The 144,179-nt window shown below is 41.5% G+C and overlaps 5 protein-coding genes across 5 annotated transcripts; 2 read left to right on the forward strand and 3 right to left on the reverse strand.

The window, feature by feature from the left end:
* Window positions 1–1,039: 1,039 nt before the first annotated feature.
* LOC309827281 (transmembrane protein C1orf162) lies at window positions 1,040–3,180 on the reverse strand (the record flags this gene model as incomplete). Its single annotated transcript, XM_082661858.1, is given in 6 exon segments — window positions 1,040–1,098; window positions 1,101–1,142; window positions 1,174–1,200; window positions 1,741–1,835; window positions 2,303–2,372; window positions 3,144–3,180. Coding segments are annotated over 6 exon segments (330 nt in total).
* An 8,437-nt stretch (window positions 3,181–11,617) lies between these two features.
* ATP5PB (ATP synthase peripheral stalk-membrane subunit b) lies at window positions 11,618–28,772 on the reverse strand. Its single transcript, XM_082650138.1, has 7 exons — window positions 28,627–28,772; window positions 28,314–28,350; window positions 24,514–24,659; window positions 21,617–21,780; window positions 21,103–21,228; window positions 16,128–16,307; window positions 11,618–15,064 (listed from the first exon to the last, which is right to left on the reverse strand). Exons 1-7 carry the CDS (start codon window positions 28,664–28,666, stop codon window positions 14,987–14,989), a joined length of 771 nt encoding a protein of 256 aa, XP_082506264.1. The 5' UTR covers window positions 28,667–28,772; the 3' UTR covers window positions 11,618–14,986.
* A 70-nt stretch (window positions 28,773–28,842) lies between these two features.
* On the forward strand, window positions 28,843–37,051 carry WDR77 (WD repeat domain 77). The gene is made up of 10 exons (XM_082650127.1): window positions 28,843–29,148; window positions 29,410–29,595; window positions 30,381–30,522; window positions 30,801–30,850; window positions 33,241–33,311; window positions 33,448–33,502; window positions 33,966–34,037; window positions 34,639–34,747; window positions 35,296–35,364; window positions 35,950–37,051. The coding sequence occupies exons 1-10, from the start codon at window positions 29,034–29,036 to the stop codon at window positions 36,107–36,109; spliced, it is 1,029 nt and encodes a 342-aa protein (XP_082506253.1). The 5' UTR covers window positions 28,843–29,033; the 3' UTR covers window positions 36,110–37,051.
* A 12,927-nt stretch (window positions 37,052–49,978) lies between these two features.
* On the forward strand, window positions 49,979–60,994 carry OVGP1 (oviductal glycoprotein 1; the record flags this gene model as incomplete). Its single annotated transcript, XM_082647766.1, has 11 exons — window positions 49,979–50,003; window positions 50,583–50,612; window positions 51,022–51,226; window positions 52,206–52,262; window positions 53,933–54,098; window positions 54,583–54,707; window positions 55,995–56,103; window positions 56,204–56,389; window positions 57,964–58,080; window positions 59,283–59,418; window positions 60,404–60,994. 11 exons carry the CDS (start codon window positions 49,979–49,981, stop codon window positions 60,868–60,870), a joined length of 1,623 nt encoding a protein of 540 aa, XP_082503892.1. The 3' UTR covers window positions 60,871–60,994.
* Window positions 60,995–121,657: 60,663 nt separating this feature from the next.
* LOC309837403 (ciliary microtubule-associated protein 3-like) lies at window positions 121,658–126,219 on the reverse strand (the record flags this gene model as incomplete). Its single annotated transcript, XM_082677874.1, has 6 exons — window positions 121,658–121,726; window positions 122,727–122,844; window positions 124,240–124,370; window positions 125,105–125,203; window positions 125,825–125,967; window positions 126,201–126,219. 6 exons carry the CDS (start codon window positions 126,217–126,219, stop codon window positions 121,658–121,660), a joined length of 579 nt encoding a protein of 192 aa, XP_082534000.1.
* Between the last annotated feature and the right edge of the window lie 17,960 nt (window positions 126,220–144,179).

The following is a 144,179-nucleotide window of genomic DNA, read 5'->3' on the forward strand; positions in this document are numbered from 1 at the left end:
ATTTATTTATTCATGAACCATTAACATGTTTTAATTAGACATTCTTAAGAAAACAGTACTTTTAGTTAGCTGTTAAGGCCAGCCTTCCCATATTTTATTTGCTTATTTTTATGAATTTTCCTGGATTTGCTTTCTTTTTTATTGTTCACATAGGAGAGTTAGAATAATCTTACCTAGTAAAAAATAATCTTATTCATATTTTTACTAGGATCGTCTATGGGGTTATTCATTGGGATTTGGCAGAGGTGGTTAACATTTAGATTAATCTTTAGTTCCCGTAGAGTGTTAGGCATATATCATATGCTATAGAAAGGAGATGGATATCCACATTTGAATAGTGCTTTAGCCAATAGGGACCTTGTATTTGCGTAGAGCTCTGGGATGTACAGAGTACTTACATATATGATATCTCATTTATTCTTACATTAAGAGATAAGTGTTATTAGTTCTGTTTTCAAGATGAGGAAATAGAAGCTTCAAAAGTTTAACATACTTGCCACAATGAATGAAGGCAGCTAGTTAGTGATAGAGTTTGAGACCTGTGTCCCAATCGATCCTGAGTTAGTTCCAGAGTACCATCACCTCCTTAGGCTTTTCTGGCTGTGGATGAGCTCTGCACCTCTGGAGGTGATGGGGAAAGACACACCAATGATGGAGAAGGAGCCAGCATTGCAGAGAGTTTGCTTTTATTTGTAATCCTCTCTAGATTGTTCATTTGGTTGACTTGTCCCAAGTTGATCAATGATGCTGAGGGAATACTCTTTGTGCCCTGAGCTCTGTACCACACACTTGGAAGGGGACAAGGAAGGCCGTCTCAGCCCTCAAGGGGCTAACTCGCTGTCCATCCAAGTGGGAGGGCCAGCAATCTTTTCTCAGGCCAGGAAAAAGACTGACCCTTGGTCTTCAAAACTGTTGGCCAGCATTGCCTAATCACACCCAGACAATTCCGACTGTGGTTTCACCCAGGTCGTAGTCCAAAATTTGTTAAAAGGGAAAGTGATGTATGAAGACAATGGAGCTGAGATGAGAGGAATGGGACTCACGCCTCACTGGAAAGGCAAGGTGAGTTTGTCACTTTAATTTGAGCGTAGACAACGAGTCCGAGTCTGCAGAATGGTTCACGGTCAGGTGATTGCTCTTTTCTTTCGAGATTTTGAAAGTCATGTTGGCATAGGTAAGTGCTTCCTCTGGGGGTGAAAACTACACAGGAAGAAGGAGGAGGAATGAGTGAGTTCAATTTGGAGGAAGGTGTCTCTTAGAAGCAAGTGACATTTAGAAACAACTTAAAGAGATCAGAAGAGCCTTTCAAAGAATCACTTGCCCAGTGTCCAGAGAAATAACACTACTCTAGTCGATAGAAGGAAATTCCCCTGGCAGCAGGCCTCCATATCCAGGAAACAGCGTGGTCGTCTTACCTCGGCTGGAGGAACTGAGAGGGGATCCAGGGGCCGGGGACTGGAGTGACCTGCCACAAGTGCCAGGAAGAAGAGGGACAAGTCTCACCAATGGGGCCTGGAGGAATTGGAAGCTGCTTTCTTCAATCTTGGGTGAAGGGATGGGGTGGTGGGGAGGTGTTGGAGGTGGGCGGGGTGGAGGGTTGGAGTGGCCAGGAGAGAAGTAAAGGGATTTGAGTCCTCGGTCTGTAGAGAGGGTGGGCTATGCAAATTTTACTCCCCCTTAAAGCTAACTCTATTCTCGGAGACAGAAAAAGAAGGGCTGTCGCAGCTCTTGGAGACTTACATTTTCTGTAGCTCTTTATGATGAGGAAGACAAGGGCCATCAGCAGCAGTGTCAGTAGAACCCCGCCAAGAAAGGTTAAGACCAAATATTCTTTGCTGTTGTGGCAAAGAAAATGAGCAGATGACCCGCTGGGCTTTTTGAAGTCCTTTCCTAAAGACCAGAGGGTAACCTTTCCCACCTATGGGTAAATCCCTGAAATAGCTTTCACAGTGGTTAATTAACTTTCAATCTCACCCCCGGGTTTTCAACTTTTGGCTTTGGGGTTCCAGATCCATTTGAGGGCTCAATAAAAGCTGTGGCTCTCTTCCCCCTTAAAAATGTTCACAGGACTGCACAGAGCAAATTTTATCTATAAGTTTAGGGAATTCATGAGTCTCTCGAGGCTTGGGGGACCCCAGGTTAAGAAACACACTCTGAAGGTAAAAAAACTGATTTAGTTCCTCCTCTGTTTCTGGTCCCTTCTCCTCAGACCTCCCTCCCCAAGTCCATAAGGCAAAGCATTCAACGCAAAGTCAAATATCATGCGGTATGAGAGGAAACGGGTGGGAGGATGCTTGCTTACTCGGGGTGGCCAGAGAAGCAGGGTGCAGAGGTCACTGCCGGGGCTGCCGTGGAGTGGGTGCTTTGTCTGTCTTTGAGAGAACACGAAGGGCATTAGTGCATCTGCCACGTCTCTCTCCAGCTTTAGGGCACCCACATATCCCACCTTATCCAAGCAACCAGTGGAGACTAACGACAGGGCTACAGCTCCTCAAAAGGAGAGAACATTGTGTACTTTAACGTGAAAACTAGATCAGGAATTTAAACAAAAATCAGCTACACAAATGAAAGAAGAGCCTAGTATTTCTGCAGCCCCATATGTCCCTTTGATAAAGACATTGCAGGGTGCTCCCTTAAAGATTTTAATAAGACCCTAGGGACAAATGCTTCCTGGGACTTAAGCAGAGAATTTCAAGGCCAGGGGGTAAAGAACCAAAAGTGAAACCCAGCACTAGCATTTGCCAAAGTCCTGGGGAATCTGACCTTGGGAATAGCTGCCTTTTTTTGTTCATTTGTTTTTCAGGAAAGCTATTAACAGTGGCTAGCCAAAGGCAGCCTTAGTGAGCTTTTCTAATACTTATGCCACAAGTAGAATAGCAGTTAAGGAAGGGAGCCAGAGTCTCGTAAACTACCCAGATGGTCTAATATTGAGCACAGAGATACCCTTTCCTCAAATTTGGAGGATCAGATAATTCTTCCTTGCTCCCCTTTTCACTCTTCTTGGCATTAGACCCTGCATCATGGTAAAATCTGATTTTTCCAACTTCGGAAATGTCTCATTACAGCCCTTCAGCAGTTTCTAGTGATTCCTGTCCCTTTTAACTCAGCAGTGAGGCAGGTAATGGGTTCTGTCCTGGACTTACTATTGTTTGGTTCAAGTTTGGAAATATTACTTCCCATGTTGCTTTCTCCTGAGAATTAAAAAAGGTGCCTCTTAGAAAGCTTGGAAAGGAGACGCAGCAGAGTGGCCAATTCTGAGACTGTGATCTTAAAATTAGAGCCGTAATGTGGGAGAGAGGCAAGTGGTGGGTGGGTGTTCTAGTGAGATCAGTGGTCACATACTTTACAGTGTGAGTACTGTAGCTCAGCAGGCAGTCCTCAGCTTTGCAGGTTCATAAATTTGATCATATCAGGGCACCAAGAATTGACTGATTGCTCCAGAACTGACTCACACCAACCAACTCACAGGAGACTGCTGTGTGAACTAGAATAACATAAGAAACAAGTTGGTATAACCAGTGCATTCTATCAAAATGTATGAGAAAGCCAATTAAAACCATAATTTTGCTTGATGAACATCGAACTGAAGTATGATAGAAGCAGAATGGCTGATTTTAACACTGAGTGCCATCTAGGTCTGATGCATTTGCTTCACTCTTCCCTGGCAGCGCTGGATAAACCGACTAACTTGTGCTTGAAGGTCCTTCCTCTAGGCTGCATCAGACACTTCTATTTTGTTCACACATTATATTTTCGAGTGTGAAAATGCCCTTATCTAAGCTATAGTTCTATTATGTTCAGCTTTCTGTATTTCCCTCATTTATTTATACTAAAAAGTATTAAGTACCTAAAAGCAGAAAAGTAAAATCACTCAAACTTCCACTACCTATCGTTAATATTTTAGTGTATTTCCTTTGTGTTGTACTTCATGCATTTTTAAAAAGCTAGTTGAGATACTTTTTCATATCTCCTTGTTTTGTTTTGTTTTTTTTACTATGATTTTTACCATAAACATTTTCCTATCTTACTGAAAATTTCTTTAAGCCTTTTAGTGGTGATAGGTCTTTCTGTTATAGCTATGTACTATAGCTTGCGTTTACAGTTTCCTGTTTGTTGATAAAAATTATTCCCACTTTTATTTAAACAAAATCAAATAACAAAAAATTTTAGGAGCCCACAATTTTACTTTATACTTAGGCAAACCCATGATAAGACTTTTTGGCTCTGCTATATCTACCGTATTTTAAGGTAATTTAGTTAGACAATAAATGCCATTGATCATTTGTGTTTAATTGCTCAGCTCTCCAAAGTGAATCAGTTTCTAAGTCCTTGGACATAGAGAGGATTGGGAGGAGGACACCTCATTGCCATGTACCAGTTAGAACAGCAACAGCAACATTATCAAGTGCCTTACAATCAAACAAACTTTTTAAGAGCATGTAATCTAAGATAACAAGAAAGGTGCCAACAGGGAAATTTGACGAGAATTCTGAGCCATGAGAATAGAAAGTCCGTCATCCATGGCAGAATCAACAGTGGCGACAATTTTTCCAGCACTTTTTGCTCCTTTTCTAATATAAAAGTCAACGGTGTTCTTTGTAGAGCACTGTAAAATATTTATATAGTATTTTTAAAATATTGAAATACACGTTTTACACTAAACATAGTATAAACATATCCTATGAACTTTTACTAGACTATATCACTGGGGAGGTGGAAGAGGGGAGGATCATAGGTTTCCATAAAATCTTAACCTTCCCATGAGTGGCTCTGAATTTACAACCATCCCAAAGAAATGTTAGCACAGCCATCTGAAACAAAAGCTCGGTCCCCCACCCTGAAAGACAAAACCATCACATGATGCCACAGGGAAATAGTTACTTACAGATCCAGGCCAAAAAAAGCAGGAAACACATTCCCTTTGAAAACGACACTCCAAACATTTGATAGAAGTATAAATTAAAATAGAAACAGTGCTATATATGTATACTTTTTCATATTTTGTCCAGCATTGGTGAACCTTACTGACTGTCATAAAATCTGCCAACTAAATTCAGTCATTCAAATGCAACCCTTCCTCCATCAAATACAGTTAAAAAGAAAAAAGTTACAGAAACCACTATAAATTAGGTAGCATTTTCTTTTGGTGATTATTTCGTCTAGATTAAAAGCATGGAGTAAACACGTTTACCTTTTAAGAAAAAGTCTGGTCCTAAGATGTCATTGTCTAAGACTGAACTTTTCACCTGCTGCTTCTGTTACCACCCCTAGTTTTCAGAATGATGCAATAGTGATTACTGCCACTGCCACTGCCACTGGCACTGCTACACCAAGCTGTGTGTCACAAAGATCTTGTCTAAACTCCAGGGCAGACATCCTCTTTGTGGCCAACACTGTATTTTTTTAATTCCATAAGCAGAGAGCTGCTTTTGTATCTTTTGACACATGAATGCCAGAACACAGGGAGATAAGTTTATTTCTAATTAAGTATTTATTGAATATGTGACCACCATGCCAGATACAGTAGGGGTCACAGTGGTGTGACATTATCATTGTCATCAAGCATGTCATAGTCCCACTCATTCTAGCCAGGGAAATGCTCTTGATAAAGAAAAACAAAGAGCAAATGGTGTTAAGAGTTTAGTGAGGGCTGGACAGACTTTTAAGTGTTTTAAGATCATGGAGATCTCTTCAAAGGGAAGGTGAATCATTTACCTTGTAAACATTTATCGATAAAATAATATTAATAAATATGCTTATTAAATAAACACAGTGGGCCATGCAGTGGGCTAAGTGCTGTGGGTATTTCAGAGCGAAGGCAGAAAAGCTCCTCATGGGGCCTACCGCCTAATTGAGAAGAGCAACGACAAACAAGAAAACAACAGATTAATCACGGATGTGTTACGGGCCATGAAGGAAAGAAGCAAAGGGCCATGCCGGAGAGTAAATGATGGGAGAACATCTTTAGATAAAATGGATGACCAGGGAAGGCCTGTCCAAGGAGTGATATTTACCCTGAGAACCAGAGGATGAGAACGAGCTGGCCGGGCAAAGAACCTCCTGGGGAAGACAGTTTCAGGCTGAGGGCAGAGCAACTCGCAGGCCTGGAAGAAGGGAAGGGCTGGCAGAGCTGGCAGAATCAGGCAGGACTGTGTGCAGGGAGACCTGGAGGGTGGATGGGGGAGAAGAAAGGGACTGCGTGAGGAAATGCCCAAGCCCAGGATTGGTTGCTGGGCGTTGAGTGATGGATTTCTGGGATATCAGCATGGTTCAAGAGTGGGGCCTTGGTAAAGGGTGAGACATGGAAAATAGTTGCATAGATAGATTTGAGACATATTGTGGAGGTCTTTAAATCCAAACAAAAAATATATTTTAAGCATTAATGACAAACAACTAAAGGTTTTTGAACTGGGGTATAATATGATAAACATGGCCTTTAAGGAAGATTATATCACATCAAATAAGATAAATTGTGGGTAAAGAAAGAGACAAGGAAATAAGCTGGAGGAGTATGGCAATATCTCAGGTATTTAATAAGGGCGGGAGCATCAGGAATGGGGAGGCATCCACAGGTATAATAAGATTGGAAGTTCTAAGACTTGGGACCTGGATACAGGGAATGAAATAGCAGAATGAGTCCATGATTACTCCAAGTGTTTGAATCTCAGTGGCCAAGAGAATTCATTTGTTCATTCACTCCAAAATTGCTTACTGAACGTTTACTATGTGCCATGTACTGAGTTCTAAGTTCTGAGGACATAATGGTGGGCAAAAAAACAGCCTTTTGTGCAGGATCCCTGGCTGTATATGCCTATGATACAGGGAACGAGGGACAGCTTCCTGGAAGAGAATAAGCCAAAATCTTTTGTGAGCTGGAGTTCCACTAGGCCAAGATGGGGGTGGGTGGTGCTGGTGGTGGTAGTAACGATCAAAGGGAAGAGAACATTGAAATTCAAAAGCTCTGTGCAAGAAAGGAGGGCAGGAAGTGTCCCCCCATGCCCCCTGAAAAAAAGGCTGGCGTGAAAGAGCAAGGAAGTGTGTGAGGTGATGCTGGGGTGCTGGGGTGGGTATGGAGTATGATGGGGATTCAGTTTAAGAACCAGGTGGGGGCCCGTTCCCTGAGAGCTTTTGTCTTTATGACAAGAGAGGTGGGCTTATCTGCACTGAAGGTATTTAAACAAGGGTGATGTGATCAGACTTGCTTTCTAAACAATCACGAAAACTGGGGGTGTGGGGGGGTGAGAATAAATTGGAAGGGAGCCAGAATAGATATGACAAGACTGGTTAAGAGATTATTACAGCGATCCAGTTGAGGGATAATAGTAACTTGGACTAGGGTGGTAGGTAGCAGTGGAGAGACAAAGAAATGTAAATGAACTTGAGAGATGTTTAGGAGCGTGGTAGAAAAAACAAGGGAGGATAAAAAGTCGAAGACTATGATCAGAGATATCTCCAAAGGGCAGAAGGAGGAAGAGCAGCCAGAGAAGGAAACAGCGTAGTTCCAGACCTAGAGTGAGGATTAATTAATCAGACATTTACTGAGCACCTACTATGACCCAAACATACTGTTAAGTTCGGGAGTAAGTGTAATGAAATGTTGTAGATGCTGTGTCAGACACACAGGATGGAGTGGGACTCAAAGAGAAAGGGCTCAGGTTGCACAATAAGGAGGGAGAGTGGGGCTTCCCTGGTGGCGCAGTGGTTGAGAATCTGCCTGCTAATGCAGGGGACACGGGTTCGAGCCCTGGTCTGGGAGGATCTCACAGGCCGCGGAGCAACTAGGCCCATGAGCCACAACTACTGAGCCTGCGTGTCTGGAGCTTATGCTCCGCAGCAAGAGAGGCCGCGACAGTGAGAGGCCCGCGCACCGCGATGAAGAGTGGCCCCCGCTTGCCACAACTGGAGAAAGCCCTCGCACAGAAACGAAGATCCAACACAGCAAAAATAAATTAATTAATTAATAAACTCGTACCCCCAATATCTTCTTTAAAAAAAAAAAAATTCAAGCCTTCTCTCTTAAAAAAAAAAAAAAAAGGAGAGAGGGTGGGTGTCAAGAAAATCATCATAGAAAAAATGATGTTTGAGTTGCATCTTGAAAGATGAATCACATTTTGTAGGCAGACAGAGGAAGGAAGCATATTCCAGGCAGAGGAACAGCCTGAGCAAACACATGCTTTGTCATGTTTGTGATGTTCAGGGAAATGCAAGTATTTCACCGTCACTGGTGCTACAGGGAATGAGGGTGGGTGGGGATGGGGAATGGAAAGAGAAAGCCTGTAGAGGAAGGACAAGCTCACATGCTGGAGGACCCTAAACAAACCTCACCTTAGAGGCAATGGAGACAGTGCTGAAGGATGTAACATGATTACATTTGGGTTTGGGCAACAGAGTGTAGGAGGGACTGGTGAGGGGCAGTGGGACAGAGAGTGGGCAGGGAGTCCTTTAGTATGGCAGAGTTCTAGGTGAGAAACAGGGATGATCTGATTAGAGGCACAGGCTGTGGGGAAGAGGAGGTAGGGCAAAAAGATGATGAATCTAGTCTTTTTTCAGTTGTGAGAGGAAGGTAAGGGGGAGAGAGGAGCTCAAGATAACTCCCAGGTTTCTGCCTTGGATCACCAGCTGATGGTGAGAATACAGAAGGGGGGTGTAGGATTGGGCATATATAATGAGTTTACTTTTGGACACATTGAGTCTAGGGTGCCTACGGAGCATTCAGGTAGAGATGTCGAGAGGGATGTTGGTTGCACAGGTTGGGGGCTCACGAAAGAGATCTAGATTTGTGTGGTAGGGAGTACTAGTTCTCAACCCTAACCAGAGCTCCTCTCCTCCTGGCCTCCGAGCCTCATTTGTGGTTTAGTAGTGCCATGTGATAAGCTCTGGCTAATGGTCTATGAATGAAAGTGATGTATTTCCCTTTTAGTTGAAGCATTTAATTGCTTAAGGAAGACCTCCTCTGACCCCTTCCCCTTCAGGGTGATTATGGAGATTTTGTGATGAGAAGGTGAGGTTGCAAGCTCTAAAGCTGAATCACTGAGTCACCGTATGGAGGATAGTTTCTCTGGAGGGTCACCTGGACCTGCAGTGGATTCTGTGTGAGCAAGAAATAAACTTTTTCATGTTACACTACTGAGATTTTGGGATAGATTCTTACCTCACTTAACCTAACCTACCCTGCCTAATAGATGTGAGGTATAGATTAGGAAGCCGTCAGCATACACGTGATAGTATCAATAGAAGCCATGGGGATGGATAAGATCATCCAGGTACAGTTTGTGGAATGAGAATAAAACATTCTTAGAACTCTGAGGAATACCACTATTTAACAGGAAGGCAGAAAAAGTGGAGTCAGCTAAGGAAATTGCAAGGAAACAGTGACAGCAGTAATAGCACACATATGCTACTAGAAGCCAGGGAGGAAAAGAAGGAAGGAATAGCTGTGGCCAACAGTGCCAGGTGCTGCTGAGAGAGAGGCTGAGTAAGATGAGGACTGGAAAGAGTTGATTGAATTTGGAAATGAAGAGATCCTGATCTCTTTTGCTAAAGCAGCTTGGGGTGTAGTAGTGGTGGGGAGTCAGACTTCAGTGGGTTAAAGAGTGAATGGAAATCCCTAGACCTACAGCAGATTAGATCTTTTAAAGAGATCCTCTCGTTAAAGAACACCAGCAAATCCTGGATAAAACATTTGAAACACCATAATTTAAAAATGCATGGCTGGGGACTTCCCTGGTGGCGCAGTGGTTAAGAATCTGCCTGCCAATGCAAGGGACATGGGTTCGATCCCTGGTCCAGGAAGATCCCACATGCTGTGGAGCAACTAAGCCTGTGTGCCACAACTACTGAGCCTGAGCACCACAACTACTGAAGCCCATGCGCCTAGAGCCTGTGGTCCACAACAAGAGAAGCCACCACAATGAAAAGACCGTGCACTGCAACGAAGAGTATCCCCCGCTCACTGCAACTATAGAAAGCCCGTGTACAGCAACGAAGACCCAACATAGCTAAAAATAAAAATGAATAAAATAAAATAAATTGATAAAAAAAAATGCATGGCTGAACTAGATGTTGGAAATCCTCAAAGATCAGAAAGAGAGAGTTGAGTGAGACCTGAAGCTAAGGTTTGCTCTGGGAATAGCCACCAATTTTTTGTGACCTGAAGATTGGGTCTGAAGGCCTTGTATGAGGTCAGGAAACCAAGTCTAAAGCCTGCACCAAAGTGGGAAATTGGATTGGACCCCCTGAAAGGGAACCCACAGTGGGTGAATCAGGAAAAATCATGCTGCATGGAAATGGTAGGGATCCTTGCTGTATCAGTTTTCTATCACAGTATAACAAATTATCACAAGTATAAATGGTTAAAACAGTACACGTTTCTTTTCTCACAGTTTCTGTGGGTTAGAGGCTGGGACACAGCTTAATAGGGTTTTCTGTTTCAGGGTCTCACCGGGCTACAGTTCAGGTATTAGCTGGGGCCTTGGTTTCATCAGAGGCTTGACTGGGGAAAATCCACTTCCCCTATTTGCTGGACAAATAAATTTTCTTTCAGCTGTATAACTGAGGGCCCTGGTTGTCAGCTAGAGTCTGTCTTCAGGTCCTAGAAGCTGCCTGCAGTTCCCTGCCATGTGGTCCTGTCCACAGGCAGTTCACAACCTGGCAGTTTGATTCTTCAAGGCCAGCAGGAGAGTCTCTCTCCAGCCTGCTAAGATGGAGTCTTAACACAACGTAATGTAGTGATTGGAGTGCAAGTCTAGAATCATGTTATCTTCCTCCAAACAAGGTTTCTTTTATTGCTTTTGCCAGCCACCTGGGGGCACCAGCAATCTGTGATCACCTTAATCCAAGTTCGGGGCTTGAGTTTTTACTGGGTCATCTGTTCACAGCAGGACACTGTTCATTAAGGACTGGTTATTTATTTATTTATTTATTTTTGGCCACGCCTCACAGCTTGCAGGATCTCAGTTCCCCAACCAGGGGTTGAACCCACGCCACAGCAGTGAAAGCCCGGAATCCTAACCTCTAGGCCACCAGGGAACTCCCAAGGGCTGGTTATTTGTCTTCATCTTTATTCCTAGAGTGCAGCTGACTGTGCGAATGGTAGTGGTGGTGGTAGGCAGTGGTGGTTTACTAGGGTCTCTGTTCTTGATGGGTCCTGAACTCCATCTTTTGTTCCTCTAGCCCTGTGAAGCGACCAAAAACATGACTAAGTGTCTTAGCCATATCTTTCAGATGGGCAAATGCTCCCAGGACAAAAATGGTCCTGAGGGCTAACCTCACCTCTCTGAATTTCCACTCTCTCTCAGTTCTTGATCTGATGATTTCTCATGATCTCTTGGTGCTTTAACATTTTTTAATTTTTATTGGAGTATAGATGATTCCCAATGTTGTTAGTTTCTGCTGTACAGCAAAGTGAATCAGTTATACATATACATATGTCTCCTCTTTTTTAGATTCTATTCCCATATAGGTCATTATGGAGAAGTGAGTAGAGTTCCCTGTGCCATACAGTATGTTCTTATTATCTATTTTATTTTATTCTATTTTTTTTGGGGGGGGGAAGATAATCTTTTTAGTAGACTGTGCTGAAACAATTGGGAATTCATATGAAAAACAAAAAAAGTCTTAAACTCTTTATTTCACACCATCTACAAATTATGTAACATATCCTTACCTGTGGGAGCTAAAATTACAAAACTTCTAGGTTAGGCAGAGATTTTTAAATTTTTAATGGAGTATAGTTGATTTACAGTGTTTTTAGCTTCAAGTGTACAGCAGTGAATCAGTTATACATATACATATAGCCACTCGTTTTAGGTTCTTTTCTCATATAGGCCATTACAAAGTATTGAGTAGAGTTCCCCATGCTACATAGTAGGTTCTTATTAGTTATCTATTTTATATATAGTAGTGTGTGTATGTCAATCCCAACCTCCCAATTTATCCCCCCCTCTCCCCCACACTTTCCCCCTGGGTAACCATAAGTTTGTTTTCTGCATCTGTGACTCTATTTCTGTTTTGTAAATAGGTTCATTTGTACCATTTTTTTAGATTCCACATATAAGCGATATCATATGATATTTGTCTTTGTCTGACTTATTTCACTCAGTATGACAATCTCTAGGGCCATCCGGTGCTTTAATATTTTTAAGATAGGTTTTATATTTCACCAGATGCGAAAAATTTCTTCAGTAGGAGAGTTGGTCTGAATTACCTAGTCTACCATTACTGGAAGCAAATGTTACAGCATTTTGCATCTTAATTGCATTTAACCTCAGCAACAAAGTTGCAGGAATCTGAATCTTAATTTTCTTACTCCAACAAACAGAACATTTACTTTTAAGCCAGGTACGTTTTATAATCTTAATAAAGAATAGAAAGTCTTTAGAATAAATCTTACAAAAAAAGGTACAGGACCTTAACAGAGAACATTAAAAATTTTAATGAAAAACACTATGACCCAATAAATGGAAGCATAATCCCTAATTTAATTACTTCCCCTGGTGTCATTTATAATGTCCCTCTATCTCCTGCATTTCCTGGAAACTGGAATTTACATCTTAAGTCCTGAGAGATTCAGGTTAAATACGTCTGGCTAGATTACATCACAGGTGATACTGTCTACTTCGTATTTCAGCAGATCAGGAAAGATATCTGGTTATTCCACCATGAATGATGCTAAGAATAGCCAGTGAATTAGTTAACTGACCACTTGATGGAATGATCTTCAGATTCTTATTAGTTATCATGGATTAGAAATTATTTTTACGGTCATTACAAAATTTATGACAAAAGAACCCAACATTTCCCTTTTATCATTGACAAATGTAATCCATTTCTTTTGCTAATACGAAAATACTTCAAATCAATTGAACTTTTTCATACCATACATTTAAAATATAACTGTGATACTCTTGAGACTGCACAACCAATTACCATGCAGCCAATTTGTACATACCAAACCACATCCACCACATAGAAATGAATTTCTGGTATTCTGAAGGTAAAGATTTGGGGCTGTAGTCTGGCGTTTCCCCTCTAGGAAACCTGCTCAGCTTATTACCTCCTTTTCATTCCTGACTGGCTTCACTTTGGGTTGTGATACCATGCTCCTTGGGCACAGGTAAGCAAACTCCTCCAGCACATCCTTGTCCAAAAGGAGCAGCATATGCTCTACAGCTGGCTGCAACAGTAAAGTCCAGGTGTCAGAGCATCGTGTTGGCTATCCATACAAACATGTTGTAATTGTTGCTGTGAGTACAGGATGTCATTCATCTGGCTCCCTGGTTCTGGGGACTATGGGGCACACTGTCAGTCTCTGCTTGGATCTGACAGCCTTATGAGGAGACCCAGATGAAACTGTTCTCATTATGAAGTGACTGGCCAGAGGACTTTGACAGCCTCATGCCTAGCCTAGCTGCCTTTGCGAATGCAAAGAAGCAACTTTGTGGCTTATACATACTGGTGCTAATCTGTTAACTCACCAATTGTAGCTGGGCCTATAACTTCCCAACCCTTCTCTGGGTCATCCTTCAGCTTCTCTAACCTTTGGACCAGGTGTGTGAGGAAAGGCTTGGGGTTTTGCAGGACAATCATACCATGAAGATCTGAGGTAATAAAAACTGACAAGGGTTTCAGTCCGTGCTTGTTATTTCCACTTGTTCCTACCCGCTCCCATCTCACATCCACCTTCCCTTCTTAAATGCCTGCTCCATGCACGTCAAGCTCCTTCATCAGAAACAAAGATTAAGAGCTTACAGAGATGGCTTAACCAGCTCCCGTGACAGCATAAAGTCAAATCCCTTACCTATAAACATATATCCTAGTAGCTCTGCTTCTCTGACTGAATGCTGACTGATACAGCTATGTACAAGGAAACTGCTGAGGTTATTGAGACTACCTAAAATGGTGCTTGTCATTACACTCTCAAAACACCTAAAATCTGTACTGTATCACATATTCTTACTGCCTTTCCAGTAGATATTTAACTCCCTGAGGTAGGAACTTTTTATCTGTATGACCAGTGCAGGATTGTGCTTAGCACGGCAATTCTTTGTTTAATGAATAATTTGGAACACCTCTGCTGACCGTATCAAAATCTCCTTTAAGTAACATCTTAATAATGATTATCAGTCTCATTTCTATATAAGATGAATACATTAGCCATCAATAAACAAATAAATACTGACTTAAATGATTGTTATATAATTAAAACCTTAGGAAGTCAATGAATATGGCAATTATCCATATGGTACGTATTTTCAAATATTTCCTATTATGTAAGTTATCCATCTGTTTACAAGTAAATCCTTATACAAGTATGGGAGAATTAAATATAGACAAACCAATGGAAGGGCAGAATCTTCTAACTATCTGCTGGATTCTTCAGAGTGATTTTATGACACATTGAGTCCATAATATTTTCTGTTGACATACTACTAAAATGAAAATAAAGTCAATGATATAATTTGATATACAAGATTTCCTTTAGTTATTTTAAGAATACTGAAGTTTTAAATTCTCCATAACCTGTCAGCAAGAAATAGCTTACCACTAAGTCTTATAAACAATATTATCAGCTCAATGACATCTTTAATTTTACCCGTATAATAAATGTTGAAATAACATTTCAGAAAATTATGCATCTTGAAAAACTTTGTTTCAACCGTCACTTTATTGTAAGATGGCTGAATTAATTCAAATTTAAACTCTAACTTGACAATTTTTAGTCAGGTACCAAACTTTATTCAAAGCAAACTGCTTATTCAAAAGTGATCATGGAACAACTCAAAATGCAGAGCAAGAAGGATGAGAGAAACATCCTCCTGGCCAATAGATTGTTTTAATTCTCTCATTACATGAAACTCAAACTTTTCATTTTTAGGAAAGGGAAACTAACTTCAGTATAGAGCAATACAGAAAGATTTTGTCACATAGACTAGTTTCCATTTAGTCAGTCAACTGTTTCTAGCTGTCTCAATTGGGACAGATGCATTTACAGAACTGGCTGTGCTTGAGCCTTCTTTGCAAGCAGCTTTAGATCTGCAATGCACTTGGCAATTGTCTCCTTCTCCTGTGATAAGGAAAGAGAAAGCTGGTTAGAACCTTTCAAATCATGGAAGGGTATAAACACTGTAATTCTAAAGGATACCTCCTATAAGAGGTTCCTCGGAATCTCAAGATGGATTACTGGCTTAATATGATAGACTAAAAAAATTATTTAATTATTTAACATGGGGGAGATGCAAAATTTATTTTAAGCAAATGGAGGGAATTTAAAGTCCCCTGGCTCATAGCTTTCATCAGTGAAACCTGTTTAGAGGTTGAAGCTAGATACTCCTGTAACCATGTGCCACTGATGTTAGGTTTTACAGCTAACAGCTGCTTAAAAAAGACCAACCTAACAAACATTAGTAATAGAGAAATGTTAAGAAAGAATAAAAATAACTTTTAGTCTCTTTTGTATACTTTTGTCTTTTCAAGTTTCTTAAATAAGTATATAACTTTTATGTAAAAGACAGTTTATTTTAAAAAACCCAAGGCATTAAATGTTGACAGACCCTGTTTTTCTAGTCCTGCATGGTTATGCAGAAAATGATCAGAAATGCCTAAGTATACTATAAATCTAGGAAAGAAGAAATAAAGTCAAAAGTAAATAAAGAACATAAAATTTAAAAAGGAAATCACATTTAGGTAAAAAATAGAAAACATTTCTGTTCAAGACCAATGAATTAAGTGGCTGGGAAGAGGAAATGGCATGGAATGGAAATCATGGAATTATTCAGAAAATGGAAGAGGCTCAGAAGAAGACTTGTCCAGCCTCTGTTTTACAGAGAAATGAAATATGTTGCTTAATATTTCCCAAATGTTGGAACTTGAACATACGTCTGTTCAACGAGTGTTCTCAACCATCTTTCCACTCCTCTTGATCCATGAGGTGAGAGACTCTTTGGAAGCCAAACTTTGAGGAGGGAGGCAACCTACCAAGGCAGTTGTACAGCATCTTCTAGGTTACCACTAACCAGAAAAGTGAACCAGGACCACCCCAATGTCTCTAGGCTAAAGACTCCTTACCAGCTATTTTTATCCTGTCAGAGATATCAATACAACTCCAGAAGCTTCAAAACATCATGTACCTGCTGCGCAGAGATGCTCTGTACCACGTTCTTCTCCACCCAGTTTATCATGTGCTCTTGTTCCTTCTGACGTGTCATATTCTGCACAGAGATGTGATAGTCCAGGCGATTCTTTACCTCCTTGTATACTCTATGCAGTCGTTCCCGGTAAGCAACTTCCAAAGCCATGGCAATGTTATTCTGAAGAAAATTAAGAAGTGATGAAAACTGTTTGCACAGTTAAAGGATCACTTCCATTCTGAGGATTCTGCCCATTAGAATACCCATCATTACCTGTATTTTATGCAAAATTCATTTGTTTAATGTGAATAGGTAACACATGCATGTGGTAGAAAAATTCTAACAGCATATAGTAAAAATATATTTAAAAGTATATGCAGTAAAAAATAAGTCTCCTCCAGCCCCTCCATAGGCTACCTACCATCTTCCTCTATTTCTTGTATTCTCTCCCAGAAATATTTAATAAACAAAACATAGGTATATGTACACACACAAACATCACTTTTACTGATTATGACACAAAGACCCACCTTAATTTTAAAAGTTACATTGGATTCTACTATTTTGGTGTCTCATAATCCATAATTTATTTAAGCTCTATTAATAGATTAGGTTGCTTCTAATTCTTTAACAAATAATGCTGCTGCGTATATTGTATGTGTCTTTGCACTTATGTGTGAATACTTGCTGGGTCAAATAATAGCTAATAACTGTTGAGTACCTACTATGTTCTAAACACTGTGTGTCAATTCAATTAAATCTTAAAATCACACCATGGGATAGTTACTATTATTATACTCATTTTACAGTGAGGAAGAAACAGAGGCAGATGCTAAGGAATTTGTCCAAGGTTATAAAGCAAATGAACTGTGAAGCCAAGACCTGACTACAAGGAGTCAGGCTACAAAGCCCAGGCTCTTAAAGATCCATTGTAACTTATGATTAACACTGTCCAATTCCACAGAAAAGTTGTACTGCTTCATACTCTCACCAGCAACACAAATGCTTGTTACTCTAAACCCTGGCCAATGGTGTTTATAAAACGTTTTACTCTCGACTATTCTGATAAGCAGAAAAAATATCAATTTTAATTGTCATTCTCTAAGGAGAAAATTTACATATTTAGAAGCCATTTATATTTACTTACATCTTTATAAATTGTGCATGTCCTACACCTAGTTTTCTACTGGGATGTTGGTCTATCCTAAGGTAACTACCCTTTTGTGTCATATGGAATGCATGTGTTCTTCCTAGTTTGTCTCTTAACTTTGTTTATGGTAACTTCTACATGTAAAACTTAAATTTTTAATGAGATCAACTTAATTTTTTCTCTTATAGTTCCTGGATTTTTAAAAATTGAAGCATAACTGACATACAATATTACATTAATTTCAGGCATACAAACACAATGATTCGGTATTTGTATATATTGTGAAATGATCACCACAATGGGTCTAGTTAACATACGTCACCACACAAGTTTCTGCATTTTGTTGTCTTTATTAGAAAGGCTTTGCCATTCCAAGGGTATTGTATTGTTTTTCATGTTCTCTTTTTCTACTTTTATGGTTTCATTTCTTATCTAAAGATCTTTAATTCATCTTAAATTTGTTTTGGTATAAGGCAAAAAGTAGGAAAACAACTCTGTACCTACAAAGATACCCGTCTGTCTTTCCCCTCTAAGATGAAAATGCCACCGATCTAAACTACCTTATGAGTTTAGGTCTATCTCTAGACCCTCTCTCAAGTGCTGTGCCAATCTGACTTTCTATTCATGTAGTGTGCCAAGCTATTTATTTAAAGTTCCTTTACAATTTTGAGCTTTAATATTTGGTAGGACTGTTCACTACTTCTCTTTTTCAGAATACTCCTGAATATTTTTTTACTTTTTCTAGTAATAATCAATTTGTTCAAGTCCCAACACCCCCTACTCCTAGTCTATTAGTATTTTCTTTCTAGGAATGTGTAAAATTTAGAGATTAAAGTAGGGAGAATTTGATATCCTTATATTATTGAGTCTAGGTTCTCAGAACCTTATACCTCACAAGCATTTCACATTTTTTAAAGTAAAAAGACTCTATTTCTAGTTAAGTTACTCCTAGGTATCTCTTCCTAAATGGTTTACCTTTTTCTCTTATATTTTCTAACTGATATTTATATACAGAAGGCTACTGATTTTGTTTATTAGATATTAATTTTGTACCCAAATACCTTACTGAATTTGCTTATGGTTTTAAGAGTTACGTTGATTCTCTCAGCTTTCTGAGGTATATCATCAGGTAATCTGTACGTAAGGATAACTTTATGTTTTCTAATTTTTATACTTCTTATTTCTTTCTCTTCTCTAGTATCAGCTACTACTGCCAGAATAACATTGAATTAGTAATGGTGACAGGTATATTGTCATCTTCTAGTCTGTAATGAGAATGCTTATAGGTCTGCCTGTTTTATATAAAGGCTTCAGATATTAATCTCAAGTAGACCCTTAATACTTCTAGGTACTTTTTTTTTTTTTTTTAGTCCATTCACTCTCCTGTTCTTCTTTCTCCTGAAATCTCTAGTATATCTCCTTGACTACTTTCCTTTTCAACAAATGACCTACCTTCCTATTTCACTGAGAAAACGGAAACAAAGAACTTCACAAACTTCTACCACCATATAAACCAATCTACCTGGACCCATACTCACATACTTTGCCTTCCTTTAACTATGGCTGAACTGTCTCTGCTCTTGAAGCCAACCCTTCCACCTGTGTATTCTGAACTCTCTGGCCTACTGAAGGACATGGCTCCAGCAAATTCCTCCCTACTCCCACCCCTTTCTTGCATCAATTTTTCTCTCTCTACTAACTTCTATCAGATGCTAACATGTAGTTATACTTTCCATCTTTTAAAAAATCTCTCTTGATTACTACATCCTACCTTCTGAGCTACTGAGTCATTTCTTTGCCCAATACAGTAAAACTCCTTCACAATTTTGACAGTGATCTATACTCAGACTCCAATTTCTTTTCTTCCATTTTTTTTTTCCTTCAACTTACTCAAATAGCCCTTACCAAGGTCACCAACCTCCATGTTGCTAAATCCTATGCCAAATTCTTAGACCCTTACTACTTGACCATAAGTAGGGCAACTACAAATTAAAATAATCCTTGTTTCCTCCAGTTATTTTCCTTCATGTTCCAGTCTTACAGCTGTGCCTCTTGTAAGCTCATGATTCCCTCATCTCCAGTCTGGAATTCTTCCCAGTGACTCCAGACTCATATGTCTAATGGTCTACCTAACAACTCTATTTGGCTAACTCACTGGCATTTCGAACCAATGCATACAAGACTGAAGGCTACTTTCAACAAGGCAATCAGAGTCGCCCTTCAAAACACGAGCAAGATCATATCACTCCTCTGCCTAAAAGATTCAATGACTTTCTCTCTCATTCTGAGTACAAGTCAAAGTTCTCATAGAAGCCTATAAGACTTTACATGACCTAGCCCTTGGCCACTCCCTGCCTTGCTTCCTTTTACCTTCCTCCTCACTCATTCCACTTCAGCTACAGTGGTTTCCTTACTTTTCCTTGTCTATACCAAGCAAGCTTCCAGGATTAGGGCCCTTGCAATTGTTCTTCCCTCTGCCTGGAATACTATTTCCTCAGAAATCCACACAGCCTGAACCATCACTTTGACAGGTCTCTATTCAAATTATCACATTAGAAGCCTTTCTAGCCTGCCCAATAAAAACAGTAACTCCCTCCTTCTAAAATCCCTTTTCCTTTAACATAAGTTCATTATTCTACATGTACTTCATACCAGTTGACATTCACATCTGCTTAATTATTTTTCTCCTGTTCTTCTCTCAACCCCTGGCTAGGAGAGAGACCCCAGGAAGGCAGACTTTGTTTTGCTCTCTGCTGTATTCCCAGCACCTTGCCTTGACCAGTGTTCACATATAAAATATACCTATTAAATATTTCATAAATAAATAAAAATTTTAATGACTATCATTTGAATCTTATAAAAAAGCTACATCTTCAAAAGCCAGATTTTGTTTGTGCATACATAGTTTCTATGAGGCAGGAAGCATTTAGATTGTAACCTAAATCTGCACGGAAAGATATTTTAAAAATTTCCGAGGATTTCAAACATTTATGTGCTTAAGAATCTCTCAGGATCCTATTTAAAAAAAAATACAAACTCTTGGATAGCTCCTAACAGAGGTTCTAATCTCACAGGTCTTGGAATGGGTCCAAAAATTTGCATCAAAGATGACTGGTGCACACGGTACCGAGACTACACTAGGAAATACTGGCCCAAACCCTTAATATTTCAGATACTTATTTTACCTTAGCACCTAATTTTTCATTTCATAGGTGTTTCTATACATAAAATTTCAATATAAGCTCATCTCACTTTAAATATCAGGCATAAAGTACTGGGCTCAAAGTAATTAACAACAAAATGCTTGAACACGTTCCTAAAGTTGTTTTAGAAACTAAATATTTTAGAATCTAATTATGCTTTGATCATAGTAAAAAGCTCTCCGGCCATCTGAATCTGCTTTGTGAATCTGGAATGTAAGGTATCAGATTTTCTTATAGCAAGTATGTTAAGTAAGACTTTCTTATAGTGAGCATGTATGAAATGCACAGCATGTATTTCACCTACTGTATTTTACAGTGAATGCCATTTTTTAATCTGCTATAACTTAATGAATTATTTTCCCTCTGTGTGGACTCAAAATGTGTCCTTTTATACTTTTTACTCTTTCTAGTTTTAGAGTAATAATTCTAGTTATTTTTCTACTGGATAGGTCCACTGTATAGTTAATAGCTGTAACTGCTATTTAGACCCCCACCCAAATATTCTCTTTTCTAAACAAAATATGCTCAACTTATCCAACTATTCCTCATAAGATTCTAATTTTTTGTGTTAAATGCACACAAATGAGTAACTTCACTTGCCTTAGAAAGTTCTGAAACCTACCCTCTGGACATCAAAAAGGTAATGGCGCTTTTGAACCAGTGCCTGATGTGACTTCTCCAGATCAATTGCATCTTGGATTTGTCTGATGGAAGCCTGTTTCACTTCTTCCAGTTCGGCAATTTTTTGCTGCAATTATGATATTGACAACAAAGATCAGTGAAAGTACCAAGGGTAATAAAAAAGTTTCATTTTATGCTTCCTCAAAGTCATACCCCTCATTTGTGAAAACACCCACACATAGGGAGAACTATACAAATCCTTGAAAAGAGTTGCCAAAAATAGCTATGCAGTATCTTGTTGAATGAACAAAACTATGGAAAAGCTGGAGAAAGTTTGGTAGATTTTTAAAACTTGATCTCAAGTTAGTAATAACATTAACACTTATAACCGAAATCATTATAATTAGATTCATTTCTATATGCTCTGCCCCTATCATTCGTACCAAAAACATCACTTGATGGCTTTGACACGACTACTACGGTCTAAAATGGGAAATAAGGTTTATGGTTCTTACCTCATTGAGTTTATCAGCAAATTCACCAATAGAGGCACCATATTTTTTAATTACATAGATAAGCACCCCTATTGCTGAAATGGCAGAGAAGGTCTCTGCAGTTATCACATATATTTCTTTGGAGAGTAAATATAAGATAAGCCCAGTTCCAAGCACGTAGGGTCCTAAAAGAAGAAAAAGTTATTTTATGATGGATATGCTATGTCTAAAGGGGGAAGACAGAGATACTTCCGTACTTAATTAGTTGAAGGCAAAGTTAATAATGATTTTAAATAATCAGATTCAAAGATGGAACACTAGATGAGAACCAATATGGTAGGGTTGCAAGAACAAGGATCTGGACCCATGGAAATCTGACTCTGCAACTTATAAAACACTGAGCAATATAGATGATCTCTGAGCTTAGTTTCCTTAACTGTAATATGGGAATAGTACCTTCCTCATAGGGTTGATGAAATTGAGAAATAATGTATATTAAGTATCTGGTACAATTGCTCAACAAACAGGAAGTATTTTATAAAGATGTCAGGTTACTTCCAGAAGTAATTTGTGCAGCAAAATATACTATTTATTGAGTGGGGACATTGGTCAGAATAAAATTTATCCACTCTTGCCTATTTACTGAATAGGAACCTGACACTGGAAATAAGCAAACAAAACAGATACAACTATGAAGCATGTATGTAAAAGAACTAAATAACAGGATTCTCAACTCCTGTAGTGTCTTATTATAATGCTTCAAATATAGCCATCTTTTTCTTTAACCAGGCCATGAATTCTGAAAGGACACAAACCATAAGGTACATTTCTTTAGGATTTTCCTCTATGCCTCATTAGATGCTAGGTAAGGTCAAAGCAGGTCTTTGGGGAAGCAGTTTACAATGTTTTTGAGCAATACAGGTACCAAAGGATGTTAGGATGTACTATGAGAATAAAAGGGTTACATTCTCAAATATATTTTACCCAGTTTCCCATACAAAGTTTCAACAGTTTTTTTTTAAAAAATTTGCCTTCAATGTATAAATTTTAAATGTGAATTGATAAGAAAGGCCTATCATATGTAGCATTTTTATCAGCTATGGAGGTCTGAGGAAATTAATGTTTCCTGCAATTTTAGTTACAGAAATGCTACCTTAGGCCACTCCCTGGAGAGATTAAAAAAAAAAAAAACTTTGGTTTTCAATGTTTCATGGTCATAGCAATATTTGGGAACAGCAAGAGAGGCAGTGCATGTAGTAGAAAGAACACTAAACTTAACTGTAGAACCTGTGTTTAAGTCCAACTCAGTCACTAAAGAGAGAATAAATCTCAGCAAATTCTTTGTTTTCTAGTTCTGAGTAATAAAAATGTCTTCATAGGGCTTCCTGGTGGCACAGTGGTTGAGAATCCACCTGCCAACGCAGGGGACACTGGTTCGAGCCCTGGTCCGGGAAGATCCCACATGCCGTGGAACAACTAAGCCCGTGCGCCACAACTACTGAGCCTGTGTGCCTCGAGCCCATGCTCTGCCAGCAAGAGAAGCCACCACAGTGAGAAGCCGGCGCACCGCAACAAGGAGTAGCCCCCACTCACCACAACTAGAGAAAGCCTGCAAGCAGTAATGAAGACCCAACGCAGCCAAAAATAAATAAATAAATTTATTAAAAAAAAGAAAGTCTCAGGCTTCCCTGGTGGCGCAGTGGTTGAGAGTCCGCCTGCCGATGCAGGGAACATGGGTTCGTGCCCTGGTCTGGGAAGATCCCACATGCCGTGGAGCGGCTGGGCCCGTGAGCCATGGCCGCTAAGCCTGCGTGTCCGTAGCCTGTGCTCCGCAACGGGAGAGGCCACAACAGTGAGAGGCCCGCGTACAGTAAAAAAAAAAAAAAAAAAGGAAAGTCTTCATAGAACTGTTGTATGGATTAAATAAAGTGAAAGCATATAGTATTATAAAAATGTAAGGTTTCAGTACAGTTTATGCCTTTTTATTTATTTATTTTAAATAAAATTATTTATTTATTTATTTGGCTGCGTTGGGTCTTCGTTGCTATGTGCGGGCTTTCTCTAGTTGCGGCACGCAGGCTTCTCACTGCGGTGGCTTCTGTTGTTGTGGAGCAGGGCTCTAGGTGTGCAGGCTTCAGAGCACAGGCTCAGTAGTTGTGGCACACGGGTTTAGTTGCTCTGTGGCATGTGGGATCTTCCCGGACTAGGGCTTGAACCTGTGTCCCCTGCATTGGCAGGCGGATTCTTAACGACTGCGGCACCAGGGAAGTCCCTATGCCTTTTTAAAAGGAAAAAAAAAACCCTGATTAATATGGCCCAGCTCCTTTTCCGTAATTATACATACAACACAGAGTCTCTATTGCCTTACCTGGCTTTATTTTAATCCACAGCTCTTTCTATCATTACCTGAAAATGTATTATACAGTTACTCAATTTTGGTTTTTTTGGCCGCTCTGTGCGGCTTGCAGGATCTTAGTTCCTTGACCAGGGGTGGAAGCCAGGCCCCTGCAGTGAAAGCACCGAGTCCTAACCACTGGACCGCCAGGGAATTCCCAGTTACTCATTTCCTTATTGTCTATCCTACAAAAGAATGTATGTTTCATGATGGCAGGCACTTTAGTTCACCACTGTATGCTGAGAACAGTGCCTAGCATACAGCAGGCAGTCAATAAATTTGGTGTAACAAGAAATGGAGACAATGTTATAAAATCAAGTTAAAATCCCAAACAAATTTATTCCAAAGACAAGTTAAAGCAACCATATCAATTCTTACATTGAATCACTTCCACACTTTACTTTAAAAACAACTGACTTGATTTTTCTGGTACACGTGGAAGAGGTTAAGAGACCACTAAAACGCTAGATTAACATAAACCATACCATCTAAACATACTATCAAACATTGGGCAAATGCTCACCTGTTACACCAGTTTTAGGATAAAGGAACTGGAAAAATTCCTCAGGGATCAGCCCAAAACGAACTTTTCCTCCATATTCAGGAAGAGGTGGTACAGGGGCAAGACTTGGCTGCCCTTTGTGAAAGATCCTTGTTGCCTGCAATACCCTACAGGTAGGAATTACACAAATTTAAAGCCTATTCTTTAAAGAGAACACAATGTATGAACAACTGTAGAAAAGAACAAATAGGGATGAGGATTGAGGCTGTTTCCCACTGTCTTAATGGGAACAGAACAGACCAAGAACAGGAAGGTTAGGGTCCCATAATTAGCTGTGTGATAAGGGGAAACAACTTACTTAAAGCTGTATGTAACCTTCTACCCAATACTAGAATCCCTTCTGTTAAGTCTCACGGGTCATCTGTCTAGCACTTTATATGTCTATTACTAGCAATGAATTACGTAAGAACATAGACTCTGCAGCGAGACTATCTGGGTTCAAATTTTAATTTATGCTTTTGTAGTCTCTGATTTCTCTAAAGTAAAGTAGGAACAAAGAATATGACCTTAGAGGGTTGCTGTGAGGATTAACTGAGTTAATAAATGTAAAGTATATAGAATAGTGCTTGGCATATGGTAAAGTTTTATGTAAGCGGTTAGCTATTACATGTCCACTGTGCTGTGAGCTCCCTGATGGCAAGAACTTTGACCTTTCTGAATATTCTCTGTATTGGGGTGCTAAATAACCACTAAGTGAAACATGCTTTTTCAGTGTTGGATAGCTCTAACTATGATCATCCTTTGAATTGAACTGCTACATACATCCTTGAAACCTCTATCCATTGGTTCTAATATTATTCTTCTATGTAAGTTAACACTCATGTATCTGGGTTAAACATCTCAGTTCCTTCACTGACTGTCCACAAGCAGCAAACTGGTTTTGTTTACAAAAATGAAGTATACAGAACTGAACATAATACTGAACTGAAATACAGCTTGACTAATTCATTCATCCTACAAATATCAATACATATTGAGAACTTGCTATTGCCATCACTGGGCTTGAACCACTGTACTATTATCATGGATCTGCGAACTATTTTTATCTTTAAAGTAGCCTAAGATTGTATCTGTAGCAGTTACAGCATACTGGTACATAGGATTCTGATGAAATAAAATCCTCTAGCCTTTTCATATCTGCTGTCGAGCTAAATCCCCTTCAAATTCTAAGTATGTTTTTGTCCCTCACCTCCCCCCTCTCTTATCTCCTTGCAATGTAAGAGTTTACATTATTTCATTGATTATTGTTCACTGCCTGTCTTTTGAATATTATTTCTGCTTCCCAATGTACTGAGTTGCCTCACCAACTTTTGAAATCTGAGAATCATGCTCAAGATTCTTTCATTTTAATCAGGGTTTCTAAACCTCAGCACTATTGACATTTTGAACTACTGACAACTCTTTGTTGTGGAAGGCGGTTCTGTGCACTTAGAGTAATTAGGAGGATCCCTGTGGCCTTTGTACACCAGATGCCAGTAGCATCCCCCCTCCTACCCAGTGGTGACAACCAAAAATGTCTCCAGACATTGCCAAAAGTCCCTTGGAGGGCAAAACTGCCCCAGGTTGAGAACCACTGACTTAAATCATAGCACTAAAGAACTTGCTTTAGGGGAACACAAATCCTCTCCCTATCTGGCTGTCTCACTTCAAGCCCTCATCTACTCCTGCCTGAACAAGTAAGTAACCCAAAATCTGTTCTCTTGGCTCTTCCTCAAATACCCCTTGAACCTAGCCCCCTCCCTCCTGCTTTGAAAGTTTTTAAAATGCAAATTTGACTTTAAAACTCTTCAACAGGCTCTCTTCTGCCCACAGAAAAGAAACTACTTAATACAGCATACGTGATTCAGCACCTGTCAAATTTTATATCCTCATCTTCCTTCATTCTCCTACTCTCCAGCCATATGGAACTTACAGCTTTCAAAAACCAAAAAAAAAAACAAAAAAAAAAAAACCCTCATGCTGCTCCTTCTGCCTGGTATACCTTTCACTTAATGACTGCCAAGACCAACCAGCCTTCAGAACATCTTGAGTATATCCTTTATAAAGGCCTTCCAATCTTGGGTTGACAATTACTCACTCAACAAAACATTTACTGACTTTCTGCTTATATTAGGCACCGGGAGTATAACTAAGCAGACAAAGTCCCAGCCTCTGACATTCTAGTGGGGGTTTGGGAAGTGTGAGTGTATAGGTCCATACACAATTTCAGACAGTTGTAAGTGCCATGAAGAAAAACAGGTGAAGGAAGGGGCTAAGGAGCAATGGAGTGAGGGAAAGGCTTTTTTGGTAGATCAGATGACATTTGAGCCAATGACCTGGGGAAAAGAGAGAAGAGCAAGTACAAAGATCCTGAGGCAACAATAAGCTTGGCAGTTTTCAGAGGAATAGGAAGAAGGCCAGTAAGGCTAGAGAATGAGCTTAAAAGAGAATGTAAGAAGGTAAATCAAGAGGTAGGATGGGGTCAACTCATGTTGAACTTTCTGTGTTAAGGTAAGTTTGGATTTGATTTCAAGTGGGATGGGCAGCTCTAGAGGGTTCTGCAGGGGAAGGGTGGGGGGACTGACAGAATCTCTGTGGCTATTGTGAGGATGGCCTGTAATGGGACAAGAATATAGATTCAAGGAGACGAGTTAGGAGACAACTGAAATAGCCTAGGTGAAACGTGATGGTGGTTCACACTCCAGTAGCAGTAGTAGTGGAAGAAGTGGTCAGAGTCTGGATATCATCTGGAGAAAGAGCCTTACTAATGCATTAGACACGAAATGTGAAAGAGAAATCAAGGATGTTCCTTGCATTTTGTATATGTATTTATTATCTATATTACAATTATTTACTTGTCTATATGGAATCTTTCTTCTCCGAGAAGTTGGAAGCAGCCAATTATAGCCTCACTTTATTGCTTATACAAAAATTACAGATAAACCAAAGCCACTTTTTCAAGCTACAGGATTGTTATCAAATTTTTCAAGATTTAGGACTAAATCTGGAAGTAAAAAGAGAAATCCCAAAGAAAACTGACGTTTTATGAAATATCAGTAACACCTTCTAATATTTACTAAGCACATACTATGTACCAAGCACTGTTTTTAGGGTTCCCAGGAATTAATTCCCTTAATTTTCACAATCCATAATGTACTATTCTATTTTGCAGAAGGGGAAATTAAGGTCCCACAGTAAGGTCCCACTTGTAAGTGGAGGAGCCCGGTGTACCCTCTTTCAGCTGTGGAATCCTCACTGTAAACTACCACTTTATAGCTGCCTCCTCTGGTAGACTGTGCCTGAGGTCCACGAAGGCAGGTACTTAACCTTACTCATTTTTTTATGTTCGGTTACGTGCGTGGCAAGATAAATATCTACTGAAACGACGAATAATTTCTCTGACCTGACAGTAAAAGTTGGAATCTGGGAGGCAGATTAAAAGCAATATGCTTCACTGTTTTAGTTAACAAAACTTGTCCTAGGGTATGCAATCTAGTAACCCCGACTAGAGATGCCGCAGCTGTGCCTAGCTGAAGGTCACAAGAGAGAGGGGCGGGGCTTAGGGGACACCAAAACCAGTTTCTAGTTTAGTTAGAACACATTAAGTGACACAACGGTGCTCCAGGCAGTAACAGGAGCACACATGTTTGAATGAGACTTGAAGCGTTTCAAAATAACCTAAAGAAAGGTAATTACCGGCCCAAAGCTAAGAACAGATTACCCAGAAGTGAAATAGGTGATAAAACACGGACAAAAGGGAGTATTACACCCCTTACACTTACCCTGGACCGAGGAGGGCTGCGTTCTTCAGAGAGGGAGCTAGAAATACACAAGGCACAGGTTAGCAACGTCACCGTGAAATCTGGTTTGCCCCTTCCTCGGTCCCCGCGGAGCCCAATCACTAAGGCCATGCGTCCCCCATTCCTATCCCCCGAGACCCCACACTCTCCTTCTGAGCGGCACTAATCAACTCTCCACGCAGGCCCAAATCCCGCCGCGCCTTTCATCCCCTTTCCTCCCACCCGCTCCAAGTAACCCTAGACGCGCTGGTTTGCAATCACTCTGCTAGCCTGGACTAGGGTCTGTACCTCTCACCTGCTGCGGTGGCGGCAGAAAGTACCACCCGGGACAACATTGTCAGATAGCGTCCACACAACAGTCTTTGCGCCCCAGTGACCGCTACAGGAGACTCTGTCAGGGGCAGAAACAAGATGGTCGCTCACAAGTCTCGCGAGAAGAGAACATCGTGCCCTTTTCATCAACTTCCGGTCTTTTTTTTTTTTTTTTTTTGGAATAAGAAGCACAGGGCACTGAGAGCTCGCGGCAAGAGGTTGCTCGCTGGAAACGGGAATGGAATCGTAGAAGCAATTCTCGCGAGATGTAGCGAGGCTGTAGCCTGGCCAGAGGGGCGGAGGCCTATATCGGGGCCACGTGGTGGCTCGCGGAGCTGAGTCTCCGACGGGCGTCCAGTTTGGGTCTAGGTTGGAGTTGGAATCGTGGAGATGCGGAAGGAAACCCCGCCCCCGCTAGTGCCCCCGGAGGCCCGGGAGTGGAACCTTCCCCCTAATGCACCAGCCTGTATGGAGCGGCAATTGGAGGCTGCGCGGTACCGGTCGGGTGAGCCTAGGTCCTGGGTCTGGGAGTTCCCTCACCCCACCCCGAATGCCCTTTCCCGGGACTAAACCTTCCAGCCTTCCCCCAGCCCCCCGCTTACCCCGCATGCCATCCTCACCCCTGCCTCGCGTCGCTGAGCTCAGTCCCCAGCCGTGCTCGGCGTTCCTGGGCTCCGATCCAGACCCGGCCAGCTGGCTGCTGGGCGGTCACCAGGGAGATTAGCCCTTCCACTCCTCACGCGCTGACAACTTGTATCTCCCTTAGATGGGGCGCTTCTGCTCGGGGCTTCTAGCCTGAGTGGCCGCTGCTGGGCTGGCTCCCTCTGGCTTTTCAAGGACCCTTGTGCCGCCCCCAACGAAGGTTTCTGCTCCGCTGGAGTCCAGACGGAGGCCGGAGTGGCTGACCTCACTTGGGTAGGGGACAGAGGTATCCTAGTGGCTTCCGATTCAGGTGAGTCACTTTCTCCTCAACCTTACAGGTGGGATGGAGGCCATGGGTATAGGTCGGGCTGTGCTCAATTTTTAAAATCCCATACTCAGTGCTTGGGGGAGCTTGAGGGTGTTGGTCCCGAAGGAGAGTAACTGTGTAGGTAGGAAATACCTTCCCCAAGATTCTAAATTGTTTGGTGGAAATTCCTAGTATAATCCATAACAAAATTAAGAAATTAATTGGAACTATTTTTCTTCTCTGTATCCACCCAACCCCAAACCAAGGATAATCTTGATCTTAAAGATGATGCCGAGGCCAATCTGTGCTCTTTCCATTTCTTCCCATTTTATTCTTAAATGCCTTTATTCTGCTTTCTTTGCCTTGAATGTCAGTCTCAGCAATGGAGGCTTTGACATTAAAAAAAAAAGAAATCAGAATATGGACGTTGGCAGGCATTGCATGGAAGGATAAGTGTGGGACATTAAAGATTGAGCCTCTCTGGCGATTGAGCTTGAACACTCTATATTCAGGGCAGCTGTCTGATGATTTTCTATACTTAGTCACTGTACAACATATTTTTATGTTATTCAACATATTTTTATGACTCTAAGACATTTATTCAAATTGTTCAACAAATACTTTAGTGTCCAAATAACTGGGAATATTTAACCATACGGCCTGTGTGCTACTCAGATCATTGGGGAGATTTCCTCCTTGTCTCCTGAGAGCTTAGAATCCTAGAAGCGAATTTCTGTCTTGGCATAATCCAAGCTTGTTTCCCTCACCCTACTCCCCACCCCCAACAGGTGCTGTTGAATTGTGGGAGCTGGATGAGAATGAGACACTAATTGTCAGCAAGTTCTGCAAGTATGAGCACGATGACATCGTGTCTACAGTCAGTGTCCTAAGCTCTGGCATGCAAGCTGTCAGTGGTAGCAAAGACTTCTGGTGGGTCCCTCCTCTCATCGCTCCTGTTTCTGGGCCTCCTTTGGGTGTCTTTAGCATCATATTAGCCTCATTAAATTATGTTTTGGGCTCATTATAAGAACCCAGTGACTAATTATGACATGCCTATAAGGTTTTCTTAGAGATTTTTGCAATCCATGGTAAAAGTAGGCTGTACCAGAAGTCCAGTAGGCAAAGACATAGGGCGTTCTTATTTGAACACACGTTTTTATGTAGGTAGTGTAGGTCAAATTAAGTCTCTGTTTCCTTTTGCTTCTTAGCATCAAAGTTTGGGACCTTGCTCAGCAGATGATTCTGAACTCATACCGAGGTGAGTGCATGTTCTTTCCTTTTCAGTCCTGGCCTTGGCTGTTTTGTTTTTATTCTCCCCTTTGGGCTCTTTGAACTTTGCTTGCATGTTAGTGATATCAATTCTTTGCTCTCCTGCCTGGTAGTATATTTCTTCCAAAACTACGGTCAGGCTTCAATGTCGATTCTAGCCCTTTTCATAATTTCCCTATATATTTTTTTTTATTGACAGCCTCACCACCTTCTTGGTCACCTGAGGCTGAAAATCCCAGTCCTCTTCCACTCCTCCTGTTTCCCACTATCAGTTGGTCCCCAAGTTCTTTGGAGTCTTTTTCCATTTCGTCAGTGACCTTCCATTCCATTTCTTATGCTCCCATTTACTTTCAGGCTTTATCTTATTACAGACGGTGGCACTCATCTCATTGTTCTACCTGTAATCTTTAGTCTTTCATTGGTTTCTTGTGGCTTGCAGGTTAAAATCTCATGTTCATGTCCTGGCATTCAAGCCTTTTTCCTGTCACTCCTTCAAGCATACCATGCTATCTAAACCCAATCACAGTAGATCTTTGGCATTCTCCAAGTATAAACCCTGATACTTGTGAATCTTGAACTTTTGAATATTCACCTCTATAAAATCTCATTTTTTTGGTGAGAACCATCACTTTCTATTAATGTTCCTTTTTCTGCTCACTTTCATTAGCAGCACTAGCAGTTGACTTTATTTTGGGAGCCATTCCTCATGAAGATACCAAATCTTAATGAAGATAATGTATAGAGCGTTAATGTGTGTGTGGCTAAGAGATGTAGATATGGGTGATCACTGGTTCCCCCAGTGACTAAGTGCCTTTCTCTGCCAGTTCTAACTTCAAAGTGCGTGATTCAGATATGAGCGAAGCAAAATCATAAACTCATATATCTCCTGGAGCTTCATGGTCACTTGCAGATAGTTAGACAATAATGTTAAAATGTCAGTGCTCAAAGTCTACTGTACTTGCCTTTTGTTTCCTAGACTTACGATGTGTTTTTCTGGTCAATGCTAAATAACTATTTTTCAGCACTTGTTCCTTTCAGCCTTTTTAATTAGTTCTTTGTGTTTATTCTTATTCCCCCCACTGATTCCAAATTCCTTGAGGGCAGAGGAACCACATATTTTTTTTTCATCTTTTGTACTCCCCCATGGTGTTTGTCCCAAAGCTTTGCTTTTCTCAAGTGAGCAATACGTTCCTTTTCCTCGTGTTGGCTTTCCATGGATTCTATGGAAGGTAGTTTGAGCCCACACTTCTGTCTCAGGGCAGAGCCACATTCAGACTATCTCAGAAAGTCTGGTTAAATCACTTTGGAGAAGGTGGTTTCCACAGCCTGTAATTAACATTTAGCGGAGACCTTTAACATTTTTAGCATGTAGCCCTAAAAGAATTTTGAAAAAGTGTACCCTCTCACACATTTTAAAATTAGTATCTAATTTAAATTTAACTAGTTGCAAAGAAAGTTATATCTGGCCATGTCATTTATTGTACACTTTTATAATATATGTTTGTCAAAATTTTGGATTTGCAGATTAAGCTCATTTAATTTATGTAAAACATCTACCAAATAACCTAACTGCCAAAAACCATATGCACTGTTAAGCCAGTTGGCCAAGTGGGACTTAACTTTCAGTCAGAAAAAGTCTGACTTCATTTTTAAATTCAGATAAGCTATGTACGTCCTTATGACAACCACCTGTCATATGTTTCAAAATTCTCATTATTAAAGAGAAGAGATCAGTCACAGAACCACACTTGTGTTTGTGGTGTGGCTGAGAAAGGCCAGCCTCCTTCACAGAATTTTACACAAGTGCTCTTTCTTTGTCTCAGGAAAAGCCCCTTTTGTTTTATGCCTTAGGTTTTTATACTCCTGAGCATCATGGTAAGGTTTGGGGTGGGTGAGAGGTGTGTATTTCTTCTACACATGGGAGAAGGGTGACTGTGAGAGTAGAGGTCAGCACTGCTGGCAGGTTATAGGCAGCTTCTCAGTTCAATATGGAAGAAGAACATTAGAGAAATTCCCTTAAAACTCGCAGTGTCCAGAACTCCCTCAGAAGTCTTTGTATGCTACCTGGAGGCAAGTGTGCTACTGCTATTCTAGGATGTCTTTACTGTAAATTCCTCTCCTGTTCTTATTCAGCATTTAATTTATCTTTCATGTCTTTCATGATTCATTTTTCTCCAGGCCTTTTGAGTTTTTATAATGATATCAACATTTCCTCTTAGGTTTCATCTAATCCAAAAATCTCACAGAATTTGTTAATTTGCATCATGAGACTAGGCCTATTTCTCACACCCTCCCTCCTACCCCTTCATAGTGTCTGGGCTGCTTGATAGTAATGCCTGCATCTTCTCTGTCTTATTTCTTGTTCTGTCTCCTTTACAGCTCACTCTGGGCAGGTCACCTGTGTTGCTGCCTCTCCCCACAAGGATTCTGTGTTTCTTTCATGTGGTGAGGTGAGATATAATCTCTTTTTCCCTTCCCACATCCTAACCGCACTCAGACCCTTTAGACCTAAGTCTAGCGTGGAGGGCTTCTGGCCAGCAGCTGCTTCTTTGGATTGTGAAGCCCTTTTTCTGTTCCTTCTTTTAGGACAGTAGGATTTTACTGTGGGATACCCGCTGTCCCAAGCCAGCATCACAGATGGGTGAGTGTGAGATCCAGTGGTGGGAGAGTGATACTAGGAACCCACCTGGAAGAGGCTTTCCTTGGCCAGAGTCAGAGGCAAAGCTGCCAGATGCCCAGTCACTGACACAAATGACACAATTGCTTTCTTTCCCACTGAGGCACATTGTGTGCAGTGGGTCCCAAGAGGAAGGGCTAGTTACTGGGTGGGTCACTTACATTTCCTGGATGGGCGAACAAAGGGGTCAGAGCTGTTATCTTCACGCTTTGTTTTGAAACTTGCCCGTGACTCACGTCTGGAAAGGGCAGGAGGCTGATGGGTAGATGTAGGTTGTGAGGGTCAAGGATGAGGACAGGACTGCCTTAGCAGGGCTTGGGACACTGAATAAAGGTGCTCCTGGGATTTCGAGTGACTTCACCTGGGAAGCTTTGGCTCAGAGCTGGGCTCGGAGTCTCGTTCCAGACCCCTCTTCCTCCCTTTGCAGGCTGCAGTGCCTCTGGCTACCTTCCCGCCTCCCTGGCTTGGCATCCTCAGCAGAGTGAAGTCTTTGTCTTTGGTAAGGCAGCATGTCGAACTGTGTGTTGACTCTGGGGAGGGGAGTTTGAGTGAGAGAGCTGACCCCATAACTCGAGACTCTGGCTGCTCAGTCTCATCAGCACACCTGGGCGCAAGGTGAATTATATTAATGGGGGTGTAGGGAGGTGGGATGATCCAAAAGTGGTTTTAGTTTAGCTTTGGAGAACATGGTGATTTTTGCCCTCGTAGATTTGATTCCTGACTCTTTGCTGTGGCTCTTGTATTCATGGCTAGAAGTCAGTGGACCGCAAAGCAAGTGGATTGCTACATGGGGAATATGGTTGTATAGTACGGACAGTTGCATTAACACGGTGATATGGCTGTGTGTGTGGTGACATAGTTTATGATAACAATTATGTCATCCATTAATTTAATTTCCAGAACCCCCAAATGACTAGTTATTCCTACTTTACCAAAGAGGAAGCTGATGCTCAGTTTCTCCCCTTGCTCTGTAATGTTTCTCTGTAATGCTTAGGGTGGTTAACTTGTTCAGGATGGAGGACCTAGCATTCAAATCCAGATCTGGCTGAGTCCACAGCCCATGCTCGTAACCTCTGTGAGGTACTCCCTCTTTCCTTCAGGTGATGAGAATGGGACTGTCTCCCTTGTGGACACCAAGAGTGGAAGCTGTGCCCTCAGCTCAGCTGTGCACTCCCAGTGTGTCACTGGGCTGGTGTTCTCCCCGCACAGGTACTGTTCTTTGTCATCAAGGGCCTGGTGGGTATGAATAGGAAGAATGAGGGGGGATGCTTGTGTTGACGTAGCATTAGCTGATTGGTAGCTCCTTAAAGCAGGCACTGTTGTAGCTGAGGTTTTGGAATGTGAAAGATCTCTTTAAGACTGTAGTCCATTTTGGGGGTTGTATGGTCTCTGACTGCAAATGGCTAAAATATGGTCTTGTTCCTGCTCGACACCCAAAATGATTAATACTGTGGGCTTGTAGGGCTGTGTGGTTGGAAAACCTGTGTTTCTGAATCATCACTGAAGCTACAGGGAGGGACTAGATGGGATGGTTAGTTGCCAGGATGGCTGTCAACCCTGACTTTGCTCCATTTTCCTCATCTTTCCTTGGAACTTGGAACTTGTACCTAGACTTGAGTGGTAGCCAGGCCTTAACCCAAAGTGGGGATCAAGCCACCTTCTCTGATCATTTTAGGTGGGCTTTGGGGACTGCCCAGTCAGGTTTTGTCTTGAGAACCATGGGCTTTATGTTTCCCAACCTCCTCCTTGTCTCCTAGTGCTCCCTTCCTGGCCTCTGTCAGTGAAGACTGCTCCTTTGCTGTGCTGGACTCAGGCCTTTCTGAGGTGTAAGTGTGCCGTGGAGCCCTGTGATCAGGAATCAGGGAGGGGAGCAACACGTGGCTGGGTCCTTTTTCTCTTTGGAAAACTGGGTTGCCTCTTTCAAGGAGACTTGGTGATGGAAGCAGGCCGACTGCTGACTGTCTCCCTGTTCTGGGGGCTGACTCACAACCAGCTCTGTCCCTGGTAGAGGAGGAATGTGGTGGTGGGTGTGATTTCTGAGCCTGGCATTCCGACTGACTCCCAGAAAGAGACGGTCTACCCTTTTCACACAAAGAACCTCATGTAGGAAATGCAACCTGCTATAGGGTGAAAGGCACCAGACAGAAGATCTGATTGTACTTCCTTCTTTGCCATGAGATGCTGTCTGATACTGGCTCAGATCACCACCCTTGGTCTAGCTATCATTTCTTCTATGAATATAGGGTCCTAGACTGGATGATGAAGTCTTCTGTGGGTAGCTACACCACTATGCTGGTGACTAGGCCATATATATGGCGAGGTGTGCCCTGGGTGTGTTGGGTCTCTTCTTTCCATTTCTGCTTTTTCCTCTGTCTCTTACTATGCCCACACTTTTCTTTGTTCTCTTGTAGGTTTAGAAGCCGAGCCCACAGAGACTTTGTGAGAGATGCTACTTGGTCCCCGCTCAATCACTCCCTTCTTACCACGGTGGGCTGGGACCATCAGGTCATCCACCATATCGTGCCCACAGAACCTCTCCCAGAGCCTGGACCTAAGAGTGTTGCTGAGTAGATTGGATTTCAGACAAAAAGCAAATCCCCAATGAGTATCCACTCCCTTTGCCCCTTCCCTCTCAGTTGGTGAGACAACACAGGAGCCTTTTACAGTATGTTGGTACACCAGATCTGTGCAGTTAATAGGCATTGTCTCTCAGCCTGGGGTAGGCTGGATTCTGGGGTCCTGTAGCCAGGGAAGAAAAACTTCCTTGAACATGGATCTGAGTGTGTATGTGGGTAAATAGTTTTTGTTGATGGGAGGAATAAAAAATCCATCCCGCTTCTTTCCCAAGGCCCAATTCCCATTCCCCCCCGCCCCGCACCTGCCCCAAAGTTAACAAAAGATTTTATGCTTCCCACGTAGCTTTGCATGAGGAATTTGGGCCATGTCTGGTTGAGGTATGGGATGTGGGCATCCCTGGATTCTTGGAAGCAGCTCATAGAGATAGGAGCAATTTTATTTTTTTATGGAGCTTAAATTCACCTTTGTCATGGGCAGTGCTTCCATTCACATCCAGCCCAGCTGACCTTGAGGAAGAGCCAGGACACTCACCACAGTTTTGCGCATCCCTTGTTATTAAACTGAGCCAGAAGTCCAATTTCTGGCTTAATAAGAAGTTTGGCTGGTACCTGTGTAATGCCCCCACCCCACCCCCGACCCCCATGGAGTTGTGTATATGAGAGATGAGTGTATTTCTGTCATAGATGCCATAGAAGAGTTTCAGGATGGAGAGCTTAAAGGCATTTCAATTAAAAACTGACACAGACTTGCATAGGAATGTCTGCCACTTTCCCACCTGAAAACAGTCTGGGGCCTGACCTTTTTTGCCTCTGGGCCCCTGTTTCTGGATATAGGAAGCCTAAATGCTATTTTGGGGGACTCTGAAAATTTGGAATTCAGCATCAGAGAAAGAATCGGAAGTACTGGTCAGTGAAATAAAAAGTTGATTCATTGTTGGCTTGTCTTGTGAAGCGTGTATGTCATGTGCCGTTAGACCTGCTACTTATGTGAGTCATCAGGGTATCTCTTATAGCCTGTTACTTTTTTGTGTGCTTCCCCAGCCCCCCAGAGTAGCTAGTTGGAACTTAAGGTAAATATTTGGTTACTTGGTTGGTGGCTACTGCCACTTAGAAGTTATGGATCAATTACTGATTGTATTGAAACTAAATTAAATCAATTATGTCCTTTGTGTTTTGCAAGTTTCGTTTAGCTAAAATATGAAACGGGCAGTTTCATGGGCAAAGTATTTGTAAGTAAAGCTTCTGTGTTTCACCCTTGCTGAGCGTGAGCTCTGTTCTCACAATTACCCTGGAGTAAAAACATGGGAATTTGTTGTCATATGATCTAACTGTCGGGTTTGGGGGGAGATGGAATTGAAGCCCTCACTGTTCATAAGTGTAACTTCTTGGGAGGTAATAGGATGTGTTGGTAGAAACATTTAAGTTCTTCCCAGCGGTAAAAGCTTAAAATTTGTGATCACTTAGAGAAAGTGAGGTAGAGGGTGAGGTGGGTAGGAATTAAATTTTCATGGACATATTCCTCATGGACTGAAGAGTGGTAGAGAGAAAAGTCAGTGAAAGAGGTAAGAGTCCAAGGAAATGAATATAATGTGTGAAGGTGGTTAAAATGACATCAGCGAAGGAAAACCTAGAGTTTGAAGAACTATGTTACTTAATGTAAAAAATATTAGTTTAGATTCAGATAGATCTGTGCTGATGCAAGCAATTCACATCTATTCATGATCATCACCAAGACATTTGCAAATGTAATCGAAATCACAGTAGGAATGACCCTCACAATTGTGATTGAATGTGTCTATAACAGAAAAAAAAAGATGGTTCAGAATAGAAGGTGACCTCAAAATAATCAGAAATGTAGTATCACATGCAGTGCTGTTTACTAGGCCATTGACTTGGGAGTAGTTTCAGTAGAGTGAGCACAGATTTGCTGACCACAGGTGGAAATGGGCTCATTTTGTTTTCTTTGTTTAAAACCATACAAGCGTATATTTTGCATTTAATTTCACTGGTTCAAATATCCAATTGCTGGAGTAAGTCCATTTTCCTATCCTTATTCTTACTGTGAAGTCCACTAACCTGACCGACTATATTCCACCTCTGATTTCTGGTGCTCAGAGCAACAAACACTGAGGTTGGCTCAAGTACTGTTTCAGGTAGCTCCAGACATCAGGCTGGTTCTCCAAGATCTGTCCTGCCCTACAGGACGGTAGGAGGCTGGTCAATTACCAGCTCTATAGGCATTAACTGCTGATCCACAGTCGCATTGAGGCAGCAAAATCACCCAAGCTCTGACTGCTCTGGACTCCCAGCCATGTTTCCTCTGGGCAGCATTATAGAAAGGGCAGGAGATTGGGACGGTGGGTGTGGGAGGGTCCCTGTAGTTTATTTATTTGTTTTTTTTGCGGTACGCGGGCCTCTCACTGTCGTGGCCTCTCCCGTTGCGGAGCACAGGCTCCGGACACGCAGGCTCAGCGGCCATGGCTCACAGGCCTAGTCGCTCCGCAGCATGTGGGATCTTCCCGGACTGGGGCACGAGCCCGTGTCCCCTGCATTGGTAGACGGACTCTCAACCACTGGGCCACCAGGGAAGCCCTCTGTAGTTTATTTTTTAATCACTCAGTTACAGAGGGCTCCAAAACTCTTGCCACATCTAGACCCAAAAGTAAAGGGCTCTGATTTGTAAAATGCAGATTTCTTGTTGCATTTGGACAATATGAGCAATGTGCTTTCATATTCTTTGTATTTCTGTAGTTGTTTGACTTAACTGTATCTACAAACTAAAAGAATAGAAAAAAAAAGTTTGTTCCAAACTATACTTACATAAGCATTTCTTTCAGTAAGACATACATCAAATATTTGTATGCATCCTAGGGAAGTTTTAGGGCACCTAAAGAGAGCCAACATATGTGAAAGAAGCTGAAAGAATTCATATCAAATCACCATTCGTAGCAACTTTCTTACTGCCACTCTCTGGGTCACACTGAAATTTAGAATCACTTGTGCAGGGAACTGATTTTGTTTGGAAAAAGGGGGAGGAGGCTCTAGTCTCTATTTTGATGTAATTAAAATCTCTCAAGAGCATCAGCAGTCTATATAGCTTGATTTTGGAAAAGTAAAGGAAGCAGACCAGTTTTGAGCCCCAAACACATTTTCTTACTGAGTTCTCCATCAAAAACGGGCAGTTGTGGAGTTTTTCATCTTCATTACATGGTCGTAGGACTAGTGCAATCCAGGGAGTGAAGGAGGTGCAAAGATCAGGACAGGAAGTGTTAACTCATTTTAAGTTATAGATACAGTCACTGATCGTAAAATCTTTTATCATCTAGAGTAAGGTTTAATGTAGTCCTCAACGTATTCTGGAAACTCTCCTTGTCTTGTAAATGATGTTCTGCTTCTTCAGTATATAAGAGATCGTCAGAATTCAAAAGGTCAGTAAGTAAAGGGTTTCACCCCCAGACACCATCCTTTCAACTTTCTGGTGGGAAAGCCAGTGCTACTGGGTGCAAGTTCCTTCAGTGAATGTAGACATTTCATTGTCACTGTGATGTTGGTTGTCAGATTCTGGTATATTTCACTTTGGGAGGCACCATGTTATAAGCATTAGGAACTTCAAACTAAAATTTTCCACTCCAATGGTAACCCTTATGTAGGATCTCAGCTGAAAGGAATGAAGCTTGTTTGAATCAGAAAATGTACTTTACATGTTTAAGTATATCACCTTCAAATTCTGCCAGATCTTTAACAAGCAACTTGTCTCTCACAGAAACCCTCTGATTAGGATAGAAACTGGCTCATGTACAGGCCCCTGACCATTATCCAATGTCAATTTGCCTGGCAGAGTTAGCATTAATGCTACCTTTGACCTCGGCACCTGGAGACACAGGCTGGGTGCCCCACACCATTCCTGGGCCCCGTTGCAGTCTGTACTTGGCAGGGCCAACGTGGGCCTTGTTTGTTTTTCTTAAGTTGTGTTTTAAAAAAACATATGGCAAAATATAAAATTTACCATTTTAACCATTTTAAGTGTACAGTTCCCTGGCATTAAGTACATTCACATTGTGCAACCACCATCCATCATCCCAAGTTGAAACTTCGTGCTCACTGAACAATAACTCTCCTCCAAGACCTTGACGACCACCATTCTACTTTCAGGTCTATGAACTTGACTATTCTAGGTACCTCTATGAGTGGAATCATACAGTGTTTGTGCTATGTGTCTGGCTTATCATTTGACTTCATAAGGTGTTGACTTGCTCCTCCAAGTGTGGTCTGTGCACCAGCAGCATTGGCATCACCTAGAACTTGTTAGAAGGGCAGAATGTTCAGACCTCCAAAATCAGAGTATATTTTCACAACTTCCCCAGTGACTCCTGCATGTTAAAGTTTGAGAAGCATTGGCTTTATCTACTGAGAATTCTAGATGGGTCAGGAACCAGGCAGGGAAGTCACCAGCCATTCAAGAGTGAGCAGCTGTGGTGTATCAGAAGCTTTTGGGCATTGTGTGTGGTAGCGAGCAAGACAGACATGGTCAGTCCACACTTCGGCAGCTTAGTCTAGAGAGAGAGACAGGAAGGGAATAATGTTTTAGTGCTAGCCAAAAGAAATAAAGGTTGCTAAACAGAAGGATGATAGCCAGACATGAAGAAGTGGCAAATCTTCCCTGATGAAGTGACATTTGGATTGAGTCCTAAAGGTTGGATGTGAGTTAGCTGATGCTTGGGGCTGGGGAAGAATTCCAGATGGAAGTGGCAGTGTGAGAGTCCTGCTGTGGAAGGAGCTTAGAGCTTTCTAGAGAAGGAGGTCACTGCAGCTAGGGCTAAATATGGAGGTGGGGGTGCAGGATAAAAGGGGATGAGGTTGGTTGTCACCGGATGGTGGGTGCTGTGAGCCATGCTGAAGATCTCAAACAGCAAAGTAACCTGTTGCATGTGCTTTTGAAATGGATTCCACTGATGTGCTTTGGAGGGGAGACTATGGAAGCTTAAAGGGGCCTAGGTTTTGTTTTTTTCTTTGACCTAAGCCACCAGGGTGTAGGCAGCTGAACTAGGCTTGGCCATTTGGCTGCTCCCATGTAGGACTTAAATCTGGAGGCAGTGCAGCAAAGATTCAAAGAATGGGTGTCTGGCAATGACGAGTGGACAGCCCAGTGGCGGCAGCACCAGTTCCACCAGTGGAACTTTCTAACCAGACTTCCCATGGCAGGACCCCGGCAGTCTTTTTTTTTTTTTTTATAAATAGTCTTTCTTGGATCCTGACTGTGTTTTAAGACTGGTTCTTGATACTGAGTTGTATGAGCTGTTTATAAATTTTGGAAATTGGCTCCTTATAGGTCATATCATTTGCAGGTATTTTCTTCCATTCAGTAAGATGTCCTTTCATTTTGTTGATGGTTTCCTTTGCTGTGCAAAAGCTTTTAAGTTTGATTAGGTCCCCTTTGTTTAATTTTGCTTTTAATTATTTTGCCTTAAGAGACAGATCTAAAAATATATTGTTATTTATGTCAAAGCGTGTTCTGCCTGTGTTCTCCTCTAGGAGTTTTATGGTTTCAAGGCTCACATATAGGTCTTTAATCCATTTTGAGTTTATTTTTGTATATGGTGTTAGAGAATGTTGTAATTTCATTCTTTTACATGTAGCTGTCCAGTTTTCCCAGCACCACTTATTGAAGAGACTGTCTTTTCTCCATTGTATATTCTTCCCTCCTTTGTCATAGATTAATTGACAATAAGTGTGTGGGTTTATTTCTGGGGTCTCTATCCTGTTCCATTGATTTATGTGTCTGATTTTTGTGCCAATACCATACTGATTTGATTAACATAGCTTTGTACTCAAGCTTTGTGGTATTATTGTTCTGAACACCTGAATTAAGGAAGTGTGATACCTCCAGCGCAGTTCTTTTTTCTCAAGGTTGCTTTGGCAATTTGGGGTCATTTGTGGTTCCATATAAATTTTAGGATTACTTGTTTTAGTCCTGTGAAAAATGTCATTGGTATTTCGATAGATATTGCATTAAATCTGTAGATTGCTTTGGGTAGTATGGACATTTTAACAATGTTAATTCTTCTAATCCAAGAACATGGGATATCTTTCCATTTCTTTGTATCATTTTCAAATTCCTTCGTCAGTGTTTTATAGCTTTCAGAGTATATGTCTTTCACATACCTGGTTAAGTTTATTCCTAGGTATTTTTTAATTTTTGATGTGATTGTAAATGGGATTGTTTCCTTAATTTCTCTTTCTCATAATTCATTATTACAAACAAAGAACCCAATAAAAAATGGGCAGAAGGCCTGAATAGACATTTTTACAAAGAAGATATATAGATGGCCAACAGACACGTGAAAAACTGCTCAACATCACTAATCATCAGAGAAATGCGAATCAAAACCACAATGAGATACCACCTCACACCTGTTAGAATGGCTATCACCAAAAAGTCTACAAATAACAAATGTTGGTGAGGGTGTGGAGGAAAGGGAACCCTAGTACACTGTCAGTGTGAGATTGTGAATTGACGGAGCCACTATGGAAAACAGCATGCAGGTTTCTCAAAAAAACTAAAAATAGAAGTACCATATGATCCAGCAATTCCACTCCTGGGTATGTATCCGAAGAAAACAAAAACACTAATTTGAGAAGAATCTTGCACCCTAATGATCATAGCAGCATTATTTACAATAGCCAAGGTACGGAAGCAACTTAAGTGTCCATCAACAGATGATGGGTAAAGAAGATGTGATGTACGTACATACAATGGAATATTATTGAGCCATAAAATGAAATTCTGCCATTTACAACAATGTGAATGGACCTAGAGAGTATTATGCTTAGTGAAATAAATCAGACAGATAAAAATAAATATTCTGTGTTATCACTTATATGTGGAATCTAAAAAATAAAACAAATGAATGTATATAACAAAACAGAAACAGACTTGCAGATACAAAGAACAAACTAGTGGTTACCAGTGCAGAGGAGGAAGGGAGGGAGAGGTGAGATAGGGGAAAGGGATTAACAGACAGAAAATACTAAGTATAAAATAAATAATCAACAGGGGTATATTGTACAGCACAGGGACATATAGCCATTCTTTTGTAATAACTTTATATGGAGTTTATAAAAATAATGAATCACTGTGTTGTACACCTGAAACTAATATAATATTATAAATCAACTGTACCTCAATTAAAAACAACAGACTGATTCTACAACATGCCCATTGATTCTACAACATGCCCATTGATTCTAAGTTGCCTTACAGGCTTTCCTTTGAATTCCTGTTTTGATTGATTTAGCCAGAGCTGGTGTCTGTTGTTTGCAGTCTCACCACCCTGACAATTACTGTCTTGGTCCAGTGGGGAAAATGCTACATGTTCTGTGAGGTTGGAAGTGAATAGAAGCTGTTGTCAGAGTTACGGGACTCTTCCAGCAAGGTCATCACTGTCATCAGGAATAACAGCCCCTCTTCGTTGATTTCTATGAAGGGTATTTTCTGTCTTGTTCTGACCCTGCTCTGCTGACTCCACCCCCGCCCCCTTCCCCAAGAGTCTTTCTGGGCCCCATCCACTCTCATGTGCCACCAAAGGTTGGGCAGCTGCTCATTAACATACACTTTAATAACAGTGTAGCAGGCGCAGTTGGCTGTCGAATAACTATTCTCCCTCCTTCCTCCATATTTACCAACAGGACTTTGATTTTGTTCAGATACAGGTGACCATGTCCTTTAGAGAAGAAACACATCAAGAACTTGGGTCCTGGATGATTGTGCTGAACACCTGAATTAAGCAGTGCTGATTAAGCCACCTCTTTTGGATTTCTTTTAATGTGAGTTAATAAGTTTTAATTTTGATTAAATTGCTTCTAGTTGAGTTTTCTGTTGCACCTAACAAATGCAAATAGTTAATAGTGCATTATATTTTTGAGTATTTACCTTTTAAACACTCTATTTAAAGTAATACTTTTAATCATCTGGATACTCTGAAAGGTAATTATTACTACTTTTGTTACGTTGATTCATTTTTTGTTTTTAGATTCCACATGTAAGTGAAAACATACAGTATTAGTCTTTCCTTATCTCACTCCACTAAGCATAATACCCTCCAGGTCCATCCATGTTGTTGCAGATGGCAACATTTCATTTTTTTTGATGGCAGAGTAACATTCCATTGTACATATATACCGCATCTTCTTTATCCATTCATCAGTTGGTGGACACTTAGGTTGCTTCCAAATCATGGCTATTGTAAATAATGCTGCTATGAACATTGGGGTGCATGTATTTTTGTCAAATTAGTGTTTTCATTTTCTTTAGATACATACCCAGGAGTGGAATTGTTGGATCATATGGTAGTTCTATTTTTAATTTTGTGAACAACCTCCATACTGTTTTTCATGGTGGCTGTACTAATTTACATTCCCACCAAAAGTGTACTAGGGTTCCATTTTCTCCATATCCTTGCCAACATTTATTTTATTTTATTTTTATTTATTTTTTTCCAACATTTATTATTGTTGTATTTTTGGTGATAGCCATTCTGACAGGTGTGAGGTGATATCTCACTGTGGTTTTGATTTGCGTTTCCCTGATGATTAGCAATGTTGAGCATCTTTTCACGTGCCTGTTGGCCATCTGTATATCTTCTTTGGAAAAATGTCTATTGAGGTCTTCACCCATTTTTTAAATTGATTTGTTTGTTTTTTGAATTGGCTGAATTTTTTGTGTATTTTTGAATTTACTCCCTGGTCAGACATATCACTTGCAAATCTCTCTCCCATTCAGTAGGTTATCTTTTCTGAAACATAATTATTAATATTTTAATGTTATAGGTGGGAAAACAGGCTCATAAAGATTAAGCAACATGATCCAAGATTACATGGTCTGTCAGTCAGGGTCCTAAGGAAAACAGGTGGTATACTCAAATTAAGATAATGTGAAGAGGGTTTATTTACAAAGAGACTAACTACAGAGTTTTGGGAGTGGTGTAGGGGAATCATAGAGCTAGTATAGGAAGCCAGGGCTAGAAGAGTGGAGCTGTTACAGGGCGAGGTTACCTGAAACTGGAAGAAGAGATAGTCAGGTCGAGCAGTCTTCCTTGAGAGGAGCAGTGAACCTCGAAGGAGGGTTATGGTCATCTTGATGTGACCTCACAGGGAGTGATCCTTAGGGGAATAAACACCCTGACCTCACTCTCCTTCCTCCCTCTACTCTTCTGTTAGGCAGAGCCCACTGAGCTATTGGATGTAGTCCAAACAGACTGACTTGCAGGGGCAGAGAGCAAGGTGGAGAAGGATGGGGAGATAGAGGGACAATTGGAAAATATCTGTTGTGGTCCAGCCTGTTTGCCCCCTACTGTCCTCTCTTGTCCGAAATGCAGGTCAAATGTCGTGACCTCAACACAAGAGATGCCCAAAGTTCCATCAGCTATTTATCATCATGGGATGATGTTCATTTGTTCATACTTTCACATTAAACCTAAACAATTAGCCATCAACAGTGCCCTCATATAAAGTAACAGGAGGGAAATGGGAAGATAAAAACAAGTAATATAAAATATAGCTGTTACAATCCCTGCTTCTATAAGTGGACCCAATGCCAGTTGCCTCTTTCTAAGCCAGAGTGTGCTCCTTGGCTGTGCTTTTTCGTAGCTCATTCATTCCAAAGGCAGACCATTTAATGGCTGGTTCTGGAGCTACAAAGATAAATCAGTCACGTATTCTGACTAAAAGAGCTCACAATAGATGAAATAGTTATTTAATTTTAAATTTAGGGTAATAAGGGGTAAGTAGATACCTGATCTCTGGTTTGTGATGAAATTAAAAGAACAAGAACAACAATGAAAGCAACTCTGCTTTAACTGGGTTTTTTTTCACCCTTGGGATTATTAATTATCAATAATGGATTATTCTTTGCTGTGGGAGGCTGTCTTGTGCTCTGTAGGGTGTTTAGCATCATCCTCAGCTTCTCCCCACTAGGTACTAGTAGCACCCCGCCTCCATCGTGACAACCAAAATGTCTCCAGACTTTGCCAAGTGTCCCATGGGGAGCAAATTATTGCCCAATTGAGAACAACTGTCTTAAAAAGTAAAGAAAGAGGCCACTGCATGGATGTGTAGCAACATATTTATATGTCTCCAAATAATGGCTATTTAGTCAGTTGGGATTTCCCTTTTGTTTTGTTTGTCTTTTGTTGTTACAAGTAAACCTGCAGTGAACATACTTTCTTTGCGTACTTGGGCAGATATGTCTGCATGGCAGATTTCTAAAAGTGAAGTTTCTGGGTTATAGGATTGTGATGTTCTCAAAATGACTTCTAAGGGGATTGAATAAATAGTGTTACCTTTACTGCTTTATTAAAATATTCTTTTTCAAATTGCCTTAAGTTTTACACTTAAATAATATCTAAGAAATAATGGCATTTTTGGATAATTACATTTTATAACACAAATTAAAATAAACACATAGGGGCTTCCCTGGTGGCGCAGTGGTTGAGAGTCCGCCTGCCGATGCAGGGGACACGGGTTTGTGACCCGGTCCGGGAGGATCTCACATGCCGCGGAGCGGCTGGGCCCGTGAGCCATGGCCACTGAGCCTGCGCGTCCGGAGCCTGTGCTCCGCAACGGGAGAGGCCACAGCAGTGAGTGGCCTGTGTACTGCAAAAAAACCCCCAAAAAACCCCAAAAAACCCACATAAATATTAAAAAATCCTAACGCACAACCAAAAATCATCTTTTATATTAAATATTGGGAAACAATGCTCTAGTCTATCTCCTTCATTTTAGAGATGTGGTAAAGCTATTTCAAGTTTACACTGATCTGGAGTCAACGCTCTTTGTGTTCTTGTGTTATTCAACCAGTTGCTTTTGTTTGAGTCATATTTCTCCAGTTCTTCCGCATGAGAATCATGAAAAGTTTGGTCAAATGCTTTGTTAAACCCACAGCCCTTCACGTCTGTGATCTTGCCTTCATCTAGTTGAGTGTGTAGAATGTGGAAGAGGTTGTGCTGCAGTGGGGATTTCTTCAGCAAGCCAACTAAAAGGTATTGTACGTGCCTTTTCTCATTTCGTGAGAACAGGCTGAGCATTGGGAAGGAGTGTTTCCTAAGCATCTGGGTGGGTGTGTGAAAATACAAAGCAACGGTCATACTTTTGACAGCAGGAACCCAAGGAGGAGGATTGGGAGCGAGCAGTGCGACGTGGCACAGTGACTTTCAACCTGACCCTCACTCAGCATTTCACTGTTCATCATCTCCTACACACAGAGGCTTAGTTGCCAATTCTTTGGCACAGTCATCCCTGAATGAAGCAGACGTCACTCCTGGGCATCCATTGTTATATCTTGCCGTTCTTCTCAGCATCATTAGTCACTTTTGAAAGTATGGAAGAGGGAGGTCTGGGATCCAGCCTTGCCCACTGCAGCAGACTAGGAGCCCAGAACACTGAGCCAGGTGCAGGTGAAGGAGGTTCAGTTGGCAGGCAGATCTGGCCCTGTGATGGGTACAGCATGAACAGCTAGTGCCCCTGGCAGGAGTCTGGGTGGAAGGGCACAAACCTCGTGGGAAATCTCAGTGATGTGGTATCTGGGGAGCAGGAGGTGGGATGAAGGGAGGCTTAGAAGCAGAGAGAAACAGGCATTCACATCAGGGTGGTCTTAAAAGACAGGCAATAAGGCCCCAGGAGCCTGGCAAGAATGAGTCAGGACCCAGGCCCTAGGAACCAACTGTGGTGCCTACAGTTATAAACCAGGAAGAGAAATCAAAGCAGAGACCCAGAAACAAGACTTAAGGCACATGGGCTGGGAATTGGGAAACAAGTAAGAGCTTGGTCACTAGAGTTAGAAACCGCACCAGGGGTAATCTACTAATGGTGCGAGATGTTGCCAGATCTAATCCAGCACTGCATTTATGAGGCTTAAGTATCTCCTGATTCTGGTTAATATTAGCTCAAGGTATGGAGGGTGGCATTGAACATGCAGGTGAGACCTAATGGTAGTACAGAGCGGGAACTGGATCTCAAGGTTGTTTGGAAACAAAACTCATGTGCTTTACTCTACACTCATCCGAGAGATACAAGAGAGGGACACACACTGGCTCTGAGGAGTGTGATCCATGTGCTCACTAAACTAGAAGCTTCTTGAGCAGAAACTGTCTTCATCACCACATACCTAGGGTGCCTATCAGGGCCTGGCCTGTGCTGAGTGAATATTCGTTGAATACATAAAGGAAGGCAAAGAGGGCTGAACAAATGGAGATACAGCCTCTGTTGGGTGGGGTATTCTCTGGCTTTCCCAAGTTTCAGTGAAATATCCTTGCCCTAAACATTCTATACCAACTTATTGTTCTTATTCCATGATATCCAAGCAACCTGCTGTTACAAGTTAAACTTTCCTAGTTTCTTCATATTGGAAATGAAGTGAGTTCAACCACTAGTCATTGTTACTCCCAGTGTCATTTATTATATTGACATCTGGTTAGCACCTCAGTGCCATGTGGATTAGGTGAGCTGTGTAAGTCTCCAAGAGGATGAACATCGTGGATACATTGAGAACATCCAGTTTCTGGTTCCCCCTGATTGAGGTTCACACCCTGAAATATGGGACCTACTCATGATCTGAGAGCCTCGATAGCAGAAAAGAAAACTAGTAGATCATGAAAACACTGGAGTATAGATCTATGTTATTTATCCTTCATATTATTGTTATATTTTTAAAAAATTGGCTCCCAGGTGTCCAAAATTGGGTTCATTATATTGCTTAGGTTCATGACACCTCTCATGACAGTGTCACCATTGGCTCATATACTGGCTCAAACATTGCTGACTCAAACAAAAATTCAGATTTCTGTCTTCTCTTGAGAAATTGAAGAATCCTCCAAAAGATTGGTTCTATTTCAATGTAAGGCAGAAATTAGTGGCTACTCGGTGCTGTCCCTGTTCATACCAATCTCTGTTGTCTCCTGATAAGAGAAGTTGAAGTGTATCACTGGACTTGAACCGTTATTCTAATCAAGTGGAAAGTAAACTATTCTCTTGTGTCCACTTCACCGATTTACATTACCTGCCTGTCAGCATTTGAGTTTGAGAACCCTGCTCCGGGAGGAAACTCCTGTGCCATCCCTAATAACTACTACCATTCACTGAGCCCTTACTTATAGGCAAAGCACTGAACTAACAGTTTTTCACACATTATCTCTATTCATATAAAACCCTATGAGGTAAGATCAAGTGTTATCTCCATTTTACAGGTGTGGAAACTGAAGCTCAAAGAGCTAAATAACTGCCCAAGATGATAAAACTTCTAATTTTTGACACTGGAATTCGAACTTTGGCCTGCCTGAGTCCATAGCTGGGCCTTTTTTGTTTGTTTGTTAACATCTTTGTTGGAGTATAATTGCCTTACAATGGTGTGTTAGTTTCTGCTTTATAACAAAGTGAATCAGTTATACATATACATATGTTACTGGGCCTTTTAAACTTTACATTACACAGCTTTTCTAACCACTAATCTTATAACAATAGAATTACTGCTGCCCTTCAGTGTTTCTTCCTCATACTCAGTCCACATGGGGCTGAATTCCAGAAAGAGGGGCTGAGTGCCACCCTGCCCTTGCCAGGGCCCATGGTGGACACCCGCTCTGTGCCAGTGTCAGAGGGAGTTGTTGCTTTGTTGGATCGGAGAGCTATAGCTCTGCTGGACGGGAGGACGGGAGATGCTGGGGTCACTGTGACTCTGGGGCAGCTGCCCATTAATCACTGTTCCTGGTTTTGTGTGTGTTTAGCTGGGCTATCCCAGTGTTGTCCCAGGGTCATACCTGGGGAAGAGCATATAAAGGGGCTCGAGGTCTAGACCTGCAGCTCTCAGACCACGGAGATGGGGAAGCTGTTGCTTTGGGTTGGTGAGTGTGGTGGGTCCCAGCCCCACAATGTCTCTTAGTTCAGGAGGTGCCAGGCTTCATAAGCTCATTGTCTCGCTGGTTCCTGGGAAGCATTCTGCGACTCGGGGCCCTGGATTAGGTAGAGGTAGGACAGGACACAGTGAAGGGCCAGAGGGGCCCAGGGAGGAGAGATCAGAGCAGTGGTGGTACCCTGGCTGCACATTAAACATTTTTATGCTTGGCTTCCACCTCAGACCAGTTCATTCAGTATCTCTGGGGGAGGAGCCAGGATATCACTACTTTTAAATTAGCATCCAGGGTTGAGAACCATTGACCTAGCGCTTTTGCTGGGACTTCTAAATGTCATGGTTGTCCCTGTGCAAAGCATGTGTGTATACGTATGGTGTTTACTGAAGTGGAAAGGAGATCAGATAGATCTGGCTTCACCTGCTCAGTGCAGAGAAGAGGAAAGAGGGAAGGGTGTGTGTGTCTCCATTTGCTTGAGTTGGTGGGTGTACTCAGAACTGGAGGGTGTGCTGGGGTGTGTCACTCCGGGTGTGCCTGTGAATCTGCGTGTGATTCCTCCTTTGTGTCCTGCAGGGCTGGTTCTTGTGCTGAAACACCACAATGGTAAGGACCCTGTGTGGTCCTCTCCAGAGCCAGGGAGAGTGTCCACCTGAGAAGTGCTCCATGTCTAGCGCTCTTGCAGCCCCGCCCTGCCCTGGCTCCGTGTCAGGGATCGCTGACTCAATGCAGTTCAGCAGACGATTTTCAGTCACCTGCTGTTTGGCTCACTCCTTGTGCCAGGATCCAGACTCGAGGATCCATTCTGAACAGGGTTTCACAAGGCATTCTTCCCCCCCGCCCCCGGGGACCCCAGCAGTGGGGGAGGGACCTGCCTTCAGTGTAGCTCTGGGGTGTGAGTGGGGGGGGTGTTACTGTGGCCTTGCCTCTTGAGCTGTGTCCACGCTACTCTGTGGAAGCTGAGCTCCAACCCCACCTTGGTTTCTGCCAACAAATGCCTGCTCTCCCCTGCCAGGTGCTGCCCACAAACTGGTGTGTTATTTCACCAACTGGGCATTTAGTCGGCCCAGCCCTGCTTCGATCCTGCCCCGGGACCTGGACCCCTTTCTCTGCACCCACCTGGTGTTTGCCTTTGCCTCAATGAACAACAATCAGATTGTTCCTAAGGATCCCCAGGATGAGAAAATCCTCTACCCAGAGTTCAACCAGCTCAAGGAGAGGTGTGTTCCCTTTGGATGTGGGGCTGTATTTTACAAATGGAAGAGAGTTAATCCTTTTCTGCTGTGAGTCGTCAACTTTCCTCTGATTCTTGTGTCCTAACCTCCTGTCCAGGGCTCTCCGGAGCTTCCCTGCCTTGGGAGCTCCCCACTGACCAGCACTCTCAGCTCGTCCTTGCCTCCTTGCCTTCGTGGCTGCTGTGGCCCCTGCTTGGAATGCCCTCCTCTCTCTTCTCTGCCTGGCATCCCCCAACTCACCCTTCAAGCCCCATGTTGAGGATTCTATGTGTTAATGCTGTTCAAGCGCTTCAGGGAGGGCTGTGCATCACAAATGCTTCACAAATGCTAGTGTTTCTGTTACCATCTATCACCTGCAAATGAGCCCCCCAAGGGAAGGGCCAGTGTCTGTGATATCTTTGTTCACCAGTGGCTGGGTCAGTGCCCGGCAGAGAGCTGGTGCTCAGTACTCCCTCCCCAGGACTCCTGGGCTCTCCTGTCCAGGGGGTGGTCTGTCACTGCATCCATGGTATAGAAGGGTGGGGAGAATCCATGTCACTAGATTACAAGCTCTGGAGAGGAGAGCAGGGAGCTTATCCTCTGTTCACTGCTGTATCTCAAGCACCTAAAGCAGTCAGTGGCAAATAATAATTGCTCAGTAAACGTTTGTGACTAAGAAAGTGAGTGAAGAGAAATTTTAGGAGGCTTTTTCTTTTCCTTTTTATGGGACTGTCATGGGAGCGGGGAGTTTGGGGGCCTTTGGGCAGCCTTGGCGTTCCTGGGTGTGATGACTTTTGTGTGGGCTGGTTGTTCTCCCTCTTTTCCTTCTTCCCTTCTTGGGTTCTGCTGGGCTCTGCTCTTTTCTTCCTTAGGTTCCCCCACCCGTCTCCCCCGTTCCGTTCCTGTCCTCCCATCCCCCTTACTTGCCACAGTCCCCAAATGAATGAATGAGAACCCAGCTCACAGACTCTGTCCTGCATCACAGGAACAAGGAGCTGAAGACACTGCTGTCCATCGGGGGGTGGAACTTCGGCACATCGAGGTGAGACTGTGCTGTCAGGTCTTCTCTCTGGGGTGGGGGCGGTGTATGGGGGAGAAGCAGGCAGGCCGGAGGTGAGGACAGAGTGGGGAGCCAGCTGGGCTGTGGGGAGACACGCTACTACTCCCCCGAGTCCTGACCTGGCCCTGGAGTCCAGGGTCCCCCGACCTCTCCTCCATGGTGAATGAGGGGAGACCAGGCAGGCTCAGGAGATGGTGAGAAAGGGGCTGGGGGGAAATGACGGGAAAATGGGGTGCTCACAGTTGTCCCCTCAATGCTTCAGAAGAGGCAGGGCTTTTGCCTCAGAGAGGGGAGGAGTCTTGTTTAGGACATGGATAAACCCCAAGCCTCCCAGGGCCTGGGTTTCCTCGCTTTATAAATGGAGCCAGTGGTATCAACCTGAAAGGATGGGAGGAAAGAAAGTGATATAAACCAGATGCTCAGCTGAGCACCTGGGCACATGGTCTGTGTCCAGTGCATGGTGGCTACTCTTCGTTACCCTCCACTAGGCAGTGTGGAGGTGACAAACTGCCTTCATGTTCTCTGAAGAAACTTTCCCCCTATTTCATGGCTGAGGCCAAGGGTAGAGAGTTGCCTCCCTTCCTGCCTTAGAGGAAGGAGCTGTAGGAGAGGGGCACCTGGAAGCCTGAGAGTGGGGGACTGTGAGGAAGCACCTGGCACAGAACCCAGGAGCAATGCAGGGAGGATGCAGGGAGCTGGGTGAGAACTGGCTCTGCCTGACCCCAGGCCTCGCCTCTCCCTGGGCCACGACTTCTTGAACATTCGCTGTGTACAAACGCTGGCCAGAGGCTTTGCATGCATTATCTCGTGGTTACTTGGGAGAGGCTTACAAAGTGGCTGTTTACATTCTAAATTTGCAGAGAAAAGCAGGAATGCGAGCTTAAGAAACTTACCATATTTCACACAGGTGACCATGAGAGATGGCCCAGCTATGGGTGGAAACCAGATAATGGAACTAGGCCTGCCTAAGTCTGAATCTGGTTAATTTTCTAATCATTGTACTCAGGACTAGTCCCAAATTGCTTAACGTTCAACTCCGATAACTTACAAGTTTTCCAATAGTGTCTTCACTGTGAAAGAGAAAGCACTAGAAAAAAAAAAAAGAAAGAAAGAAAGAAAACAATCAAACAGCCAAAGAACAAAAGAGCAAAGAGTACAGAACTCCTAGTCTGAGCATGGCCCTCCTGTGCCACATTAGCTCAGGGGTCTTTCTGGAAATGCTGGCCCTTGGCTCATGTTCCCTCCGCTAAGCTGTTCAGGCAGAGAAAGTCAGTGCCAGGACAGGGTGTCAGGACTGAGCTGTTACCCACGAGGAAACAGCAGAGGGACAGTGCGTGGCTAGGGGCGGACCATGTTTTCAGAGGCCAAGCTGGCCTGAGCCTGCTCTCTCCACCCCAGGCTGTGTGCTTGTTTCCATCTGGCAGGGGAAGTTGTGGTTTGCAAATCCTCCCTGGAGCCTGAAGTTCCCATTCCTGGGTATTGGAGCCCCGTGCTGGGAGGGGCTTTAAGAAGTTCTGAGAGATTCAACGACCTGCCTTCCTTTCCTCAGTCACATCCACTATGCCCTCCATGGGGTGCGAACCAAGGGGTCTTGTAAGGGAAGCTGAGGTTGTGCAGAAAACACTCCTGGCCTCACCTCTGGTCTCCTGCAGGTTCACCACGATGCTGTCCACATTCGCCAACCGGCAGAAGTTTGTCACTTCAGTGATAGCCCTCCTGAGGACACATGGCTTTGATGGTCTGGACCTCTTCTTCTTGTACCCTGGACTCAGAGGCAGCCCCAGGCATGACCGCTGGACCTTTGTCTTCTTACTTGAAGTAAGGCCAGCCTGGCAGCTCCCGAATCCAGAAATGATTCTACTTTGATCATATCTGGGCTCAGGGCACAGGGGAAGCCTAAGGCCGGGCGCAAGGGCAAGACAGCGGTAACAGAAGGTTGTTTACTGCCATCACCTGCAGGTGTTGGACAAAGAGCTGCCTAGCAAGGGCCCTATGGCGGCTCTTTCTCTCTGTCACATCCGGGCCTTGGCCCAGCCCTCCAGCCTGAGTGATGCCTTCTCTGTGCAGGCCCTGGACTCCCTCAGGTGGGCTGTCTGAACTCTGCTCCTGGGCCTGCTGCCAGCCTTCTGTTCAATGACTTACCACATTGGCTCACGTCCGCCTTTCTCACGAGCCGGTGGGCAGGGCCGGTGTCTGACTCTCCTGGCTCAAGGGGCTCCGTAAATAAAGGTTTCTTGGATGAGTCTTGTTTTCCCAGACTCTGCTTTGTCGGGTTCTCGCGTCTGCCTCTCTTTCTTCCCAGGAGCTCCTGCTTGCTTTCAGGAAGGAGGCGCAGCTCACCATGCGTCCAAGGCTGCTGCTCTCTGCTGCTGTCTCTGGGGATCCCCGTGTCATCCAAAAAGCGTATGATGTGCACCTCCTGGGGAGGTGAGTGGGTGCTGCGTTGGTGGGCAGGACATTGGAGGGAAGGAGACATCTCACGCTCAGAACCCCAGAGGTGCCCAAGCACTGTCCTTGAGCTTTTCAAGTTCCTGCCCTGCTGTAAGTGCACCTTTGGGAGGTGGGCTGATCAGGAGCATAGGTGGGGACAAGGGTTATTCCATTATATTCTGGGCTTTCCTTAGGAGATCAGAGGGAGGTGATGTAGTACCAGTCCACACCACAGCATCCTCTTGGGTAGAGATCTGTATCGCCTATCGCTGGGTCTCTAGGAGAAGAATCCAGGAGTCTGGCCTCTGCTGTCCCAGAGTCCCCTTAGACATACACTGTGTGCCAGATGGCTGGTATCATAGAGATGGATTAATTACCAACTACTGCCACTGAAACAAAAATACGAATGCCCAGTCAGGCCCAGTTTTCAGAGCACAGGTCTTCATGCAAAAGTTACAAAATCAGGCAAAGAGAGCTCCTAACTTTCTGGACAGCTCTGGACTAATTTTCTCAAAGCTCAAGAATCGGGTATTCACAGATGTGATAACTGAGGTAGAGGCAGAACACAAGAAATCACACGCAATTTTTGCATGTGATTACACTTAAGGAGAGTGGTTCCATGGTGGCAGGAAAGGTGAGAGACATAGTGGGGCACAATTGGCTAGTGTTGGTCTTACAGCCAGGCAGGGTTGAGTGAGACCACCTTCACCTAGCTGGGTCACCTTAGACAAATTAGATAACGGTCTGAGTTTCAATTTCTTCATTTTAAAATGGAGACAATTGTAGTACTTAGGGCATTGGACAGATTAAAATTAAATTAGATAATCCATGTTAACCTGGACACCTGTGACCTGGTAGGGCTCAATTACACTTTGTCATTTGGAAAGCTTTCTGGAAGAGATAGGTTTCAATGGTTCCTATAATGGTAGAAGGACAGAAGCTTTTTCATGCTGTGGGTCAAAACTGCTTACACATGACGATTTACGCAGACTCTGTTGCACTTGTATCAGCCTGAATGCCTTTGTTTTCTGTTCTGACCCCTGCTCACTCCCTTGGTTACTCTCAGCATGGCATAGGTCCTGATGCACCGCTGTCCCTAACCAGCTGTGTGTTCCAGGGGCAGCCTCTCAAGTGGAGGGCACAGCTTGGGCCATCCCCACAGGCAGAAATGGCAGGGAAGTTGGGTGCCCAATTTACAGCTAGTTAGCTAGTCATCGCTGTGATGATCGGACTTGAAAATCTAGCTAGCACGATCTTCATATCTCCTCTTCCTGCCCCTTACAGACTACTGGATTTCATCAGCGTCTTGTCTTATGACTTACATGGAAGCTGGGAAAAGTTCACAGGACACAATAGCCCGCTGTTCTCTGTGCCCAAGGACCCCAAATCTTCGGTAAGAAAGAGAAAGCTCTCATGTGGCCCAGAAATCTGTCCCTGAGTCAGGCCATTGGCTCCTGGTAAGAAGGAGGGGTTTGTGTTCTTCCTGCCTGCAGGCATATGCCATGAACTACTGGCGAAAGCTTGGGGCAGCACCTGAGAAGCTCCTTATGGGGCTCCCCACCTATGGACGTACTTTTCGCCTCCTCAAAGCCTCTGAGAATGAGTTGTGGGCAGAAGCTGTGGGACCGGCATCTCCAGGGAAGTACACCAAGCAAGCTGGCTTCTTGGCTTACTATGAGGTGACAGGAATGGGGAGCTCTGTCTATTAGTTAGGGCTCTCACACCCCAGCCCAGGGCAAGAGCAAGGACAGGGAGAAAGGCAAGAGTGAGGGCTGGAGACAGGACAAGGAGGTGGTTTCCTGGGGCAAGGGAAACCCACTCTCTGGGATATTCTCTGTTTCTTCTGGGGAAGTTATTTGAGTCCTTTGTTAGGGGTGAGGGACTAGGTGGAGTCTGAATGGAGCGGGACAGATAATTTTACCCCTTAGAAGAATCTTAAAAGATATTTAAGTCAATCCTGACTTAATATATGGCCTAAACGTAATTAATATTTGCTATATATATATATATATATATATATATATATATATATATATGTCCTCTCACTCTCCCTGATTTCCAGATACCCCTCACCCAGCTTCAATCAATAACCACTCATGGCCAATCTTGTTTCTTCCCTGCTCCCTGAATCGCTCCCTCCCACTACTAGATAATTTTGAAGTAATTCAAGGCATCTCCCATCACAGATTCTTTCTCCTCTACCCTAATTCCACTCCCTAATCCCCATCTCAGCAAAGCTTACTGTTGACTGAAGGAAAGAGACATGGACCCAAGGGATGTGAAACAAAAGAGAAGACAGTAAGGGGCACTGAGTGGGTGGCTATATTACCTGGGAATGTCTTATGGCACAGGTGGATTTTGAGCAGATCTTTGAAGCACAGGTAGAGTCCTGATGGGCAGGAATGACAAGATGGGAAGGACCTCCTAGGCAGAGAACAGCAGGCACATAGACACAGGTGTGTAGGGGCGCCAGGGGGTGAGCTGTGTCTTTACCTGAGGTAGTAGTGGAGGTGCTGGTGTCTCTCCAATCTCTATTCTGTGCTGGCTGCCTGGAGATGTTTTCCTGCTAGTCCAGTGAAGCATGGTTATGAGTGATAACATAGTTGAAGGAGTGTTCTTGAAAGACATTATGGGTCAAAGAAATTTTGGTAGACTAAACCTTTAATTAAAAAAACAAAAACAAACCTTACACATTAACTTCTGCAGCCCAACTTGAACACATCTACGTCTTTGCAGTCTATGGTCTCCAGCTCAGGGATGGGTACCCAGTCCACACTCAATGCTTCTTTGATTGTAATAACCTAGTTCTCCCTACCTTCAAGACCTTTATATTTATTATAGATTCGAAAGTTAGTTTGATAACTACCTAGATGGGGTAGTTTATGTTGGTTTTAATGAACAGAGGAGATACTTGTTCATGAAAATTCTTTGTAAAAGATACAGTTTGGTCCAGAGTCAAGTCTGTTACTGTAGTAGTTTGGTATTGACATTATTTACCAAACCCTGGTTTGGTTACTTAAGGATGTCAGCCACTCCTTGGTTCTCTCTCTGTTTATCCATCGCGGATGTCAGAGGAAGGAATGTGCAGTAGTAGGAATTTTGCAGAATAGAGAGAAGGTCCCTTGTGAGTGGCTTCCCCGCCCCCTCTTTGGTCTGCCTTCTTCTCACTCCCTGGTGAGGGATTCTTGGGTTCTTTATCCTTGCTGGCGCTTCCCTCCGTGGCACAGAACTGACCTGGTGATCTTCTTGGCAGATCTGCTCCTTCATCTGGAGAGCGAAGAAGCGCTGGATTGATGATCAGTATGTCCCATATGCCTACAAGGGGAAGGAGTGGGTTGGCTATGATGATGCCGTCAGCTTCAGTTACAAGGTGAGACCTTGTTCCTTTCTTGCTCCAGCATAGAGTTTCCCTCTGCTTCCATGAGGCCTTTGTCTGTACAGTGTGTGAGTGTATGTGTGTGTGTACCTATAAAACTGGCAGGTTAACTTGTTAGCCTGTAAGTAGAAAAAATCTCAGAATCTTCAGTTTCAAACTTAACAATTATGGGGTTCATTCTTATTTTACATTTGGGAGAAGTAAAGCCCAGAAGGAGCCAACTGATTTGGCTTTGGAACTGTTTGGGTGTGACAGATTGTATCTTTTCCATCAGCCTTACAGAAAACACTCATAAAGTAATAATAAAACCTGGATTCAAGGCTAAACATCCTCCTTTCAGTTATATCTGAAGTTTAAAAAATCATGGATAAAAGCCTTTATTTTCTTATATGTGTAAAGGGTACAATATTATGTGCTCTACTCCTCCTTTCTAGCATCGCTACGGTATAAGGTATGTTGATGTGATTTTTAAAAACTAAAGCAATATCTATCATTTAATATGATGATAGTGGTGATTAGCAGGCTGGGGAGCCAGACAGTATTTAACATTTATGAACATTTACTATGTGCAAAGCATTGCTCCAAATATTTTACATGTAGGAATTTAAAAATTGTTTTTCAAATCGTGGCAAATTATATACAACATAAAAGTCACCATTTTACCCATTTTGTTACAGTTCAGTAGCATTAAGTACATTCACATTGTTGTGTAACTATCACCCTTATCCATCTCAGAACTTTCTTGTCTTCCCAACTGAAACTCCACACCTATTAAACAACTGCCCGTTCCTCCCTCATGCAGCTCCTGCTAATCCCAGCTCTACCTTCCATCTCTATGAATTTAACTACTCTAAGTACTTCTGTGAGCGGAATCATAGTATTTGTCTTTTTGTAACTGGCTTATTTCACTTACCATAATGTCTTCCAATTCCATCCATGTTGTAACATGTGCATGTAGGAGTTCTTTGGATCCTAAAAATGTTGGAAATGTTATTATCCATTTTTTTTTACACATGAGGCAACTAAGACACATAGCTTTATGTAACTTTTTCAAGATCCCATAGCTAATAAGCAGTAGAGGCTAGATTCAGATCCAGACTACATGCTTAACCATCCTGCCATATTGCCTTCTGAGAGCCCATCTGTTTTTGCCATTGTACCTAGTACAGTGGGTTGACTGACTACTGCTTTTTCAGGCTTTTTTCATAATGAGAGAGCATTTTGGGGGGGCCATGGTGTGGACACTGGACCTGGATGACGTCAGGGGCACTTTCTGTGGAACTGGCCCTTTCCCCCTTGTCTACACGTTGAATAATCTCCTGGTGAAGGCTGGTGAGTAGCTATGACCTGGAAACTGGGGTTGGCTGTTGCACACCCAGCTACTGGTGCGTGCTTTCTGTTAGATCTAAAGGCTTTGGTGAGGCAGCATGACACTGAAAGAGGAGAATAAACTTTGATGCCACGCTAGTCTGCTTTCTCATCTTGGTTTGAGTGCATGCTCTATTTGACCTCTGTGACCTTTGTTTTCCCCATCTACAAAATGGGAGTAATCCTTACACTCAGGACATTCTACAAACTAAATGAGATATGGAATGAAAACTTGCTGGCTCATAGTGAACACAATATATGTTAGTTTATTTCTCTATTTCTTTTTCCTGTTTTCATGGGACAAGAGCCAGAAAAGGAAATTAGGTTTCTTTTTGGTATCTCTTTGATAGTAGAGACTGCCTTGGCAGTTAGGAGATGGAACCTGGCATGCTAGAGCTGCAACAATCTTGGAGGTGGTCTATAACCCTCACTTTGTGAGGAGACTAGGGCTCAGAAAGATAATACAGCCAGTCGGGGTGGAAATGGGACTCCAACCCAATTCTTTACAGCATGCTGTCTAGAGCAGCTTCCTGGCCCTCAGCCTTGTTCCTGGTGCCTCCCAGGATGGGGGGACACAAAAGGGTTCTCCTTGAGGATTCCACAAGTAAGAAATAGGCTTTGGGGGCAAGGTCTTACTCAAGGTGCAAAGGTCAAATCAAGGGCTTAAGCATAGAGAACTGGCAGACTCATCCTTGGGGTTACTCACTGGAAATGTAACAGACCCACTGAGTACCCATGGGTCCCTGGGATCATGTTAACATGATGAGGTAGGGGAGCAGGGCTTCCATGTGTTGAGATTTTGTCTATGTCCTCAAGTGGGTACATTAGGAAATCCTCCAATTCTGGTTTGGGAGCAGGTACTTCAGCCCTGGAGTGGGTCTAGTCCTGCCAGTAATAGGATGGGAAGGAAGGGGTAGGAATCTCAACCTTTTCTGATGATTTCCTCTAGAGTTCAGCTCAACTCCTCCACCAAACTTTTGGCTCTCAACTGCTGTGAATTCTTCAAGAATTGGCCCAGAAAGGCTGACTGTGATCAAGGATTTGACCACTGATTTGGGGATCTTGCCCCCAGGAGGGGAGGCTGTGGCCACCGAGACCCATAGAAAGTCTGAAACTATGACCACAGTCCCCAGAGGTGGGCTTGTGACCCCTACAAGGGAAACTCTGTCCTTTGGAAAACACCCCCTAGCTCCAGAATGGAAGACTGAAACCCCTGGAGAGGAGACCATGACCCCTGTGGGCCACCAGGCTGTGACCCCTGGAGGGATAACTGTGGCTCCTATGCATCTTCAGACTGGAGAGAAAACCATGCCCCCAAGAAGGAAGGCTGAAGCCCCTGAGAAGATGACCATTCCCTCAGGAAAGATGACAGTCACCCCTGCTGGGCAGACTGAGACTCTTGAGAAGAGAATTTGACTTCTGAGGTGGACCCTGAACCCCTGGTGTGTTACTTTGGTCTTCACACAGAAGCTGAAAACTGGATGCTACTCTCTGGTCCTGTCATCTCGCCCCCAGGACACACTCCTCTTGCTTTTGACAAGCCCTTTGTTCCCACTGATGGAATCATTCCTCTGATGACTCAGTAACCCTTCCAGTGAGTCCTCTCTCTCTAAAGAAAGAAAATCCAGAAAACTCTGCTGTGGACCGAGGATCTTAAGATCTGTTGTTGGCAGAAACTGGGGAAAGTCCTTGCCTTTTCTTCTAGGTCCCCTGACCAAAGCTGCCTGTGCCCAGCCATTCATAAACCATTCTTGGGGCAAAGCAGGCCCCAGGCCACACTGAGTTAATCTCTCTTCTGTTGAATAAACTGGAAGTATAAGAATTCATTTGAGTTCTCTGAAGTTCTTTTCTTGAAATGACCTGTGCTAGCCAGTTATCAGCTTCTCCCTTTCAAGGTCACTTTCCTCTCCTGTTATTTTTGGAAAGAGGGAGTTTGTGTCTAGCCCATGCTGATGTGGATTCCAGTGTCCATTATGTGCTTCCCTCTCTGCCATGAACAACTGCTGACTTCACTGTTGGTCAGAGCCAGAATCTCCTCTAGAGAAGTTTTCCATACTCCCCAAGGGGCCTGAGAGAAGGAGGAGGGGGTTGTGCCTTCCAATTATATTCCCTACTTTGTAAAGTCTTAGTTGTCTCTGAAAAAACACCCCCACCTATTCTCTCCATAAGAAGTGGTGGAGGGGAAGACAAAATCGTTATTTTTTGTGTTACCTGCAAACTTCTAGGTCTCCTCCAGAAACACCAGTTCCTATACTACACACTGCAGTCCACCTACAGAGTATTTTCCTGGGCATGATAGACCCTCATAGTCAATATAGACACAGGACCAATTTCTAGCCCCCCTTTTCTGGGAAACAGTGATGCTAGTGAGTGTCAGATCTACCACCAATATTACCTTTTCTTTTGCAAGTGCAGCCTCCAGGACTTTAAGATAAGGGTCTCATTAAAATACCTGTGGGAGCAGGCACCTATCATAAATGATTAAAGCAGGTGTAGTCTGTATCCACACATGTGTGGGCACATGTTCCCTGGACCATGTTGCCACACCATAAATCCCAAATCAGTTAAGCTGCGAAAGAAACCAACCTCAAAACTTAGTGGCTTACAAAACAGCTATTTATTTAGCTCATAGATCTAAAATTTGGTAACTTAGGCTGTGTTCAACTAGGTGGGTTTTTTTTTTTTTTTTTGGATTGAAAAACCAGGTTGTTTTTATGGTCTGAACTGGTCTTGGCTGGAATGGCTCAGGCATCTTCAGTCAGCTAGTGGGTTGGGTTGGGGTGGACTGGTTTGTCATGGCCTCAACTGGGCTGACTGAGGTCTCTTTGCATGAGAACTTGCATTCTTGAACTGGCTAGTTTACATGATTGTGGTCTCATTGTTACTAGAAAGCAAGAGAGAAATCTCCAATAGACAATTTTTAAGTCTCTGCTTGAATCTTATTTACTGTTGTTCCATTGGCTGAAGCAAGTCAAATGACCAAACCCAGAGTTAGAATGGTAGGGAATTATCCAAGTGGATACAGGGAGGCAAGAATAAACTGGAGGATATTACCGCAGTAACCTACCATACAAGCTCAATATTCCTGTGTTTAAGAGAAGCTAAACTTACAGGTGTGTGTGTGTGTGTGTGTGTGTGTGTGTGTGCGTGTGCACGTGCTTTGATAGCACAATTGGATCAAAGGGTTCCATGTTCGTATTAAGGTTTGATGGAATAGAGGTGGGTTGTCATTTCATTCTGGACACCGGATTATCTTCTACTTTTTGTATAAACCCTATACTCATCTCCTTAAAGGTTAGGGCTTATATATTTAATTGGTCTTTCTTATAGTATAGAAAAGAGAGAGAGGTGGAGCTTTTTCCACTAGCTCCTATATGGACAATAAATATTTCTGGTGAATCTTTGTGATTTTTTTTTCTGTCCCCTTTTCTGCATGTGCTTTATTCAAGGGTAATGTGTCTGGCCGTTTCTATTTATCTCTATATTTTAAAAATCTTACTTATAAGCTTCTGGGAACTTATCTTTTAGCTGTAAATTGGTTGGAACTTCCAACTTCATCATCTCTTTCAAAACATAGATCAGTGGGCAGTCAAGGTTCTACCCTGTATTGGTCACAAGTAAAGGGGAAGCGGGGAGTTCAATGTTGAGGTCACACATTCTCTCGTGAACTTGTTCTGAAAGTGAACTCATTCTGCAATGAAACCTGACAAATACTGGTTTTATTCTGGTAGGCCATGGACTCAGGTAAATATTAGGATTTTTATACTATGACATATATAAAAGTAAGGACAGATATTGGGGGTAAATAGCAGTCTTTGCCATACATCTGCCCTTTTGGCCATTCAAATATCTGTGCAAACCCTTCTTTTATGTTTAGAACCACTTATTATCTTCCTGGAAATTGACTCCAAAGTCCCTTCAATTACTGCCTGCAGCTCAAAGGCCAAGGTTTTTGGGTGGTACACAGTCCTCGTGATTATGCCCTAAGTTGACCCCCATGGCCTGATAACCTATAAACTACAAGGCAAGTTATTTTCATCTCCCCCAGTAAAAATTCCCTTTGGAAAAATAAAAGAATGGGAAACATTACAAAGTTTATATCCTGTTCACTATGAATTACAAAGACTCCCTCCTTGGCAGGGTGTGAGTTCTTTGGTTAGTTCACCTGCCAGCCCCTAGTTCTCTCTGATAGGAATCTCTTGTCCATTTCAGAGAAGAAGCAGAGTGTGTGGTTAATGTGTGTATCCAGACCAGACTGTGTTTATTCTGATCTTTGCTTTTTTGTGACCTTGGGTAGGTTACTTACCTTCTTCAGGCTTCAGTTGCCTTGTTGGTAAATGTGAGGACTCAGTGTGTGAATTAATATGCTTAAAACACTTAGAAGAGTGCCTGGCCCATGACATGCATGCCATATTCCTGACTGCTGTCTCGGAGCCTTCTCTTGCCCATTTCCTTCATGACCGCTTCTGAAGCAGGCTGTGGAGAGTCTACACTTCCAATGGGCTGTGCAGTATTTGTAGCTTGTTTTTTTTTTTTTTTTTTTAACGTGTACAGCATTATTATTTCTACTTCTGTATACACTACAGTGTGCTTACCACCAAAAGTTTAGTTTCCATCCATCACCATGTAGCTTGTTTCTTGATGGTGCACTTTTGGGGGGTGGGGAGTTGTTTTAAGATTTGAAAAATCACAGAATTTTCAGGCTGAGCTAGAGTGCTTTAGAAATACAAATTCCCCAAAGCATGGCAGGGATAGAAATATATGAACAGAATCCAAATTTAAAGTAAGATGATGCTAATAATTGTCAGGCTGAGAAATCACACAACCCAAGAAGATGATGTTCATTTTCTGTTTTACTCCACTGTACCTGCTCTGGGGTGGTCAGTAGAGCTGGATCTCTCTCTCTCTCCTCTCTCCTCTCTCTCTTACACACACACACACACACACACACACACACACACACACACACACACACACACACACACACAATCTCTGCCTGTTTTTATTTGCCTTAATTTTGCAGACAATCTTCTTCAGCTGATCAAGTCGATTGCTGCTGGAATCCCCAAAGTAATATCTTCCCAGTGGAAGGAATACTTATCTCACGTGATAACTCTGTGTCAATTGCAAGAAAGACCCTAGTGGCCTCATGAGGGTCATGTGCTAATCCTGGTATCAGTCATTGTTTCTAGGGAATGAGGCTCCAAAATTTTTCTGGGCCTAAATAATGTACCCATCACTGAGACCAGAAGTGGGAGAGGGAGCACTAACAAGGTTTGCCTCTCTTGAAGGAAGTGGAGGTAGGGGAAGGGTGAATTCCTAGGGAAGGGGTTTGGAGCTGAAAAAATCTAATATAACTCATGATATTGTTGTGAATGCTTGTTGAACTATAGTATATAAATACTATATCTAAAACGAAAACAAAAACACTAATTTGAAAAGATACATGCACTCCAGTGTTCATAGCAGCATTATTTACAGTTGCCAAGATACGGAAACAACCTAAGTGTCCATCAACAGATGAATGGATAAAGAAGATGTGCTATATATATACACAATGGAATACTACTCAGCCGTAATAAAGAATAAAATTTTGCCATTTGCAGCAACATGGATGGACTTGGAGGGCATTATGCTATGTGAAATAAGTCCAACAGAGAAAGGCAAATACTGTATGATATCACTTATTATATGTGGAATCTAAAAAATACAACAAACTAGTGGATATAACAAAAAAGAAGTGGACTCACAATTATAGAGAACAAACTAATGCTTACCAGTTGGGGGTGAGGGAACAAAAAAGGGGTAGGAGAGTGGAGATACAAACTATTGGCTTAAGGATATATTGTGCAACACAGGAAATATAGCCAATATTTCACAATAACTGTAAATGGAAACCTTTAAAAATTATATTAAAAAATTTAAAATATTTTAAAAAGTAAAGAATTATGGAGAGCAATCAATGAAATACCTTCTAACTACACTTAATATATGCAAAAAATAAAAATTATAAAAATACAAAGCCTATAAGTTATATAATCATGCTGGTCTATAAAGTTAATTAATATAGTCTATCCAATTATAAATAAAAATGTACCTCTAGAATTCTGAAAGTAAGCACGTATTTTAGCTGTTCCTCCAGAGGGTCATTTGTTCATTTATTAACAGCAGAGTCAATAACACAATGCTTTAAATAAACATGTATCAATAGGCCTTACAATCATGCCTATATTGGTATCAAGTACTGTAGTCCAGTAGTGCCACACATGGTGCTCTGGTGTGGTAAGGCATGTCATAAATAATTTGACAGAATAATAGTTAAAATACTGAAGGTAGTGACTATGTACTGCTTTAATATAATTGAAGACTCAAGAGTTTTCCTATTTTATCCTTATAGTCCTTTTCATTTCAAATGTTTTCTTGAGCAGAAAATAATTTTCATAGCTACAATCAGCATGATGAGAATTGCGCACATCCAGTGCAGGTCCTTTGGTTGTGTCTTGGCTGGTGAGGAACTATGTTGAGAATTGCCCTTCTGGCTACATTCATTCGTCATAATGTTCTTTGAACTCATCACACAACTTACTTTCCTCTTTTATGCTATTGCTCAAGCTTTTCTTCTGACTCCAATGGCTCTTCCACTTCCCTTACTTCCTCATCTAGCTTCCTGTAGGATTGTTACTCAAATGTTACCTCTTCTGTGAAGCCTTTTTATCCCACTAGGAGCTATCACTTCCTCTCTGCTTGCTTTATGAATACTCTTAATTTCACTCTCATTCATTCAACATCCATTTGAATGCCTAGAGTGATATTCAAGCCACATAGACTCATAATTTGAATATGTTTCAGTCATTCCAGCAGGAATGCAGAGGTTTACATACAAGGACCATTTCTTAATTATCTTTGTACTCCCAGAGCTTAGTGCAGAGGTGAGCACAGAGTAGGCATTCAATAAATTCATGAACTAAAAAAAGAAAGAACATAGTGTGTCATGGACTATGAGAATCATATTGAAGGCTATAGGTGAGACTAATCAAAGCAAGAAGGAGGAAAAGGAGAAGCAGTAGAGAGTACACTGTAAATCTCAAAAAAGCACATACCTTCTGGAGCCAAAGAGCAAATTGTTCCATTGTTCTGGCGTAAGTTGCCAGCAGCCATTTCCCAGTAGACAAGGGTGCCAGGATCCTTTGTCCCCAATGCATTTTATATTAGTTATCACATCCTAATCTTTAGTTTCGATCAGCAAAGCCATTAACTGCTTTTAAAATTGGCTACAAAGTGGATGTTAAAGCCCATGCACCACAATGAAGAGTAGGCCCCGCTCGCTGCAACTAGAGAAAGCAACGAAGACCCAACGCAACCAAAAATAAATAAAAAATAAATAAATTTATAAACAAAAAAAAACATGCAGCAGTGTTAATTATATTTATCATGTTGTTACATGATATTTTTATCATTATATTACATCCCTAGTACTTATTTATCTTGTAACTGAAAGTGTATCTTTTGACCACCTTCATCGAATTCCCCCCCCACCCCCCACCCCTCTGGTAACCATAAATCTGACCTCTATTTCTATGAGTTTTTTATGTGTTCATTTATTTTTGAAGTATAATTGACCTACAACACTATGTTAGTTCCTGGTACACAACATAGTGATTTGATATTTGTATATATTACAAAATGACCACCAACGATAAATCTAGTTACCATGTTTCACCACACAAAAATATGACATTATTATTGACAATATTTCTCACTCTGTACATTTCATCCTTGTGACTCATTTATTTTGTAACTAGAAGTTTGTACCTCTTAATCTTCCTTACATTTTTCACTCATTCCCCATCCCCCTCCCCTCTGGCAAACACCTATTTGTTCTCTGTACCTACTATGACTCTGTTTCTATTTTGTTATGTTTGTTCATTTGTTTTGTTTTATAGATTACACATATAAATGAAATAATATTATATTTGTCTTTCTCTGACTTATTTCACTTAGCATAATACCCTCTAGGTCCTTCCATGTTGTTGTAAATAGCAAGATTTCATTGTTTTTTATGGCTGAGTAATATTCCATTATATATATATATATATATATATATATAATATTTTCTTTATTCTTTCATCTATCAGTGGATACTTAGGTTGCTTCAACATCTTGGCTATTGTAAATAATGCTGCAATGAACATGGGGTACATATATCTTTTTGAATTAGTGTTATTGTTTTCTTTGGATAAATACCCAGGAGTGGAATTGCTGGATCATACGGAAGTTCTAATTTTAATTTTTTGAGGAACGTCCATACTGTTTTCTATAGTGGCTGCACCAATTTACATTCCCACCAAAAGTGCACAGGTTCCCTTTTCTCCATATCCTCTCCAACACTTGTTATTTGTTGCCTTTTTTATAATAGGCATTCTGACAGGTGTGAGGTGATATCTCATTGTGGTTTTCATTTGCATTTCCCCGACGATTAGTGATGTTGAGCACATTTTCATGTGTCTATTGACCATCTGTACATCTTTTGGAAAAATGTCTATTCAGGTCCTATGCCCATTTTAAAAATCGAGTTGTTTGTTTTCTGATGTTGAGTTCTGAGTTCTTTGTATATTTTGGATTTTAACTCCTTACCAAATATATGGTTTGCAAATATCTTCTCCCATTTAGTAGGTGGCTCTTTTGTTTTGTTGATAGTTTCCTTTGCTGTGTAAAAGCTTTTCAGTTTAACGTAGTCCTATTTTTTTGGTTTGTTTTTGTTTTTGTTTCCCTTGCCTGAGGAGACATATCTGAATAAATACTGCTAAGAACAATGTCAAACATCATACTGCCTATGTTTTCTTCTAGTAGCTTTATGGTTTCAGGTCTCACATTAAGTCTTTAATCCATTTTGAGTTTATATTTATATATGGTATGAGAAAGTAGTCCAATTTGATTCCTTTGTACATAGCTGTCTATTTTTCCCAGCACCATTAATTGAGGAGCCTGTTTTTTCTCCACTGTATAATCTTGCCTCCTTGTCATAGATTAAGTGACCATAAAAGTGCAGGTTTATTTTTGAGTGCTCTATTCTGTTCCATTGATCAATGTGTCTGTTTTTGTGCCAATACCATCAAACGATTACTGTAGCTTTGTAGTATAGTTTGAAATCAGGGTGCATGATATCTTCAGCTTTGTTGTTCTTTCTCCAGATTGTTTTGGTTATTTGGGGTCTTTTGTGTTTCCACACAAATTTTAGAATTCTTTTTTCTAGTTCTTTGAAAAATGCCATTGGTATTTTGATAAGGATTGCATCGAATCTCTAGATAGTCTTGGGTAGTGTGGTCTTTTTAACAATACTGATTCTTCCAGTCCATGACCTCGGTATACCTTTACCTTTGTTTGTGTTGCCTTCAATTTCTTTCATCAGTGTCATACAGTTCTCTGAGTACAGATCTTTTACCTCCTTGGTTAGATTTATTCCTAGGTATTTTTTCTTCTTGATGCAATTGTAAATGGGATTGATTCTTAATTTCTCTTTCTGATACTTTGTTGTTAGTGTATAGAAATGCTACAGATTTCTGTATATTAAATTTGTATCCCGCTACTTTACTGAATTTATTTATTGGTTCTAATGATTTTTTAATGGCATTGTTGGGATTTTCTATATATGATATCATGTCATCTGTAAACAGGGACAGTTTTATTTTTTCCTTTGCAATTTGGACTCTTTTTATTTATTCTTCTAATATGATTGCTGGGGCTAGGACTTCCAATACTATGCTGAATCAAGATGGTGAGTAGAAGCACCCTTGTCTTGTTCATTTTAGAGGAAAAGATTTCAGTTTTTCCTGATTGAGTATGATATTGGCTGAAGATTTGTCATAAATGGCCTTTATTATGTTGAGGTATGTTCCTTCTATATCCACTTGGTTGAGAGTTTTTAATCATAAATGGATGTTGAATTTTGTCAAAATCTTTTTCTGCATCTATTGAGATGAACATATGATCTTTATTCTTCAATTTGTCAATGTGGTGTATCACACTGACTGAGTTGCAAATATTGAACCATACTTGCATCCATGGAATAAATCCCACTTGGTCATAGTGGATGATTCTTTTAATTTATTGTTGGATTTGGTTTGCTAATATTTTGTTGAGGATTTTTGCATCTATGTTCATCAATGATATTGGCCTGTAACTTTCTTTTTTTGTGGCATCTTTGTCTGGTTTAGGATCAGGTGATGCTTGCCCCATGGAATGAGTTTGGAAGCATACTTTCAGCTTCAATTTTTAAAAAGAGTTTGAGAAGGGTAGGCATTAACTCTTCTTTAAATGGTTGGAAGAATTCACCTGTGAAGCCAACTGGTCCTGGACTTGTGTTTGTTTGGAAAATTTTTTTCTTATTCAATTTTCGTACAGGTAATTGGTATTTCTTTCTGATTCAGTTTTGGGAGATTGTATGTTTCTAGGAATTTATCCATTTTTTCTAGGTTTGTCCACTTTATTGATATATAATTGTTTATAGAAATCTCTTATGATCCTTTGTTTTCCTGTGGTGTCAGTTGTAACTTTTCATCTTTTGTTTCTAATTTCATTTATTTAGTTCCTGTCTCTTTTTTTCTTGTTGAATCTGGCTAAAGGTTTATAAATTTTGTTTAACTTTTCAAAGAACCAGCTCTTAGTTTTATTGATTGTTTCTATTGTTTTTTGTCTTTATTTCATTTATTTCTGCTTTTATCTTTATTATTTATTTCCTTCTACTAACTTTGGGTTTGGGTGTTCTTCTTTCTCTAGTTCCTTTAGGTGTAGGGTTAGATTTTTCTTGTTTTCTAAGATAAGCTCATATTGGTATAAACTTCCCTCTTAGAGATGTTTTTGCTGCATCCCATGGATTTAGGATCATTGTGTTTCTGTTTTCCTTTGTTCTCTAGATATTTTTTGATTTCCTCTTTGATTTCTTCAGTGACCCACTGGTTGTTTAGTAGTATATTGTTTAGTCTCTCTGCATTTGTGTTTTATGCAGGTGATTCCTAGTTTTTTTTCATAGGTGATTCCTAGTTTCATTTTGCTGTGGTCAGAAAAGATACTTGATATGATTTCAATTTTAAGTTTATTGAGACTTATTTTGTGGCCTAGCAGGTGATCTATCCTGGAGAATGTTCATGTGCACTTGAAAAGAATGTGTATTCTGTTTCATATGGATTGAATATCTGTCTATCTCTCTCTCTCTCTATCTATCTATCTATCTATCTATCTCTCTATCTATCTACCTATCTTATATATATATCTATTATATATACAAAAATTCATCTGATCTAATGTGTTGTTTAAGGCCAGTGTTTCCTCATTGAATCTGTCTGGATGATCTTGACATTGATGTAAGTCAGGTGTTGCAGTCCCCTTCTATGATTGTGTTACTGTCAATTTCTCCCTTTACATTTGCTAATATTTGCTGTATGTATTTAGGTGCTCCAATGTTGGGTGCATATATATTTATAATTGTTATATCTTCTTCCTGGATTGATCTTCTCATCATTATGTAATGTCCTTCTTTGTTATCATCTTCATTTTAAAGTCTATTTTGTCTGATATAAGTACTGATACTCCAGCTTTCTTTTCATTTCCATTTGCATGGAATCTTTTTCCATCCCATCACTTTCATTTTGTACGTGTCTTTAGATCTGAAGTGAGTCTCTTGTAGGCCACATATGTATGGGTCTTGTTTTTGTATCCATTCAGTCACTCTATGTCTTTTGATTAGAGCATTTAGTGCATTTACATTAGAAGAAATTATTGATATGTATGTATTTATTGCCATTTTGTTAATTGTTTTGGGGTTGTTTTTGTAGTTCTTGTTCCTTTCTTTTTCTTTTGCTCTCTTCCCTTGTGATTTGATAACTACCTTTAAGTTATGTTTGGATTTCTTTCTTTTTGTGTGTATGTGTATCTATTATAGACCTTCAGATTTTGGATTGTGGTACCAAGGGATTGTGGTACCAAAGTAATTTATATATATATATATATATATATACATATATATATATATATATATATATATAATGTAACATATATATAATATATTTGTAATATATATATAACATCTATGGAAAAAACCAAATGAAGTTTTTGGCCAGCCATATATATATATATTTTTTATATATATAAAACAACCCTATATATATAAAACATAAGTAATATATATTATATATAAACATAAGTTATATATATATAACAACCCTATATATGATATATATAAAACATAAGTAATATATATTCTTTCTGTATATATGTATGCAATTATTTTAAGTTAACGATCTCTTTTTTTTTTTTTTTTAATTTTTGGCTGCATTGGGTCTTTGTTGCTGTGCATGGGCTTTCTCTAGTTGTGGCAAGCAGGGGCTACTCTTCATTGCGGTACTCGGGCTGCTCATTGTGGTGGCTTCTCTTGTTGAGGAGCACGAGCTCTAGGCATGCAGGCTTCAGTAGTTGCAGTGCGTGGGTTCAGTAGTTGTGGTTCATGGGCTATAGAGCATGGGATCAGTAGTTGTGGCACATGGCTCGGCTGCTCTGCGGCATGTTGGATCTTCCTGGAAGGGCTCGAACCTGTGTCCCCTGCATTGGCAGGTGGATTCTTAACCACTGTGCCACCAGGGAAGTCCCTAAGTTAATGATCGCTTAAGTTTGAATGTTATTCCCTTCACCACTTGTTAGGTATTTGGGGCATTATGTTTTACATCTTTTTGTTTTGTGTATCCCTTAACTATTTATTGCAGATATAGATAATTTTACTACTTTTGTCTTTTAACCTTCCTACTTGCTTTATAAGTAGTTGACCTATTAACTTTACTATATATTTGCCTCTACCAATGGTATTTTTCTTTTCATAATTTTTATATTTCTTGTTGTGGTCTTTTCTTTTCCACTTAGAATAGTCCCTTAAACTTATCTTGTCAATTCAGTTCAGTGATGCTGAACTCTTTCAGCTTTTGCTTGTCTGTAAAGCTCTTTATTTCTCCCTCAAATCTGAGTGATAGCCCTGCCTGGTAGAGTATTCTTGGTTGTAGCTTTCTTGCTTTTATCACTTTAAATATATCATGATACTCCCTTTTGGCCTGCAAAATTTCTGAACAGTAAGCTGACAGTGTTATGAGAGTTCCCATGTATAAAACTAGTTGCTTTTCCCTTACTGCTTTTAATATGATCTTTTTATGTTTAATTTTTGCCATTTTAATTACAGGGAGTCTTGGTGTACCTTCAGGACCTTCTCTGTGTTGATCTTGTTTAGGACTTGCTGTGCTTCCTGGACCTGGATGTCTGTTTCCTTTTCCAGGTTAGGGATGTTTTCAGCTATTATCACTTCAAATAAGTTCTCTGCCCTTTTTCTCTTTCTTTTCCTTCTGGGACCCCTAAAATGTGAATGTTAGTATGTTTGTTATTGTTTTAGAGGTCTCTTAAATTGCTCTCATTAAAAAAATTACTTTTCCTGTTCAACTTGGTTAATTTCCACCACTCTGTCTTCCAGTTTGCTGATCTGTTCCTCTGTATAACCTAATGTACTGTTGATTCCTTCTAGTGTATATTTTATTTCAGTTATAATTTCTTCAGCTCTGTTTGGTTCTTCTTTATATTTTCTAACTCAAGTTTCTCACAGTGTTTATCCATTCTTCTCCCGAGTTCATTGAGCATCTTTATGATCATTATCTTGAACTCTTTATTGGGTAGATTGCTTATTTCACTTTGCTCTGTCCTTCTTCTGGTGTTTCATCATGTTCCTTTGTTTGGAATATACTCCTTTGTCCCCCTATTTTGCCTATTTCTCTGTGTTTATTTCAGTTGTGTTTCCTGGTCATAGAGAAAGGACCTTATGTAGGATATGTCCTATGAGGCCCAACAGCACACTTCCCTCTGGTCACCAGAGCTATATAATCTAGCGGTGCCCCCTATGTGGGCCGAGTGGGCTCTCCTGTTGTGGCAGGGAAAACTACTGTGGGTGTACTAGTAGGCAAGTCTGTTTCCCATCTCGGTTGGCTGCCAGGCCCTGCCTAATGTGGAGGCTGCTGGCTGCTGGTGGATGGAGCTGGCTGAGGGCTGGGGGTCCTGGGACCAAAGCTAGCCCACTGGTAGCTGCAGCCAAGTCCTTGTGCAGCTGGCTGCAGGGCCTGGGTGTTATGGGTCTAGTGGCAGCCACTGCTGGGTAGTTATGGGTTCTGGGGCAGCTTTATGGGGAGCCTGGGGGAGCTCAGGGCTGGTGCTGGTCTGCTGGTGTGTGAGGCTGAGTTCCCACATGGCTGGCTCCTCAGTCTGTGTGGTTCTGGGACTGGTATCCACTGGCTACTGGGCAGGTAAGCCCCTGGCACTAATTGGCTAGAGGAAGAACTCCAAAGCTAGTACCAGTGTCCTCATGGTAGAAGGAGCTCCACCAAATGGCTGCTGCTAGTGTCTGTGTCCACAGGAGGAGCCCCAGTTCCCTCCTGCCTCCCCAGGAGGCTCTCCAAGATCAACAAGTGGGTCAGACCCAGAATCCTTTCAAATTACTGTCTCTGCAGTGGGTCTCAGAGTGTGTGAGATTTTGCATGTGTTTTATAAGAGTGGAGTCTCTGCTTCCTACAGTCCTCTGATTCTCCTGTAGGCAAGTCCCACTGGCCTTCAAAGCCAGACATTCCGAGGGCTTGGCTTCCTGGTTACAGGATCCCCAGTCTGGGGAGCTCAATGTGGGCCTCGAACCCCTCACTTTTGGGGGGAGAATCTCTACAATTGTGATTATCTTCCTGTTTGTGGGTCACCTTCATGGGTGTGTGAGTCTTGACTATACCACATCTCTGCTCCTCCTACCCATCTCATTGTGGTTCCTTCTTTATATTGTTAAATGTGGAAAATCTTTGCAACTAGTTTTCAGGTCATTCTCATCAATAGTTACTCTGTAAATAATTGTAATTTTGGTGTGCTCATGGGATGAAGTGAGCTCAGACTCAGAGAAGAGCTCCTACTCTACCATCTTGGCCACTCCCCCAATAGAGCATTTTACTTTTGAGCACTTTTCCTGTTTGAAGTAAGCCCAATAGCTGAATTTGCAACACACTGTTATCAGTAATCATCTGGAACAGGTTCTTCCCATGCAGAAATGCTGCCTCCAGGGAATTAAAAACTGTTATTGCTGTGGGACCTCAAAACTTCAACCAATATAATTAGGACATATCTGGAAAGAAAGATGCAAAGCATTATCAATTCAGATGTATGTGGGTTGGTAGTGGTGGATGTAGGTATGTATTTTTCTATGTCATTTCATCAGCGGTCTCTACTAACACATAGTGCATTGATTTTATTGAACTGAGTTGTCTCTGCACTTGAGTCATTCCTTCTTTCTTTTCTGCTGCATTTGTCTAATGGAAGAAATAGATTCTTTTTGTCAAAGGGAAGGGAGTTGCAGGTTAACCCCAATTCACCTCCATCCTCATCCCCTGCCTTGTCAGCCACTGTTCCTGCCTCAGTATCACTTCTATTCATGTTCTGGTCTTTGACCTCAACTATTCAAAGCAAAGATCTTGAGTTAGAGTTATAATTTCTGGAAAGTTCTCAATGCTGAGATACAACAAAATGCAAGTTATCTTGAGTCACCTGAAATTCATCAGCAGGAATCAGCCTGCTGGAACAACATATGAGGTATGGGTAAAGCCAGAGCTAGAAAACTCTATCTGCTCCTGGATTCTAGAAAATAACACCCAACAGAAACTACTCCACAAGGTAAAGTCTGTTCTGCCTTGAGTATCACTGTGGAATGGGGACATGATTTATTAATATGTGACTGTTCCCTCACCTTTTACTAGCACCCCTCTGTCTCTACTACCCTAAATAAAGATCTTACCTGCCCAATTATCATATCTTCTGTGATAGAGAATTGGAGGACTGGGAAGAGAGGGAGAGAGAGAACAAGTCCAGAAAGGTAGGAAGATAGATGATAGTATTTAGATAGAAAGACCTGGGAGGTAACATGGAAGTGAGAAGGGATAGTAACTATGGAGGGTGGAGGTGAAGATAGAGCTCTGTTGGGGAAGATGTTCCAGAGCAACATCCCTGGAGGGGAACGTATGATGGAGATTTTGAGAAATGTTACCTATGCTTACAAATTCTAATTTTTAATGTTCTTCAAGAGCTATAAGTAGAGATTGGAATTCCCCTTTATTTATCATTGGCAGCTGTAATGTGCTTTTTTTTTTCATTTTTAAAAATTTTACTGGGGCTTCCCTGGTGGCGCAGTGGTTGGGAGTCCGCCTGCCGATGCAGGTGACGCGGGTTCGTGCCCCGGTCTGGGAAGATCCCACATGCCGCGGGGCGGCTGGGCCCGTGAGCCATGGCCGCTGGGCCTGCGCATCCGGAGCCTGTGCTCCGCAACGGGAGAGGCCACAACAGTGAGAGGCCCGCGTACCGCAAAAAAAAAAAAAATTTTACTGAAGTATAGTTGATTTACAATGTTGTATTAATTTGTTTTGTACAGCAAAGTGACTCAGTTATACACACACACACACACACACACACACATATATATATATATCCTTTTTCATATTCTTTTCCATTATGGTTTATCACAGGGTACTGAATATAGTTCCCTGTGCTATATAGTAGGACATTGTTGTTTATCCATCCTATATATCACAGTTTGTATCTAATAATCCCAAACTCCCAATCCATCCATCCCCCAACCCCTTCTCCTCCTTAGCAACCACAAGTCTGTTCTCTATATCTGTGAATCTGTTTCTGTTTCATAGATAAGTTCATTTGTGTTATATTTTAGATTCCACATATAAGTGATATCATATGGTATTTGTCTTTCTCTTTCTGACTTACTTCACTTAGTATGATAATCTCTAGGTCCATCCATGTTGCTGCAAATGGCATTATTTCATTATTTTTATGGCTGAGTAATATTTCATTTTGTATATATATACCGCATCTTCTTTATCCATTCATCTGTCAATGGACATTTAGGTTGTTTTCATGTCTTGGCTATTGTAAATAGTGCTGCTATGAACATAGGGGTGCATGTATCTTTTCAAGTTATAGTTTTGTCTGGATATATGCCCAGGAGTGGGATTGCTGGATCATATGGCAATTTTATTTTTAGTTTTTTGAGGAACCTCCATACTGTTCTCCATATGGCTGCACCAATTTACATGCCTACCAACAGTGTAAGAGGGTTCCCTTTTCTCCACACTCTCTCCAGCAAATTGTCTTCATTTTTTCCCTCAAAATACAAAAGTAACACACTAAAAGCATAACATAAATATTCCATAATGTGGCCGATGGAATTTGCTATAGTTTCTGTCCACTGATTCTAAAGTCAGCAAACACTGCTTGGACCCAGAGATGTGCCAGACAGAGGAGAACCCAGAAATAAAGCACATGGCCCTGGTAAAAACTGAATTCATGAAGACAATGGCCACTTGGGATGCTAGCTTATATTTTGGTTACACTTGTTATACTTAAAACAGGTTCTAGACATTTCTTTCTATTTAACTATTCCTCACGATGTCATCTCTGGTCAAATATCACTAATTCATAAATATTGATCAAAATCTCAGTTTATGTAAATAAAATTTTCCTTGATCTCTGACATTTTTCTCCCTTTCCTGTGCCTACTGTCCCACTCCCTATGAAGAGGTACAGCACTTGGTATCTCTGATAATGCATTACACAGTGCATTGGATTTTACCCATTTGCATGTATATCTCCACAACTAGTTTATGATCTCCTAGAGGAAAGAGGCTGTGTTATTTTTCTCTTTAAATCACCAGATCTTAGGTGTCTTGCAGATAAGTACTTAGCAGACATCTGTTGTACTGCCAAATTAATGAAAATACAAGTGAGATAAATGCTGTTACAGTGAATTCTGCCTGAGAGTTTCAGGAAAGAAGAAGGTATCACAGAGGAAATTAACTTTGGGCCTTGAAGTGTAAGTAGGAACTCATCAGGTAGGGAAAGTAAAAAGGCATCTCATGCAGAAAAACAGCATAAGAACAACACAGAGGCTTGGAAGAGTTTGTGCCATTGTAGATCAGTGGGGACTCTGAATTGGCTGGAGCACACAGTACCTGGAAAGGATAGCAGGGAATGAGACTGCCAGGTGGGTTGGATCAGATGGGCAGGGCCTTGCTAAAAGTCTAGACTTTTTTATCTAATCGATGGGAAACACAGTGGGTTTAGAAGAAGAGAGAGAATGATCAGAACATTGTTTGAGGAAGAGAGGTCTGCTGGCAGGGCCCCTCTGCTCCACAGCCCTCAGTTGGGGTTCCTCAGGTTCCCGTACCTGGTGGAGACACAACTCCAGAGAGATGCATATTCTTCATTCCTGGTAGAGCTTCTGCCTTAGGACCCTAGCCATTTTCCTAGCTCATGGTCATGGCTGAGAGACCTAAACAGAAGTGAAAGACCCCAAAGCCCAGAATTTAGAGCCAACCCAAATCAGGGAGCTCTCAGCTTCCCTATTTCTTAGTTCCACTGTGACTCTTCACTTTACTATCCAAAAGTCACAAGAACCACAAAAACAGCTCCCCACAGTCCTGTTGGCATATTGACCAAGGCCTCCTTCCCTGTCCCTCTCACAGTCAAAGACATGGCAAAAGGATTTTATCTTCTTGAGTTTTGACACATAATGAGTTCTCTGAACTTGGCCACAGCTGGTGAGGGGTTGACAACACAATAGGCTGCCCAGGGACCTTGGGAATGGAACAAGTGTGGAGCTGGATGCAGGCTCTGCAGCTGGATTCTGGTACAATGCCTTGTGTAGCTGTTCTACTGTCACAGGAATAACGAGACCCCTCTCAGCTCAGATCTTACACAGAGTGACGGGCCCCAGGTCTTTGTGTGGGGACTGTATTAGAGATGGGGAGGATGCTGCTTTGGGCTGGTAAGTAACACAGACCCACTCCCCTCTTCTCCTCTAAATCCAGAGAATCCTCTTCATCAAGGCATCAGAAAGCAGGGATCCAGCCCCTAGCTTCAATACAAAAAGGCTCTGTTTGGATTTTTCTATTGTCATTTCTCTCTTGTCCTGGCATGTGCCATCTCATCAAGCACCTGCTTTGTTAGGCTATGGCTTTCTCTCTCTTTTGCATATGCTCAGGGCCCAGAATGAAAAGAGTGACATCCTCTGTGCATTGATAGAAACTGCTAAAGCAGCAAAGAACTGCATTTCAAAGTCTAAGCAGGTGTGTCCCAGAAAGTCATCCATTCCCTGCATGTCTCTGGCTCCCCTGGGTGAAATGATTGTGCCTCAGAGCCATCCCTACGGACATATTAGGTGTTTCTTCCATTTTCTTTCCTCTTTCCTTCTCTCTTTCATCCCATTAATGATGTGCCACTTTATTCTGTTGCCTAAGTACAAGGAGGAGGCAAGTAGGGAGGGGGAAATATGGCTCCAAGTGAGTAGGAGATATCTGGAATGAGATTGGGGGATCTAGGTCAGGGCAGATTCATATTCCTATTCTAATCACACCACTCATTCAATCAATAAGTATTTATTAAGAAGTTACTATAGGACAGGTACTGGGCCATTTTTTAACCAAAAAGCAAATCTCTATATTATCAGACAGTATTTGACTCCCGTTCAATCCCTTGTGTTTTTAGAGCTCTTTCACATTCATTATTTAATTTTATGGCATGAAAACCTAGAGTTGACAAAGGTCACAGTATTACTCCATCTCTGACAAGGGAGTGAAGACTTAGTCCAGGGCAGTGAATCTACTTGCCTGAGTGCTTGCCCTGAGCCCAAGCCCAAGCAGGGCCTGCATAATGGTCTCCTAGAGACAGGACATCTAAGTCAAGGCACTGCTTCTATAGCTTCCAATCCAAGTCCCATTTCCTCTCTCTCTCCAATATTTTACTTAATAGAATAATTTTTACAACTCCTAGTCTCCTTCATCCATCACCTCTCTCACCACCCATTTGTTGCCCAATGAGGCCTTCTGTAAAGGAAGAACTAATGCTACCCTCAGTGCTCAGATCCATGAGCTGGCAACACCCCACTCCCAAAGAGCCTTGGAAGGCTGTGGTCCATGAACACCTGAGGATGCTGAACACCACCAGGGGGAACAGCTCATCCAACAGGCTCTGGGGTGTCCTGGGCATCAGCGAGAATGCAGAGCTGTTCAGCTGTTGCCCTCACTGAACATTCAGCTGAGTTAAGACAAGAGCAGAGGGCTTCCCTGATGGCACAGGGTTGAGAGTCCGCCTGCCGTTGCAGGGGACACGGGTTCATGCCCCAGTCTGGGAAGATCCCACATGCTGCAGAGCAGCTAGGCCCGTGAGCCATGGCCGCTGAACCTGCGCGTCCGGAGCCTGTGCTTCGCAACGGGAGAGGCCACAACAGTGAGAGGCCCGCGTACTGAAAAAAAAAAAAGAAAGACAAGAGCAGATAAGCTGGATCTTGGCTTAAGGTCATTGTCAAAAGGTGAGAATCCAGTCCATTGGAGCCTTGATGAACACGCCAGGTAGATGGGCTAATGGTTTAATTAACACGCATTGGGAGAGACCTTCAAGTTGGTGGAAGAATAAGACGTGGAGATCACCTTCCTCCCCACAAATACATCAGAAATACATCTACATGTGGAACAACTCCTACAGAACACCTACTGAATGCTGGCAGAAGACCTCAGACTTCCCAAAAGGCAAGAAACTCCCCACATACCTGGGTAGGCCAAAAGAAAAAACAAAGACAAAAGAATAGGAACGGGACCTGCACCACTGGGAGGGAACTGTGAAGGAGGAAAAGTTTCCACACACTAGGAAGCCCCTTCACTGGCAGACATGGTGGGTGGCTGGGGGTAAGCTTCGGAGCCATGGAGGAAAGTGCAGCAACAGGGGTGCAGAGGGCAAAGCAGAGAGATTCCTGAACAGAGGATCAGTGCTGACCAACACTCACCAGCCTGAGAGGCTTATCTGCTCACCCACCAGGGCTGGTAGGGGCTGGGAACTGAGGCTCTGGCTTCGGAGGTCAGATCCCAAGGAGAGGGCTGAAGCTGGCTGCGTGAGGACAGCCTGAAGGGGCTAATGCACCACTGCTAGCTGGGAGGGAGTCCGGGAAAAAGTCCACCTCTGGACCTGCCTAAGAGGCAAGAGACCATGGTTTCAGGGTGTGCAAGGAGAGGGGATTCAGAGCACCGCCTAAACGAGCTTCAGAGACGGGCGCGAGCTGTAGCTATCAGCATGGACACTAGAGAGAGACATGAAACGCTAAGGCTGCTGCTGCAGCCACCAAGAAGCCTGTGCGCAAGCACAGGTCACTATCCACACCTCCCCTCCTGGGAGCCTGTGTAGCCCGCCACTGCCAGGGTCCCGTGATCCAGGGACTATTTCCCCAGGAAACACACAGCTCACCTCAGGCTGTTGCATCGTCATGCTGGCCTCTGCTGTTGCAGGCTTGCCCTGCATTCCATAACCCTCCCTACCCCCAGCCTGAGTGAGCCAGAGCCCCCTAATCAGCTGCTACTTTAACCCATTCTGTCTGAGTGAAGAACAGACGCCCTCAGGTGACCTACACAAAGAGGCGGGGTCAAAGCCAATGCTGAACCCCAGAAGCTGTGCAAACAATGAAGAGAAAGGGAAATCTCTCCCAGCAGCCTCAGAAGCAGAGGCTTAAATCTCCATAATCAACTTGATGTACCCTGCATCTGTGGAACACCTGAATAGACAACGAATCATCCCAAAATTGAGGCAGTGGACTTTGGGAGCAACAATATATATATATATATATATATAATTCCTTTTTCTCTTTTTGTGAGTGTGTATGTGTATGCTTCTTTGTGTGATTTTGTCTGTATAACTTTGCTTTTACCATTTTTCCTAGGGTTCTGTCTGTCCTTTTTTTTTTTAATATAGTTTTTAGCGCTTGCTATCATTGGTGGATTTGTTTCTTGGTTACGTTGCTCTCTTCTCTCTTTCTTTTTTTTTTCTCTTTTAAATTACTTTTTAATTTAATTGTTTTAATTTTTAATAATTATTTTTTATTTTAATTATTTTATTTTTTCATTCTTTCTTTTTTTCTCCCTTTTCTTCTGAGCCATTTGGCTGACAGTGTCTTGGTGCTCTGGCTGGGTGTCAGGCCTGTGCCTCTGAGGTGGGAGAGCTGAGTTCAAGACACTAGTCCACTAGAGAACTCCCGGCTCCATCTAATATCAAATGGTGAAGGCTCTCCCAGAGGTCTCCGTCTCAACGCTAAGATCCAGCTCCACTCATTGACCAGCAAACTACAGTGCTGGACACCCTATGCCAAACAACTAGCAAGACAGGAACACAACCCCACTCATTAGCAGAGAGGTGGCCTAAAATCATAATAAGGTCACAGGCACCCCAAAACACACCACCAGTCATGGTCCTGCCCACCAGAAAGACAAGATCCAGCCTCATACACCAGAACACAGGCACTAGTCCCCTCCACCAGGAAACCTACACAACACACTGAACCAACCTTAGCCACTGGGGGCAGACACTAAAAGCAACAGGAACTATGAACATGCAGCCTGCAAAAAAGAGACCCCAAATACAGTAAGTTAACCAAAAGGAGAAGACAGAGAAACACACAGCAGATGAAGGAACAAGGTAAAAAGCTACAAGACCAAACATATGAAGAGGAAATAGGCAGTCTATCTGAAAAAGAATTCAGAGTAATGATAGTAAAGATGATCCAAAATCTTGGAAATAGAATGGAGAAAATAAAAGAAACGTTTAACAAGGACCTAGAAGAACTAAAGAGCAAACAAACAATGATGAACAATATGATAAATGAACTTAAAAATTCTTTAGAAGGAATCAGTAGCAGAATAACTGAGGCAGAAGAATGCATAAGTGACCTGGAAGATAAAATAGTGGAAATAACTACCACAGAGAAGAATAAAGAAAAAACAATGAAAAGAATTTACGACTGTCTCAGAGACCTCTGAGAAAACATTAAACTCACCAACATTTGAATTATAGGGGTCCCAGAAGAAGAGAAAAATAAAGGGACTGAGAAAATATTTGAAGAGATTATAGTTGAAAACTTCCCTAATATGGGAAAGGAAATAGTCAATCAAGTCCAGGAAGAACAGAGAGTCCCATACAGGATAAATCCAAGGAGAAACACACCAACACACATATTAATCAAACTATCAAAAATTAAATAAAAACAGGGATTCCCTGGTGGCGCAGTGGTTGAGATTCTGCCTACCGATGCAGGGGACATGGGTTCGTGCCCCACTCCGGGAAGATCCCACATGTCGTGGTGTGGCTGTCCCGTGAGCCATGACCGCTGAGCCTGCGCTCCACAACAGGAGAGGCCACAACAGTGAGAAGCCCGTGTACTGCAAAAAAAAAAAAAAAAAAAAAAAAAAAAAAAAATTAAATAAAAACAAAAAATATTAAAAGCAGCAAGGGAAAAACAACAAGTAACATACAAGGGAATCCCCATAAGGTTAACAGCTGATCTTTCAGCAGAAATTCTACAAGCCAGAAAGGAGTAGCAGGACATATTTAAAGCGATGAAAGGGAAAAACTTACAACCAAGATTACTCTACCCAGCAAGGATCTCATTCAGATTCAATGCAGAAATTAAAACCTTTACAGAAAAGCAAAAGCTAAGGGAATACAGCACCACCAAACCAGCTTTACAACCAATGCTAAAGGAACTTCCCTAGGCAGGAAACACAAGAGAAGGAAAACACCTACAATAACAAACCCAAAACAATTAATAAAGTGATAATAGGAACATATATAATGATAATTGCCTTAAATGTAAATGGATTAAATGCTCCAAGCAAAAGACCTAGAGTGGCTGAATGGATACAAAAACAAAATGCATATATATGCTGTCTACAAGAGACCAGCTTCAGACCTGGGGACACATACAGACTGAAAGTGAGGGGATGGAAAAAGATATTTCATGCAAATGGAAATTAAAAAAAGCTGGAGTAACAATTCTCATATCAGACAAAATAGACTTTAAAATAAAGACTATTACAAGAGACAAAGAAGGAAACTACATAATATTCAAGGGATCAATCCAAGAAGAAGATATAACGATTGTAAATATTTATGCACCCAACATAGGAGCACCTCAATACATAAGGCAAATGCTAACAGCCATAAAAGGGGAAATTGACAGTAACACAATCATAGTAGGTGACTTTAACATCACACTTTCACCAATGGACAGATCATCCAAAATGAAAATAAATAAGGAGGGGGGAGCTTGGGAGCCGCGGAGGAGAGCACAGCAACAGGGGTGCGGAAGGCAAAGCGGACAGATTCCAGCGCAGAGGATCGGGCCGACCGGCACTCACCAGCCGAGAGGCTTGTCTGCTCGCCCGCCGGGGCGGGCAGGACTGGGAGCTGAGGCTCCGGCTTTTGTCGGAGCGCCGGGAGAGGACTGAGGTTGGCGGCGTGAACACAGCCTGCAGGGCGTTGGTGCGCCGCGGCTGGCCGGGAGAGAGTCCGGGGAGGGGTCTGGACCTGCCGAAGAGGCAAGAGACTTTTACGTCCCTCTTTGTTTCCTGGTGCACGAGGAGAGGGGATTAAGAACGCTGCTTGAGAGAGCTCCAGGGACGGGCGCGAGCCGCGGCTAAGAGTGTGGAGCCCAGAGACGGACATGGGACGCTAAGGCCGCTGCTGCCGCCGCCAGGAGGCCTGTGTGCGAACACAGGTCACTAGCCACACGCCCTTCCGGGGAGCCTGTGCAGCCCGCCACTGCCAGGGTCCCGGGATCCAGGGACGGCTCCCCCGGGAGAGCGCACGGCGCGCCTCAGGCTGCAGCGTCACGCCGGCCTCTGCCACTGCAGGCCCGCCCCGCACTCCGTGACCCTCCCTACCCCCCGGCCTGGGTGAGCCAGAGCCTCCGAATCAGCGGCTCCTTTAACCCCGTCCTGTCTGAGCAAAGAACAGATGCCCTCCGGCGACCTACACGCACAGGCGGGGCCAAATCCAAAGCTGAGCCCCTGGGAACTGTGAGAACAAAGAAGAGAAAGGGAAATCTCTCCCAGCAGCCTCAGAAGCAGCGGATTAAAGCTCCACAATCAACTTGATATACCCTGCATCTGTGGAATACCTGAATAGACAACTAATCATCCCAAATTAAGGAGCCCTGTGGATGAAAGGCTCTTGGTGCTGCAGCCAGGACTCAATGCTGTGCCTCTGAGGTGGGAGAGCCAACTTCAGGACACTGGTCCACAAGAGGCCTCCCAGCTGCACATAATATCAAACAGCAAAAATCTCCGAGAGATCTCCATCTCAACGCCAGCACCCAGCTTCACTCAACGACCAGCAAGCTACAGTGCTGGACATCCTATGCCAAACAACTAGCAAGACAGGAACACAACCCCACCCATTAGCAGAGAGGCTGCCCAAAATCATAATAAGTCTACAGACACCCCAAAACACACCACCAGACGTGGACCTGCCCACCAGAAAGACAAGATCCAGCCTCATACACCAGAACACAGGCACTAGTCCCCTCCACCAGGAAGCCTACACAACCCACTGAACCAACCTTAGCCACTGGGGACAGACACAAAAAACAACAGGAACTACGAACCTTCAGCCTGCAAAAAAGGAGACCCCAAACACAGTAAGATAAGCAAAATGAAAAGACAGAAAAACACACAGCAGATGAAGGAGCAAGATAAAAACCCACCAGACCTAACAAATGAAGAGGAAATAGGCAGTCTACCTGAAAAAGAATTCAGAATAATGATAGTAAGGTTGATCCGAAATCTTGGAGATAGAATGGACAATAGAATGGACAAATTGCAAGAATCAGTTAACAAGGACCTAGAAGAACTAAAGATGAAACAAGCAACGATGAACAACACAATAAATGAAATTAAAAGTACTCTAGATGGGATCAATAGCAGAATAACTGAGGCAGAAGAACGGATAAGTGACCTGGAAGATAAAATAGTGGAAATAACTACTGCAGAGCAGAATAAAGAAAAAAGAATGAAAAGAACTGAGGACAGTCTCAGAGACCTCTGGGACAACATTAAACGCACCAACATTCGAATTATAGGGGTTCCAGAAGAAGAAGAGAAAAAGAAAGGGACTGAGAAAATATTTGAAGAGATTATAGTTGAAAACTTCCCTAATATGGGAAAGGAAATAGTTAATCAAGTCCAGGAAGCACAGAGAGTCCCATACAGGATAAATCCAAGGAGAAATACGCCAAGACACATATTAATCAAACTGTCAAAAATTAAATACAAAGAAAACATATTAAAAGCAGCAAGGGAAAAACAACAAATAACACACAAGGGAATCCCCATAAGGTTAACAGCTGATCTTTCAGCAGAAACTCTGCAAGCCAGAAGGGAGTGGCAGGACATATTGAAAGTGTTGAAGGAGAAAAACCTGCAACCAAGATTACTCTACCCAGCAAGGATCTCATTCAGATTTGATGGAGAAATTAAAACCTTTACAGACAAGCAAAAGCTGAGAGAGTTCAGCACCACCAAACCAGCTCTACAACAACTGCTAAAGGAACTTCTCTAGGCAAGAAACACAAAAGAAGGAAAGGACCTACAATAACGAACCCAAAACAATTAAGAAAATGGGAATAGGAACACACATATCGATAATTACCTTAAATGTAAATGGACTAAATGCTCCCACCAAAAGACACAGATTGGCTGAATGGATACAAAAACAAGACCCATATATTTGCTGTCTACAAGAGACCCACTTCAGACCTAGAGACACATACAGACTGAAAGTAAGGGGATGGAAAAAGGTATTTCATGCAAATGGAAACCAAAAGAAAGCTGGAGTAGCAATTCTCATATCAGACAAAATAGACTTTAAAACAAAGACTATTAGAAGAGACAAAGAAGGACACTACATAATGATCAAGGGATCGATCCAAGAGGAAGATATAACAATTGTAAGTATTTATGCACCCAACATAGGTGCACCTCAATACATAAGGCAAATACTGACAACCATAAAAGGGGAAATCGACAGTAACACATTCATAGTAGGGGACTTTAACACCCCACTTTCACCAATGGACAGATCATCCAAAATGAAAATAAATAAGGACACACAAGCTTTAAATGATACATTAAACGAGATGGAGTTAATTGATATTTATAGGACATTCCATCCAAAAACAACAGAATACACATTTTTCTCAAGTGCTCATTGAACATTCTCCAGGATAGATCATATCTTGGGTCACAAATCAAGCCTCGGTAAATTTAAGAAAATTGAAATTGTATCAAGTATCTTTTCTGACCACAACGCCATGAGACTAGATATCAATTACAGGAAAAGATCTGTAAAAAATACAAACACATGGAGGCTAAACAATACACTACTTAATAATGAAGTGATCACTGAAGAAATCAAGGAGGAAATCAAAAAATACCTAGAAACAAATGACAATGGAGACACAACGACCCAAAACCTGTGGGATGCAGCAAAAGCAGTTCTAAGAGGGAAGTTTATAGCAATACAAGCCCACCTTAAGAAGCAGGAAACATCTCGAATAAACAACCTAACCTTGCACCTCAAGCAATTAGAGAAAGAAGAACAACAAAACCCCAAAGCTAGCAGAAGGAAAGAAATCATAAAAATCAGATCAGAAATAAATGAAAAAGAAATGAAGGAAACAATAGCAAAGATCAATAAAACTAAAAGCTGGTTCTTTGAGAAGATAAACAAAATAGATAAACCACTAGCCAGACTCATCAAGAAAAAAAGGGAGAAGACTCAAATCAATAGAATTAGAAATGAAAAAGGAGAAGTAACAACTGACACTGCAGAAATAAAAGAGATCATGAGAGATTACTACAAGCAACTCTATGCCAATAAAATGGACAATCTGGAAGAAATGGACAAATTCTTAGAAATGCACAACCTGCCAAGACTGAATCAGGAAGAAATAGAAAATATGAACAGACCAATCACAAGTACTGAAATTGAAACTGTGATTAAAAATCTTCCAACAAAGAAAAGCCCAGGACCAGATGGCTTCACAGGCGAATTCTATCAAACATTTAGAGAAGAGCTAACACCTATCCTTCTCAAACTCTTCCAAAATATAGCAGAGAGAGGAACACTCCCAAACTCCTTCTACGAGGCCACCATCACCTTGATACCAAAACCAGACAAGGATGTCACAAAGAAAGAAAACTACAGGCCAATATCACTGATGAACATAGATGCAAAAATCCTCAACAAAATACTAGCAAACAGAATCCAACAGCACATTAAAAGGATCATACACCATGATCAAGTGGGGTTTATTCCAGGAATGCAAGGATTCTTCAATATACGCAAATCTATCAATGTGATAAACCATATTAACAAACTGAAGGAGAAAAACCATATGATCATCTCAATAGATGCAGAGAAAGCTTTTGACAAAATTCAACACCCATTTATGATAAAAACCCTGCAGAAAGTAGGCATAGAGGGAACTTTCCTCAACATAATAAAGGCCATATATGACAAGCCCACAGCAAACATCATCCTCAATGGTGAAAAACTGAAAGCATTTCCACTAAGATCAGGAACAAGACAAGGTTGCCCACTCTCACCACTCTTATTCAACATAGTTTTGGAAGTTTTAGCCACAGCAATCAGAGAAGAAAAGGAAATAAAAGGAATCCAAATCAGAAAAGAAGAAGTAAAGCTGTCACTGTTTGCAGATGACATGATCCTATACATAGAGAACCCTAAAGATGCTACCAGAAAACTACTAGAGCTAATCAATGAATTTGGTAAAGTGGCAGGATACAAAATTAATGCACAGAAATCTCTGGCATTCCTATATACTAATGATGAAAAATCTGAAAGTGAAATCAAGAAAACACTCCCATTTACCATTGCAACAAAAAGAATAAAATATCTAGGAATAAACCTACCTAAGGAGACAAAAGATCTGTATGCAGAAAATTATAAGACATTGATGAAAGAAATTAAATATGATACAAATAGATGGAGAGATATACCATGTTCTTGGATTGGAAGAATCAACATTGTGAAAATGACTCTACTACCGAAAGCAATCTATAGATTCAATGCAATCCCTATCAAACTACCACTGGCATTTTTCACAGAACTACAACAAAAAATTTTGCAATTTGTATGGAAACACAAAAGACCCCGAATAGCCAAAGCAATCTTGAGAACGAAAGAAGGAACTGGAGGAATCAGGCTCCCAGACTTCAGACTATACTACAAAGCCACAGTTATCAAGATGGTATGGTACTGGCACAAAAACAGAAAGACAGATCAATGGAACAGGATAGAAAGCCCAGAGATAAACCCACGCACATATGGTCACCTTATCTTTGACAAAGGAGGCAGAAATGTACAGTGGAGAAAGGACAGCCTATTCAATAAGTGGTGCTGGGAAAACTGGACAGCTACATGTAAAAGTATGAAATTAGATCACTCCCTAACACCATACACAAAAATAAGCTCAAAATGGATTAAAGACCTAAATGTAAGGCCAGAAACTATCAAACTCTTAGAGGAAAACATAGGCAGAACACTCTATGACATAAATCACAGCAAGGTCCTTTTTGACCCACCTCCTAGAGAAATGGAAATAAAAACAAGAGTAAACAAATGGGACCTAGTGAAACTTAAAAGCTTTTGCGCAGCAAAGGAAACCATAAAGAAGACCAAAAGACAACCCTCAGAATGGGAGAAAATATTTGCAAATGAAGCAACTGACAAAGGATTGATCTCCAAAATTTATAAGCAGCTCATGCAGCTTAATAACAAAAAAACAAACAACCCAATACAAAAATGGGCAGAAGACCTAAATAGACATTTCTCCAAAGAAGATATACAGAGTGCCAACAAACACATGAAAGAATGCTCAACATCGCTAATCATGAGAGAAATGCAAATCAAAACTACAATGAGATATCATCTCACACCAGTCAGAATGGCCATCATCAAAAAATCTAGAAACAATAAATGCTGGAGAGGGTGTGGAGAAAAGGGAACCCTCTTACACTGTTGGTGGGAATGTAAATTGATACAGCCACTGTGGAGAACAGTATGGAGGTTCCTTAAAAAGCTACAAATAGAACTATCATATGACCCAGCAATCCCACTACTGGGCATATACCCTGAGAAAACCATAATTCAAAAAGAGTCATGTACCAAAATGTTCATTGCAGCTCTATTTACAATAGCCCAGAGATGGAAACAACCTAAGTGTCCATCATCGGATGAATGGATAAAGAAGATGTGGCACATATATACAATGGAATATTACTCAGCCATAAAAAGAGACGAAATTGAGCTATTTGTAATGAGGTGGATAGACCTAGAGTCTGTCATACAGAGTGAAGTAAGTCAGAAAGAGAGAGACAAATACCGTATGCTAACACATATATATGGAATTAAAAAAAAAAATGTCATGAAAAACCTAGGGGTGAAACAGGAATAAAGACACAGACTTACTAGAGAATGGACTTGAGGCTATGGGGAGGGGGAAGGGTAAACGGTGACAAAGCGATAAAGAGGCATGGACATATATACACTACCAAACGTAAGGTAGATAGCTACTGGGAAGCAGCCGCATAGCACAGGGAGATCAGCTCGGTGCTTTGTGACCGCCTGGAGGGGTGGGATAGGGAGGGTGGGAGGGAGGGAGACGCAAGCGGGAAGAGATATGGGAATATATGTATATATATAACTGATTCATTTTGTTGTGAAGCTGAAATTAACATACCATTGTAAAGCAATTATACTCCAATAAAGATGTTAAAAAAAAAAAAAAGAATGTATATATATATATGTATAACTGAATCACTCTGCTATACAGCAGAAATTTTAATGTTGTAAATCAACTATACTTGAATAAAATAAATATAAAAAATAAATAAAAAAAAAGAAAATAAATAAGGAAACACAAGCTTTAAATGATACATTAAACAAGATGGACTTAATTGATATTTATAGGACATTCCATCCAAAAACAATAAAATACACTTTCTTCTCAAGTGCTAATGGAACATTCTCCAGGATAGATCATATCTTGGGTCACAAATCAAGCCTTGTTAAATTTAAGATAATTGAAATTGTATCAAGTATCTTTTCTGACCACAATGCTATGAGACTAGATATCAATTACTGAAAAAAGATCTGTAAAAAATACAAACACATGGAGGCTAAACAATACACTACTTAATAACCAAGAGATCACTGAAGAAATCAAAGAGGAAATCAAAAAATACCTAGAAACAAATGACAATGAAAACACAATGACCCAAAACCTATGGGATGCAGCAAAAGCAGCTCTAAGAGGGAAGTTTATAGCAATATTTTCCTACTTCAAGAAAGAAGAAGCATCTCAAATAAACAAGCAAACCTTACACCTAAAGTAATTAGAGAAAGAAGAAGAAAAAAACCCCAAAGTTAGCAGAAGGAAAGGAATCATAAAGATCAGATGAGAAATAAATTCAAAAGAAATGAAGGAAACAGTAGCAAAGATCAATAAAACTAGAAGGTGGTTTTTTGAGAAGATAAAATTGATAAACCATTAGCCAGACTCATCAAGAAAAAAGGGAGAAGACTCAAATCAATAGAATTAGAAATGAAAAAGGAGAAGTAACAACTGAAACTGCAGAAATACAAAGGATCATGAGAGATTAATACAAGCAACTGTATGCCAATAAAATGGACAACCTGGAAGAAACGGACAAATTCTTAGACGAGCACAACCTTCCAAGACTGAACCAGGAAGAAATAGAAAATATAAACAGACCAATCACAGGCACTGAAATTGAGACTGTGATTAAAAATCTTCCAACAAACAAAAGCCTAGGACCAGATGGCTTCATAGGCAACTTCTATCAAACATTTAGAGAAGAGATAACACCTATCCTTCTCAAACTCTTCCAAAATATAGCAGAGGGAGGAACACTACAAAACTCATTCTATGTGGCCACCATCACCCTGATACCAAAACCAGACAAAGATGTCACAAAGAAAGAAAATTAGAAGCCAATATCACTGATGAACATAGATGCAAAACTCCTCAACAAAACACTAGCAAATAGAATCCAACAGCACATTAAAAGGATCATACACCATGATCAATTGGGGTTTATCCCAGGAATGCAAAGATTCTTCAATATACGCAAATCAATCAATGTGATACACCATATTAACAAATTGTAGGATAAAAACCATATTGATCATCTCAACAGATGAAGAAAATGCTTTCAACAAAATTCAACACCTATTTATGATAAAAACACTCCAGAAAGTAGGCACAGGGAACTTACCTCGACATAATAAAGGCCATATATGACAAACCCAGAGCCAACATCGTCCTCAATGGTGAAAAACTGAAAGCATTTCCACTAAGATGAGGAACAAGACAAGGTTGCCCACTCTCACCACTATTATTCAACATAGTTTTGGAAGTTTTAGCCACAGCAATCAGAGAAGAAAAAGAAATAAAAGGAATCCAAATTGGAAAAGAAGGAGTAAAATTGTCACTGTTTGCAGATGACATGATACTATACATAGAGAATCCTAAAGATGCTACCAGAAAACTACTAGAGCTAATCAATGAATTTGGTAAAGTTGCAGGATACAAAATTAATGCACAGAAATCACTTGCATTCCTATACACTAATGATGAAAAATCTGAAAGAGAAATTAAGGAAACACTCACATTTACCATTGCAACAAAAAGGATAAAATACCTAGGAATAAACCTATCTAGGGAGACAAAAGACCTGTATCCAGAAAACTATAACACACTGATGAAAGTAATTAAATATGATACAAAAAGATGGAGAGATATACCATGTTCATGGATTGGAAGAATCAACATTGTGAAAATGACTATACTACCCAAAGCAATCTACAGATTCAATGCAATCACTATCAAACCACCAATGGCATTTTTCATAGAACTAGAACAAAAAATTTCACAAATTGCTAGGAAACATAAAAGCCCCTGAATAGCCAAAGCAATCTTGACAAAGAAAAATGGAGCTGGAGGAATCAGACTCCCTGACTTCAGACTATACTACAAAGCTATAGTAATCAAGACAGTATGGTACTGGCCAGAAACAGAAATATAGATCAATGCAACAGGATAGAAAGCCCAGAGATAAACCCACACACATATGGTCACCTTATCTTTGATAAAGGAGGCAAGAATATGCAGTGGAGAAAAGACAGCCTCTTCAATAAGTGGTGCTGGGAAAACTGAACAGCTACATGTTAAAGAATGAAATTAGAACATTCCCTAACACCATACACAAAAATAAACTGAAAATGGATTAAAGTCCTAAATGTAAGGCCAGACACTATAAAAGTCTTAGAGGAAAACATAGGCAGAACACTCCTTGACAAAAATCACAGCAAGATCCTTTTTGACCCACCTCCTAGAGAAATGGAAATAAAAACAAAAATAAACAAATGGGACCTAATGAAATTTAAAAGCTTTTGCACAGCAAAGGAAACCATAAACAAGATGAAAATACAACCCTCAGAGTTGGAGAAAATATTTGCCAATGAAGCAACTGACAAAAGGTTAATCTCCAAAGTTTACAAGCAGCTCATGCAGCTCAATATCACAAAAACATACAACCCAATCCAAAAATGGGCAGAAGACCTAAATAAACATTTCTCCAAAGAAGATATACAGACTGCCAACAAACACATGAAAGAATGCTCAGCATCATTAATCATTAGAGAAATGCAAATCAACACTACAATGTGATATCTCTTACCGGTCAGAGTGGCCATCATCAAAAAATCTAGAAACAATAAATGCTGGAGAGGGTGTGGAGAAAAGGGAACCCTCTTGCACTGTTGGTGGAAATGTACATTGATACAGCCACTGTAGAGAACATTATGGAGGTTCCTTAGAAAACTAACAATAGAACTACCATATGACCCAGCAATCCCACTACTGGGCATATACCCTGAGAAAACCATAATTCAAAAAGAGTCATGTACCACAATGTTCATTGCAGCTCTATTTACATTAGCCAGGACATGGAAGCAACCTAAGTGTCCATAGACAGATGAATGGATAAAGAAGATATGGCACATATATACAATGGAATATTACTCAGCCATAAAAGGATACGAAATTGAGTTTTTTGTAGTGAGGTAGATGGAACTAGAGCCTGTCATACAGATTGATGTAAATCACAGAGAGAAAAACAAATACTGTATATGCTAACACATATATATGGAATCTAAAAAAAAAATGGTTCTGAAGAACCTAGGGGCATGACATGAATAAAGACGCAGACATAGAGAATGGACTTGAGGACACGGGGAGGGGGAAGGGTAAGGTGGGACGAAATGAGAGAGTGACATGGACATATATACACTACCAGATATAAAATCGATAGCTAGTGGGAAGCAGATGCATAGCACAGTGAGATCTGCTCTGTGCTTTGTGACCACCTAGAGGGGTGGGATAGGGAGAGTGAGAGGGAGAGGCAAGAGGGAGGAGATATGGTGATATATGTATATGTATAGCTGATTCACTTTGTTATACATCAAAAACTATCACACCATTGTAAAGCAATTATACTCCAATAAAGATGTTAAGAAAAAAAAAACACACATTTATTTGATCCTCACTATAATGTCACTTCTGTAATGTTAGATAATGTCACTTCAGTTATCTAATACTCACAATATATTTTGAAGTGGGTTTTAATCTCCGCATTTCTGTCCGTAAGCAAATTGATATTAGGAGTCGTGTGACAAGGTATCCAGCATCCTGCAGCTGGAAGGAGAAGAGCCAGGCTTCAAGCACAGCAGTATCTGCTCAGAGCCCATGCTCTTTCCACTCACCACTCACTAGGTGGTGGGGAACCCAGGTCCAGGATCCCCTCCTCCCCAGGGTGGCTTAGGCACATGTTGTGAAGAAGAAGATCTGTGCAGGACTCACCAGGAGCTGACTGTTCATTGTTAGTTACCCAGCAGGGCAACAGGTCTGTAGCTTCCCCGGGAAGCCCGGAGCTGAGTCATGTATTTATTGCCTTTTTACAGGTCTGGCTGTGTTGCTGCAGCTGCAGCTTGGTAAGCATCATGAGTGTCTTTCCTTTTGACAGAGGAGTTTCCACCATCGGCAAACTTACATATTTGAAAATCTGAGAGAGCTGGAATCTCCACCTCCTATAAGACACTTAAAATTGTTACAAAAAAGAAAGAGAGAAAGGAAAGAAGGAAGGAAGGAAGGAAGAAAAAAAGAGAGAGCTTCCTCATCTCTACCTCCTACACCCCCGTATCCACATTCCTATGAACTAGAGATGGGAATGAGAGTGCTGAGGCTCACGATGACCCTTGTCAGGGTAAGGAATTAAGATAGCAGTACAATGGGTTAGTTTAGAGTGGACCAGTCTTCAACTCCATAGAAATTAGAACTCTTCAGGGAAGGTGGTCCACTTTATCCTGTATTTGTTCTGACTCCATTCCCAGGCCTTTGAGAGGGGAATTTTAGCTTGTAGTCTTACCTCAGCAATCTGGGCCTTTCTCATATCTTCCTCACACCCCCAGTGTACACAGCTCATCTATGTCTTCACCACTATGGTGTTGGGGTCCAGGGCAGGCCACCCCAAAACATGCCTCAATGGCATATTGACTATTTTGAATTAAATTTGCTTAAGAAATGGCTGCTGCAAGAGGCACACTTTGACCCTCCTTTCTGTCTCCCTGAAAGCAGGAAATAAATCTCTCATGTGAAAGGGCCACTCCCTGCATCTGGAGGTAGAAGGACACCCTTATCCACAGAGACAAGGAATTCAGGACCAAGAAGTCTGCATAAACAAATTTTGTTACTTCTTCATTAGTCTGCTACCCCAAGTGCTCACCCCTTTGTTTTTTTAAATCTTCACAAGTAAATGTTTCTTTGTTTAAAAATGATATATAAACAGTCTTATTTGGTCACTTTGGAGGTCTGATTTCTTTGAAACCTCCATGTTTATGAATTAATTTTTTTGTTTACTCCTGTTAATATGTAGTCTGTCAATTTAATTATTAGACCAGCCAAAAGAATTCAAGAGGGGTAAAGGGGAAATTTCCCTTCTCCAAGAATGGTTCAAGATCAAGATGTCTCCCAGTGGAGTGATGATGCCATTTACCCCGTGTTCCAGGCCCTCAAGCAGCAGTGAGTACCTTGTCCTGGAATATCTGGGAGAGTCCTAGGACAGACATTCTGGGTGGACTTGAAACTCAAAGCTAGTTTTGGGAGCCATCTCCCAACTCAGGGCTAAATTATGCAATATGGACAGGGTGGCTCTGGTGGAGACAGGAATGAGAATGACAAGCCACTGTGACACAAATCAAAATGACTTCCCTTTCCTCAGCAATAATTTTGCATGCCACAATAACTGGCTTCATTGCTCTAATCTTCTCTTTCCCTTTCCTTAACCTTACTTCTGTGAAAATTAATAAAGACAAACTTCTTTTAAAATGGAATTGAGATGCCAGAAGGGGGAGTTCTCACACAGTACCCCTCAAGGTCAATAACAGGAAGGACAGTCGCTTAGAGACCCCAACAGGAAGAATCATCATCAGGAAAGAATCGTCAGTTACAGGACTCAACAGGAAAGATGTACTTGCATCTCCTACAGGAAATGGACTACCCCAGTTACCTGGCCTATGAGAACCCATCATCTCTCTGAACTCCCACTTTCCTCCTTTCCTTCAAAACAACCCCTCCCAACTTCCTCCTTTTTACTCTGTAAAATAACTTTTTTCTCCTTTGTTGGTTAGATTTCCCTTGGCTTTTGCTATAGCCTGCATATCCAAAATTGTAATTCTTTGCTGTTCCTGAATAAACCCATTTTGCTTGAAAAGTAACTGGCTGTTTTATTTTTTAAGTTCACACCTGTAAATTGGAAGGCCCTGTAGTGCTCCATCACGTGTCCCTTTGAAGGTACTTAGCTGAAGGCAGTGAGCAAGGGAAAGTCCAGAATTTCCAGAGGGAATTAACAGGAAAGTAATCTCAGAGACTGATTGAAATTAGCCTCAGTTAAAGAACTTTCTAAGTGAATTACCTTCCTACTGACATCAGGATGAGAGGAGTCAACCCAGTTTGGAAGATCCTCATTTTTTTCTGTTTTCAAATTGGTGAAGCAATTGATAATTTTGTGTGGTGATGTGGTGGTGGTGAGGATAACTTCTAGAGTCTCAGGGGTGCCTTTGGATAAATAGAGTTTATCCAGATCTAGGATAATAGGATGAAGAAAGGCAGAGAACTAGAGAAAGAGAACCAGCATGAAGGGTTATGCTGTGGAAGGAATCTGCATATGACATACATATAGTATAGGATAAGTTTATTTGCAGTGCTTCCATTTATTTCAATAAGTATTTACTGAGTCCGTTATTATGTGCTTAGTACCATGATAGGTACTAAGGATAAGATAGATGCAAGATATCCAAGGAAGAAGGAGCTATAAGAGAAGATATCTTAATACAATGTCTCCTACTATGTCAACTAGAGCAAAGAAGATAAATAGGGGAATATTGCCAGCCTGGGCAATGCATGAAGGATATTAAATATTGTTGGGATAACCCAAGGATATTAGATATCTGTTAATTAGCATAGAGCCAGAGCCTTTCAAGACACTATAGGAGAGAAAACGTGAATGAAAGAGTCCCAGGAAGCTTTTTGTCTAGTGGAGAAACAAACATGTATACACCCAGCTGAAAACTGCAATGGAGTGCCATGATGGAATACGTAAAATGTCGTCAGAAAATGATGAGAAAGCAATGGTAAATTCTGCTTGGGTGAAGGATTTAACGGTAGGTAACATTTGAAAAAGGCAGTGAATAATAAGTAGAAATTTGTCAGAGAAGAATGGGAAGGACATTGCAAGAGAATGGAACTCCTCGAGCAAAGGAATAGAAGTGCGAGTGTATAAAACGAGTGTTTGGGTGAACTCTGAGCAATCGAGTAGCTGTAAAACCATATCCTAAAGAGAGGAAAAGAGAAAGAGGGAGGGAAGAGTGATAATGAATATTTTGTGAAGGGAGATGTCATTTTTCTTTCCCTACTGCTGTATTATGATGCCCTTGCTGAAGGGATTTGGGAGTTAATGAGAGGACATGGAGTGTGACTGCTAAGTGGCTTCAAGAAGACCCTAAAGTAACTAAGGGATTGTTCATCTGCAAGCACCAAAAGGCCACGTTAGCTATATTGACTGCCTTATAGGTTCTATAGGAGGATTTTTTTTTTTTTGTTATCACTTCATCTATCGCTACTATAGGAGGATTTTTATGATATCAGACTACCAGGAGCAGATGCTGGAGATAAAGATGGATTGCTCAGGACAGGGCTGCATGGGCTGGTGATGATTCCTCTGATATTTCTTGGAGCTTGGACTAGATCAAATCCATATTAGTGAAAGAAGGAAAGGGAACAGGTGATGGCATCTGAGTGCCACTCAAGATCATGCCTTCCCCAGGTTCACCTCCACAGTGGCCAAGACTGGCAACTGTAAGGTATTCATTGACTCAGTGATCACATACATCTGGCTGGATGAGTTTGATGGCATTGACCTTGACTTTGAGTACCTGGGCCCCCAGAGCAGGGGAAAATATTCCAGACACTGGTTTCAAGCCTTAACTCATTCACATACACACACACACACACACAGACACACACACACACACACACACACATACACACACACATACCTGGTAAACATATATTCCAGTCCACACAGGGAGATTTTTTCCCTACCAAATATTGTTATATTTTATATATATATAAAGTTTTATTTTATACAAATTTATATTTATTTATGTATTTATATTTATTTATACTTGTATTTATATAAATTTATATTTAAATATAAAATTTTATATATTTAACTTAAAATTTGGTTCATGTATGAATACTGTATCGTCCCTAAAATTATTACTATTGTAATCACCAATACTGTCCTATCTTTTCCAACAGGAAATGTTATCAGCTTCTTTTTTTAACAACTTTATTGGAGTATAATTGCTTTACAATGGTGTGTTAGTTTCTGCTTTATAACAAAGTGAATCAGCTATATATATACATATATCCCCATATCTCCTCCCTCTTACGTCTCCCTGCCACGGTCCCTATCCCACCTCTCTAGGTGGTCACAAAGCACAGAGCTGATCCCCCTGTGCTATGTGGCTGCTTCCTACTAGCTATCTATTTTACATTTGGCAGTGTATATAATACAATGGAATGTTAGCCATAAAAAGAAACGAAATTGAGTTATTTGTAGTGAGGTGGATGGACCTAGAGTCTGTCATACAGAGTGAAGTAAGTCAGAAAGAGAAAAACAAATACTGTATGCTAACACATATATATGGAATCTAAAAAAAAAAAAGGTTCTGAAGAACATAGGGGCAGGACAGGAATAAAGATGCAGACCTACTAGAGAATGGACTTGAGGACACGGGGAAGGGGAAGGGGAAGCTGGGACGAAGTGAGAGAGTGGCATGGACTTATATATACTGCCAAATGTTATCAGCTTTTGAGGCTGAGGCTCAAGCCATCCCTGTCTAATGATCTTGGCAGTTATGTCTGCAGGCAAAGGAACTGTTGTTTTGTGTTATGAAATGGCCAAGATCAGAGCATGAGTCAGGTAGCAATACCCGAAGACCTGAACAGCAAGTCTCATTCCAGTGTGAAATTTAAACCTGAGGGACCCATGGAGCTGCAGTCAGACTAAACTTAACATAGTCTGTACATCTTTGCCTGGTGTTTGTGGTGTTCCCCTCCCCTTTCTCTTCCTCAAGTCTCTTGCCTGACAGCTGCTGTATGCTAATGACTCTTGTCTCCTGCTTAGGGCCTAGAGAGTGTTCCATGTGTCCTACATGACTTGAGGCTCTCCATGGGCTTGCATGAATGCATGTGGCCCAGCTACTGTACTGATCCAGGGAGAGGAAGGCTTGTTGCATCCACTGAAGGCATGCTACTAGTGAGAGCAGAAGAGAAGAGTTAGAGAAAATTCTTTATTCTGAGTGCAATCAAGCTTACTGTCAATGCCCCCCTGAACAGTGATGGGGCAAGCTAGGTGTGTTGATAATTCCTCTGCTTATATTTTCCCTAGGACCGTTCTGGGAAAATTTTTTTACATTATAGCCTGACACTAGGCATGAAGAGGTGAAAGGGGTCTGGCTCCAGGGTATTCTTCCCAAGACTCCAGCAATAGCTAGTTCATCAGCCCCCTGATCTATCCACTGCATGAGAAACCAGAGGGGTCTCTGAGGTCATGGAGCATCATTATCTAGAGCTGAAGGAAGCCTACTTGGAATGGACCTGAATGGCACACTAATTCATTGGAGATTTAAAGGAATAGAGAAGTTTTTTTCCTGGAAGAAATTCTGAGATCCAAGTTGACAGATAATCAAAGTGCTTTGCAGAGTGACTGTAGTTAATACAGTGTTGCATATTTTTAAAAGTTGCTAAGAGAGTAGATCTTAAAAGTTCTTATGGGACTTCCCTGGTGGAGCAGTGGTTAAGAATCTGCTGCCAATGCAGGGTACATGGGTTCAAGCTCTGGTCCGGGAAGATCTCACATGCCACAGAGCAAGTAAACCCGTGTGCCACAGCTACTGAGCCAGCACTCCAGAGCCTGTGAGCCACAACTACTGAAGCCCGTGAGCCTAGAGCCCATACTCCACAACAAAGAGTAGCCCCCACTCACTGCAACTAGAGAGAAAGACTGCGTGCAGCAAGGAAGACCCAATACAGCCAAAAGTAAATAAATAATAAATTTTAAAAAATAATAATAACAGTTTGGTAATGATGTATAATAAAGTTAATCTAAAAAAATTAAAGTTCTCAACACAAGGAAAAAAATTGTAATGATGTAAGGTGATGGATATTGATGAAACTTACTTTGGAAATCATTTCATAGTGAATGCAAATATTGAATCATGTTGTATACCTGAAACAAATATAACATTCCATGTCAATTATTTTTTAAAATAAACTGCTGAGTATTTTGTTGTTGTTGTTGTTGTTGTTGTTGTTGTATGCGGACCTCTCCCTGTTGTGGCCTCTCCCGTTGCGGAGCACAGGCTCCGGACGCGCAGGCTCAGCGGCCATGGCTCACGGGCCCAGCTGTTGTGCGGCATGTGGGATCTTCCCGGACCGGGACACGAACCTGTGTCCCCTGCATCAGCAGGCGGACTCTCAACCACTGCGCTACCAGGGAAGCCCTGTTAAGTATTTTTTTAAATTAATGAAACTACCATATGATCCAGCAAAAAAAACCCCCAACAAAACAAAAATAAAGTGGGGTAGGGGAATCACGTACAATTACATCTGAGAGCACAGACTTGTTTTGTTGGTCCTGAATGAAAAGCTAGTGCCAAGAGGAAGAAATTACAGGGAATCATTTTGCAGATCAATAAAACAATTAACTTTCTAGGGCCAGTTGTTAGATTGAGAGCCACATCATAATGATATCAAATGCCTGATTAGGTGGTTAGCTCAAAAGTGTCCAGCAAAGGCTAAATGAACGTTTTTAATGCTCTGGTGGGAACTTACATCAAACCAGTGGCTTTAAAACTTTTGAAAAAGCATTGTAACTCCTTCTCAAATGAAATATTTGTCAGATCTCTAATCAGAAAAGATATAAAATTGAAGGGATTCTGGTTGACATGGTTCATGCATCCTTGTCCAGGTTTCTAGGATTCTGTGGATCACCACTGGAAAACAAAACAAAAACCCACACCACCAGATAATCCACTGGGTCCCTGAGAAACGTCTCAGCTGCAGGTATAGCCATGGCCATGGCCTCCGTCTCAGCCATCATGACAATGACAGCTTCAGCGAACAACCCTCCTGTGCCATTTCCCTCCTAGGCTCCTGGGCTTCATCATGTGATGACCTATGATGTTCATGGAGGTTGGGACACTGGCACAGGACAAAACAGCCCCCTGCACAAGGATTCCACTGACCATGGAAATTTTGTCTATTTCAACACTGTAAAGTAGGAGCCATTGGTTAGGACTGGGAAGCAGAAATGGGGAGGAGGGTAGACAGGAACTGGATTTGAGCCTTAAGCTGAATATTCCCCCAGGAACTTGCCACAAGAATATTGGTGAGATGATGGAGTTCCTAATGAGAATCTCATTATGGGGTTCCCCACGTATGGACAGACCAAACACCTTACTTCTTCAAATGGTGGGCAGCACCCACCTCAGGACAGGGTCTATTGGGACCCACACCCAGGAGGCTGGCTTCCGATCTACCATGAGGTAACTCCTCCCAGGAGAGACTGCAGTGGAAACTCTGGTCAGTTAGGGAGTGAGATTAGATAAATTTGGGATCCTTTTGCTAATAAAATAACTCTTGTTGCATAATTGCTTATGTCTCTCCATATACCCCTATTGGAGATGAAAAACATTCCCCAGGAAGAGATGAATCACCTTGGAAATTGAAGTGGTCTTCCTATGTATAAGATAACCTTAGTTTGACTTATAGGAGTGGTAAGCTCATTTTAATAGTAAGAGTTTAAACCCAAGTAAAAATGCAAAATTTTAAAATCTCTGCTTTTTAATTTTTAGAATGCAAAAGCTTTCAGGGAAATAACTCTTTTGTGAGCTCAATGTAATACTCAAGCTACTTCTGTTTAATAAGTATGTCTAAGATAACTTATTGGGCACTTATATATGTCAGGCAGTGTGCTGGACATTGGGAATATAGTTAAGACATAGTTTCTGCTCTCATGGAGTTCATAGCCCAAGTACAGGAAGCAAAAACACAAAGGAATAATTACAATAAAGTGTGATTTGTGCAACAGTAGAATTGTTCGCATGTGAACATCTAAGAAAAATATTCACCTTTCCTATTGACAACCCCATCACCATGATTTTGCTCACTTGGGTACCTCTGATTAGATATGCACATTTCTTTTTACCTCAAGCCACCATCTCATGGATTAAAGACCAGAAGCCCCCTTAAGACTACAAAGGAATGCATGGATTTGGTTTGACAATACTGAAAGCTATGAGCATAAGGTAAGTTTCAGCCCATGGACCTTAAGACTATTAACATTATCTCTGCCCTTGAAAAATTCATTAAGTGGGAAGAGCCCTAGTTAAGGTGACAGGAAATAACAATTACAGTTACAGCTTTGTTATGGTCTCACTGTGATGTTAAGCCAATAATTCCCATTATTAAGCCTGTTTCCTAATTTTTAAAACAAGGCCACTGGAATGGATAATTTCTGAGCTGCCTTTCCTATGTTCTTGGAACATAGGAAAGGCAGCTCAGAAACCAACGATTGAGATAGCCTTATACACCAGAGGGCAGACAGCAGAAACAAGAAAAACTACAGTCCTGCAGCCTGTGGAACAAAAACCACATTCACAGAAAGATAGACAAGATGAAAAGGCAGAAGGCTATGTACCAGATGAAGGAACAAGATAAACCCCCAGAAAAAACAACTAAATGAAGTGAAGATAGGCAACATTCCAGAAAAAGAATTCAGAATAATGATAGTGAAGATGATCCAGGACCTGGGAAAGAGAATGGAGGCAAAGATCAAGAAGATGTAAGAAATGTTTAACAAAGACCTAGAAGAATTAAAGAACAAACACCTAGAAGATTTAAAGAACAAACAAACAGAGATGAACAATAAAATAACTGAAATGAAAACTACACTAGAAGGAATCAATAGCAGAATAACTGAGGCAGAAGAATGGATAAGTGACCTGGAAGACAGAATGATGGAATTCACTGCTGTGAAACAGAATGAAGAAAACAGAATGAAAAGAAATGAAGACAGCCTAAGAGACCTCTGGGACAACATTAAACGCAACAACATTCACATTATAAGGGTCCCAGAAGGAGAAGAGATAGAGAAAGGACTAGAGAAAATACTTGAAGAGATTATAGTCAAAAATTTCTCTAGCATGGGAAAGGAAATAGCCACCCAAGTCAAGGAAGCACAGAGAGCCCCATATAGGATAAACCCAGGGAGAAATATGCCAAGACACATAGTAATCAAATTGGCAAAAATTAAAGACAACGAGAAATTATTGAAAGCAGCAAGGGAAAAACGAAAAATAACATACAAGGGAACATCCATAAGGTTAACAGCTGATTTCTCAGCAGAAACTCTACAAGCCAGAAGGGGGTGGCATGATATACTTAAAAGTGATGAAAGGGAAGAACCTACAACCAAGATTACTCTATACAGCAAGAATATCATTCAGATTCTATGGAGAAATCAAAAGCTTTACAGACAAGCAAAAGCTAAGAGAATTCAGCATCACCAAAACAGCTCTAAACATACGCTAAGGGAACTTCTGTAAGTGGGAAACACAAGAGAAGAAAAAGACCTGCAAAAACAAACTCATAACAATTAAGAAAATGGTCATAGGAACATACATATGGATAATTACCTTAAACGTGAATGGATTAAATGCTCCAACCAAAAGACACAGGCTTGCTGAATAGATACAAAAACAAGACCCATATATATGCTGTCTACAAGAGACCCACTTCAGACCTAGGGACACATACAAACTGAAAGTGAGGGGATGGAAAAAGATATTCCATGCAAATGGAAATTAAAAGAAAGCTGGAGTAGCAATACTCATATCAGATAAAATAGACTTTAAAATAAAGAATGTTACAACAGACAAGGAAGGACACTACATAATGATCAAGGGATAAATCCAAGAAGAAGATGTAACAATAATTATATATGCACCCAACTTGGAGCACCTCAATACATAAGGCAACTGCTAACAGCTATAAAAGAGGAAATCGACAGTAACACAATAATAGTGGGAGACTTTAACACCTCACTTACACCAATGGACAGATTATCCAAAATGGAAATAAATAAGGAAACAGAAGCTTTAAATGACACAACATATCAGATAGACAGTCTCTTCAATAAGTGGTGCTGGGAAAACTGACCAGCTACATGTAAAAGAATGAAATTAGAATACTCCCTAACACCATACAGAAAAATGAACTCAAAATGGATTCAAGACCTAAATATATTTAGATATTTATAGGACAATCCATCCAAAAACAACAGATTACTCTTTTTTCTCAAGTGCACACGGAAGAGGATAGATCACATCTTGGGTCAGAAATCAAGCCTCGGTAAATTTAAGAAAATTGAAATCATATCAAGCATCTTTTCTGACCACAACACTATGAGATTAGAAATGAATTACAGGGAAAAAAAACGTAAAAAACACAAACACATGAAGGCTAAACAATATGTTACTAAATAACCAAGAGATCACTGAAGAAATCAAAGAGGAAATCAAAAAATACCTGGAGACAAAAGACAATGAAAACATGATGATCTAAAACCTATGGGATGCAGCAGGAGTAGTTCTAAGAGGGAAGTTTATAGCTATAAAAGCCTACCTCAAGAAACAAGAAAAATCTCAAATAAACCATGTAACCTTACACCTAAGGGAACTAGAGAAAGAAGAACAAACAAAACCCAAAGTTAGCAGAAGGAAAGAAATCATAAAAATCAGAGTAGAAAGAAATGAAGTAGAAACAAAGAAAACAATAGCAAAGATCAATAAAACTAAAAGCTTTATTCCTGTTTCATCCCTAGGTTTTTCATGACATTTTTTTTTCTTAAATTCCATATATATGTGTTAGCATACGGTATTTGTCTCTCTCTTTCTGACTTACTTCACTGTATGACAGACTCTAGGTCTATCCACCTCATTACAAATAGCTCAATTTCGTCTCTTTTTATGGCTGAGTAATATTCCATTGTATATATGTGCCACATCTTCTTTATCCATTCATCCAATGATGGACACTTAGGTTGTTTCCATCTCTGGGCTATTGTAAATAGAGCTGCAATGAACATTTTGGTACATGACTCTTTTTGAATTATGGTTTTCTCAGGGTATATGCCCAGTAGTGGGATTGCTGGGGGCTGAAACAGGAATAAAGACACAGACTTACTAGAGAATGGACTTGAGGCTATGGGGAGGGGGAAGGGTAAACGGTGACAAAGCGATAAAGAGGCATGGACATATATACACTACCAAACGTAAGGTAGATAGCTAGTGGGAAGCAGCCGCATAGCACAGGGAGATCAGCTCGGTGCTTTGTGACCGCCTGGAGGGGTGGGATAGGGAGGGTGGGAGGGAGGGAGACGCAAGCGGGAAGAGATATGGGAATATATGTATATATATAACTGATTCATTTTGTTGTGAAGCTGAAACTAACATACCATTGTAAAGCAATTATACTCCAATAAAGATGTTAAAAAATAAAAAATAAAAAAATAAAAAAAAATAAAACTAAAAGCTGGTTCTTTGAGAAGATAAACAAAATTGATGAACCATTAGCCAGACTCATCAAGAAAAAGAGGGAGAGGACTCAAACCCATAAAATTAAAAATGAAAAAGGAGAAGTTAGAAGAGACACCACAAAAATACAAAGCATTCTAAGAGACTACTACAAGCAACACTACGCCAATAAAATGGGCAACCTGGAAGAAACGGACAAATTCTTAGAACCGTATAACCTTCCAAGACTGAACCTGGAAGAAACAGAAAATATGAACAGACCAATCACAAATAATGAAAATGAAACTGTGATTAAATATCTTCCAACAAACAAAAGTGCAGGACCGGATGGCTTCACCGGTGAATTCTATCAAACATTTAGAGAAGAGCTAACACCCATCCTTCTCAAACTCTTCCAAAAAATTGTGGAGGAAGGAACACTCCCAAACACATTCTATGAGGCCACCATCACCCTGATAACCACACCAGACAAAGATACTACAAAAAAAGAAAATTACAGACCAATATCACTGATGAATATAGATGCAAAAATCCTCAACAAAATACTAGCAAACAGAATCCAACAACACATTAAAAGGATCATACACCATGATCAAGTGAGATTTATCTCAGGGATGCAAGGATTCTTCAATATACGCAAGTCAATCAATGTGATACACCATTTTAACAAATTGATGAATAAAAACCATTTGATCATCTCAATAGATGCAGAAAAACTTTAGACAAAATTCAACACCCATTTATGATAAAAACTCTCCAGAAAGTGGGCATAGAGGGAACCTACCTCAACATAATAAAGGCCATATACAACAAACCCACAGCAAACATCATTCTCAAAGGTGAAAAACTGAAAGCATTTCCTCTAAGATCAGGAAAAAGACAAGGATGTCCACTCTCACCACTATTATTCAACATAGTTTTGGAAGTCCTAGCCACAGCAATCAAAGAAGAAAAAGAAATAAAAGGAATCCAAATTGGAAATGAAGAAGTAAAACTGTCACTGTTTGCAGATGACATGATACTATACATAGAGAATCCTAAAGATGCTACCAGAAAACTACTAGAGCTAATCAATGAATTTGGTAAAGTTGCAGGATACAAAATTAATGCACAGAAATCACTTGCATTCCTATACACTAATGATGAAAAATCTGAAAGAGAAATTAAGGAAACACTCACATTTACCATTGCAACAAAAAGGATAAAATACCTAGGAATAAACCTATCTAGGGAGACAAAAGACCTGTATCTAGAAAACTATAACACACTGATGAAAGAAATTAAAGATGATACCAACAGATGGAGAGATATACCATGTTCTTGGATTGGAAGAGTCAATATTGTGAAAATGACTATATTACCCAAAGCAATCTACAGATTCAATACAATCCGTATCAAATTACCAATGGCATTTTTTATGGAACTAGAACAAAAATCTTTAAATTTGTATGGAGACACAAAAGACCCTGAATAGCCAAAGCAGTCTTGAGGGAATAAAATGGAGTGGGAGGAATCAGACTCCTTGACTTCAAACTATATTACAAAGCTACAGTAATCAAGACAATATGGTACTGGCACAAAAACAGAAACATAGATCAATGGAACAAGATAGAAAGCTTAGAGATAAACCCATGTACCTATGGTCAACTAGTCTATGACAAAGGAGGCAAGGATATACAATGGAGAAAAGACAGTCTCTTCAATAAGTGGTGCTGGGAAAACTGACCAGCTACATGTAAAAGAATGAAATTAGAATACTCCCTAACACCATACAGAAAAATGAACTCAAAATGGATTCAAGACCTAAATGTAAGACCAGACACTATAAAACTCTTAGAGGAAAACATAGGAAAAACATTCTTTGACATAAATCTCAGCAATATCTTTTTTGATCCACCTCCTAGAGTAATGGAAATAAAAACAAAATAAACAAATGGGACCTAATGAAACTTCAAACCTTTTGCACAGCAAAGGAAACCATAAAGAAGACAAAAAGACAACCCTCAGAATGGGAGAAAATATTTGTGAACGAATCAACAGACAAAGGATTAATCTCCAAAATATATAAACAGTTCATGCAGCTCAATATTAATGAAACAAACAATGCAATGCATAAATGGGCAGAAGAGCTAAATAGACATTTCTCCAAAGAAGACGTACAGATGGCCAAAAAGCACATGAAAAGCTGCTCAACATCACTAATTATTAGAGATATTCAAATCAAAACTTCAATGAGGTATCACCTCACACCAGTTAGAATTGGCATCATCAGAAAATCTACAAACAAAAAATGCTGGAGATGGTGTGGAGAAAAGGGAACCCTCTTGTACTGTTGGTGGGAATGTAAATTGATACAGCCACTATGGAGAACAATATGGAGGTTCCTTAAACAACTACAAATAGAATTAACATATAATTCAGCTATCCCACTACTGGGCATATACCCAGAGAAATCCATAATTCAAAAAGACACATGTACCCCAATGTTAATTGCAGCACTATTTACAATAGCCAGGTCATGGAAGCAACCTAAATGCTCATTGACAGATGAATGGATAAAGAAGATGTGGTATATATATACAATGGAATATTACTCAGCCATAAAAAGGAACGAAATTGGGTCATTTGTTGAGACGTGGATGGATCTAGAGACTTTCATACAGAGTGAAGTAAGTCAGAAAGAGAAAAACAAATATCAGATATTAACGCATTTATGTGGAACATAGAAAAATGGTACAGATGAACCGGTTTGCAGGGCAGAAGTTGAGACACAGATGTAGAGAACAAACGTATGGACACCAAACGGGGTAAGCTGCGGAGGGGGGTGGGGATGGTGGTGTGATGTATTGGACGATTGAGATTGACATGTATGCACTGATGTGTATAAAATTGATGACTAATATAACCTGCTGTATAAAAAAATAAATAAAATTAAATTTAAAAATAAAAAAAGAAATCAATATTTACATATATGTCAGGATTCATGTTTATGTATTATATATAATTTATATAACACATATATAATATATATATATAATACATGAACATGAATCACTGACATTTACCTTCTTAGACATGTACACAGACACACATATACGCTAATACCCAAAAGACCTTTACAAATAAACACGCTCACTTCTTGTTCTTTGTAACCAAATCCAGGGGTTGTGGTAGAGAAGAAATTGAAACTAGAATATTTGTTTTTTCTTCACCAACTCCGACCAACTCTTTTATCTCTAACTGCATGTTCTGCCTTGCCTTTCTATCTGTGTTCTCCCTCCTTCGATAAGTTTAGAGAAGAGTAAGCAAAGGTAAGATAAAGGAAGATGAGATTGTCCTGGGGCAGCAGGAGGGAGGTTCTGAGTGTTCATACCCCTTTGTTCATAAGAGAGGAGATAGAATTAAAGCTGCCAAGAGGAGGAACATTACCCCTTATATTGATGAGCAGGGTAATGATGCCATGGGGGGGTCACAGAGGGCCCAATAATTTTGCTGGCATAACTTTTAAGAAGGAGATGGTAAAGCTAACCATAATCAACCCTATTACCACTAATGCAAGTGTGTGAGAAGTGGGTAGCCTCAGTCTCTCAGACCTTGACGATTCATTGGTGACCAAAAGGGGACTTGATGGTTCCTGTAGGTGCATTTGCCAATAAAATCCTGGCCTCAGGACCATGTCTGCATGCTTGTTGGAGGCTGCTGGCACTCCATAAGCATAACTGAAGACAAAGCTCTCTCTGCTTAGAGAGTTCCTTTTTGAGATTATGACAAATTTTTTTTTATTCCATTGAAAGAGAAGGAAATGTACATGTTACTGGTTATTTACAATGTGCTAGCTTTTTAACATATGTTATTCCATTTAATTCTTATAATAAGCCTAGAGGCTGGATTACATGAAGAATGCATGATGAATGTATGCTCAACAAATGGAAGTGTTATTATTATGAAATATGTATTATAATTTTCATTTTCTAATAAGGAAATTGATGCTAAGAGAGGTTAATTTACTTTTGGAGGACATATAGTAAATGGTGTACTAGTATTTGGTTTACAGGTCTGAATAATTCCAAACTTATCCTCTATTCACCACACCTTAACAGACTCCCAGTTTGTAAGAACATTTGTCATTCCAAGAGCCTCTTGTATAGGGTTTGGTTGGCTTCCTCTTTTGGAAAACAATATGGCTGTATATAACAGGAATTGTGTAAATATGTATACTCTTTAGCCTCCAATTTCAATTTTTGGGTATTTTTGGAAAGACAATATGATCAAAGCATTTATGTATTAAGGTATTTCTCAGAGTCTTGCTTATGATTGTAAAATATCACAAGAATGAATAATGGTGTATTAAATTATATTTCATAAACATGAAGAAGTATTTTAAATCATTAAAAATAAGTATAAAGATTAAGCAGAAACATGAGAAATGTTTATTTGTCATCCAAAGTGAAAACAAAGATAAAAAACAGGATTTTTATGCTGTGATGGTGACCTTGTAAATAATGATGGTGGGTGCATGAAGACTGTGATTAACATGCAAAAGTGATGAGTTACTTTACAGTGGTATGATGATGTTTTTCTTTATATTATCTTTGTACAAAGGTATTGCATAATGCTTTCAATAATTTTATAGTGTTTTAAGAGACTTTGTGCTGGGTTGTTAGATGACACTCATATCACAAGTGAAGTTTCTGAAAGCCAATGGATTTGACGGATGGTGCCATGGTTTGGGGTCTTGGCTTAGATGACTTCTTGGGAAACTTTTGCAGTGAGGGTTTGTACCTTCTGATCTCCAAGCTCAAGTCTCTGCTGGGGCTTTAGACACCAGCTAATTAGAGAAACACCTTGAACCAAAAAAACTATACTTCCATACACATTGGTTCACTTACTGATTCTCTAGGAAACAGAGGCACAAGGCATGATTCCTGCTGTGGGGATTTAAATTTATTTTTGCAGAGAAAAATTAAAATTTCTAGCAAGGATGACCATATGCTTTACTTCCCAACCTGGGATACTTTTTTTCCCCTTCTCTAAAAACAACTTTATTGAGGTATAGTTTACATACCATGAATTTTACTCATTTTAACAATACAATTTTACAATTTCACTCATATTGCGATTCAAAGATTTTTGTAAAATTTACAGACCTGTCACCACAAATCAATTTTAGAACATTTTCATCATCCTAGAAAGATCTCTCAGGGAACTTTCCTGATGATCCAGTGGGTAAGACTCCACGCTTCCACTGCAGCGGGTGTGGATTTGATCCCTGGTCGGGGAACTGAGATCCCACATCCTGCGCAGTGTGGCAAAAAAAAAAAAAAAAAAAAAAAATCCCTCAAACAACCCATTTGCAGTCACTCCCCATTCCTGCTCAGCCCCAGGCAACACTAATCTGCTTTCTGTGTCTACAAATTTGTTTCTTCAGGATACTCATATGCATGGAATTGTAGTATTCATGTTGTAAATGTATCAGTACTGGGACATTTTTGAGTGAATAATAGTACAACCCTATAGAGTCCACAGAAACGTGGGATGGATGGTCATCCTATTTAGAGTAGGCCAGAGCCCATGAACCATTTCACCTAGGCATAGGACATTGCAATTTAAATGATGTACCATGAACGTCAGTACCTTGAACATCAAGACAACTTATGGTTTCTAACATTCAATAATTTCTCATCTGAGAGTTTGAGATGGGCTTTTGAGGTAAATTATTGAACAAAACCCTAGAAAATATGCACTTTTCCATCTGTCAGTATGTTATATACAAAATTACTGCCTTGCTATGGTGAACTTGAGACTAATTCATTTTGCCTATCAAGAAACAGCTATTGCTGTGTAACCCAGCAAAGAAACGAAATACCAAATATTTCAAGACTATATATTTTCTCCAGTCTATCTAGTGAAAGGAATAAAACTAGCATTCTTTTCACTTTGAGCAAAGAATCCTGTGGTAATCTGCAACTCTGCTCTAATCTTTGGTGAAAAGCGTCCTCCTACCTCTAATCTGGATTGATTTGGATTTAAGAAGAGAAGACTTTTCTAATTTTGTATGTTTAGGGTATTGACCCCTCTACTATTCTAGTGAAGAACTCACTTTAGACTTATCTGAATGTGGAATCAGTATGTTGTTTTCTTTCCAGAGATTACCATTGATAAAAAGATGATTCAAATTATAATAAACTAAAAGATCTAGATGAACAAGTTGTAGGGAAACATGAACTAATCAAATTGACATAAAAAGAGGTAGAAAACTTAAACAGACCAATAACCTTGGAAGATGTTGAAAGTGCTATTAAAAATTACCCCCAAAGCTACCAGGCCCAGACAGTCCTCAAACATTTAAGAAAGAATTAAGAACTTCCAGAGCCTAAAAAAATCTTTTCAATTTATTTACATTTCAACTAAACCTGATAGAGATAAAGAATAAGCATATATGTATTGAGCATCTATTATTTCCCAGGATTTGCTAGGCCCTGGGGATCAGAAGCAAATAAAATATATAAATTTCTTTTCTTCATGGCTTTTCTAATCCATCAGAATAAATCATATACCTATATGGGAAAACTCAACATTATAAATTTGTCATTTTTCACATAGTAATTTCTAAATGTATCACAATGTAAAAATCCCAGAGCTGTGTGTGTGTGTGTGTGTTTTAATTGGATAAACTGATTATCAGGTTAATCAAGAAAAATACACTAGTGAAAGTGGTCAAGGAAATATTTCTTTAAAAATTTGGAATAAGGCTTCCAAATTGCCTTTCAGTGATTCTTGCCTCCTTGTCTTCATGCCCTTGTATCATCCCCTCCCACACTGATAAGACTGGCCTGTGTAACCAATAAGGACACTGTGGATACGTTGGAGTGGGACTTCCGTCATGCTCCTTCTTGGTTCATTTACCCTGGGAGTATCAGCTGATATTCCCCCAGGCCCACAGGGAGGTACTGAGACCTCCTGCCAACAGCCAGCACCAGCTTACCAGTCATGTGAGTGAGTCATTTTAGGAATGGATCCTTCAGACTCAGTCAAGCCTTCAGTAACTGCTCCAGTCAACATCTTGACTGCAACCTGCAGTCCTCATCAGAGAACCCAATCCAGAACCACTCAGCCAAAGCTGCTCCTGAATTATAGACTCTATATGAAATAATACATATTTCTTATTGTTTTAAGTGGCTAAGTTTGGAGATAATTTGTTATATAGCAATAGATAACGAATAGAGTCAGGAATAGCTTGGTTGTTGACATTTGTCCATGAGATTGCCCAACACCAAAACTGTTGAAGAAGAGACATCCATTTATTCAACCAACTTGTATCAAGTGCCTAGGCTGTGTCAACTTCCAGGGATCCAAAGATGAACTCGAGAAGACTTAAAGGAGGCTAGATACACTGAAGAAATTCTTGGCTCAACCTGAGGACCTGCTTTAAGGCCAAGGCTGGCAGCTGCCCCTCCACCTGTGCCAACTCTTAACTGCCCGGTTGGCTTAGGGCCAGGTTTGAGAGATATGGCTGCTGGCAGTGGCAAATCTATGGCCTTGGGGCATCAGGTGAGATAAAACAAGCCCTGACCTCTGTAACTCCTGCCCGCCTTGTAGCACTGACTACTCTCCCAGGAACACCTCTCCTTCCTTCCCCCACACCTCTAAACCTCATCTGTTTTTCCTAAGGAGTCAAGCTCTAGCAAAAATAAGACACAATGTTCCTTGTACCCTAATACCCCCATCCCTCCAAGAATGAGGAGGAGGAGGCGGAGATACAAGGTCGATGTTTCTCTGGCAGCAGCTGCTTTCTTTCCATCTCTCCCCTGGGCTGGAATAAGAGGGGAGAGCTGGCAGCTGCAGCATCCTATGTCTGCCCCTGTCCTTTCCCTCCAGAACTATGACAGTAAAATCACTAGGGGACAAGCGGGAGAAGATGAGCAGGGCTAACCCTTCCCTGAACCAGGTTCCTTCCAGGACCCTTGCCACTGGCCTTAAATGGTCCTATAGGAGGAAAATTACATGCCTTAAATGAATGCTCAATATCGCAAATAACTGCCCCCTGCAATGTGTTTTCCTGGTTCTGGGCCCTTACCTTGGGATCCTCACTCCAGCATTGTGCCCTTCATTCCTTCCCTGGGCTTCCACATCCCCAGGGAGACTTGGCCTCAGTACTAAGCTAAGGCTTCCATTTGTAAGCAGTTCTTTCAAAGTAGCCAGGCCTGGGCTAGTGAGGGAACTCTCCTGGGATTCTCCTCCCCTTAGATTCTCATGAATCTGGGATGAAATGGGATGGGTGGAGATATGAATGTGACAGCCTCAGGCATCTGTGATCATAACGTGGCAGCTGTGCTGTTATCAGAATGATAAAAGGGGTCTCCTCTTTACATAAGGACTGCACCAAGAGGCTGCCCAAGGTGGCCAGTGTGTAGGCATGGTGGGGAGGATGCTGCTCTGGGCTTGTGAGTCTCCTACTCTTTTTGCCCTTCTTCCTTCCCACAGGTCATGGGGTGTCCCTGGGAATGGGGAGGAGGGCAGGCTTCTGATTCAGTGAGGCTTCTACATGCCGCCCTCCCCCTCCCCCACCCCAATGCCTTGGGCTCTGAAAGGCCACTGATAAATCCAAAGGCCTTTGGGCCCTTGACATCCTGGAAGTCTCCTGGGTAGCAGCAGGTCCTAACTGGGAAACCCATTTGAGGACTCCTTGTTTTTGTATTTTGTTTCTTTGTTTGTTTCAGGCTTGGCTCTTCTGCTGCAGGTACAGCTAGGTAAGGAGTAACACAGCTTCCTGTCCACACTCCAGTTTTCCTGATCATTACTCCTTTTTCCGTCCTTCCTTCCAACTCTGCATTTCCTTCTCCTTTCGTGACGTCAGGACTAGAACCCCAGTGTGGGTTGGGGCGCAGGCTGCTGTGGTCCCAGCAGCGGTCAGCATCCCAGACTGATCCTGATCCACTGCCTCCTTAGGCTCCAACAATGGCTGCCCTTGCCCTGTTGAGATGCCTTCTGGGTCCAAGCCAGCTACATCCCTCACAACTACACAGTCCGCTGGGCCATAGCAGCCCTGGCCCTACTGCGGAGCTGCACTGCAGAGAAAGAGTAGCCAGAGCGGGTGCTCTACTGAGGCTGGGGCACGCACTGGGGCAGTGGTGGGAAACCGGTCTGAGTCCCAGGCAGTTTCAATCTGCTTCCTCCACCTTGTTTTGAGGATTAGCAAGTGTGTGTACACTCTTCAAGAGTGGAGTCTAGGCTTCTTATAGTTCCTTGCCAGTCCCACTAGTTTTCAAAGCACCTAAGGGGACTTATCCTCCTGGTGTTGGACCCCAGGGCTGGGACGTCCAATATGTAGCCCGCCAGGGAGGATCTCTGAGCCCACATAATCCTCCTCCTCTTCTGTGTCCCCTCCCAGGGGTGCAGGTCCTGACCTGATCACTTCTCTTCCCTTCCTACCCGATTACATGTGGATCTTTCTTACAGCTTTGGTTGTATAAAAGTCATTCTGCCAGTCTCCAGTTTGTTTTCAGTGAGAATTGCTCCACATGTAGTTGTGTTTTTGATATGTTCATGGTGGGAGGTGAGCTCCACGTCCTCTCACTCCGTCATATTGATCTCCCCTCTGAGGGTGTATAAACATGTGTTTATAGACTATAAAACTGCTGACTATGGCAGAGGATCTAAATTTTCTAGATATTAAGACACCTTCAAATACAGGATTCAGAAAATATTTAATAGCATATTCTTTGTGGTGTCAGAAGTGCCTCATTAAATGTATTCACAGATTGTAAATCACATCTTAATTTGGGAGCAGTAAATATAAAAAACAAACATCATAGAATCAAAGAAATATAGTTATCTAAACCACTGCCCTTGAAAGATCTCACTACAAAAGAAAATGTACATGTACCTTTGATCTTATGAATAAGTAAAAAAATACTATTCAATGGGTATACCAAAGAAAAAAAAGTTTAAATTAAAAATCCATTAATTAACATTAACATTTTTGAGTTCATCTTAACTGTAAAAATACAACAGGGGTTATTATAAAATACAAATTAAAAATTAATATTAGAATGGTGTGGGGAGGATTCCTGGATCTGTGATGTTAATACAGATAAACTCTCTGCCTAGATTCACCACCATGGTCTCCACAGCTGTCAAAAGCAAAATCTTCATCTGTCCTGTCATTGACTTCCTTTGTCAACATGGATTTGATGACATTGACTTGGATATAGAATATCCAGGGATATAGAATATCCCAGGGAATATCCCTCCCACCTGAGGACAAACAGTGATTTACCATCTTGATTAAGGTGGGAATGAAGCACTAGCTCTGTGTCCTCTTGTAGGGAGGCTGGTACTTTAGTAGATTTTCTGTAAGAGTTGCATTTCCTGGGGATAGCAAAGGATGCTGCCCTCGGAAGTACACTAGTGAAGGTGTTTGTGGTTTGCAGGCAACAGAAACAGACTAGCTAACTCAAGCCAAAAGAGGATTTATTGAAAGGATACTGGTATCTGAAGGAACCCAAGGAGGACATTCTTGAGTTGAGGAGGTGGAACCATTTGTTATATCATTTGTTCAGTAAGTATTTATTAAGCATCTACTGTGATCCAGACATTGTGCTTTTCACTAGAGATAGAGCAGTGAACAAGACAAGCATGATCCCTGCTCTTGTGGGGTTACAGCATAGTGGAGGATACAGAGGGGGAAAAAAAAAAGAAAAGAAAGAAAAATAAAATGAAAAAAGAAAAAATCAAATAATTGCAAATGGTGATAATAGCAGTGATAGCAGCAAATAGGATGGTCGGGACAGGGGGCCTTCCCAGAGGAAGTGATATTTAAGCTGCAATATGGAGAGTTAAAAGGAGCCAGGCATACAAAAGATAGGAAGAAGAATTTTCTAAGGAAGTGGTAACAGCATTAGCAAAGCACTGAAGGCAGGAAAGAGGCATGGCTATTAAAAATTGAGAGACTAGAGCTTTAAAAGGGAGAGTGAAGTCACAGCAGGCAAGATAGCTCCTAGACTCTCTGCCAGGAGTTCCTGGGCTTTTTCTTTAGAATTGTCATAAAGTGTGACTTGGATTCAAGGACTGTTAGTGTCCTTGTACCTCTTTGGTCCAAGTTACACCTTGCCAGAACCTATCCCTATATTTCAGGGGTTATTTCCAGAAATAAGGGAATAGCTACAAGCTGGAAAGCAGCCCCAAATGTACATACTATTGGACAGAGATAATGAAGACAACCGCAAAAATTCACCCTTTGTTCTCTCCAGGAAATGCTACAGGCTTTTGAAGAAGAAGCTAAGGAAACAGGATACCCCAGACTACTGATCACAGCAGCTGTATCTGCTGGCAAAGGGACCATTGACACAGGATATGAAATTGCAGAGGTTGGGAAGTGTGATGAACTTCCCAGGGCCCCCAAATCCTAGAGCAGAGATTTGTAAACTTTTTGGTGGAGAGAATCCCAAGTAGTTATGTAAACATAATGTTGAGAAAGCTGGTACCTTCAATTGCCAAAGAAGTTTGGGGAATTAATGGCTTCGGGATAAAGAGCTGACTCCTTTAAATTGCCACTATGATGGGTGTTGGGGAAAAGAGGAACAAGATTCAAGACCTTGGCAAATCCTTATGTGTAATAGAAATTACCATTAGCAGTTCCTTTTGGAAAAGGTTGTAAAATCAGGAGAACTATTATTGACAAAGCTACTCATTTGTGCTTACCATGGCCCTGGAGATGTGTATTTCTAAAACACACTCTTCTAACAACATATCTTTCCCTCTTCTCTGGGTTTGCCCTTAATCTTTCAAGGAAGTAAAGGAGACTTTCTGTCTAGTCCTATGGGAGTCACAGAAGATAATCTGCTCCCTGGAGACACCAAGGAAGCCACATTAGTGGGGCCATATGGACATCTACTTGACATCATGAATTTCCACAGCTACCATTTCTTGCTCTTAAATTGTCTATAAGAAAATGCTCCCAGGATCTTGATGGCTCAAAATCTCTTGTTCCAGGCTCCTTGATCCCATCAGTGTGATGACCTATGACTTCCATGTTGTCTGGGGCACATATACAGGACACAACATTTTCCTGCATGTAGGAAGCAAGGATGGAGGTGACATGTGTTATTGCAACTGTGTAAGAAAGAAAAGACTCAAATCATATGCAGAAGGGAGATGGGGAAGGGATTGGGAGTCTTGGTTGTTGGAAAACAGGGTTTCTCTTTGGGGGACAATTAGCTAGACTTTGTTGATCATATGGAACAAACACTGGTGAGGAATAATGTCTGTGTCGCCTTCTGCAGGAATATGCCATGAAGCCCTGGAGAGACAGTGGGGTCCCTTCGGAGAAGCTCATCATGGGTTTCCCCACCTATGGGAGGACTTTCCGGCTCAGCATTTCTGACACCTCAGTCTGTGCCCAGTCTCTGGAGCAGGGTCATCTGGTCCTTACACAGGTGAGGCTGGCTTCTGGGCTTACTATGAGGTAACTAACACAGCTAATTCAGGCTAAAATGCCCTGGGGAAAATTCTTCCACTCTCCAAGTCATCTTGCTACCCTTCTGCTCTTGAGATCCTATATCCATCCCAGCTTTCACAGATCTGACAGCTCTGAGCATAGCAGCCTGTGGAAAGGCAGGTTGATGGCTGTAATACTTTTCACTTAAAAAAATCAATCTGAATTTCCTTTTTGGGTTTTGAAGTGTATAGCACCATCTTTGCCACAGCCCAAAGCAATACTGAATTTTAGTACGCCCGCGTAAATAGGTGGAGAAGGATTTCAACAGACTAGCCTGGGGATGGCAAATATTTTGATCTCCCTGCCAATCTGAATTGATCGATTTTACTCAAATTCTATGCTGAAAATCCAGGGAATGATTAGCAGTGTTTGCCAAAGACTAGAGTGTTTGTGGAAGAATGATCTCAGCACATATGGTCATGCTTACCATTTCTCAACCTCTGGGTACAGAATTAGAATTTCACTTGTTCATAGCCTGTTTTCATAGAAATTTGTGTTCATTTTATGAAACAAAATCACTTTTGAGAGAAATATGTGAAATTAATGGTGATATTTCATAACGTCCCCTTTTCTATCCCCCTCCCATTTCTTACTATTTTTCTCCCATTTAAGTCCTTTTTCTTCCAATATATGACATAATCTGTGACGTGTTCAATGTTGCCTTCTTCATTCCCCGCATAGATCTGCATATTCCTAAATAAAGCCACAAATGCCTGGACTGAAGACCAAAAAGTCCTATATGCTTATAAAAACACTGAATGGTTTGGTTATGACAATATTGAGAGCTATGGATATAACGCATGAACAGTGTAAAAAAATTACAATTCTAGCTTTGAATCTTAAGCTCATCAGGAGCCCATTTCACTAAGATCTATGGTTTCAAAGTTTTAAATATGCACAAAGTGGAGTAGACACCAGGCAATGTCTAGATAAGTACTTCGAATGTGGCTCCTATGAGGTCTGACCTTGACACACCTACAGTAACTTGTGAGACTTCAGGGCATCATTACAACTGGGAGTGGAGGACAGATACAATCCACTAGCCTCCCTGGGGAGTCCTTCTCATACTTCAGCCAGGCCCAAGGAGCCAGTAGATGAGTTTATTTTGATTCCTGCTGTATCCCCAGTGCTTGCCACTACCTGATCCATGGTAGGAACTCAATATGATGATGACTGACAGACTAAATAGATGATGTAATGGGAAAGGAGGATTTTTAATTTATATATTTATTTATTTATTTGGCTGCATGTGGTCTTAGTGGTGGCAGGCAGGCTCCTTAGTTGCAGCTCCAGGGCTCCTTAGTTGAAGCTCACCGGCTCCTTAGTTGGAGCACGTGGGCTCCTTAGTTGCAGCTCGCCGGCTCCCTAGTTGCAGCACGTGGGCTCGTCAGTTGTGGCAGGCAAACTCTTAGTTGCGGCATGTATGTGGGATCTAGTTCCCTGACCAGGGATCGAACCCAGGCCCCCTGCGTTGGGAGTGCAGAGTCCTATCCACTGTGCCACCAGGGAAGTCCCTGAAAGGGGCGATTTTTGACTCTGTGAGTTTTACATGAATATGGGAAAGGCAATCAAATCAGGACATTCCCACTCCATGCCAGGGAACTCAGACACTTGGAAGAGCTCCTTTTCAGTTATTGTATTCTTCAACTCTGTTTGGTCGTTCTTTATATTTTCTAACTCTTTGTTAGAAACTTCTTGTAACTTCTCACTCTGTGCATCCATTCTTTTCTCAAGTTCTTGGATCATCTTTACAATCATTACTTTGAACTCTTTCTCAGGTAGATTGGCTCTCTCCACTTCACTTTGCTGTTCTTCTGGGGTTTTATCTTGTTCTTTCATCTGAAAATATTCCTCTGCCATCTCATTTTGTCTAAACTTCTATTTGTATTTTTATGTATGTGGAAGGTTAGTTATATTTCTCAGCCTTGGAGAAGTGGCCCTCTGTAGGGGATGTCTTATGTATCCCAGGAGTACACTCCCCTCTCATCTCCCAAGGACCAGGGACCAGCTGGTCCCAGGGTGGGTTCTGAACTGTGTTTGAAGACTCAGTTCCACAGGCTGCAGGACTGTAGTTTCCTTGTTTCTGGTGTCTGCCCCCTGGTGGGTGAGGCTGGTCTAGAGGGTTGTGCAGGCTTCCTGGTGGGAGGGGTCAGTACCTGCCCACTGGTGGGTGGAGCTGGGAGTCTTGGCCCTCCGGTGGGTAAGGCCATGTCAAGGGGCATGTCTAGAGGTCGCTGTGGGCTCAGGAAGTCTTTTGACAGCCTGTCTGCTGATGGGTGGGGCTGTATCCCCATCCAGTTTGTTGTTTGGACTGAGGCGTCCCAGCACTGGAGCCTAGAGGCTGTTGGATGGGGCCAGGTCTTGGTGCTAATGACCCAAGCAAGATGTCAGCCTCCAGCAAGAGTTCATGCAGATGAACACTCCCCAATACTTTCACCAGCACGGTCTCTGTCCCCAGGATGAGCTGCCCTCGCCCCCCCAGGAGAACCTCAAATACCAGCAGGTAGGTCATGCCCAGGCTCCTATGAAGTTACTGCCTTTGCTCTGAGACCTGGTGTGTGTGAGATTTTGTGTGCACCCTTTAAGTGAGGTCTCTGTTTCTCCCAGTCCTGTGGAGCTCCTGCAATTAAGCCCCACTGGCCTTCAAAGCCAGATGCTCTGGGGGCTCTTCTTGATGCCGGACCTGCAGGCTGGGAGCCTGATGTGTGGTTCAGAACTCTTACACCTGTGGAAGAACTTCTGTGATATTATTCTTCAGTTTGTGGGTCACCCACCCAGGGTGTATGGGATTTGATTATATCATGAGTGTGCCCCTCCTACTGTCTTGTTGTGGTTACTTCTTTATGTCTTTGGATGTAGAATATTTTTTGGTAGTTTCCAGTCTTTTTTTATCGATGGTTGTTCAGCAGTTAGTCGTGGTTTTGGTGTGCTTATGAGAAGAGGTGAGCTCAAGGTCCTTCTACTCTGCCATCTTGTCCAGGAATTGGAAGAGCTCCTAAAACATTATTTATTCTGCCTTAAGAATCCTCTACATACAGCAAGCCCAAATACAAGGCCAAGCAAGCCATCCAAATCCGTGATATGTGTAGACCAACAGTCTCCTATCACCAGGACTAGTGGTAGAAAACATAAAACTCGTGCCTGGGAATTACAGCTAAAGGGCAGGGACCCACAAGTATTTCAGTAAAGTAAAGCCACCCCCCTGAGCACTCAGTAGAAACCCCCCTGACCCATCTACATGTATATACAACAAACCAGCACATGGAGAGAGAGATCTCTGAACTAATCTTTATGCTGTTATATAGTAGTTATGAGCCCCTTGCCCCTCCCTGTGCCCCATGCTGGCAGACAGGCAGGCCAGAGCAATGCAGAAGGACAAAAGCAGCTCTGTCCTCAATCCTGGAGAGTCTGTGGTCAGGAGGAACACGTGAAGGTAGTCACAGCTTTTCAGTTGTAATACAGGCTTAGGTAGGCCACAAGGTTCCGATGCTTTCTAAAGTCTTTGTCTGCGGGCAGCTGCAATGGAAGAATGCTGTCTAGGTTAATATTAGAATGAGAACCCTCTGCCTCTGGTCTTCTTGGCTGTGCAAAATAGAACTGTATGTTAGAGCTGTTGTGGTTTAGCTGAATCCCAACCCATAGAAGCCTAGCCTTAGTGAGTCTCTCAACATTGCTATGTACATCTACCCTTTGTCATCTTACTCTAGGATACATCATAGGAATTATTTTCTCTTGATAAATACCCAAGTATAGCTGGTAAATTTCTTGAAAACAAAGATGTTCTTGAATGTTACCCATCGGCCCTATCACAATTATGTTAATTCATTTGGCATTTAATAAATACTTGTAGAATTAATCCAAAGTTCCACTAGGGGAAAAAAGGGCACTTCTGGAATTATGATAGCTGACACGGATTGAGTATTTATTATGTTACAGGTACGGTGCTAAACACTTTTCTACGACCTCTCAATCTTCACAACTTATCAGATTGAGTCTATTATTACATCCATTTTAAAGACAAGCAAACAGAGACTTAGAAAAGTTAGAGGACACACAGCAAGCAAATATAAAAGTTAGAAGACACACAGCAAGCAAATATGGAATTCGTATTTGAACCCACTCAGTCTGTCCCTGGTATCCATGTTCTTGCCAGAATGATCTACAGCCGTTTGTAGATCAAGTATTGTAATGGAAAGAGCAGTGGCTTAGGAGTCACAGCTACAAGCTACTTAATCCATCTGAGCTTCCGTTTACTCCTCAATCATAGAGGAGAATTATCTTGGACTACCATAAAAGATTGTTTGATGTTTAAGTAAGAAAATGTGACTTTTGTTCAGCACACACACCTTTAAAAGTCAAGTGAAATTGTGTAACTCTCCAAAAAGATCCCCATATCCATATACACACAAAACAGTGCAAGGACTTCTTGAAGCTTATTCACGGACTCCTGGTTAAGAATCACTGATACATGTGGAAGTATTAAATACAGGGCTCCACAGAAGTCCAATCTTATTACCTCAGCTTTCAGGGTTCTTTTCTGTAGACATGGAACCTGGGCCCAGTCTGGAGATCCAAATTTCATTGGCCAGGTGACTTTTTTGGGTGCCTTTATCTCTGGGTTATATGTGTCAGGGCTAGAAATAAAAATATAAAATATTATGTTGAATGAGTTAGTGACCATATACAAACCTCATCAGTACCACATGTGCACCTGAGCTAGTCCTCACTCCTTTGGAAAAGGCAACAGACTGATTAGATCTTAATGTCAGGCAAGCATAGTGTTCCTTTGCCTGTTAATGTATTTCTAAATAGGTGTTAGTGTTCAAGATTTCTAGTCTTGACATGCAGTGAGGGTAAAAATCGACTCTAGTTTAAAATATTTCTGAACCTCAGTATTCTTAGCTGAGAGACCAAAAGATCCCAGAAATGGTGGATGATAAAAGAGATCTTCCACAGTGATGCTTAAGTTCTGCCCATGATGTGAAATTTCCTGACAATGGGATATTTTGTATTGCCTTTGTTCATAACACTTTGTCTTTTGGTGTAGACTCTTTGCTGTGGAAATAACACATAGAGTGGTCATGGGAATCAAGATTTAACACTTCTACTCCTTTACTGAAACCTTGAGAGAGTTACACTCACTCTCTGATCCTTGGAATGCTCACCAGTAAAAGAAAGGCCTTGACCCTGTGCCCTACAATTCCGCATACTCTGAATGGCTTCCTAAAGCACTTAGAACGCATTCCTTGGTCTACTAGGCCTATATACTCTAGCCCCTCCTCCTCCTCTGTTCTCATTTCCTCCTTGCCCACTACACTGTAGCCATACTAGCCTTTTTTCTTTTTTCCTCACACCAAATTCTTCCCAATTTACAGCCTTTGTACTTGCAGCTCCTCCTGCCTGGGAAGCTCTAGGCCTAGGTCTTCACAGGGCCATTTTAGTCTTATCACTGTGATTTCAGATCAGGTGTCATTTCCATAGAAAGACCTATCTTGACAGTCCTTGCCAAAATAGATTCCAGCCATCACTCCATATCATATCATCTTGTTTCGTTTTATTAAGCACATCACTAGGTCACTATACTTCCTGGTGTGCTCATGACAGCCCTAGCTTATGGCTACAGTCTTGGTATAATTATTAATAAGATCCTCTTTCACTCTCGGAAGTGACACACTAGCTAATAAATTATATGGTCACTCTCCTTATTACCACTGATATTTTCTTGTTTATTTGCTTCTCACCTGTCTGGACTCTAGAGTGTAAGCTCCAAGAAATCAGGAACCTTGCATGGTGGGTTTAGTGCAAAATCTTCAGAGCCTACAAAACTGCTTGGCCATTTATAAATATTTATTGAATGAATCACTATCCTCTATAATAATTTTATAATTCTAGAGATCTGGAAGGCAAGAGGTTGAATCTTTAAAGATAGATGATTTCTTATTTAGAGGGCATAGTTGGGATGTAACCCCTTTTTGTACTTCCTTTCCTATTGCTCTTTGTTGAAGTGCACCAGAAAGAGGGGCACTTACCCAGGATAACAAGTGTCCTTAGAGTATGTCCTAAATCGAGGCAACAAGGCATTAAATGGAGCAAAATTTTGTTTGTGTGTTTGCTCCTGAGGACCGACTGTTTGGTACATGCCTGGGTAAGGTGTCATATCCTATTTCCAAGAAAAAGATCAATAGTTTAGAGGGTAATATATATACATGTAAAGCCTTCTAAGTAGAAAAAACAACATCATCCTCTCCCTGTTCATGTTATCAGCTATGATTGAACCACCTCAAGCTATAGAAATAGACCTACAATAAGTAGAAAACCAAGATAATGGTATGGTTCAGCTACCTAAAGGTACCTAATGCTTAGGTTGTAGAAATAAACCTATGGTGGGTAGAGAGCCAAGGTAACTATTGCAGCTACTACCCCCACCATCCCACCATCCCACTCAGAGATTCTTTTAGAGCCAGTATCCCTCTGGAGCTTAAGCATCAAGAAAATGTCCAACAAGAGGTTAGGAGCCTATACTGAAGACTTGAAGTCCAATCACACAAAAGGGTGAAGAAGCTGGAATTTGTTTTTTAACTGGCAAGATAATATGATGCACATAAACAAAGCTTCCGGTATTTTAACATCAAGTATCTCAGGACTGAAGCCCTGCCTTGGTACCATTCCTTCTGAGAATTATTTTCCACTGTCCCAGGACACTCACACACACATATTTGCAATGTTAATATCTAAGCTTTTCATATAGGCTTCTTAGTAGCTTTCTTCTAAGTGACATTTTTTCTTGAATTTCAGGGCATGTCCTTTAGGTAACCTCTAGCTTTGCTCCCCAATGCAAATACATGCAGCATCATGGATCACACTAAACTCTAAGTACATTCAGCCATTTCTAACCTTGCTGATTGGCTTAAACCTCACGGCTGTTCTGGCTCCCAAAGCATATCCTTTTGTACTGGTCGGGATCTTAGAGAGGTTGTATGTCAAGCCATACCTCTTCCGGTAGTATATAGAAAACAAAGAAAAAACATACATAGAGAACATTATAGTTATTAAAACAGAATGAACTTAGAGTATTCCTGAATCTTCTCTGCCACAGTTGCTCTTTCTTTCTTGATTCCTCTGCATCAAGACCATACAAGCAATTACATAAGTAACCCAGGCAACTCTACAAAGGAATGTGGCTGGATAGGTAGAGTGAATGACATTTCTATGCATTCCAGTGAATCCAGTTTTCTAAGGCCCACAGAGCTGAATCTGCTCTCATGCAATTGTCAGTCTGATTATATGATTTCATAAACTGACCTACCAGCACAGCCACAGTCCAGGTTTGGATTAAGGGGAGCTATTGATTCCTTTGTAGGTGGGAATGGTGTGGGAACTATACTGGGGGCCGCATAAGGCCAAGGCTTGCATTTGGTGGGGATTCAAAGGGGAGCAATGCAAGCAATGCAATTTCTGATATTGGCCCTGACAGCTGGTTGCAGAGGACCAGGTCACTTTCTCATGTTGGGACCCTGAAGGTCACAAATCTCACAGGGCTTTTCTTCCAGGAAACTCAAGCACCCTTAGATAGTCTGGGAACTGAGACCTACTTAAAGGAAAGTGAATACTCACATCTTCTGCTATGTAACATCCAGGCCCTCTGTGGGGCACTCCCCTAAGAGGGAGAAACTTGTTCCCCAACAAGTTTGGGGGGTGGAAGTGAGGAAAGAGCTTCCTCCGTTGACATGTTCCAAAGGAGCAGTTAACCAGCGTCTCTGGAGAGCAAGAAAGAGGAGAAACTCCACATGAGGGAAGGCCCCATGGTCTAAGTGAGAGCCTGGAGGCAGGTGGGGTGTGGGGAGGGGGAGCAGAGACCTGGGCAGACAGTACTCTGAACAAAACCGTGACCAATCCAAGGAGGGGGGTGAACAAATTTCCCTCCTTTCCCCCTCTTTCCCAGTCTCCCCACTCTTCCTCCTGCCTCTACTCTTGACTCATCCCTCCTCACCTGCTTTGTTGAAGCACATTGTGCCAGTGCCACTAAGACCAGCGTTTGTGTATTGCGTTGCCTAGGAAACAGAAGCTGGCCGGCAGCTCCAGCTCTGTTGCTCCTTGAGGGGAGTGGCTCCTAGTACACATGCGCGGCAAGCGGAGCTGCCGCGGAGCTGCCCCGGAGCTGTCCCGGAGCCACGTTGGGTGGGAACATGCACCTCCAGGGCCAGGAGCCCAGGAGAGTGTGAACTAGCAAAAACAAAGTGACTGTATGTGTACCAAGGATATGAGGGACATAAAAAGGCTGAGGAATTACTTCCGACTGAGGGATATTGATGAAACATGAAAATCTAATGCAACACGTATTCCTGAATGAATGAGATAAGAAAGATGTGTTGTTGTGACAATTGCCAAATTTGAATAGGGTCTGTGGATTTAATGATAGTGTTTGTCACTGTTGATTTTCACGTTGGTAGGGGTGTATGGTCATAATGTTTGAGAGAATCTCTGGGAGATTAACAGTAGAGTTTTTAGGATGGTTGGGGAATCATAACAGAAAAATTATCTATACGTGGGGCGGGGGGAGGGAGAGAGAAGTAACATTTAACAGTAAGAAATAGAACCTAATTTTAAAAATGGGTAAAAATTTGAATGGGCACCTCAGAGAAAAGAATGTCCAATCTGTACTACCTGTATCTTTCCGTTTCTTCCCATTTTGCTTTCTTTGTTTTGAATGTCAGGCTCAGCAATGGAGACTCTGGAATTTAAAAAAAAAAAAAAAACATCATTTGGGTGTTGGCAGACATTGCATGGAAGGTAAGAGTGGGACATTAAAGGTTGAGCCTCTCTGGCAGTTGAGCTTGAACACTACTTATTCAGGACAGCTATGTGGAGGGTTTTTGAACTTAGCCAGTCACTGAGAAGACACTGAATTATTCAACATATTTTTTACGACTCTGTAAGACATTTATTCAAATTGTTCAACCAATATTTATTAGTGTCCAAATAACAGAGAAGATTTAACCATACTGGACTGTATGCTATGCAGATCATTGTGGAGATTCATCTTTGTCTCCTAAGAACTTATTTTGCAATGTTTCCTTACTGGAAGCAGGATAATGGATTTTACTAGCCATTCCATCTTTCTCTGTCTTTTTCTAGAAGCTTTCCCCACCTAATTTTCCGGACTGTTAGTAGGACATCAGTAATGCCAGAACAAAGTCAAATGGCTTGAGAGTTAGTTAAACCTTCTAAAGATGCAGACTTTGCTTTTATAGGAATAACTTAATTTGTTAGTTTATTGACAATGGACTACTTGAATCCTAGAAGTGAATTGCTGTCTTGGCATAATCCAAGTTTGTTTTCCTCACCCTCTTCCCCACTCCCAACAGGTGCTGTTGAATTGTGGGAGCTGGATAAGAATGAGACACTCATTGTCAGCAAGTTCTGCCAGTATAAGCATTATGACATCATGTCTACAGTCAGTGTGCTGAGCTCTGGCACACAACCTGTCAGTGGTAGGAAAGACTTCTGGTGAGTCTCTGCTCCCACTGAGTCTCTAGGCCTCCTTTGTGTGTCTTTAGTGTCATACTGGCCTCATTAAGTAATGTTTTGGACTTATTATAAGAACCCAGTGACTAATTATGACATGTCTATAAGGTTTCCTTAGAGATTTTGCAATCTACTGTAAAAACAGGCTATATCAGCTGTCCAGTAGACAAAGACATAAGATGTGTCTGTTAAAGGAATTTCTTGTTTGAACACATGTTTTTATGTAGACAGTGTAGGTCAACATTAAGTTTCTGCTTCCTTTTGCTTCTTAGCATCAAGGTTTGGGACCTTGCTCAGCAAATGGTTCTGAATTCATACCGAGGTGAGTGCATGCTCTTTCTTTATCAGTCCTAGCCTTGGCTGTTTTGTTTTTAGATGGTACTAGGAATCCACCTGGAAGAGGCTTTCCTTGGCTAGAGTCAAAGGTGAAGGTGCCAGATGCCCAGTCACTTTGACACAAGTGACAAAATTGTTTTCTTCTCACTAAAGTTCTGCTGACCCCATTTCATGCAGTGGGTCCCAAGAGGAAGAGCTAGTTACTGGGTGGGTCACTTACATTTCCTGGATGGGCGAACAAAGGGGTCAGAGCTGTTATCTTCACGCTTTGTTTTGAAACTTGCCCGTGACTCACGTCTGGAAAGGGCAAGAGGCTGATGGGTAGATGTAGGTTGTGAGGGTCAAGGAGGAGGACAGGACTGCCTTAGCAGGGCTTGGGAAACTGAATAAAGGTGCTCCTGGGATTTCAACTGACTTCACCTGGGAAGCTTCGGCTCAGAGCTGGGCTCGGAGTCTTGTTCCAGACCCCTCTTCTCCCCTTTGCAGGCTGCAGTGCCTCTGGCTACCTTCCCGCCTCCCTGGCTTGGCATCCTCAGCAGAGTGAAGTCTTTGTCTTTGGTAAGGCAGCATGTCAAACTGTGTGTTGACTCTGGGAAGGGGAGGATGAGCCAGAGAGCTGACCCCATAATTCGAGACTCTGGCTGCTCAGTCTCATCAGCACACCTGGGCGCAAGGTGAATTATATTAATGGGGGTGTAGGATGATCCAAAAGTGGTTTTAGTTTAGCTTTGGAGAACATGATGATTTTTGTCCTAGTAGATTTGATTCCTGACTGTTTGCTGTGGCTTTTGTATTCATGGCTAGAAGTCAGTGGGCCAGAAAGCAAGTGGATTGTTACATAGGGAATATGGTTGTATAGTAGGGACAGTTGTGTTAACATGGTGATATGGCTGGATATATGGTGACATAGTTTGTGATAACAATTATGTCATCCATTAATTTAATTTCCACAACCCCCAAATGACCAGTTATTCCTACTTTACCAAAGTGGAAACTGATGCTCAGAGTGGTTAACTTGTTCATGATGGAGGGCATTCAAATCCAGATCTGGCTGAGTCCAAAGCTCTTGCTTGTAACCTCTGTGATGTACTCTCTCTTTCCTTCAGGTGATGAGAATGGGACTGTCTCCCTTGTGGACACCAAGAGTGCAAGCTGTGCCCTCAGCTCAGCTGTGCACTCCCAGTGTGTCACTGGGCTGGTGTTCTCCCCGCACAGGTTCTGTTCTTTGTCATCAAGGGCCTGGTGGGTATGAATAGGAAGAATGAGGGGGGATCCTTGTGTTGACATAGCATTAGCTGATTGGGTACCTCCTTAAAGCAGGCACTGTTGTAGCTGAGGTTTTGGAATGTGAAAGATCTCTTAAGACTATAGTCCATTTTGGGGTTTGTATGGTCTCTGACTGCAAATGGCTAAAATATGGTCTTGTTCCTGCTCGACACCCAAAATGATTAATACTGTGGGCTTGTAGGGCTGTGTGGTTGGAAAGCCTGTGTTTCTGGCTTTTTGCCAAAGCTACAGGGAGGGACCAGATGGGATGGTTAGTTGCCAGGATGGCATTCAACCCTGGCTTCCCTCCATTTCCTTTATCTTTCCTTGGAACTTGTACTGTAGACTTGAGTGGTAGCCAGACTTTAACCCACAGTGGGGATCAAGCCACCTTCTCTGATCATTTTAGAATGGGCTTTGGGGATTGCCCAGTCAGGTTTTTTCTTGAGACCCATGGGCTTTACCTTTCTCAACCTTCTTCTCTCTTAATGCTCCCCTCCTGGTCTCTGTTAGTGAAGACTGCTCACTTGCTGTGCTTGACTCAGGCTTTTCTGAGCTGTAAGTGTGATGTAGAACCCTGTGATCAGGAATTAGGGAGGGGAGCAGCAAATCGCTGGGTCCTTTTTCTCTTCTGAAAAATATTGTCTCTTTCAAGGGGACTGGGTGATTGAAGCAAGCAAATTGTTGCCTGTCTCCCTGTTCTGGGGGGCTGACTCAAAACCAGCTCTGTCCCTGGTAGAGGAGGAATGTGGTGGTGGGTGTGAATTCTAAGTCTGATATTCCAGGGGTCAGTGCTGTCCAGAAGTGTGCTTTCAATGTTGCAGCTGCACCCTGAGTCAGCACCCCAGAGCCAGCTCTACCCACCAGTACACCTACAGCAGCTGTTGCTAAGCTTCACTTTCAGCCAGATTGGAGGCTAGTCCCACCTACCAGCACACCCACAACTGTCATAGAACCACCACAACAGGAAGGCCCATGCAGGGTACACCTCTAGAGTGCCTGGCTTTGGTGACCAGAAGTGATTGCTCTCTGGTCCCCATAGGAATTCTTCTACATAAAGCCACCCCTTCAAGACTGGGAGATGTAGGTGATCTATCTAATATATAGAAACAAACAGAGAGTTAGAAAAAATGAGGAGACACAGGAATATGTTCCAACAAAAGAACATGACTAAACCGCAAAAGAATAATTGAACAAAATGGAGATATGTAATCTACTGATAAGGAGTTCAAAGTAATGGTCATAGAGTAATGATCATAGAGTATGAAAGGGTGAACACAGTGAGAATTTCAACAAAGAGATAGAAAATATATAAAAGAACAAATCGGGAAGAATACAATAACTGAAGTAAAAAATACACTAGATGGAATCAACATCAGATTAGATGACAGAGAAGAAGAGATCAGTAATCTGAAAGACATAGCAATGGAAACCATACAATTGGAACAGCAAAAAGAAAAAATAATTTTTAAAATGAGGAGAATTTAACAAACTTTGGGAACAACATTACATTGTAGTAACATTCATATTATAGGAGTCTGAGAAGGAGGAGTGAGGGAAAGGGACAGAAAGCTTATTTGAAGAAATAATAGCAGAAAACTTCCCTAACCTGGTGAAGAAAACAGACATCCAAGACCAGGAAGCACAAAGAGTCCCAAGCAAGATGAACTAGAAGAGACCCACACCAAGACATAATTAAAATGTCTAAAAGTTAAAGATAAAATAAATCTTAAAAGAAGCAAGAGAAAATCAACTAGTTACTGGCAAGAGAACCCCATAAGACTATCAGCTGATTTTTCAGCAGAAAATTTACAGGCCAGAAGGGAGTGGCATGATATATTAAAGGTGCTGAAAGAAAAAAAAAAAAGCAAGACTACTCTACCTAGCAAAGTTATCATTCATAACTGAGGGAGAGAAAAGAGTTTCCCAGATAAGCAACTGTAAAAGAAGTTCATTACCAGTAAATTGGCCCTGTAAGGAATGTTAAGGGATTTCTTCAAATGGAAAAGAAAAGGCCACAACTAGATACAAAAAAATTATGAAAGAAAACTCTCACTGGTAAATGGAAACATAAAGTAAAAGGCAGTGGATCAAGCACCTATAGCTAGTATGAAGGCTAAAGGACAAAAGTAGTAAAATAATCTACATCTAAAATGATTAGTTAAGGGTATGCAAAATAAAAATATGTAAAGTATGACACCAAAACTATGATTCTCCCACAAAAACAGACACATAGCTCAATGGACCAGAATAGAGAGCTGAGAAATAAATCCATGCTCATATGATCAGTTAAGCTATGACAAAGGAGGCAAGAATACAGAATGGGGGAGAAAAGAGAGTCTCCTCAATAAATAGTGTTGGGAATATTGCACAGCTATATGTGAAAGAATGAATTGGGCCACACTATCTTACAGCATATACAAAGCTGAGTTCAAATTGGTTTCAAACACTTGAATGTAAGAATGTAAGACCTGAAACCATAAAACTCCTAGAAGAAAGCATAGGCAGTCAGATCTTTGACTTAGATCTTAGCAATATTGTTTTGGATCTGCCTCCTCAGGCAAGGACAACAAAATGGGGGGGAGGAAGAAAGAAAGGAAGGAAGGAAGGAAGGAAGGAAGGAAGGAAGGAAGGAAGGAAGGAAGGAAGGAAGGAAGGAAGAAAGAAAGAAAGAAAGAAAGAAAGAAAGAAAGAAAGAAAGAAAGAAAGAAAGAAAGAAAGAAAGAAAGAAAGGAAGGAAGAAAGAAAGAAAGAAAGAAAAGAGAGAAAGAAACAAAAGAGAGAAAAAAAGAAAAATGGAGCTATAGCAAATTAAAAAGCTTTTGCAAGGAGAAAGAAACCAGCAACAAAACAGAAAGGCAACTTATGGAATGGGAGAAGACACTTGCAAATCATATATTCAATAAGGGGTTAATATCTAGAAAAATAAAGCATTCATATAACTTAATATCAAAAAACCCAAACAACTGGATTAAAAATGAACAGAAGACCTGAAATACATTTTTCCAAATGTAAATAAATAAATAAATATGGCCACCAGACACCTGAAAAAATGCTCAACATCACTAATCATCAGGAAAATGCAAATCAAAACTACAATGAAATAACACCTCACACCTATCAGAATGACTATTATCAAAAACCAAAACATAAACAGGACAGCTCCATGTAAAAGAATGAAATCAGAACACTCCCTAACACCATACACAAAAATAAACTCAAAATGGACTAAAGACCTAAATATAAGGCCAGACACTATAAAAGTCTTAGAGGAAAACATAGGCAGAACACTCTATGACATAAATCACAGCAAGATCCTTTTTGACCCACCTCCTAGAGAAATGGAAACAAAAATAAACAAATGGAACCTAATGAAACTTAAAAGCTTTTGCACAGCAAAGGAAACCATAAACAAGATGAAAAGGCAACCCTCAGAATGGGAGAAAATACTTGCAAATGAAGCAACTGACAAAAGGTTAATCTCCAAAATTTACAAGCAGCTCATGCAGCTCAATATCAAAAAAACAAACAACTCAATCCAAAAATGGGCAGAAGACCTAAACAGACATTTCTCTAAAGAAGATATACAGATTGCCAACAAACACATGAAAGAATGCTCAACATCATTACATCATTAATCATTAGAGAAATGCAAATCAAAACTACAATGAGATATCATCTCACACCGGTCAGAATGGCCATCATCAAAAAATCAACAAACAATAAATGCTTGAGAGGGTGTGGAGAAAAGGGAACCCTCTCACACTGTTGGTGGGAATGTAAATTGATACAGCCACTATGGAGAACAGTACAGAGGTTCCTTAAAAAACTACAAATAGAACTACCATACAACCCAGCAATCTCACTACTGGTCATATACCCTGAGAGAACCATAATTCAAAAAGAATCATGTACCAAAATGTTCATTGCAGCTCTATTTACAATAGCCAGGACATGGAAGCAACCTAAGTGTCCATCATCAAATGAATGGATAAAAAAGATGTGGCACATATATACAACGGAATATTACTCAGCCATAAAAAGAAACAAAATTGAGATATTTGTAGTGAGGTGGATGGACCTAGAGTCTGTCATACAGAGTGAAGTAAGTCAGAAAGAAAAAAACAAATACCGTATGCTACCACATATATATGGAATCTAAAAAATAAATAAATAAAAGTGGTCATGAAGAACCTAGGGGCAAGATGGGAATAAAGACACAGACCTGTTAGAGAATGGACATATATACACTGCCTGTGTTTCAAGACTATTCTACAACATGCTCACTGATTGTAAGTTGCCTTACAGGCTTTCCTTTGAATTCCTGTTTTGATTGATTTAGCCAGAGCTGGTGTCTGTTGTTTGCAACCCCACAACTCCAACAATTACTTGGTCAGTGGGGAAAATGCTGCATGTTCTGTGAGGTTGGAAGTGAATAGAAGCTGTTGTCAGAGTTATGGGAATCTTTCTGTGAAGTCGTCACTGTCATCAGGAGTAACAGTCCCTCTTCATTGGTTTCTGTGAAGGGTATTGTCTTTCTTGTTCTGACCCTGCTCTTCTGACTGCAACCCCCCAAGAGTCTTTCTGGGCCCCATGCACTCTGGTGTGCCACCAAAGGTTGGGCAGCTGCTCATTAACATACACTTTAATAACAGTGTAGCCTGCATAGTTGGCTGTCTAATAACTATTCTCCCTCCTTCCTCCATATTTACCAACAGGACTTTGATTTTGTTCAGGTATGGGTGGCCATGTCCTTTAGAGAAGAAACACATCAAGAACTTGGGTCCTGGATGATTCTGCTAAACACCTGAATTAAGCAGTGCTGATTAAGCCATCTCTTCTGGACTTCTGTTAATGAGTGTAAATAAGTTTTCATTTTGGTTAAATTGCTTCTAGTTGAGTGTTCTGTTGCACCTAAAAAATGCAAATAGTTAATAGGCATTATATTTTTGAGTACTTACCCTTTAAACGCTCTATTTAAAGTAAGACTTTTAATAATCTGAACACTCAGAAAGATAATTATTAATATTTTAACATTATAGGCGGGAAAACAGACTCATAAAGATTAAGCAACATGATCCAAGATTATATGGTCTGTCAGTCAGGGTCCTAAGGAAAACAGGTGGTATACTCAAATTAAGATAATGTGAGGAGGGTTCATTTACAAAGAGAGTAACTACAGAGTTTGGGGAGTGGTGTAGGGGAATCATAGAGCTAGTGTAGGAAGCCAGGGCTAGAAGAGTGGAACTGTTACAGGGAGAGGTTACCTGAAACTGGAAGAAGAGATAGTCAGGTTGAGCAGTCTTCCTTGAGCGGAGCAGTGAACCTCGAAGGAGGGTTATGATCATCTTGATGTGACCTCACAGGGAGTGATCCTTACCCTGACCTCACTCTCCTTCCTTCATCTACTCTTCTGTCAGGCAGAGCCCACTGAGCTATTGGATGTAGTCCAAACAGACTAACTTGCAAGGGCAGAGAGCAAGGTGGAGAAAGATAGGGAGGTAGAGGGACAATTGGAAAATATCTGTTGTGGTCCAGCCTGTTTGCCCCCTACTGTCCTCTCTTGTCTGAAATGCAGGTCAAATGTCATGACCTCAACACAAGAGATGCCCAAAGTTCCATCAGCTATTTATCATCATGGGATGATGTTCATTTGTTCATAATTTCACTTTAAACCTAAACAATTAGCCATCAACAGTGCCCTCATATAAAGTAACAGGAGGGAAATGGGAAGATAAAAACAAGTAATATAAAATATAGCTGTTACAATCCCTGCTTCTATAACTGGACCCAGTGCCAGTTGCCTCTTTCTAAGCCAGAGTGTGCTCCTTGGCTGTGCTTTTCCTTAGCTCATTCATTCCAAAGGCAGACTATTTAATTATTGGTTCTGGGGCTACAAGGATAAATCAATCACTTATCCTCACTAAAAGAGTTCACTTTGCAATAGTTGAAACAGTTGTTTAATTTTAAATCTAGGGTAATAAGGGGTAAGTATATACGTGATCTCAGGTTTGTGATGGCATTAAAAGAACAAGAACAATAATGAAAGCAACTCTGCTTTAACTGGGTTTTTTTTCACCCTTGAGATTATTAATTATTAATAATGGATAATTCTTTGCTGTTGGAGGCTGTCTTGTGCCTTGTAGGGTGTTTAGCACCATCCCTGTCTTCTACCCACTAGGTACTAGTAGCACCCCGTCCCCATCGTGACAAGCAAAAACGTCTCCAGACATTGCCAAGTGTCCCATGGGGGTGATTTATTGCCCAGTAGAAAACCACTGGCTTAAAAGGTAAAGAAAGAGGTCATTGCGTGTATGTGCAATAACATATTTATCTGTCTCCAAGTAATGGTCATTTAGTTAGATGGGAATTCTCTTTTTTGTTGTTGTTACAAATAAACCTGCAGTGAACATACTCTCTTTGTGTACTTGGGCAGATATGTCTGCATGGTAAATTTCTAAAAGTGAACTTGCTGGGTTATAAAATGCGTTTAGGATTGTGGTGTTCTCAAAATGTCTTCTAAGGAGATTGAATGAATAGTGTTACCTTTACGACTTTATTAAAATATTCTTTTTTGAATTGCCTCAAGTTTTACACTTAAATAATATCTAAGAAATCATGGGGTTTTTGGATAATTACATTTTCTAACACATTAAAAATAAGCACATAAATATTAAAATTAAAAAATCCTAATGTACAGCCAAAAATCATCTTTTATATTAAATATTGGGAAACAATGCTCTAGTCTATCTCCTTCATTTTAGAGATGTGGTAAAGCTATTTCAAGTTTACACTGATCTGGAGTCAACGCTCTTTGTGTTCTTGTGTTATTCAACCAGTTGCTTTTGTTTGAGTCATACTTCTCCAGTTCTTCCGCATGAGAATCATGAAAAGTTTGGTCAAATGCTTTGTTAAACCCACAGCCCTTCACGTCTGTGATCTTGCCTTCATCTAGTTGAGTGTGTAGAATGTGGAAGAGGTTGTGCTGCAGTGGGGATTTCTTCAGCAAGCCAACTAAAAGGTATTGTACGTGCCTCTTCTCATTTCGTGAGAACAGGCTGAGCATTGGGAAGGAGTGTTTCCTAAGCATCTGGGTGGGTGTGTGAAAATACAAAGCAACGGTCATACTTTTGACAGCAGGAACCCAAGGAGGAGGATTGGGAGCGAGCAGTGCGACGTGGCACAGTGACTTTCAACCTGACCCTCACTCAGCATTTCACTGTTCATCATCTCCTACACACAGAGGCTTAGTTGCCAATTCTTTGGCACAGTCATCCCTGAATGAAGCAGACGTCACTCCTGGGCATCCATTGTTATATCTTGCCGTTCTTCTCAACATCATTAGTCACTTTTGAAAGTATGGAAGAGGGAGGTCTGGGATCCAGCCTTGCCCACTGCAGCAGACTAGGAGCCCAGAACACTGAGCCAGGTTCAAGTGAAGGAGGTTCAGTTGGCAGGCAGATCTGGCCCTGTGATGGGTACAGCATGAACAGCTAGTGCTCCTGGCAGGAGTCTGGGTGGAAGGGCACAAACCTCGTGGGAAATCTCAGTGATGTGGTATCTGGGGAGCAGGAGGTGGGGTGAAGGGAGGCTTAGAAGCAGAGAGAAGCAGGCATTCACATCAGGGTGGTCTTAAAAGACAGGCAGTAAGGCCCCAGGAGCCTGGCAAGAATGAGTCAGGACCCAGGCCCTAGGAACCAACTGTGGTGCCTACAGTTATAAACCAGGGAGAGAAATCAAAGCAGAGACCCAGAAAGAAGATTTAAGGCACATGGGCTGGGAATTAGGAAACAAGTAAGAGCTTGGTCACTAGAGTTAGAAACCGCACCAGGGGTAATCTACCAATGGTGCGAGATGTTGCCAAATCTGATCTAGCACTGCATTCAGGGACTTAATTATCTCCTGATTCAGGTTAATATTAGCTCAAGGTATGGAGGGTGACATTGAACATGCAGGTGGGACGTAATGACAGTGCAAAGCAGGAACTGAATCTCAATCCTGTTTAGAAACAAAACTCATGTGATTTCCATTGCACTTATCCAAGAGATACAAGAGAGAGACACACACTAGCTCTGGAGGATGTGATCCATGTGCTCACTAGACTAGAAGCTCCTTGAGCAGAAACTATGCCTTCATCATCACAAACATAGGGTGGCTATCAGGGCCTGGCCTGTGCTCAGTGAATATTCATTGAATACATGAAGGAAGGTGAAGAGGGCTGAACGAATGGAGACACAGCCTCTGTTGGATGGGGTATTCCCTCAAGCTTTCCCAAGTTTCAGTGAAATATCCTTGCCCTAAACATTCTATACCATTGTTTATACTTATTGTTTTTATTCCACGATATGCAAGCAACCTGCTGATACAAATGAAACTCTCCTAGTTTCCTCATATTGGAAATGAAGTGAATTCAACCACTAGCCATTGTTATTTGCCAGGGTCATTTATTATATTGATATCTGGTTAGCACCTCAATGGCGTGTGGATTAGGTGAGCTGTGTGAGTCTCCAAGAGGATGGGCATAGTGGATACACTGAGAACATCCAGTTTCTGGTCCCCCATGATTGAGGTTCAGACCCTGAAATATGGGAATTCTCATGGTCTGAGAGCCTCTGTAGCAGGAAAAAAAGCTGATGGATCATTGGAGTATAGACTTATGTTATTTATCCTTCATAAATTATTGTACCCTTCATATTATTGCTGTATTATTGTTGTATATTTTAAAAATCCAGGTGTCCAGAATTGGGTTCATTATATTCCTTAGGTTCATGACACCTCTCATGACAGTGTCACCATTGGCTCTTATACTGGCTCAAACATTGTTGACTCAAACAAAAATTCAGATTTTTGTTTTCTCTTGAGAAATTGAAGAATCCTCCAAAAGATTGGTTCTATTTCACTGCAAGGCAGAAATTAGTGGCTACTCAGTGCTGTCCCTGTTCATACCAATCTCTGCTGCCTCCTCATGTTAGTTGAAGTGTATCACTGAGCTTGAACTGTTATTCTTCCAATTAAGTGGAAAGTGAACTATTCTATTGTGTCCACTACACTGATTTACATTACCTGCCTGTCACCATTTGAGTTTGAGAACCCTGCTCTCGGGGAAACTCTTATGGTATCGCTAATACCTGCTACCATTGACTGAACCCTTACTATATGCAAAGCACTGAACTAGCAGTTTTTCACACATTATCTCTCTTTTTTTTAAACATCTTTATTGGAGTATGATTGCTTTATAATGTTGTGTTAGTTTCTGCTGTATAACAAAGTGAATCAGCTATATGTATGCATATATCCCCATATCCCCTCCCTCTTGCATCTCCCTCCCACCCTCCTCATCCCACCCCTCTAGGTGGTCACAAAGCACCGAGCTGATCTACCCTTGTGATGCTGCTGCTTCCCACTAGCTATCTATTTTACATTTGGTAGTGTGTATATGTCAATGTTGGGACGAAGTGACACATTATCTCTTTAATATGTATAAAACCCTATGAGGTAAGTTCAAGTGTTATCTCCGTTTTACAAGTGTGGAAGCTGGAGCTCAAAGAGCCAAGTAACTGTGCAAGATGATAAAACTTCTACTTTTTTTTTATATAAATTTATTTATTTAATTTTTATTTTTGGCTGCGTTGGGTCTTCGTTGCTGCGCACGGGCTTTCTCTAGCTGTGGCGAGCAGGGGCTGCTCTTTGTTGCAGTGCGCAGGCTTCTCATTGCAGTGGCTTCTCTTGTTGCGGAGCACGGGCTCTAGGTGCGTGGGCTTCAGTAGTTGTGGCACGCGGGCTTAGTAGTTGTGGCTCATGGGCTCTAGAACGCAGGCTCAGTAGTTGTGGCGCACGGGCTTAGTTGCTCCGTGGCATGTGGGATCTTCCCAGACCAGGGCTCGAACCCAAGTCCTCTGCATTGGCAGGCAGATTCTCAACCACTGTGCCACTAGGGAAGCCCTAAAACTTCTAATTTTTGACACTAGGATTCAGACTTTGGCCTGCCTGAGTCCATGTCTGGTGCTTTTTAACTTTACATTACACAGCTTTCCTAAACCACTAATCTTAAAACAATAGAATTACTGCTGCCCTTCAGTGTTTCTTCCTCATACTCAGTCCACATGGGGCTGAATTCCAGGAAGAGGGCTGAGCACTGCCCTGCCCTCGCCAGGGCCCATGGTGGATACCCACTCTGTGCCAGTGTCAGAGGGAGTTGTTGCTTTGTTGGATCTGAGAGCTATAGCTCTGCTGGGTGGGAAGACAGGAGATGCTGGGGTCACTGTGACTCTGGGGCAGCTGCCCATTAATCATTGTCCCTGGTTTTGTGTGTATTTAGCTGGGCTATCCCAGTGTTGTCCCAGGGTCATACCTGGGGAAGCGCATATAAAGGGGTTCCATGTCTAAGTCTACAGCTCTCACAACATGGAGATGGGGAAGCTGTTGCTATGGGGTGGTGACTGTGGTGGGTTCCAGCCCTGCAATGTCTCTCAGTCCAGGGGTGCCAGGCTTCATAAACTTGTTGTCTCTCTGGTGCCTGAGAAGCATCCTGGGACTCAGGGGCCTGGATTAGGTAGAGGTAGGACAGGACACAGTGAAGGGCCAGAGGGGCCGAGGGAGGAGAGATCAGAGCAGTGGTGGTGCTCTGGCTACACGTTAAACATTTTTATGCCTGGCATCCACCTCAGACCTATTCAATCAGAATCTCTGGGGGAGGACCCAAGATAACACGACTTTTATTTTACTTATTTATTTATTTATTGAAACATCTTTATTGGAGTATAATTCCTTTACAATGATGTGTTAGTTTCTGCTTTATAACAAAGTGAATCAGCTATACATACACATATGTCCCCATATCTCTTCCCTCTTGCGTCTCCCTCCCTCCCACCCTCCCTATCCCACCCTCTAGGTGGTCACAAAGCACCGAGCTGCTCTCCCTGTGCTATGTAGCTGCTTCCCTTTAGCTATCTATTTTACGTTTGGTAGTGTATATATGTCCATGCCACCCTCTCACTTTGTCCCAGCTTACCCTTCCCCCTCCCTGTATCCTCAAGTCCATTCTCTAGTAGGTCTGTGTCTTTATTTCCATCTTGCCCCTAGGTTCTTCATGACCTTTTTATTTTTGATTCCATATATATGTGTTAGTATATGGTATTTGTTTTTCTCTTTCTGACCTACTTCACTCTATATGACAGGCTCTAGGTCCATCCACCTCATGACAAATAACTCAATATCGTTTCTTTTTATGGCTGAGTAATATTCCATTGTATATATGTGCCACATCTTCTTTATCCATTCATCTGTCCATGGACACTTAGGTTGCTTCCATGTCCTGGCTATTGTAAATAGTGCTGCAATGAACATTGTGGTACATGACTCTTTTTGAATGATGGTTTTCTCAGGGTATATGGCCAGTAGTGGGATTGCTGTGTCGTATGGTAGTTCTATTTTTAGTTTCTTTTTTCTTTTTTTGCAGTATGAGGGCCTCTCACTGTTGTGGCCTCTCCCGTTGCGGAGCACAGGCTCCGGATGCGCAGGCTCCGGATGCGCAGGTTCAGTGGCCATGGCTCATGGGCCCAGCTGCTCCGTGGCATGTGGGATCTTCCTGGACTGGGGCACGAACCCGTGGCTCCTGCATTGGCAGGCGGACTCTCAACCACTGTGCCACCTGGGAAGCCCTATTTTTAATTTTTTAAGGAACCTCTATACTGTTTTCCATAGTGGCTGTATCAATTTACATTCCCACCAACAGTGCAAGAGGGTTCCCTTTTCTCCACACCCTCTCAAGCATTTATTGTTTGTTGATTTTTTGATGATGGCCATTCTGACCAGTGTGAGATGGTATCACATTGTAGTTTTGATTGGCGTTTTTCTAATGATTAATGATGTTGAGCATTCTTTCATGTGTTTGTTGGCAATCTATATATCTTTTTTGGAGAAATGTCTATTTAGGTCTTTTGCCCATCTTTGGATCGGGTTGGGTTTTTTTTGTTTTTGTTTTTGTTTTTGTATTATTGAGCTGCATGAGCTCCTTTTAAATTTTGGAGATTAATCTTTTGTCAGTTGCTTCATTTGCAAATATTTTCTCCCATTCTGAGGGTTGTCTTTTCGTCTTGTTTATGGTTTCCTTTGCTGTGCAAAAGCTTTTAAATTTCATTAGGTCCCATTTGTTTATTTTTGTTTCCATTTCTCTAGGAGGTGGGTCAAAAAGGATCTTGCTGTGATTTATGTCATAGAGTGTTCTGCTATGTTTTCCTCTAAGAGTTTTATAGTGTCTGGCCTTACATTTAGGTGTTTAATCCATTTTGAGTTTATTTTTGTGTATGGTGTTAGGGAGTGTTCTGATTTCATTCTTTTACATGTAGCTGTCCAGTTTTCCCAGCACCACTTATTGAAGAGGCTGTCTTTTCTCCACTGTACATTCTTGCCTCCTTTATCGAAGATAAGGTGACCATACGTGCATGGGTTTATCTCTGGACTTTCTATCTTGCTCCATTGATCTATATTTCTGTTTTTGTGCCAGTACCATACTGTCTGACTATTGTAGCTTTGTAGTATAGTCTGCTGTCTGGGAGCCTGATTTCTCCAGCTCCATTTTTCTTTCTCAAGATTGCTTTCGCTATTCGGGGTCTTTTGTGTTTCCATACAAATTGTGGGATTTTTTGTTCTAGTTCTGTGCAAATTGCTATTGGTAGTTTGATAGGGATTGCATTGAATCTGTAGATTGCTTTGGGTAGTATAGTCATTTTCACAATGTTGATTCTTCCAGTCCAAGAACATGGTATATCTCTCCAACTATCTGTATCATCTTCAACTTCTTTCATCAGTGTCTTACAATTTTCTGCATACAGGTCTTTTTTCTCCTTAGGTAGATTTATTCCTAGATATTTTATTATTTTTGTTGCAATGGTAAATGCCAGTGTTTTCTTAATTTCAGTTTCAGATTTTTCATCATTAGTGTATAGGAATGCCAGAGATTTCTGTGCATTGATTTTGTATCCTGCTACTTTACCAAATTCATTGATTAGCTCTAGTAGTTTCTTGGTAGCATCTTTAGGACTCTCTATGTATAGTATCATGTCATCTGCAAACAGTGACAGTTTTACTTCTTCTTTTCTAATTTGGATTCCTTTTATTTCTTTTTCTTCTCTGATTGCTGTGGTTAAAACTTGCAAAACTATGTTGAATAATAGGATAACACTACTTTTAAATTAGCATCCAGGGTTGAGAACCACTGACCTTGAGCTTTTGCTGGGACTTCTAAATGTCATGGTTGTCCCTGTGCAAAGCATGTGTGTATATATGTGGTGTTTACTGAAGTGATGTTTATTTTTTTAGGTAGATCTGGCTTCGTCTGCTCAGGGTAGAGAAGAGGAAAGAGGGAAGGGTGTGTCTGTCTCCCTTTGTGTTAGTTTGTGGATGTACTCAGAACTGGAGGGTGTGCTGGGATTTGTCACTCTGGGTGTGCCTGTGAATCTCTGTGTGATTCCTCCTTTGTGTCCTGCAGGGCTGGTTCTTGTGCTGAAACACCACAATGGTAAGGACCCTGTGCGGTCCTCTCCAGAGCCAGGGAGAGTGCCCACCTGAGAAGTGCTCCAGGCCAAGTGCCCCTGCAGCCCCGCCCTGCCCTGGCTCCATGTCAGGAATCGCTGACTCAATGCAGTTCAGCAGAGGATTTTCAGTCACCTGCTGTTTGGCTCACTCTCTGTGCCAGGATCCAGACTCGAGGAACCATTCTGACCAGGGTTTCACAAGGCATTATTCCCCCCGCCCCCGGGGACCCCAGCACTGGGGGAGGGACCTGCCTTCAGTGTAGCTCTGGGGTGTGAGTTGGGGGGTGTTACTGTGGCCTTGCCTCTTGAGCTGTGTCCACGCTGCTCTGTGGAAGCTGAGCTCCATCCCCACCTTGGTTTCTGCCAACAAATGCCTGCTCTCCCCTGCCAGGTGCTGCCCACAAACTGGTGTGTTATTTCACCAACTGGGCCTTTAGTCGGCCCAGCCCTCCTTCGATCCTGCCCTGGGACCTGGACCCTTTTCTCTGCACCCACCTGGTATTTGCCTTTGCCTCAATGAACAACAATCAGATTGTTCCCAAGGATCCCCAGGATGAGAAAATCCTCTACCCAGAGTTCAACCAGCTCAAGGAGAGGTGTGTTCCCTTTGGATGTGGGGCTGTATTTTACAAATGGAAGAGAGTTAATCCTTTTCTGCTGTGAGTCGTCCACTTTCCTCTGATTCTTGTGTCCTAACCTCCTGTCCAGGGCTCTCCGGAGCTTCCCTGCCTTGGGAGCTCCCCACTGACCAGCACTCTCAGCTCGTCCTTGCCTCCTTGCCTTCGTGGCTGCTGTGGCCCCTGCTTGGAATGCCCTCCTCTCTCTTCTCTGCCTGGCATCCCCCAACTCACCCTTCAAGCCCCGTGTTGAGGATTCTATGTGTTAATGCTGTTCAAGCGCTTCAGAGAGGGCTGTGCATCACAAATGCTTCACAAATGCTAGTGTTTCTGTTACCATCTATCACCTGCAAATGAGCCCCCCAAGGGAAGGGCCAATGTCTGGGATATCTTTGTTCACCAGTGGCTGGGTCAGTGCCCGGCAGAGAGCTGGTGCTCAGTATTCCCTCCCCAGGACTCCTGGGCTCTCCTGTCCAGGGGGTGGTCTGTCACTGCATGCATGGTTATAGAAGGGTGGGGAGAATCCATGTCACTAGATTACAAGCTCTGGAGAGGAGAGCAGGGAGCTTATCCTCTGTTCACTGCTGGATCTCAAGCACCTAAAGCAGTCAGTGGCAAATAATAATTGCTCAGTAAACGTTTGTGACTAAGAAAGTGAGTGAAGAGAAATTTTAGGAGGCTTTTTCTTTT

This window comes from Grampus griseus (assembly GCF_964374135.1).
Source record: "Grampus griseus genome assembly, chromosome: 1".
Classification (NCBI taxonomy): domain Eukaryota; kingdom Metazoa; phylum Chordata; class Mammalia; order Artiodactyla; family Delphinidae; genus Grampus; species Grampus griseus.

What these genes read in the sequence shown, in the direction of transcription:
- ATP5PB (XM_082650138.1), bottom strand. Translation starts at nt 28,666, where the DNA reads ATGTTGTCCCGGGTGGTACTTTCTGCCGCCACCGCAGCAG. An exon ending in GCAGCCCTCCTCGGTCCAGG is followed by an intron (nt 24,660 to 28,313) that starts GTAAGTGTAAGG and finishes TCCTACCTGTAG; the next exon opens with GGTATTGCAGGCAACAAGGA. An exon ending in TCCTAAAACTGGTGTAACAG is followed by an intron (nt 21,781 to 24,513) that starts GTGAGCATTTGC and finishes TTCTTCTTTTAG; the next exon opens with GACCCTACGTGCTTGGAACT.
- WDR77 (XM_082650127.1), top strand. Translation starts at nt 29,034, where the DNA reads ATGCGGAAGGAAACCCCGCCCCCGCTAGTGCCCCCGGAGGCCCGGGAG. An exon ending in AGTGGTAGCAAAGACTTCTG is followed by an intron (nt 30,523 to 30,800) that starts GTGGGTCCCTCC and finishes TTTGCTTCTTAG; the next exon opens with CATCAAAGTTTGGGACCTTG. An exon ending in CTGGTGTTCTCCCCGCACAG is followed by an intron (nt 34,748 to 35,295) that starts GTACTGTTCTTT and finishes CTTGTCTCCTAG; the next exon opens with TGCTCCCTTCCTGGCCTCTG.